General features: G+C 41.2%; 1 protein-coding gene across 1 annotated transcript; it reads left to right on the plus strand.

The window, feature by feature from the left end:
- Positions 1-490: 490 nt before the first annotated feature.
- adamts18 (ADAM metallopeptidase with thrombospondin type 1 motif, 18) lies at positions 491-77,925 on the plus strand. The gene is made up of 24 exons (XM_033639122.2): positions 491-894; positions 1,201-1,282; positions 2,585-2,898; positions 20,709-20,997; positions 22,214-22,428; positions 23,470-23,553; positions 23,655-23,814; positions 25,987-26,092; positions 27,234-27,371; positions 27,477-27,630; positions 30,464-30,559; positions 32,621-32,769; positions 41,873-42,045; positions 42,996-43,126; positions 45,701-45,824; positions 46,152-46,396; positions 56,090-56,210; positions 57,849-57,975; positions 65,976-66,180; positions 69,376-69,570; positions 71,595-71,665; positions 71,831-71,996; positions 75,506-75,701; positions 76,991-77,925. The coding sequence occupies exons 1-24, from the start codon at positions 793-795 to the stop codon at positions 77,104-77,106; spliced, it is 3,759 nt and encodes a 1,252-aa protein (XP_033495013.2). The 5' UTR covers positions 491-792; the 3' UTR covers positions 77,107-77,925.
- Positions 77,926-115,910: the final 37,985 nt, after the last annotated feature.

Below are 115,910 nucleotides of genomic sequence, written 5' to 3' on the forward strand. Positions count from 1 at the left end.
ATGTAATGAAGTAAAAGTAGCCTACAATATTTCCCTCTCAGATGTGGTACACCTGAAGAAGGTATCAAGTAGCAAACACAGAAAAAGTAAAGTACCCCAGAGTTGTTCAGTACTTCACATCACTGACTGTTCTCATCACTGACAAAAGCAGAATTGTTCAGGTCTTTGTTATTACACTTCTATTTGAGAAAAATACTGGAAAAGTCACGTGCCTGCTGTCTATTTCCCCCACAACACTCTGCCACTACAAAGAAACAACCTTGCGGAACCAATTTTAAAACCAGTAAGTCATAGCTCTCCTCGCGAAGCTTTCAAAGTAGAAATTTACGAGCGGCACCTAAAGGCAGCAACAGTCCTGCTGCTGCCAGGAGGAGAATCTCTTTTTCTTCTCTTTTATCTGCGCGTGGTAAAAGATGCTGCGCGCTGATTGGCTGCTGCCCGCTGACTTGTGCTCCATCCTGCAGGCCGACTCTCACAGAGCCGGGCTGAGTGCTCAGTCAGCGCTCCTCCCGGTGATCCCCGACACCACTACCCACCGTTCCTCCTCACACACACACACACAGACATATACACACACACACACACACACATACACACACACTCATGAGTGCGCGCTGCGTCTGTGCGCACCACCGGCTGCTGCAAGCTGCCGACTTCACCTGAACGAGCAAAGCGGGGAACAGAACAACTAAACAATGCGTGCATATTGCATTATGCGATACCGCAGGTTATTACTACTTTTGCGCTCTTTTAGGAGGTAACGGGGGAGGTGTACGCTTGCATGCCATCACCATGGATTGCATTTTTCTTCTGATATGGACTTTACCCATCCCGCTGGTCGGCTGCACCTCAGTCAAGCTCCTGTCTACCCTCTTGTCCTGGAATATTATCAAGGCATGTGACACTTCCTTACAAACGTATACACTCTGAAATCCATCACATGCACCATTCTAGTTTGGGACCAAAACAAACATGTGTCTCTTTTCTGCATCAGCAACAAAGTGGTGTGTGCACTGCTTTGGTCACTGATTGTGGTGAAAAGAAAGACAAGTGATTGTCATCCCAAATTAGACGCGAGTGCACCTCATGTTTCAACAGAGGAGCTCCATTTATCATTATTTATCTTTTGGCTTCCACTTCTTGCAGTGCTTGCAACCTGTTGCTACCTGTTCGTTTATATCTTTCTTCTTTTTTTTGCAGACGCTGCACATTTATTGCTCTCACACCTCCCACACCGTTACGGCCAGCTATTCTCTCAGCGACAGCCACGGATTAAATCATGGTGAGTGCTTGTCTTTTGACATCTCTGGATGTTTCTTCCAGCTGGCTTGATTCCACGTTTGTAGAGAGAATGTGAATACACTGAGATATATGGCAGTGATGGGTTCAGTTATTGGACCAGTGGCTGCCAAAGATGATCTTGAATATTACAATTTTTATATTTCTACTGTTAAATGGGGTGTCATGTCTACATCTTACATGATGCTGTAAAAGAAAAAAGTTAGGAAACCACTGCTGCAATGGCTGGAGACAGGCCAATGAGTGCAGGGATTCCCTCTGGCTGCTTTGACCCATAGAAACCAAAGACAGAAGTTAGGATGATTTACATACTTTGATTTACTGAGGGAAGAAGGGAGGTGGACAGTTTTCCTCTGGTTGTGAAGAAAGCATCCCGATTCTCCCCATAGTCACGTTGCTGTTGGGTATAGGTGAAGAACATAGACAGTCAGGACCACTGTCACATTGCCAAGGCTGAAAGAGAGTTTGTTATAAAACTTAATGGTGTTTCAAGTTTCTGCTTTTAATGTGGAGTCTCACACCGCTCCGCTGTGTTGAAAAGGTTATTAAATAAATCATTTTAGCATGTTATCTGACTGGAACACCATGACAACTGTGTGAAATCAGAACATCATATATTCACAACCTCTGGTTCTGAAGTATTAACCCATGTGATGTATCGTGCTGGAGTTATGGCTTCTGTTAAAAGCCATCTGTGATCCATATGAAGTGCTGCGCTCTGAGCAACAGCTGAGCACTGAACCTTTCACTCCAGCACCAGATTCTCATTTCAGTGACGGGTTTTGTTTCCTATTGGCAGATCGGTTTAGATGCTGGTAATGAATGTTGTGTTCCAGCTGCATCTTGCAAAAATGTGACACCATGTGGAGCTGCTTCGATCACATCTGTGATGTTTGATATCAGATTGCTTTTATCAGTTATTTGAACTGTCAACAGCAATTGATTGTAAATAGTGCAGAGGCTTGTAGCTTTCTTTTAAAGGGGTAAAAGAGTGTATCCAACAACATTAGCTTTACAGCAGTAAAAGTAGAATGCAAAGTAATTTAGTATGGTGTCATTCGCTATTTCCACTGTCTCCACTGATATGTATAAGGAATGACTAAATGCAAATGTTCGCACTCCTCCTTGGCCAAATACACTTAGGAAAATGTTGGAACTAACCAACTGAAGTAAAAGGAGTTGATGCAGGATGTTAGAAAGTGTGAATGCCAAACAGCAGTCACTGAATAGAGTATTTGATGTTGGCGCTCTTACGTGACTTCCTTTCCATCATTCTTCTCCTCAGACTATGTGTTTGTAACCCCAGTGGAGGTAGACTCTGAGGGAGAATACCTGACCCACGATGTGACCAGGCAAATCCATCGCAACAGGAGGTCACTCTCTTCTTCCCTGCACTACCGGCTCTCGGCCTTTGGGCAGGACATGCACCTGGACCTGCATCCGTCCCCTGTGGTTGGCCCGGGGTTCACCGTGCAGACGCTTGGCTCAGATGGCATCGCCACAGTGATGGGTGATGTAGGGTTTCACAACTGCCTGTATCAGGGATTTATCCGTAACCTGTCGGCCTCCTCTGCAGCCATATCGACATGCTCTGGTCTGGTAGGTGACTGCCAGGAACTTAATGGCTATTGAAACACTGTGAGCTTTTGTCATGTTGTTGTTTTACTCTAAATTGCTGACAGGGTTATCTCTTTAAGCAAATTACATGGTTTCTACATGGTTTGAGAAAATCATCCCTTGGGTTGATGAAACATTTCCAAACCAGTCTAAGTTAAATCAAACATTTTCATTTTCTGAAAAGTTTAGAGGACATTGTGAAAACAGACTTTCTGCTCCACCCCTACCTCAAGCTCCATCCCTTTATGCCCTTAAAGCCCTCTGTCCTCCAATGACCTGATTGTTTTGATGCTTCATTGTCTGCACAATGCAGACCTTGGTTATATGGGTGAACTGTAACATGACATCATTACCCATGAGTGTAAGCATCGGTTTCTCGTGCTTTGTGAGGCACTTCTTTGAATGTTGGGAGGAGCGGAAAAAGAGAATGGAAGGATGAAAGGAGGAGAGCAGATGAGGAGAGAAATGTTACATTGCAGTGACAGTACAGCACATGAAAACGGAAAACACAAAATTCAGCTGAAGTGTTTATTGTTGCGCCAGCACACATGACAAACACACCCAGCGTATTGATCAGAGAGGACTGTCTGAAGAAGACTATATCGACTCATTCTCTCACCACATGTAAATCCTGCAAGAACTAATTTTGTTATCTTGTTGCGGACGGTGAATTTACAGAAAGAAAGATTGATCCACACTGGCTTTGTTAGTGGTGAACAGTCTAGCTGGCCCACAAGTCCAGCTGTTGACACCAGCACTAATTGTATGATTGTCTGCAAGTGGAGGACTGGTTGTGTGGCCTTGTGGAAAAGTGTCTTCATCACATTTTCCATGTTGTTGCCTTTATTTCTTTGTGTCTTTGCTAAGTTTTGGTCACTGTTATTTCCAGTTTTCTTCAGTCACCACACCCACTGGTGTGCTAGGTATATAAATATTAGAAAAAACAGCTCAGCATTTTGGGAAATTTGGATTCTTTCAAAGAATGAAGAGAAAAGATCAATAACGTCAGCTCCGTGGTATTATTACCGAGCCGGAATCAGGACAGGTTTAACCTGGCTTTAGCCCCATTAGTGACGTTAGCTTAGCTAAGTAGCCTACTTTGTGATTTGGGCACATTGTTCCCAATGCAAACCTCTAAGGCCCAGACGCACCAAACTGACTTTAAAGAACTAGTGGCAATGAAAGCCCACTTTTGCGTTGCCTCATGTCGCTTGTGTCTCTGCCAAAAACTTTCTCATGAACACATTGCAAAGACTACAGCTGATGGCCGACTAGCACAGATGTCCTGTGCCTGAATGAGAGAAAATAATCTACAAGTGTTGGTAGTCTATGGGTATTCGTCACTCAAAAGGGGAACTGGAAGACTGTTTTCACGCTAGTTAGCCAGTTAGCGCATTAACAACACAATTTTGAATTTAAAGCCTTGACAGACATCTGTGAGTTTATGAAAATACCTTGAACCTGTTGCTGTATGCTGCTTAGCTGGTGCTCCAGCTAGCCTAGCTTACAGGCTGGAAACACTGGGAACAGCTATTGTTCCAAAGTGATAAAAAAAAACCTACCAACACCAAACTCACTCATTAACATATTGTATCTGGTTTGTTTAACCCATACAAAAATAGAAATGTAAAAGCAACATTTTGTGTTTTCAGGGTGTTATGTGGTGCAACTAGCTAACCATATTGACATAGGCTGAAAGTGCTGCATAGGAGTAGGCTACTGAGTGAATGGACGAAGAGTTGTTTGTCAAGAATAGCAGCGATTTATGTCATCGTAAAACCAAAAATTGTATTTTCACATTTCGGTCCAGTCATAGCCGTCCTTTTTCAATTTGAACAGAGCCAGGTTAGCTAGCTGTTTTCCTCTGCCTCCTCTTTTTGCTTACGAAGCTTAACATGTTGTGACTCCAGCTCTGTACTTCATGCACGGGCATGAGATTTATAGCGAAGTTCTGTGACAATTTCAACCATTAAAACAATTAAATAAAATTCCCAATCTTTTCATGATGTGCTGACTTGACTTTCACTCTTAGGAAAACCAAATCACATAATTGGTGATATCAGTGATGCTATGTTTGGGCTTGAGTTATGGACTTTCATTGATTTGTGTTAACTCTGAACATTTAAGGTTCAGAAATTTTTCCACCACAAGTACTCTGTAATTAGGCCTACAATATGCATTCATTCGTGGTTTATGAGGTGCCTGGACCCTCTGGCCCACCAGCACTCACACATTCCTTGACATATCCCACACCAGCCTGGACCAGATGGACACACTACACCTCCATAAAAACCATACCTCCATTTATCATCCAGGCTTCATACCTCCTCCTTGTGCGCCTGCCCTGCTCTTTTGTCCTCTGTTTGCCCTGCCTCTACATCTCCTCTTGTTTGCAGCAATTAAAGCCAGGGTTTGAGTTTGAGCCGCCTCGCTGGCACTGCTAATCTTTGCATTGTCCCTTTCATTAGGCTAGCTCCCACTCACAATAAAACACCACTGACCCGTTCACTTAAAAGCGCTGCGAGAACACAATGTGATTGGGTCATGATTGCAATTGAATGGGCCGGGACGAACACTTTGATCTATTTTTTACTCCTCACAAGCGTTTGCATTGTTTTTTTTTCTTCTTCTTCCTCTTCCAAGTGCCACCCCAGGGCCATCGTTGTTTGGATGTTCACTCGGCCTGTTAAATTGACTCATGTTGTTATATCTCTGGCAGATAAGCATCATTGTTAGAAAAATAAAAGTTGAATGTAATGACAAGCGCTTCGAAAGTGAATTCTGGGCCTTTTCGTTCCTCCCTCTGTCGCCTTCTCTTAGTGCATCAGTCTGTGTGTCATTGTTGGACTGCTGCGAAGCTTAGAACAATGAAAGCAGTTGACCCTTGCTTTTCATCTAGGCCTCTACCCAGAATATTTGGATTAAGTACAAATGAGGAAAGAGCCATTCAAGCCTGCTTGATGCAGTGATGGGCTCGAGAGAGAGATTAAGGTGGGATTTAAACAATGCAAAGAGGAAAAAGTCAGAAAAAAAGAAAAGAAGATGGGGAAATCCAGGAAAACACAAGAGAGAGAGAGAAAAGCAAAGAGAGTGAAATAATGAATGAGAAGTGAGCCAGGCTGGGCTGGGAGCGCTGCGCTAGAAAGAGAAAGTGTTGTGCAAGAATAATGCGAATTCATTGTCTGGGTGGAAGCTCCCAGGGAGGCTGGATGGTCTCTTTATAGAGAGTTGGAGAGATGGACTGTTTATATCAAAGGGCTTTGGAGGAGAAATGGGGTGAAAGCAAGAGAGGGGGAGAAAGAAAGAAAAAGAGCTTCCTCGTACTTCATGTCATTGTCTCCTTTCAACAGTGCAGAGGAAAGAGGAGAAAAGGGAAAAGAAAGTGTCTGAAATAGGGTTTTTGGACTTGACCCTGCTTGCTAATAGCAGTAGAGATATCAGCACCAGCTACTGGGCCAAACTCTTTTTTTTAACGTTCACCCTGGCCTGGGCCAAGCAGATGGAAGTGGGATTCCGCTGTTTAAATGAAGACCAGGGCGAGATGGTATTAAGAGCAGGGCCGGATGGATGGATAACTGGCAAAGAGGGATTTTCTACTGTAAATCCCCATTAATTGAACATGGTGTTATTTGTTGCTTTTTGATTACACTCTCCGTGTCCTTATGAAGCACCACGCTCATGTTTTCGAGTGAAATTAAGTTGTCTGTTCCTTTTGCATGAGAGATGAAAGGATGTCGTTTCAGATGTAATGCTCTCTGATTTGAAAGAGGAGGGGTGGAGCATCCTCTCTCTTTCTTCTTTTGAGGGTTTCTCATCTGAGGTCTCTTTTCTGGTTGACCCCAATCCTCTCTGCTCGTGTGTATGGGGGTGGGTGGTTGAATGGTGTCAACCTGGACTCTCACAGGTCCTAGTATGAAGTGAAGGTTCTCTGTGAATGCGGAGTAGAGAAGTAATTTACTGCTCCCCTCTGTCCTTCCAGCCCCTTCCCAGGATAGGATTCTTCTCTCTGGGGTGAAGAGGGCAGAATGGAGACCTGCGCTGCCGGGCCTGTGCTGGTGCCCGTGAGAAAAATAGTTAAACTATTTATCCTCAGAATGTTATTGGAATTTTGACACTTGTTTGCAGCTTGAAATGAAAAATGAAAAACTACAGTAGACAGATAATTAAAATAGTGAAAATACACCAAAGGATTTGCACTGATCTAAGGCTACACACTTTCTAGAACAGTAGGAAAAATAGATATTTAAAACGGGTCAGTATGTCAGTTTTTTCTGTTTGATTGAATAACTCTTTGGAGTACCAGAAAATGGCAAAGACGAACCATCAAAAAAACACATCAGTGTCCATGGTGTGAAGATGACACCTTCAAATTGCAACTTTTTTTTTTTTTTACGACCAGCAGTGTGTAACCCAAAGATGTTAAATTTAGATTTTCAGTGCTTTAAGTCAGACAAAAGAAGCAAATCCTAAAAATGGGTGAAGTTGGGACCATCAAGTGTTTGGCTTTTGTGCTTGAACTGAAAGGTCCAGTGTGTAGGATTTAGAGGGGTTTAAGCAATTTGAATATTTTATATTAAGTATACAATAAATAAGAATTGTCGTGTTCTCTCTACCTTAGAAACATTGTTATATCTATATAGGGAGTGGGTCCCCATCCGCGGCCATGTTGCCCAGCCTTGTTTCTCGCCTAAAACTGACAAACACTGGCTCTGGGGCCATTGGCATTTTGGAAGCAATATCTGCCCAGCACCAAATTGCCTCACTTAAACATCATCTGAAATATCTTTTCCTGCAGATGAAATCATCTGAATTTGTTTTTTCTCTGCTCCCAGTTGGCTATGCTATGGCTATGCCATATTTAAGACTCATGGGCAATGTCAGTGTTGGAGTGATATTTATACAATTTGCATTATTTGCATTGGACTTTGTGAGCTTTAAGAAATACACTTGCTGCAACATTTTTAAAGTTGCCCTGTGTTACTGCTTTAAATGTAACACCTTAGGCCATTACTCACATGACATGTCTTCACTACTGAAACATTTGAGTGTTGGATACACCCCATGCTGGGCTGACTTTTGGGGCTGTGGCTGAGCTGACCATGACCTTTACTGTGACCTTTTCTAAGCCCCTGTAGGCCAGGTCAGAGACAGGTTAGACTCTATGGAAACTGAGCTCCGAGGTTCAGAGTGACCAATAGGTACTGTTAAAGGGATCATTATTTCTCTTACTGTGGCGTTCTCTAAGTACTTAGGTTGATACACTGTGTGCATAGTGGATGGTATCAAGTTGTGAGGAAGCCACGTGATTTAATAAAAATCAAATCAGTGAAGGAAGGAAGTTGAGGTGCATGGATAAGAAAAACACAGGACTTTTACCATTGTTTGTGTCCCGTGTGAAACCAAAAGTCACTGTTGAGTTATTTTAACAATGTAATTAATGTGTCATATATCACATTATGTTAATAACAAATTTACTTATTTTAACCCAAACTAGGATGCTTTTTCTAAACCTCACCAAGTACTTTTGTTGCCTAAGCCTAATGAAGTGGTTTTGGTGCAACTGTGACCATTTCACAACGTTATCCTAGACTCTTCATCACTGAACGGCTAACCACACTTAGCAATTTCATGAGCAACCACATAGCTTGTCTGTGTTACACCTTCACTACTTCTCACAAGATTTGTGAAAACTGTTATCCAGATACATCTCGTGGAAACTGTTTAACCTCATTTTTTGCACTCTTCATGAACTTGTTGTAGGATTTGTGATTGGTCTTACAATGGTGTTCAACATCAAACTCAGCTTCATCTGTTTGCAGAAAAGAACCTTTAATCTGTCCCCCGAGGTGCGACTAAGTAAGAGTCTATCCATTTTTCCTGAAACTTCCTTTTCTCCTCAACCACACATCAGTTTCCCTGGTGGCCTTTTCATCTCACTTCCACATCAAACTACCAAGTCGTCTACTAAAACTGCTAATAGCACTATCATTGATGACCGCACATTGTTCCTGCAACACGTGCAAGGAGCCATTAGTTGCAAGGCAGCCAGTAGCTTTCTACAAGTTGTCCTTTCTAACCTGACAGATGCTACTTATGGGGCACAATTTGACACAGTAGTCGAGTAGTGTATTAAATGGAAGATAATTAAAATCAAAGTGGAAATGGATCACAGATGGTTTAAATGTAAATATAATGCTATATATAATATAATTAAATATAATATGCAGTTCATGTCATGTTGAAGGGGGCCACACAAAATGTTTCTGACAGCTGCCATTGGCCTACGGGTTGCACTTTTAGCAACTATGGCCCCTTTCACATGGAGATTGTGCTATAGGGCCGCTGTCCATTCTTCATCCCACCTTTGCATTTTCACACAGAACCAACCAGCAGCAGCATCATTTCGCTCCAGTGTGTGATTTTAGACAGCATGCCGGCATAGTGGAATCAAAAGCGTTGGATCCCTGACCCTCATTGTTTTCCCAATTTGTGGACATTTTTGACCAATGCTCTTCTTCTATGAGTTAGCCATCTAACTGATTCCAGCTGCTTTTAAAATCTTCCACAGTGGGTCGAAGACATAACACGTCGTCTGAAAGTCACACCTGTGCCGCCCATGATTCTGTCCTGCCAGCTGTCCAAATTTATACTGACAGCGTTTTAGTGCTGTTACTACCTCTGATACTGGCTTAAAGGCGAGACAACTCTGTTCACCAATTCCATGATTGTACCTTTTATACAGAACAGTTAGGTGGCATAACAGCATGGAATTCTTGCCATGAAGAGGCAGTGTAAAAGAGGCATATGTGTTAGAGGGTAGTAACAAATGATTTATGTGGTTGTGTGGGTTGGAGAACTTGTTGGTTTAGACCATCTTTTAGAAACTAAATTTATCATGAGATGAGGATCTGTCCGATACAGTCTGATCTGGCTCAGCAGGCAGCATTAATTGAGTGATCACATTGTGTGTTTAAAGTAGTTTTATCGCAGTGTATGTTTGAAGTTTGCATCACAGTGTCTCGGTTCCCTTTCCTTGTCAGTTGCCTCTGTTTACATTTCTGTAGTAACGTGGCTTTAGTCCTGGTGAGCTTCTCATAATGCAGACTCTTAGAAAACATTATAAACTAAACATACTTAACCATTAACCATGGTTAATCTCGGGAGACTTCTTGATTGTGTCGGCCTAATGACCCAGCAACCCCCAGGTATCACAGTTTACAGCTCAAATGTGTGTTTGCACACCCATGTGTGAGAGAAAAAACACTAGAGAAAGTGTCAGTACACACCTCCTCCTTTCTCCCCTTCATCTTTCAGGCAGCTCAGATCAAACCTGTCTGATGGTTGTCGTTGACACGGTGCCGCGTGTTGTGGCAACCAGCAGTGACCGTAAGAGGGGAGCTCAACCTACGACCTCTGTCTGTCTCTACCAGGCACATAGCTCCCTGTGGTGTGAAGAATGCATTTGCTCTTTTCCCGGGGTCTCGTTAATGATGCTGCATGTAGTCTGGCCTCTGCAGGGCTTGCGGTTGTAGAGCACATCACTATGTGAATATATGAGAGTTTGCGTTCCATTACTTGTTGGGAAAATGTGACATCCTGTCTTGCAAAACTGTTGCTGGCATCAAAGCCTCTTAAGTCCTTTGGTTGTTTTGTACAATTGAATATGTATGACAGGAACAATTGATGATTTAAAAGTCAGTTCTACTCCAAAACTGCTGTATGGGATTTTGAAATGACATTCAAATATCTGAAAGAGTGTCCGTAAACTACATCTGGAAAGTGAAACCGTTTGGCCAAAAGGCATACATTTAAACACTCACTTGTTCTGTTTGAATATTTAACATGTGTAGATGTTGTAATCCCATTAGACTCCTTGTGGAGCTGAGACAATATATGATTACTCATCCGTAGGGCTGAGACAACATATTATGTGCATGTGTTTGTCAGTGTGCTCCAAATCCCTTAGGCTTTAGTAGAGTTAAAATGACACTTGAATGACCAATTTCCAGCCAGCAGTCAGGCCATTTGTACCTGTCTGTTTTCTGTAAAGGCCAACAAATTGGAACGTCTCCCTACTACAATATGCCTCTCTGGCTTGGCCATAATTCAGCGACTGGGCTGGGCCACAGAGGAGCTCAGAGCTTGGCGCTACAAGAGGAGAGTGGCCCGGAGCCGTTCCCTGGTGGTCTGGACGCTGACAGTGATGTAGTGCCCACTGTTAGATGCCAGCAGGAGAGGGGGGTCAGGCTCTCAGCATGGGTGTGGGATGTTGTGTGTGTGAAAGGGAGAGAAAAAAAACAGAACGTCTGCATGCCTGCTTGTATATGTGTGTGTGCTTGTGTGTCCTTTCTAGTCTGTGCAAGGTCTTTCTCACACAAGACTAATGGCTGGTGTTGAGGTCCTCAAGTGGATGCTGCAACTTCCACAAACAGAGCCCATACATCAAATCTGACCCACTATTGTCGCCAATGCACTGTATTCACTGGTGCTGTGGTAAAACAGCCCAGACTTATGGTAAAAAAAAACAAGTACTGCCAAGTTCATGTAGAGTATCAATGTATTTTCTTATTTAGTCTTTGCTGACTGCGATGACAGCTCAATTCAGAGTATGTGTTGTGTCATTTCCACAATTGTCTACATGGGCTATGCTCTCTTCTGGGATCTGTTGATATTGTTGCTTATGTGACAAGTTTTGTTTGTAAAGATAGTTAGAGGCTGGGTTAAGTGGCGCTTCTTTGGACTGGATGACAAATGAAATGAAAATGGATGTATGGTCTCTCAAGACAAGGCTGGATGACCTGTCCACATTGAGTAAAAAGCAAAGTTTACGTTGTTTTTTCCAGTGTCTAGCTCTGCAGGTGCAGGGAAATGTCAGTCATCATGAAACATTAGTAGTCGTAGGTACAAGAGGTCAATAAACTACAGGACAGTAAATATTTCTTGGTGTTTGATACATAGCAACAGTGAAAGTTTTATTTGAAAGCGTGGAAATGAAGTGAATCTATCATTCTTTTGCATCTGTTATTTAGAACTTGAACCAGGTTTTGGTCAAACTCATCACATCTCTTTTTGGAAATTACATTGCCTCCATCAGTGCAGACACTAAGGGGAATGGTGCAGTAAGAAGAAACCATAAAGAGTAGCCAAAGTAGGGACATGTGGAATGTGGAGAAAACAGTGGATTTGGAGCTCTCGCGAGCCCCCCTCTGTCTGACATTCTGAAAGGGGCTTTTCACCTCCATCGTCCTATATGAACAGGACTTTTGAAAAAGAACACAGCTAGCTCAAAGACAAATTCTGGTGTCTTTCAACCGTGGTCTTATACTCATAATTAGAGATGCACTAATCTGACTTTTCAGTCCAAAATGCCAAAACAGATACCTCAGCTTTGGGCATCGGCAGTTACAGAGCACCACTCTGATACAAGTGTTTAATTGATAACATTGTGTGAAAGAGACTGGGATGATTCTTTTATGTGTAAGGCCACATGTGGCTTGACTTAAACATTGCCTTCCTAACTTTGTAAAACAAAATGTAACAAATAAATACATAGATATAAATTTGAAATATCACCGAGCAGTTTGTTGTTAGCTCCCTCAACTATCTCCTTAGAATATAACTCAGTCTTTCACCCTCTGTTCCCTTAATGACAGGACACTCTTTTGGTGTATGCAGGGGCTGTTCATGTTCAGAGCAGTATGGGTTTTGCTTCATAGTTTTTGTTTTGTTTTTTCACTGGAAAATTGTAGTTATCACCTTTTTTTATACCCCAGCGGAGCTATCAGACCTGTATTGCTCCAGGTTGGAGCCAGGAAGGATAACACATGGTGACACGCATGGTGCAGCTCCTTGAATGGCCACTAGAGGCCGGCTCCAAAGGCGAGTCAATCCCTGCAGAGCCCCCATGTAAAAATGTCCAACTTTACAGGAGAAGTAAAAGTTTGTAACCTTGTAGAACAAGCAGTTAATGTCTCTAGAGCAAACTTTCACACATTTAAATTTTGTTTTGACTAAAAGTTGTACACAATGGAGGGTGTGGCCATTTGAGTGACAAGCCCTCTGACAGGCGTCTCCCCTGTCTATGAGTCATAGCCACCCTTCGCTCCTCCACAACTCCACCCATTCATCCTAATACATTCACTTAAGGCTCCGAATAATCCAAGATGATGATGGCCAAAATGCTGAACTCGAGGCTTCTAAACATGGGTCCACAAACAAATGGGTGATGTCATGGTGGCTACGTCCATTAGTTTTATACAGTCTACAGTCTTAAACAGGTATAAAAAAAAGTTCTTGAAAGGGATCAGTACTACTTTTTTCAGCCCTGGAATTGTGTGAAAAATGAGAAGTAATCTGTGACTGAATTAATTCATGCCCTTGAATATACTATAGTATTTTATCACCAGTGGATATGGCAACCTATTATAGCAACAGTGTTTTCCTTTGTGCGTCCATTATAACCTTCAGTTCATTCAGCTCCTCTGGGTGTTAGGGTGTGGCAGGCAGATATGTAGAAATAGCAAACTTCCCATCTCTGCAACCTCCACCTTTCCAGCTCCATGTGCTAATGCTGGAAAATGGAAAAATTTCAACCAAACAAATCACAACACATTTATGTGCATTCCAGCAGAGTTAAGTTCAATAAATTACCCTTTTACATCATTTGCATCACAGCATCTCTGAATTTTCAAGTCAGTAGAAGGGTTAGGGCTGCACTGTAACCTAGTTAAAGAGCAATTAACAGCACTTTGAAGGAGGACATTTCCATTTGTATGGGCTGGTGTGGGAGTAGTCCTCCTGTTCCCTACTGTGTCCTCATGGGATAGTGAGTGGGACCGTGCCCAAAGGCTCCAAATGACAAAAGACTAATCCAACACCATTAGTTTCTCTCTTTGTGTCTGCCCACCTCTGCTTTGTTCCCCAGACATGCTCATAGGGTGTCAGTAGGTTGTTCAAAGGCAATTAGTGAACCAAAACAAGACCCCGGGCTATTGACACATTGTGATCCTAATCAGTTGTACATGACGAGGGTTAGAGACATACTACCAATAATGGAGTGGTTGCAAATGGCTACAGTTCACCAATCCTGTTGTACTTCTATGAGCACAACTGTGCGCTCTGACATACACTCATTTGAAGTTAAAGGAGGAGAAACTTAACAGATGCAATGACAGGGCATAACCCTGTCATTGCTGCTTGGCTCTTGTCTGTTGTGCCACCTTCTTCTGATCCAAGATCCAAAATTACCATCTCTTTTCTACCCGGTTCTTAACCCATTTTAAAGACACATAATTCTCTTGAGCAAACTGTAATTACTCAGATTGTGATTCTATTGAATAAGTTTGATGCCTGAGGGGCCCTCTCTGCTCCTGTATGATTTTTTCCCCCTCACCACACACTGTTCACGTGACTCACTGCTGAGCTGGAGAGCAGATGTGCTTTAGAGCTTGGTAATCACCGGCTTGGGGCTTCTCGCCGCTCGGCACTAGTCTTTAACAGCATGTAAGCACTTACTCATTTGCCTTATAATATCATGGTAGGAAACCTTAAAAGAGACTACATTATACAGAGACAAGCTAAAGATGCTGTCTCCCCTGACATACACCGTTATGTTGCCAAAGAGAATGAGCTGTTTGTTGAAGCGTCTTGGATCGGCTTTACCCAAGGAAAAGTCTTGAGGGAGTTTTTTAACCCTCATTTTTCTTATGTAGAAACTAGTGTCATTGCTGACTGGAGGTGGCCTGGTTCAACCTCTGATCTGACTGTGTGAATCTGTGTGAGAGTCACAGAAATATTTGAGTCTGCATGTGAACGTGGGAGAAAAGTTAAGTGGTGTTTTGCAGAGATAGCTCATCCCTTTAATCTAGCCAAGTCTTACAAGTGTTAATGTACAGAGATAACTAGAGGTCTGCTTTATCAATGCTACAGCTGGCCTTTCTCTGGTGTGTGGAGGGCGCTTAAACTCTGTGAAACTCTATACAGCTCATCTGTCTTTTTTATTGCACATCATTAAACAAATAGGCCAGCACCTGAGCATTGAGTTTGACACAGGCATGTGGTGTTGGTCCACTGATGAAGTTCTGTGTAGGGCTGCAGTAGGTGATGTTTTACTTTGCTGGGTCTAAAAGGCAGGTAACTGTTATGTTGTATTAGTTGTTCTGTCCTTGATATTCATGAAAACACAAAGCACATGCTGACAAGAGAAAATTAAATCCACACATACACACACGGCACCATTATTACCATCCCTACAGATGGAATAAATTTCCTGTCATTATCATCACAGACACTTCCATCTGCTAACTGCTGGAAAAGAAAGTGTAGAGCTGGCAGATGTGATACAGCAAAAGAGAGATACAGAAAGAGAGAGTGTTATGGATGTGAGTTGTAGGTTAATGAAGTAACTTCAGACAGTTGGGCTTTTTTATCGTGTTATTGTTGGAATGCAGTTTCCAGGCAGGTTGGGCATTACTCACTAATGACATCACCTTTGTATGATGATGATTTGGATGAGCTAGAATTAGACGTACTAGAGTCTGGTAGATTTCCAGTTCTGCTGGTCCGGTCCAGTGTACAAGCTTAGACCAGTTTGATTTTATGCAAACCGGCTGAACCGTCATTTGTCATTATGGCATGTCATGGCAAATTAATAAGTAGCCAACATCAGCAATCTGTGCCAACGCCATCACAGAGCAAGAAGAAGAATTGATAGAAAGCAGGAATGAAAGGCAAGGAGGAAAAGATGATTCACTCTGTTCCTACCACCACAGTCCCTGCAGCACTGGTTGAGCAAAGCACTCTTGTTGCTAAATGGATTGCCCACATCTTGCTTCTGGGTAGCCACACCAGCTGTTTGTAGTGCTGTCCTTAACTATGCCTGCATCAGCAACCTCTTTCGACAGTAGCCTCTTTTACACTGCCAGATTTTTGGCGATGTTGGACCGTTTTGCTGGCAAGCTGCGAGCGTTTAGACACACAGAGCCGGATTGGTGAGTTGATCCGAGGTGCCCAATTTTCCACCTCGGAGGGTAGTCATATTGGCCGAACCCTTTTAGTTTAAAAAGACCGAGGCACCCTTCCGCCACGGGAGGGGCTGTTGAAGACTTGTGGGAAGAGCTGTTGATGACGCCGCACGTGCAACCCACTGGCGGTGGATAAACAGGAAACAGCTGATAGCAGGAATGAGCAGCTAGTACTGGTAGCAAGAGGGAAACGTAAACGTGACAGACACTGTAAAGATGCGCAACAGGGGAGACAAGGAATTGTGCACCTGATGGGCCGAGTTACGAGAGAATTGCCGAAGGACTGACCAGCTGCAGCTTCCCTCGGAGAATGTCACTGTTTACGTGACACTCTGAGCTACACGTTTTGTTACTTGCTCACGCCCCCCATTGCCCCGAAAAAGGCACATTCTGTATTAACAAAAGTAGGTAGGCGGCATTTTTCTGCACTCCCCGATTTTGTTTTTACACTGCCAATGCTGAAAGAAGACTGATTGGGCTTTCCTGCAAATTTGCACAATTCCTATTTAAAAAGGGCTAGTGTCACGGTGCTAACTCCAACTTGTATTGCAATAGTAATAAGCAATATGACAACATGATTAATGTAGTATTATATTTGTTTATAATCAGAATAACACAGTGTCTGACAGGCTGTGTGCAATTTACTACTGAGTAAAGCACCAGCAACATGAGGGAGATCAAATTTCAGTGAAAGTGGGCGGGGGGAAGCACAATATGTTTGTTTACTAGAAAGTTTATGTGTTTTTTGGGGAGACGAAACGAGACAAAAGGGCTCTCTCATCTTATCTCTCTCTCGGGAAAGTGTGCCATTATTCTGCCTTGCCTGTTTGTATAAACGTACAGTTGGGGGGCACTGCTGTTCTGCCTTTAAGCCGGCAGCTGAGGTAGTAACAAACATGAGTCTCATTATTTTTCTTTCATGTGCAGCTGCTGAGTCAAGGGTGACACCTAGTGCTAAAATTTGGTACACTGGTCCGATATTTGGCTTAATATCAAACTGGTTTCAAAATGTTTCCACTGGCCCAACCCTAATATGCACTGCAAAAAGATGAATAGTGGAAACCACTTCAAGTAATCACACTTGTCTGGGTCAAATTAATAAATCTAAGTGTATGATTATTATATTTTTTTTTCTATTTCTCTGGTAGATTACACCAAATAGATAACTGTGTATCTACTACATGAATATAAAGTAATGAAACAGGCAGCATTGCAATGTGTGAGTTTTATCGACTATGTTAAAATACAGTATAGCTGTTTCATTAGGTGATTGGGCATTATCAGGCCACATGATTATGTGCATTCATTTTCTGTCTCCATTACTAGCAGCCACGACTAACAATTAAAAGCTTTGAGATGATTAAGTGTTTTTATTAAGAGAAAATTTCTTTTTTTCCCCGTCATGATTTCAGTGTGCACACAACATTAGCGTCACATAGCCAGCTACAAGGTTACTTCGAGACAAAGTGTCATGGGAGTAAAGTTAGAAATAAATAGACTTGAGATAGTTTTAAATCTTTTTTAATGTGTTGTCATGTATGACAAAGCCCAATATTAAACTTTTAGCAGACTACTTGATTACTGTAATCGAACTATTGAAACAGCATTTCTATAGGAATGACTTTGTCCCAAACATTTTGATCCATTTAAGCAGTTGATCCCTGTAACCTTGATCACTAAAGCGGTTTTTACTGTACAATATAATCTTATATTTAGGTGTAAAACTCTTATTTTCATGTCATATTAATAAGCTCAGTCTAATTTTCTAAAGCCATTGGTTGAGGGGAGCAAAAATTATGAAATTATCTCTCAGTGTTGCGGGATGATAACACTGATAATGTTTGACAGAAGGAGCAGTCAAAAAAATCAAAAATTAAAAGTGTTTCATCTTTAACAGAGGAATATTTGATGAGGTGTATATTTTTACAGGTCAGGTCCGTTGTAAATGCCAGACAGAAAGACAGATGAAAAGATGGGTAAATGAGAGGCGACAGCAGTGTGTGCTGATGGGAGACACCTCCTTTGACCTCCTCGAGCTCTGTTTTGAATTCCAATCTATTTTGGGAAGCGGCAGTCATTTTTGCCAAGGACCTTCTCTTTCTTAATTCAAGTCTTTGATTTGATATATTTTATTCATGGCCCAGGGGGTACATTTTCTTTCCAACCTTGTGCTCGCAGGTGGAGCCTTTCATTGCGATGCCGGGGGAGCAGGTAGCTGTGAAGTATCTAGCTCAAGGTTGTTTTGGCAGGTACTGATGTGCTGGAGTTCAAACCATTGACACTGCAGGACAAAACTTTCAACCACTGGACCATGTGGACCTTACATGTAGTCAAAATAATGAAGTTTGACAGTTAACTTCCTGTAAAAGGAACCATGGAAGATTGATGGATGGAGAGGATGATTTATGAACAGATGAAAGATGTGCTGGCAGCTGGACGGTTAGAAGGATGGATGGATGGAAGGACAGAGGGATGGATGGATGGTTGGAGGGACGGATGGGGCTGATGATGGCAGCCTGCCATGTATCCAGGCACTGTTTTGACAACAAGAGCCTCGCCATGGCTTCCCTTTTGTCTTGCCTCTGTTTATTTTGCCACCTGCTATACTCTGGGGGAATGGGGTCAGCTCAACAGGAGCAGGGCCCTGTCACACACACACACACACACACACACACACACACACACACACACACACACACACCTCAGTAAGTTTCTGGGGAAGTATATGACACACACATGTACACAAAAAGGTCAGAGGTCATTGGGTCAATGGTTGCACGTATGTGTTTTTGATAAACTCAGTGAGCGTCTGCTCCTATGGATGTGTGTGTGTCTGATTGATTGCACAGCTATTTTGTGTGCATTTGGTGGGTGGTGGAGTGAATTAGGTAGAATTCCATGGTCAGACGGAATGTTTAAGGTTCAGTAGCTCAGTGTCTCAGTTCAGAGGGCAGCTCAGGCAACTCCACTAAAACAAAGACCCAAAACACAGTCTGCTGCTGTGACAATATGGTAGTAAGCTGGACATGTTAATTTGCTTTGTACTTCTTCTGTGGACAAAACATGTAAACAAAGGCAGGAGCTATGCAAATTTTGCCCTTTTTCTGCAGCAGTGAAGTCAAATGTTTTCAATGTTAATATGACAAGAAAAACCATCTCAAAACAAAAGGTAGTCATTACAGCTGCAACTAATAATTATATTCACTGTCCATTAAACTGTTGATTATTATGGTGAAAAATATCTATCAGTACTTCTCAAAACCCAAGAGGATGCTTTAAAATGTCATGCTTGGTTCACAGTTCAAAAGTATTAAGTTCTACAAGAAACCAGAAAATATTCACATTTAAGAAGCTGAAATCTGAGAATTTTTACTTTTTTCTTTAAGAATTACTTAAACCGATTGATCAATTATCAAATTAGTTGGTGATAAATTGAGTAGCTGACATCTAGTGTAAGTGATTAACCCTGTATCACCTGGTAAAACTGGCTTGATTTCTTTCAAAAACATGGGAAGAAGGCAATTGACGAGAGGAGAAAGTACCCAAAAAATTTGCAAGAAATTAGTAAAAAGAGAAAATTAGGTAAAAAAAAAAAAAAGTTTAAAACAAACAAACAAGGAAATGGAAAAAAGTGCATTATAAATTATAATAATTCTGAGCTGGAATTTTAAAAATGTGATAATAATAATAATAATAATAATAATAATAATAATAATGATAATTATAAATATAGTTTTTGTGGGACATTTTTTTTTACCAAGTTGCTCATTGGCTTTTTTCCTATGTTTTTTTTCTAAAGAAATTGCACCTTGCTCAGGGTTCAAGGGTTCAAATACTTGCGAAAGGCATCTGAAAGCAGCACAAGAAAAGTGATGTCGCTCCAGGTTTCAAAGGGTTAATTGATTAGCCACTGCAGCTCTAGTAGCCATATGTGCGATCAGTGGAACATTAGTTGACTTTTTCAAAGTGACATATAAGTCAAGGAGTAGATGAATGAGAAAAAATCTTTGTTTTTTCATTTAGAGTTAGAACTCAGATAAGCATTTGTAGGACCAAACATTGCGTCCAAACCAATTCTTTTCCCTATTTGATTTTCAAAATTGAATTAAATATTGAAAAAGAACAATTACAAAATAAACTTTATTTTGAAGAACAAAGCCAGGAACTTCTACAACAATGTTGTAATTGATGATAAAAAACAACAAGTCCTGCAGTGTAGTCTGCTTTGAATTAATTATGTTTTGAGGTAAAGCCCTGACCTGGACTTATCTGTCTCTGGTTGGACACATTTTAGATGATGTTAAAATCAATTGAAAACAAAGCTCAGTTCAGTAATTTAACGCTATTCTGTCTTCCAACCAAATAAGACATCATCTCCTTTCAACAGCTGTATACTGTCACACTATGCACATCTGCCTAATGTTAGGGTAGGTGGTAAGTGTAGATAGGGCTGATTTGGGTGGGTTTGGAAGTGAAATGTGTGTTAGGTCTCTGTTTAGAGTTGGAATGATTGTTGGCTTCATTCAACAGCTGCTTCAGCTACAGTACACTGTAGCTCTGTTAAAGCCAGACGGAGACTGGACAACTGTGCTTTCAAATACCATTGCAGAAGTAGTTTCTGCACAGTATGTGAGGCGCACTGCATGAGATTTATAAAACATATATGATACACAGTTATCCACTGGTGTGGTGTACATTTTTTAACCAGGTTTTGTGGGTAATCTGTGGTTTTCACTCATTGTCCATGTATTTTGTGTGTGTGTCTTCCAGTCAGGTCTGATCCGTGTGTCTCAGGAGGAATATCTGATTGCCCCGCTACCCCAACACCTGGCTCAGCAACACAACTACAGCGCCCCTGAGGGTCACCATCCGCATGTAGTCTACAAACGCTCAGCAGAACACATCGTCCAAAGAAGATCGAGCAGCCCAGAGAACACCGCTTCTTCCACACCTGACAACCCGTACCTCCACCATCACCAGCAGCAGCAGCAGCAGCATCACCATGACTACCAGCATGGAAAGCTGCAGAGGCAACACTTCTGCGGACGCCGCAAGCAATGTATGTAAGGGAACCTAATATTCCTTTTATTTCACCATCTAATAAGTGTGTATTTATGTTAAGGAAGTGATGTAATGGTTTATTGAGTTGTCAGTTCATGCACTTTTCAGCCAAATTATACATACCAATAAGTCTTAGGTCTGCAGACATGACTGCTGTGTAGGATGTAAATCAGACAGACCAGCATTTTTAGCCACAACACTCATTTGCTAGTTTACAGAGGTTTCCCTGAAGTGCACACCATGAATTAACATGTGGTAAACATGCATGCGACTGCAACATGCATAATTCAGATAATTATTCACAGCACTATTAACTCTAAGTATGCAAATACAACATTATGATTGTATTTTAAAAATGCATTATAGTGTGAGGAGAACTGAACAGAGTTCCCTGAGGTGCTGGTAGCTCCATGTTCCTTTGCTATTGTGAATTTATGATGTAATCTATCAAAGCAACAACGTAATATAAAGGTAATAATCATATAGGAATATAGGAGGGACTGAAGGGAGTTCACCCTGGTGCTCAGGATGCAACTGTTTACTGAACAATAGTATACAGTAGCATACAGTGTAGGATCTTACTGGTTTACATTGAAACCAAAGGCTGTAGTTTTTGACTTGTTATTGACTTTCTTGTCTCAGTATAAACTTTATTTGGCCGTCCATATACCAAAAAAGGACGATTCTATTTAGATTCTGTTGTGCCAGGGTAAAGAAAAGCAGTTTGCCCATTATGACACACTACATATTAGCCTGAGGTCTCTGTAACATAAAGCATTGTCACAGCATTATTGCATATTATCAGCACTCCATAACATGAAATGTTAATTTAATATTTTATAGAATGGTTAACCCTAAACCACTGCAGTCTCTAGATATGTCTGCATTCATTATGAAGATTAATGTCTGTATTAAATGTTTTTGAGTGCACTGTGTCCATTGTATTCAGCCTAAGGCTACTGAACCCTCAGGCTCGTTCACAGTTTTATCTACCCTTCTAGTGGTGAGAGGTAGGAAGCAGCGTGGGGAGTGAATTTCCTGTCCTTTCAACACCAGAGCCTGTACTCTTATCACCCGGCACGAGCCAGGAAAAAGACAGTTCATTCATTTGACCCTCACTGCCAAGTTCTCTCTCTCTCTCTCTTGCTCTGTCTGTATCGTTCTCCCTCCCTCTGTCTCTCCTCCCTTCCGTCCTTCCCTTTTTGCCCTCCTAGACGCTCCCAAGCCTCCCGCTGAGGAGCGTTTCATCATGCCTGATGAGTTTGCGATACCTGAGGCAGACGGGCCAGGAAGGGCAAAGAGATCGCCCATTAACTCCAACAGGGTGGGGAGCCTGAATGTGGAGACCCTGGTGGTGGCAGACAGGAAGATGCTGGAGAAACACGGCAGGGACAACGTCACCACCTATGTCCTCACCGTCATGAATATGGTGAGGGTGGGAGAAGGGAGGGGAAAGAGAGGAGGAAATAGCATGTAACATAAATCTGTTGTACTGCTCTATTGCTCTTATTGTTCATTTATGTAACATAGGAGAGTCAATAGAACGGTACAACCACTGGCACTTTATGCCAAAGTGGCAAATGGTGAGTCAGCAGATGTTACACAGGCTACCTAAATGCTAAAACCTGATTAAGCAGAAGTTTTGTCTAAATTAATATTCTTAATAAATTTGATGTCAAAATTTGGAGGGAAGGTTAGTAAGCTACAAGTCTGTTTCAAGTTTTTTCAAATTGAAAAGGCATGTGAAAATGGACAAAGAAACATTGATCGGTAAGCCCAACAGCATTTTTCCCTTCGCTGTACAGTGCTTTGGTAACTTTCCAAGGACAGTTGTAGTATTCACTTCTTTTACTGTTAACACTGTTTCCAGTACAAAGTAGCCCACTGATGTCTTCTTTCTGTCATCAAAACTGATGCAACGCTGAAAACACATGAAGCAGTGTCAAAGTGTCGCTCGCTGCAATAATAACATTCTTCTGTGGCTGAGAGGCGTGTAAATGTGTTTCAGGTGGGAAGAAATTCTTTGTAACATAGGTCAACAGGCCATAGGAGTCACAGGACTTTGTTAAGTGATTGGTTGTGTGTGTTCTCTGGCCACTACCTGCAGCTAAAAGTTTAACTATCCCCAACTTTTAATTTAGCAAAATGTAACAGCTGTGGCTCAGAGCGGCCCCTGCAGCTTTCCATAGACCTTGCATGGCAGCTTGCTGCAGGCTGCACTTCACCACTGCTTGGTGTGTTTTCAGCATATGAGCTTAAAGAGTTTGACCTTTACCGTCCATATTTTTGGGTGCAAGAAATGTTCATGATCTAGGAAGTGGAGTCTCTTCTGCTTTTCTATCTGTAAGCTAGCCCAGATAAGAACATTACATTGTATTTCTCCACATAAAATTAGTGCAATCAGAAAACCATAGCTATTAGATTTGACATGTGGGATATTTCTGCTTAAACTGTTTTCTACTCTTTTCAGGTTTCCAGTCTTTTCAAAGATGGCACCATTGGGACAGACATCAACATAGTGGTTGTTAGCTTGTTGCTACTGGAACAGGACCCAGTGAGTGGATTCAGACTATAGTTCTGCAAATTTGTGTTGTTTTGCACTGGGCACTGGTGACTGGTAGCTCTGTATCTGTAATTTTTTCCCTTCATTCCCAGTTGGGCTTGACCATCAATCACCATGCTGACCAGTCCCTCAACAGTTTCTGTCAGTGGCAGTCAGGTCTGGTGGGGAAAGGTGGTAAACGGCATGACCACGCGGTTCTCCTCACCGGACTGGACATCTGTTCCTGGAAGAATGAGCCCTGTGACACCCTGGGTGAGACTGTGCTCAGCTACCCTTTACAAGCCAAACATCCTATTTTTTTACCAAGTGGGAAGCAGCAGTTGATACTGTGGAGTGTGACGAAGGTTTTAGGAGATGTGCGAGCTGTCTTCCGTGGTGACAACCAAGAATCCACTGCATGACATAAATGTTGTAATTTTTGGCATGTAGACAGGTGTAGAGGTGATACTGTGGGTGCAGACATTACAAGAAGGAGTGAAGGAAGTTTGACAGGTGCAAGCAGAAGAGATTGTAAGTGAAGAATGGTACCACTGTGACTGAAAGCTACATTTTATTGGAGCGTTTTTACAATATCTTAAAGCCAGGCATGTGTGACTTTTTTGGCATTTTGCCTTTCTTGGATTGTGACTGCGTAGATGCAGACAGGAAACATCAGAGAGGGTATAACATGCAAACATGTTGCTTGGCCAGAAATGCAAACATGACCTTGATTAACTGTCACTTGAAGGGAGCTTATCAAAAAGTATCCTGCCAGAGGGACACAGTACAATTACATCTCGGCAGCACTGAAGGGGAAAACAGTTCATCACTCTCCAGTGACTTTGTATTGCATGAAAGTGCCTCCTTTTCAGTTCTGTCTCCTATAGCAAACAACAGAAAAATGCCTAAAAGCTGCTGTGTGGTTGGATGCACTACCAACAGGTTAAGGAATACAGAACTAAGTTTTTATGAACTTCTGAACCTAGAACTGAGCCTTTAAGAAGACATATATGGATGCGGATGTGAGATTAGTCGGCACTGAGTTTTAAGGAGAGACCAAATAAGTGACTGATATAAAAAAAGAGGTAACCACCCCAACATTTTCACTAGCCTCCATGCTGCTTTCTACTGTTTACTAACTTGTTTTTGAGCATTGTTATGATGCTGAACATGACAGATCAGTGGCTCGTTTTAGCAGATTTTCCTGTGTTTAAAAAACCTGCATTTACATGCTAATTTCTGTAAGATAAAAGATAAGCAAGGTAAGAAGGAGGGACACTGCGATAGACAATTTTGTTTTTCAACTTTGTTAATATACCTTTTCCTCTTTGGTAGATGGATGCTAAAATAATCCTCTAACATGCTGAAATCTAACGTTTGTAGCTAGTTACAGGCATTTAGTTAGCGTGTCATGCCTTGGTTGCAAATCCTTTCGCCTATTGTTTTCCCCTCTGGTGTGCATGGTTTTCAGTGACATGTTGCGCTCGGTCTCTAAGGTAGTCTATCATCTGTCATAATTTTATATGAAAAATCTGTGTGAAAAACAACAAATGTGCAAAACACCTGGGTCTGAATAAGCAAGGTGAAAAATCTGCAACAGTGTAACAAATGAAGTGACCAGTGATGCACTTTAGGGTGAGTTTTTTTCAGTGTACCTATACATCTTGAGGCCTGTAGGTACAAAAGGCAGCTGGAACAACATCAACGTAGCCAACTAAGCTTGACTAATACCATAATCATATTGCTTTCACACCACTAATTATTAGTAATCTCAGGACAGCACTTTATCTCATTCACTGCATGAGTAAAAAAGGTGAAAGGTGACTCACATTCTGAATTATTTATTAAATTTATGTAACTTCCGTATTTATGTATGTTCTGCCAGTGTTATTAAAGTTTAACATCTGGCTCTTTAAGTCACAGGCTCATTCATCAGCCACATGTTGATGTTTCTACTGTACATATTCTTATATTTTTGGGTCCATTGGGAGAAACTGCTGCCAAAAAAGACAGTGAGAAAAAACAGTAACCACAGGATATTTTCATCAGCTTGTTCAGTAAATCTTTTTCCTAATGCTGTCTGCCATCAGCAGTTGTCCTCCTCTAAACTGATTGGCTTTCAAAGTCTAGGAACAAACTTAAGTAAAGCTGTCCAGGGCTTGTGAGATTGCTCTTTGCAGGTGTGAAATCCCCTTTTATGCAAGCATACATGTGCGCAATATGCAGATATGACAAACAGTTGCTGCCTGCCAAATTTGTCAGGTTTCAACGGAAAGAGTGTGCTCAGTTACACCACAGAGACAGAGAAAATGCTTTTATGTTACAGACTTGAGGTTTTATTATTATTTTATTATCCTTACCTTACCTCACTGCCTCGCCTTGCCTTGCCATACCCTATCTTACCTTACCTTACCTTATTTGTCTTTTTTCTCTTTCCCTCTGCAGGTTTTGCCCCCATTAGTGGAATGTGCAGCAAGTACAGGAGTTGTACCATCAATGAGGATACAGGACTGGGCTTGGCCTTCACCATTGCTCACGAGTCTGGACACAAGTATGTTTTAACAAAAACTGCATCACGGCAAGCTTTACAAGTCACACAGTTTCTGAACTCCACGATAGACCACACAGACTTAAACAGATGAAACCATGTCAGACTGGAGTGTTACTTTAGAGCCAGTCACTATATTGGCTCTGTGTTGTGAGTGGATGTAATGAATCTATATTTAATGAAATAAATGTGGTCTGATTTAAAGAAACAAATATACTCTGAAATAAGAGCATTACGTTAGAGCACTACCTCATCCAACCCGTGACACTTTATGAGAGAATAATGGAAACTGCCTCAGGCCACATGGCCCTGTGTTTGTGTTTATACGTTTCCTATGAGATAGGAGGACCTTTATTTTTGATATTTTTTTGATTTCATGTTGTGGTTAAACTCTTCTGTCTGTCTGCCATGCTCTCAACACAACATAGGGACAACGTGTTGTTTTTACTTCACCCAGGTGATAATATGTCAGAATATTTATTAGCCGCAATACCCTAATGAATTTAGCCAGCTCCATAGAAGGCATGCCCAGAAACAACTTGACTCAAGGGCTAATACTGTTAATCATTGACAAATTCAAGAAAAAAGTAATTACTAAACACATGGTGCAGCAATGAATAAGTAAAGAAGAAATCTTAGCTACGCACATTAGCAAGCATATTGATTTTCTGATAACTCCAACAAGCTGTAGTTTCATGATTTTATAGTGTTGCATGAAAATGGTGGGTAAACAATGACATCAGTTTGATCATCACAAGGACAACTGTCATTTTCTTTTTCTTAAAGGTGTTCTATGTGAACTTAAGACTGAAGAGTTGTCTGAACATGGTTCTCAATTAGGAGGGAGCTGAGCTGGTGGCTCGTAGCCAATGGTGCTAACTCCATAATCAGTGTTAATCAACGGCAGCAGTGTTGACTGAGCTAATGACAGAGAGGCACCCGAGGTTGGGCGCTATGCTTCCATGATGAAGCTGTCCCAGTATCAGTTGTAACTGCTGGATGAGTGCAGTGCAAAGTTGGTACGTTGAGCTAGCCAGTGGGATACGCGTGGACTAACATGCACGTGTGACTAGGCCGGCTTACCTCAACAAACCACAGAAACTTTAAACTTTAAAGTCACTTGTTTCTTTTCATTTCTCTCCAGTTTTGGGATGATCCATGATGGTGAGGGGAATCCATGTCGCAAGACAGAAGGCAACATTATGTCTCCCACTCTGGCTGGAAACAACGGGGTCTTCTTCTGGTCCACCTGCAGTCGACAGTACCTCAGCCGCTTCCTTGGGTAGGCCTAGACGCCGTGTGCAAGTGCACCAACACTGTCACATTTGCCAGTCAGTTGTCGTTGTTCGCTTTTTGACTGACACAGGTGGTTTGCTGTGCTCACCAGAACAGCCCAGGCATCCTGTCTGATTGACGAGCCCAAGCAGATCGGTCAGTACAAGTATCCTGAACAGCTTCCTGGGCAGCTGTATGATGCAGACACACAGTGCAAGTGGCAGTTTGGCTCCAAGGCCAAACTTTGCGGCCTTGATTTTGTCAAGGTGAGATATTCATTTTATAAATTTTTATCACGGGTTAAACAATGAAACATTTTTTATATTTACAGTGGATTAGGCTATATGACTAAATATATGTGACAAGGTTGACTCTTGACAAAGCCATAGAGAATTATCATCTGCCCCTGTAGAACTCTTAAGCTCGATGCAGCTCTCTAGCATCTTTAAGCACATTGTTTTGTTTAACTGGCCACAATTTTTTTGGTTCACTCTCACTGCTCTCAGTGGTTTTTTTTTGGGCAAAAATGCTAAAAAAATCCACTATATTCTGCTTCCCCAGCACCAAACGGCAGACACAGAAATAGCTGGTGAATGAAGTGGAGCATTTACATGGGTGCAGATCTGATGACAAGTTTGGGGGGACACAATCAGTTGTGATTTTTTTAAATTGCACGCGTGCAAATCATGTCCACAGAGCGCTTGAGATTGCCAGCATATTTCACGATTTCATAGAGGCTCATCACCAAGTCATTCAAAAAGCACTACAAAGAGAATCATATGCTTACCTTTACTATTTATTTCTCTTAAACAGCCAGTAGTACATGGAACCAGCCATCACCCTCCTTTTCACTGCTTCGCTGTTAGTTAATGCTACTTCTAGTTTCAGGGTCTCAGGCATGTTATGTCCACTCACGTTCTCATCTCTCGCCTCTCACGGATTCCCATTTCTCCTCATCATCTTCCCTTTCTCCCAGTATATAGGACTACTGTATACATCTGTTCAATTTCAATCATTTAGGCTATTTAGAATTGGGAGGGACAATTTGTGTTTTTCAGAATTTGGGGGGGATATGTCCCCCCCATCCCCCCTGGGATCTGCACCCAAATGCTGCATGCTAAATGCTGCATTTAGCAGCTAAAGAGCCAGACATTTCCCTCAGGAGTTGGTGGAGAACAAACAGAGATAAAAGGAGCAAAAATATTGGACATACATTTATCAGATGGACACAAATACTCCAACTTCCAAAAAGTCAGAGTCCTAGTGTCGTTTTATATCTGCTGGATGTGCCAAATTGCAACTGTTTGCTAACAATCAATCAATCATACCAACTTAAAAGGCGATGATATATCTGTGTTTAACTGGGGTGTTCTCTTGACAGTATCTTTAAGTTTCTTTTTTTGATAAAGTTCTGACTAAAATTGCAGCATGTTGTACAAACCAGAAAAGACATTATACACTAAAGCAGGAAGAGTAAGGAAAGGAGAAAGGATCATTCCTACAATAGATCATTAAACTAACCTTGTGTATTGCAGTTACAAAGAACCAAATCTATAGAAGCTGAATAGTCCTGGTTTTACATAGACCCCAACATTCCTAAATCAAGCATTTTTCATGCGTCCCTTTGACTAAACTGAGACTCACTAGATGAGCCTCCAGTAATGAGATGGAGCACCTAGCTCATACAGGGGCAGCAATTGTCTGCTTTGCAGCGCTAATGATGCAGTGCTAAATTGGCACTTTATTAATTAGCGTGATCTTTGCACAACAACCTCAAACCCCCCACATTTGACCCACCATTGAAATGCATTCCATAAATTGAATGGGAATCCCCAGCCTTGCCCCCCTTCACAAAGCCTTGTGGTCTTGGTATAAGCCTTTATAATGGATGCATTCAGTGATTTTGATTCACATGTAAATGCTGTTTAAAATACTACGGGGTATCCTCTCCAGAGCTGTAATTGCTGGGAAATCGACTTTGCCAAATGGTATATATGTCGGATTAGCCCAAGTGACATCACCTTGGCTATTCACCACTTCTCTAAATCCGGGCTATGTTTCCCTAACAGAAGATCAAATACTACATCTGCATTTCTTAGACCTGTGTGCAAGTCGGTGGGTGGTGAATTAACCTATACACTGATTAACAGTGGATTTAGGGCTGCCTTTCACACTTTTTTTTGTCCCCGATGGGATCATGTAAAAAAATTTTAGCATGCCGGTATGGCTGTCAACCACCTGCTTGGCATCAGAGAATGGGGGAAAAGACTTAAACACACATACACACACATACACACACACACACACACACACACACACACACACACACACACGTAATGACACACACACACACATACACACATGCACACATGCGCACACACACATTTACTTTGGTCACTTTTGGGGAAATTTCATAGACTTACATTCATTTTCTGGAGTCTAACCCCTAACGCTAACCACTACTTGCCTAACCTTAACCACTGACTCAAAAATGAGCTTTTTTCCAACTGGGGACACAGCTTTTGTCCCCAATTGGACAAGCCGTCCTCAATTAACTGGTCTTTAGTCTGAAATGTGTAACCAAAGGTAGCCTAAGTCATTGCCACACACACAAACACTGATGCACATACACACTTGAGCAGTCTCTTCTACTCCTACTCTCCCTCCTTTCTGGTTTCTCTCTCGTTGCCAGTTGCTGTTGGGCGGGTTGCCAGACTCTGCCGCCTGTCTTTCGACCCCAGCTCTCCCTCTGTGCTCACTCGCTCGCTCTGTCTCTGTATTGTTGGGTCAGATGACACATACAATTATATCCCGTTTCATTAAAGAAGTACAGTGATTAGATTTGACACCACGGCTTTGTGGAGAAGCTTATCCCCGGTTATCAGGGTGGTGGGGGCTTATTGACCAGCGTGATGGTGGTCCTGGCAGGAAGCAGGTGCTGTTGGGTCAAGGGAGAGGAGAGAGGGGAGAGGGGAGGAACACGATGCCAAAAGGCCGTCAGTCTGCGGTCATAAGAAAACCGATGATGGTAAAAAAAAGACCATGTCTGACAGACGTCTCATCCTGTGTGTGTATGTGTGTGTTTGACTTATTTGACAGGACATCTGCAAGTCGCTGTGGTGTCATCGCACAGGGCACCGATGCGAGACCAAGTTCATGCCTGCTGCAGAAGGCACCAGCTGTGGTCCTGACATGGTGAGGAAATGATTTCATGTTCCTGTGAAGAATCGCAGCAGCCAGTCACTCATTCTGTTGCCTGAAAATATTATTCACTTTACTAATTAGACACCATGCATACATTTCTAAAAGTGATAAAGGGACAAGCATGTGCCTGACAGTGTCTCATTTGGATGCATAATATAATTATGTTTTGCGTATAACGGGCTATCATTCCTATTCACAGTGTTGCAATCAGCTCATACTGATGTTTGGCCAGTGAATCAGTGCATCCATAGTTTAGTCATCAATAAATGTAAATGCAATGTTGAGATAATCAAAGAATGCAAACAATTATGTTACATTTTGGAACAACTTGTTATATTATAAGATAACTGCCATCAAAAATTAACTTTATACATTACAGCGTAATGTACATTACATTACAGCGTACATCTTTTCATTACCTCCTAGTTTCATCTGGGAGATGGTCCAGTAGTGAGCTCACTGCACTGTGTGTATCTAATAAATAAACAAAAGAAGCTCACGAAAGGAAAGTTTTCCCTTATAAAACAGAACAAAACAACTGTAAACCAATCCAAGGTTCTCCCTTTCACCAAACTGAGACAAGCTTAATTGCCTTGTGAACTCATTGTAAAACACCTCATTCAAAGTTAGTCTCTCCACTGTTCCAGCAGTCACCAACTCTGGTTTGGTTGAAATAAACCCTTAATTCACCAAGTCAGATGTGAAAATGTGCTTCATGTACATGCTGTTTATCCCTGCGGTCTCTCCCCATTGTCTCCGTCTGCCTCTCAGCTGACTGCTGAACAGCTGCCTGCTGAGCAGCGGTCTCGCTCATTCTTTGGAGGCAGCTACAGTACATCATGTTTCAACAATCATCCAATTAATGGCAACAAAAAACATGGCAAAACGGTCATATTTTAAAAGTAAAAGGTTGCTTTTTTGAAAAAGGAGCATATAAACTGATGACTTGGATTACAAAGTTCTATTACTCATTACGACTTTTACCACCAACACTGCCTGTGGCTAATGATAATATTGCACTTACTAAGTTATTTGCTGAGATGTGGGAATTGTGTGATATCCCTAAACTGAAGTCAGATGAGCAAGAAAGTTTTAAAAGAAAAGTTTGACATTTGGTAAAAATGCCTACTTGCAGAAAGTTAGATGAGAAGATTGATACCACTCTAGAGTGGTATCAATCTTCTCATCTAACTCTTGGCAAGGCAGAGTATAATCTTATTTCCCCAAATGCAAAACATATTGCATACTTATTTAAATGAGGGAAAACCCTAAATTCACTACCAAACTGTCTTTTTAAAATCACAGTTTATGGAGACACTTCCTAATTCAACTTCGATGTGATGTGTTTGTTGTAACTGTAAGTGTAATGAGAGATTTTTACTGACATTTCAGGTGGTTTAGATAAATCAAGCTTTGTTGTTGTGGTGTGATGGTGTTCCCTGATGATGGCAATTACTTTAGTGAGTAAAATCTTGTGATAACTCATAGAAATAATAGCCTATTGATATAAGAGACAAGTGTCATAAATCATAATCTTCCTTTTAGTTAAAGCACTCTCACTTTCCTGAGCCAATGTAAATCCTTGCTTATAAAGGCAGAGGAGACAGCTCAAACTGGATTCTTTTATTTGGAATTTATTAAAAGTCAATTACTAATATCAATCAAAACTTAGTTCTGTATTCATTCCTGCTGCTCACACATGCATGTACCTGCAGAAGCATTTTTGCTCCTTCCAGCTGGACACAGAACGGCCGTACCTCCTCACATATCGAAAGATGATATTTAGAAAGAGAGAGAGGTGGTGATGTGTGTGAGTGCAGGGTTTGGCTTGGATCGGCCCAGGTGTGGTGCACGTGTATGAGTATGTGTTTGTGTGCGCGTGTGTGTTTTGGCTGTAGATTGAGAGTGTGGGTGTCCAGGTGTGGTGCTGGGCATTTGTCCAAACCAGGAAACTCAGGCAAGAAGCCCAGGCCAACGCTCAAGTTCTGATAAGAAAGCTATTTCTGTGTCTTTTGTTCCTCATTAATATCCTCCTCTCTTTGTTTCCTCCAGTGGTGTCGAAGGGGTCAGTGTGTAAAATACGGGGAGCACGGTCCTAGGGCGGTCCATGGTCAGTGGTCAGCCTGGTCACAGTGGTCTGACTGCTCGAGAACCTGTGGAGGAGGTGTCATGTACAGGGAGCGCTCCTGCAACAGCCCGAGGTATACACACTTGCACACGCTCACATAATCTTCAAATTCATCACCTCCTTTTTAATGTTATTAACTAGCCAAACAGATGACAAAATGATTCATGTTGTCATGCGGCTGCCTCTACTATGAAAATCTGAGTTGCAGTTTGGGCCAGAAAGCAATTCTTGAAAGCCTCGTGTCCCGAAATCCTTCCTTTCTGAACACCTGAAAGCGCTGCCTGCCAGGTAGCTGTCAACACAGACAAGCACACACATACTCTACATGCACACACACATACACATGCGCCTGATAACGGCTCTCATCAGTCAGGCTGACAGTCCAGACAGACAGACAATCTCTCCCCGTGCTCCAGACGAGGAAAACCTTCTAATAGCGTGCTCTTTTCTCTGAAAGCTGCCAAGACAGCCAGCAAACGTCCCCCATTGCTGCTCACTCACACAAACATAATTCTGCAGACCCAGATCCCACAGTGCATATCTCTGTGTTAGCACAGGGCTCTGTGCATGTCATTACAGGCACATGAGAGATCCTTAGTTTTAATGTTGTGTTTCATAAGAGATGTACAGTCCCTTATTGTTATTCCCCTGAACACTCGGAGATTTATTACATGTTCTTGAGCGTTTATTTCACTTTCATACAATAGATTTATTGTTGTTGTGTCACAATGGTGCGATCAGCTAATTGATTGTCTCAGCCTGCAGTTAGTTAGCAAGCCCCCACAACACTGGCCCTTTAAATGTAACACAGGACAAGCAGGATGTCTGCAATGGGATATTTAGAAAAAGGATTAATTTACTGATCATTCATGCAATTTCAGCCCCTCGCCTGCCTGTACTGCAGAATGCGTAATCCATGGACCAAAGTCAGTCTTACAGAGGTCGTGTTCAACACTGACATTATGTTGCAATTATATGCAATGTTTGAGCACGTTTTGTTGTTGTTAAGGGTTTAAAGTATTCTCCTTGAAGAACTTGTGTTTATACTAGCAATTTCCTCCATACTGTAACTCAGGAACAGTCATGATGGGCATGGTGGAACCAATTAACTTTGTTTTTATTTTCGCCTGTGGGATCCATGGCCAATCACCAAGAAACAGAGTCAACACAAATTCTTAGACAGCACCTCTAATGTTTTTCCTAGTTGCGTTCCTAGCCAGCTGTCAAGAGGATTTTAAGCACTCTTGATATTTAATATTTTTAAAAAATGAGGAGGAATTGATTTGGAGATCTAGTGAGATGTCTGTCCAGCTAATGTTGAGCAGAGTTCATGCTGTTTGAAGCCAAACACTGAATGTCTCACTCAGTAGTATCCTAATGGATCAACCTGTGGCTCTGCAACTATTAAAGGAAACAGTGTTGCCACATATGCACAACTCAAATTCATGCATGAGCACACACATCCTCACATACAGTATAACCAGAAACTCATACCACAATAATAAGAATCCTGACTAATGGCTAACATCCAAGGCTACCACCACCTTGATTGGTGGACAGATCTCAGACTTCATCACAGACAATCTGCTGTTCGGGTTGTACTGTTAATGATTGCCATCATTTAGGAATTAGTCATAGCAGGTTAGATCATAGTGACATGTCACATCCAATCCTACATGTCTGCACACAGACTCGTGCATTTCTGTGTGTTTAAATGCAGGTGAGATGACAAGGATACAGAGGACACAGTTGCTCTCTTAATTACAGCTGCCCTTGTACACTGCCTTTGAGCCAAGTAGAGTCTGCATATGCGACTTGAATATCAGAATGACTTCATACCATCATCTTTTTATCTAACATCGGCTTTTACACAACCTCCATGGTTGTCAGTCACATATATGGGTGCCTACACTGAGTCACCGTAGGACTAAATAACAAGGACTTCTGAAGAATATAATGCTATTTAAGAAATTAGAGACTTCAACTGCATTTATATCTAACTTCATAATGACATTAAAACCCAGTGTTCTCACCCAGATGCGCTTTTAGGTACCGTCATTTGGCACCAATGGATTTAACGTAGATCAGTGCTCAGTAGTACTGATGTAATTTGGTTGGTATCTTTAAAAGTACCGAGTTCAGTTTCCAACCCAAGTTGCCATAAGCAACCATTTTGAGAAATTGCCAACCAATCTTTTGCCTTTGGTTGCTGTTACAGTCAGAACCAAATGCAGACATTTCTAGACGTGTGTTGGTGCCGTCACTTGTGTGCACACAGACATCTATTTTCATGCCAAAGCAAACAAAGTTGTTTGACTGTGTGGGGAAAAGTTTGACTAACCAGTCAATATCACATACAAATGTGCAGATTTATTAAACTGACAAAAAAAATTGTTTACTCAAAAGCTCAAAATATTGCTCAAAATATAAGGTGAATTAAAAATGGCAACCATATTTTCAGTTTCAGCAGCCAAATGCTGATTCCTGGCTATCCACCCTCAAAACCCTCCAGCCCTCATCCTCCAGTTTATACAGTTGAACTAGCACTAATTTCCTTTGGGACATTGACTTCACCTACACTTTCAACTTCTCGCTTTTCTCACACTTTCACTGCTTTATTTTCATTTGAATCTTCACTTCCTCACAGCCCTTTCACCCCAAGTTATACTTCCGTTGATCTCATTTTTATTGGCTTTTCAACTTCATTCATACTGACACTTAAAATGAACTTTCAACTTCTTTTAGCACCTGAATTTCAACTGCCATTTCAACATCTTTCAGTAATTGTGTATGGACTTATTTCAGTTATTACTATTTAAAGCACATATACATTTTCTTGAGAAAATGTAGCCTTTCAGGTTTTTACGTTTTCTTTTTTTATTTAATCATAGCCACTCTATTAAAGTGTCTGTCCAGATACTCAGTTTATTGTCCTCTTTACTCCACCGGCTTCATCACTGCATACTTAACAGCCGGGCAGACACTGATGTGGCTATTCCGTCCGTCACAGCCGACTTGTCTCTTAATCCTCGCAAGGGATCAAAGACCAAAAGGTTTCAGAGGCAGACCGGCCCTCATATGATACACATTATACACCAGAACTGGCAGACCAAAAAGGGCCACAGAGCTCTTTAAACCAGGTTAGCTGTCAAGTTCATTTATCATTCCTGTGGCACTAAAGAGTGCTTTGTAGCAGCAGCTGCTGAAAAAATGGGTTGATGCTGCTAAATGGTGAGTTAAGGGGTCAGTGGGACAGAGAGGGGATGGAAAGATGGGGAAGGATAAACATCAAACCCAAGTCATGATACCATTTGTATTACTTGTCAGATCCCTTAGAACTCTTGTGCGAAGACAATAACATTAGGCTGGTTTATGTCTTAATATGACATATCTTCCCGTCTGTCACCATCCTCAACCCTACCACAACACACATCTCCACCAATACAATCCAGCCACCAAAACACACTCAGACCATATCCCAGCTGCAGCATGTACCCCTGAGTCACGTTTTAGCCCCTGACTCAGAGTGTGTTTGTCCCCAGTAATCTGCGATTATTTTGGCAGGGCCCCTCTGCTCTTAATCTGAGCAGAACAAGAAGGATTAGCCTGAATCTAACTGCTTGTCTCTAATGTCATCTTCAACCCCAAACTGAACTGTCTGGACAGTCTGAGCTCTCCTCTTCAAAAATCACTAACACTTTTTAAGCAGACTTGCAGGATGTGTAGATACATGCATTAAAGGCATGTATGGGAATCCATATCTTCAATTTTAGGTAATATCTAATAAAACCCTTCATTATTTGGAAGTTGACCACACAGGTATGGCAGCTTCTTGTACATTTTGACCTCTGCCCTACTATAACATCCTCACTCAGCGGGAGAAGTCTTTAAAATCATTCATTTGATTTTGCACAAATTCATCCATTTAATGAGGCCAGCATGTATCTTCTGCTGAGTCTTGTAAAAGAGTTCTATTGGATCAGCCGATTAAAGCCATCCCATTGAGGAGTTTCTTCGAGACGGAAAATGAATCTTCTCCTCGTCCCCCCCTCCACTTCCCTCCTCACTCCTCCATTCCCTGTAGACCACCTGCCAGATCAAACACAGTCAACCTAATCCTCACCAACAAGGAGATTAGGTTCACGATCTTGACCTGATTTTGTAGGGAGCACATTTTGTCACACACTCAATTTAAAGGGAGTAAGGGGTGTACTATGAGGGGGCGATAGTGTGATGTCTCCTTGTAGACTTGTAAAGGAGTTTTGCAGGGGTTAGGCCTGTAGCAGAGCAGCAGAATGTGGATCTATGTAGGAAGCTGTGAGAGAAACAGGGGGAGAGCAGGTGACTCTAGAAAAAGACAAGACTAGACCTCTGACCTACAGGAGTTTACTCCTAGCTTCTGTTGCCGAACAGATTTAGCAGACTCCCAGGACATTTAAGCATACTTAAGGGTCCTGAGGGCTGTGTTGGAGTTGGGGTGTAGAGACAGGAAAGGAATGACTGAAACCCAACTGAAAACTTGTCATATCTGGTTTCTGTCTTTTTGTTAGGAGTAGATTTACAGTTGCAATGATACTGGAGGATCCAGGGAGAGAAGAGCAGTGGAGAAGACTAAGAAGAACTTTGGAAGAGAAACCAGGGGCCATATTCACAAATACATATTCTAGTATGTATTCATATTAGTCTAAAAAAGGAAGTAGTCCTAGCCAAGGTGTGATTTCAGAAAATTCTCAGAGCAACTCCAAGCAAGAAAGGGACTGAGACTTTTACCACAGGCTGTTTTCTTGTATTACCACTGGACAGTGTTCGCAGATGATGATTTTGGATTTGGCTCTTACCGACAGAAGTTCCTGAATCTTGTAATGTCTCCAGTAAGATATTTTTATCGCTACCTTTGTGTAAATGAATGACCCTTGGACGTTTGTTTTCTTCCGTTCTGTGCGAGACGAATGGTTAGAACGTCATCAAAACACCTACTTGCTTGCTGTTAATTCTGGGGACAATTACCTGCTCTATTCACACATGGGCTCAATCGAACACACAGACTGTATAGGGGTACTGGGAGGGTAAAGTCCATTTATTGTCCTGATTCTCACACGCATACAGCTCCTACATGTCTATGTAAGTTCAGGTTTGCAGTGCATGTGTGACAGTGGGTTTAGTGAGAAGGTGTGGTTGACCTTGTTGCCAGATATGATGCATTATTTTAAAAGGTGTGATCGGTTGAGCCTGCAAGGTGTGGACACCCAGTGGAAATAAAATGAACTGCATCACAATATAAAACTGTGAAAGTATAGTCTCGCCACCAGACAATCAGAGATCTCCGCCTTCTGATAGTCTGGGGACACTCCTTTCTAAAGTGTGTTTAACACACCGGAGAAAACGGCTGGCAACAAAGCAACGCCTCTTGCATTTTTTAAAAGGACACGCCCTCCCGGAAATGTGCGCTCCTCCTTTTCTCGTCCGCAAGAAAACAAACACAGAGAGCTTGAAAATGGATGCCGAGAGATTTAACTCCGTTTTATCAAACGTGTGCTCAGTCCACAAGATTGTGGAAATGAAGAACTTACAGCGACTTTGTTTAAAACTTTTAACGCAGTCGGACTATGTTTACGAGCACAAGAGTTCAGCGAGCCACCGAAGGACCGCCCTGCGGATTTACTATTGGTTCTGCAACATAGGGAGTTTTTTTAAACTCTGAAATTGTATCCGCCCATCTAAACACAAAATCAGGGAGAAAGACATCAGTCTTTAGTTAAGCAAAGCATCTAAAGACTGACTTGTGAGTGTAGTGAAAGTACTGTATTGTTTGTATGATCACTCTGCTGATGGAAGGCTGTGAAAGACACAAGTCATCACCGCTGCACTGTTGCATTTTTCCAGTCCTGTCCTAATCACTTTCATTTCTGGTGTTATAGCATTAAAGTGTTGGGTGAAAGATGTGAGCACATCAACCACAAACATTATCCCTGTAGGATCTAATCCATAGTCATAATCATTAACGCATTGTCATTCAGCTTTTGGAGAATATTTCTCCTACGGCTTCGTCTTTCGGCCATTTTTCTACTCTGCTTAAAAAACTCTAAAGCCTAACAGTTTTTCACCTTACGAGTTCTCTCAAGGTCTGAGATGCTTTGCGAATTATCTTCACAAGGATCTAGTCTTGCCTGTAAAGGGAATTTCTTAAAAAAAAACATCATAATTCTGAGAATTTTCTTTGAATTTTGTCACTAGAAGCAACTCTTTGTTCTAGGAAGCTTTATAATTATGGCCCCAACAGTGTTGTGAAACTCAGGGTCAGACTGTCCATAATCCATGAAGTGCATTCAACTTTCTCAAGTTAACTGTCCCTTGTCTATGCTTGCTTCTGATCAGAGGGCCTTGACTGACGGAGTATACAGTGTAGTCCCCCACTAGCCTGCCGTAAGCACATTACCATATGGGCTGCATTTGTCTGCCGCTAAGTCTTAATAGGATCAGGCCTACAAAAACCTGGGCCAATCCCCCCCTCACCAAGGGGAGCAAGATCGGCACTGAGCACATTTACACACATACACACACACCTTGAATGGAGCTCCATCACTCTTGGCAGCTAAGTCACTGTTTGATTGAGTCCAGGTCTGAATGGAGGGGACGAACGCTTGGAGTGAAATAAAAATGCAGTGAAGCAACATGTTGTTTTGCTTCTGATTGTTGCTAACATTCATTTAATGCAGACATTTTCAATAATGTTGCTTTGGTGAAGGAGATTCAAAGAAATATGCCTCTAGTTGCCTTCTCCTGCTGGTGTTTACTGTTTTCTGTAATGCACTTTTTTCAGTTCCTTTTCCAAAGGGTTTCATTACGTTTTAACACTCAGGGAACTGTCTTTATTAGACTTGTTTGATCAGCATGGTTCCCCAGTCTGTGTGTGTGTGAGAGAGAGAGTCTGTGTGTGCGCAGACCACTTTGGTAAATAGCTAAACTCAATTTTCTCTGCTGGTGGTTGTGTTGGAATGCCTGGCAGGAGTCTAGAAAGCCTGAGAAGTCAGACATGGCACTCTAATGTTTACTAAATATCAAGACTTTGCTTGTCTTTTTCTAACAAGTGGTGATTGCTTTTATCCTTTTAATGGCATATTAAAGCTCCATTACCTGTTTATGTTCTGTACCAACTGTTCCTGTGTGGTTAGAGAAGTGATGATTTGGTATGCTGAGGAGACATCAGACATAGCATGCAAACTTCTCTTTGACAGTCCTATTTTAAACCAACATGGTCTTTAATCCTGATTAAAACTCTAATTTACACATTGATCAGGGCTGACACCATACTGACAGATAAGATGGTGTCATTTTGATGAATTAAGGCAGCACATTTGTCATGGATGAAGGAAAATGTAAGAGACACTTCTCTGATAATATCTTGGATTTTATTATGCTCTGAAAGAATTTGTCTTGGCTCATCAGTCACACTGATGGCGAGATGTGCGAAGTTGCCCCGCGAAGCTTTAAAGCTGCCCTGTTTTCTAAAAGTTCTCTAAAAACAAATGAATACATGTTCCTCCTCATTAAACATTTGCAGTTTTTTAAAACTTTACTTTGGCAAGTGTTTGAGGACTCTCTGATTGTCTTGCCGAACCCTTTATACACACTTTGAACAAGTCCGCAAAACAGCAGCGACAATGAGAATCAGATAATGAACAAAAACATGGAGGGAGTTGGAAAGATGATATTACCTCACACATTAGTAAACAATGTTATGTACATATGTGTGCTTACTTGTCTTATTATGGTGACCTCTATTTTGATTTGGTTCAACATGATGAAGGTTATGTTGTTAAAAGTCTGTGAAGGTTCTATGTCTAGGGTTACATCCACACTAATAATTTTAAAACACATAACTATTGCTATATTTACGCCTAGCGTCCCCACTACTCCGACCTTTTGGAACCCCTAAAATGGAGACCTTTGAAAACGCCGCTGACCCCATATTAATTTGAAAATGTTGAGGTTGCCTTTTAGTCTGAGCAGGTGGAAATGAAGACTTTTGAAAACAATGATGCAAACACCCATCTTCAGTCCCTGATTGTGTCTCCTTGGTCACAATGTATATAGCTAGGTCAACTTACCTTTCCCACAGCTACTGTATTTGCTTTGCAATGACTCCCACTCTTCCGCCACACTGACCACCTTATGCACATGTGTTACTTTCAGTAACAGTTCCACCTCTTTATTGGTCTAAGCAAGGAAATCTCCGGTCTTACTTTTTGCCATCTCTGTAGCATTTCCTGTAACTAAGCAACCAACCACAGAGCAGACAATCTAGATATGCCTTTTCAGGCGTGGTACAATGGACCTTTTAAAACAGCATTTTAAAATGACAGTGTATTAGTGCGGATGTGGATGCGTATGAGGGACTTTGGAACTGAGTCCTTGTTTACATCAGTGTTTACTAGCTTGCAGTCTTCTTCTTCTTCTTCTTCTTCTTCACTGCCTTGCGTGTTGTCACCTCCACTTGTTCATCAGTTGAATGGTGTGGAACTGACAGGAGTGTATTATGTTGCCCACACTGTATGTTCTAGCCGATGAAAACAAAATGAAGACCCACATGTAAAAACATGGCTCCATAGCACTACAAGTGTTCAAAAACTCCACAGGGTACCTTTAATCATACAAATGTATCTTCATATTTGAACTGAAAGAAGTAGTGTATGTGAAGTACAGGCACGTATAGTTCTGCACAGCATATGTGCATTGTTAACAGACAGTGTTGTGGTACTTGTGATTGTACTTGGTCTCAAGAGCGTACTTTTTGAAGGTCTTGATCTTATCTCGAACTTGATGGCATCTTTACAGGAGTTTGTCTCGGTTGCATGTTCCACATTTTAATGTTAATATGTCATGCAGTGAGGGACTCGCACTGGTCTGGTCTTGCTCTTGACTCGATTTCATCCCTTCAAAGTTTTGGTCTCATCTTGGTCTTGGTACACTCTGGTCTCAGCCATAGCTTGGTCTTGGTTTAGGTGGTCTTGACTACAACCCTGCTTATTGATACAAAGGTAGAAGAGTTGAAATGAGACAAAGAGGATATTTCACATCTGTAAATGTTTTTTCTTTGTCTCTCTTCTTCTTCTTCTTCTTCTTTTTCTTCTACTACTACTACTTCTCTGTCTTGTCTTGTCTTGTCTTCCACCTAGGCCACAGAACAATGGTAAATTTTGTTCAGGCTCCAGCCGTCTCAACCAGCTGTGTAACACTCGACCGTGCCCTCTTAATGTTGTGGACTTCCGGGCCCAGCAGTGCGCTGAGTACAACAGCAAGCCCTTCAGGGGCTGGTACTACAAGTGGAAGCCCTACACCAAAGTGGATGGTAAGGTGATCAGTTGATATAACCCAACAATGTACAAAGTCTGTTTAGTCCTGTGGTGAGTTTATGTTTAATGCATAATTTGCTGTGAGAATGTTTTGGACGTTTATAAAGATATCTTTACTGTATTATTGGCACATAATGCAGAGGAAAAGAAATCTCATTGTTCAAAGAACATAGCACAGCTAAATACACATAAAATTGCAGATTGCTTAGGGCAAGCTTTTTCTTGTCTTAATTCTGTAGATCTTTTCATTCTTTGCTCTGCTTGTCCTAATCTTTTTTTTTTTTTATAAAGTGTTTCTGTAATGCCAACCTCTATTTACTGCTGCAATGATTAGGGCCAAAAAGCTGGAGGAAACGATCACTCTGTGTAATGTGCTTGGGAGACATGTAGCCACCTGCACCCCCTGACACAGTGGGGATAGATTTAAAAAAGAAGCCTACGGGCCAGCTTTGTTACACAGAGCGAGGGAGAAAGGGAGAGAGAGAGTGCAATGAAGGAGAGTAGCGTGTTTGGCCGTCGTCCCGGACCTGTTTAAGCTGTTGATGAATGGGAGGTGATGTAGAGAGGAACAGATTCTGAACTGCCTTCTGGGACCTTGGGCCAAGTCACCTTCACCGTCATTTATTTTAATCAAAGACGGCTGTAGAGACTTGTCTGTGATAACTGATCTGAACCACAAAGTAAACCTGTAGCCCCACATGAATACCCCTGGGTGCATTCATAGTCAGTTTCCATCTTTTCCAATTCAGCCTCAGTAGGAGCTGTACATAGTGTGTGTGTAACAGGTTGCAGTACAGTAGCCACGGTAACTTTACCTTCACCAGGTCATAGAAGAACTCTGGTGAATCAGTAACATTAAGAGTCATCCCCACAACAATTTGCACTTTTCACTGATGCTTCCTTTTGTAATAGTGTTACTGACTGCATTTGTATGCTCTGTGTGCAGATGAAGACATCTGTAAGCTGTACTGCATTGCAGAAGACTTTGACTTCTTCTTCGCCATGTCCAGCAAGGTCAAAGATGGCACCTCCTGCTCCGACCACAAAGGAGATGTCTGCATAGATGGAGTGTGTGAGGTACATTATCTGTATGGATTCACTGTGCTGCACAGTAAAACTTTCCTCATGGACATTATTTTTCCTTGTGGCAGAAAAATGTTATGTGACATCAGATTTGACATGACAGTACATAGAAAACTGGTGATGCATGCATCGTCTTAATGCCTTTACTCCTTAGATATTGTATACCAGAGAGCACTGAGGTTCATTACAAATCTTAAGGAACCCACTCACCACTGCTCCCTCTATGCTAGGGTTGGCTGGCCTGCGTTGTCCATCTGTGGACTTCATCACTTGCATGACCTTATTTATAAGGCAAATTGTAACTTGCTACTATTTTACTTATGTAAATTTATCCATCTGAAAAATGTTGGAAGCTACCGTCTACACACTTTGACATATTCGGCAGACCCACTCTTACTATCTGTCTCCAAAAAGGGCTTTGAGGTATGCTGCCCCTGAGGCTTGGAATCTTTTGCAGACTGATTTGGGTCTTGGTGTTTTCAAAAGTAGATTTAAGGAGGAAGGTGCATCAGGTCATAGATGCTTTCACTAAATATTTGCCTCTATGTGATCCAGGGGTCCATTCCAGAAAGCAGGTTTAACAAACTGTGTGTCTAACCCTGAACTCTGAGTTGATGAACGGTGAGATGGAAAACTGAGGTTTTCGGTTCCAGAACAGCTGATCAGTCAGGTCAATAAACTATGTGTATGTTCCCTGAGTTAAACTTGTGCTTGGTGAATTAAAAAAAGCTACCATCAATGGAGCTTCAATACTATGATTAAGCATAGCAACAGGTATATAAAAGGCATAGCCTCCATTTTAATCCAGTGGACACAGGGCTATTAATGCATGTATATGCAGACTGTACATATTTAGCTTAAAAAAGAGCCTGAGTTAGAGCGAGGAAAAGTTTCATGTTGTCCATTAATTCATCATTAGGCCAAAGCCAACATTAAATTTTAAAAAAAATTGTTCAGCTTTATCTGATAGGGACAAAACACAGGGGCCAGCAACTGAAAATTAAAACTATAGCTGAAGGTTTTAAAAATATATAAATCAAAAACATGGAGACATGATTGTAGCTCACAATCTGATCCAGTGATGATGTGGTTTCTATTTTGCAATTGAAAAGATGTCAAGGTTGAAATATAGTAGATTTTAAAGTTTCAACATCTATTTGGATCTCTGGCTCAACAGCATTCATCAGCTTTATTTCAGCTACTTCAACAAATGTAGCAGCTTAAAATTAAACATTGTCACTGAAATGCTGTTAAAACATGTTCAGTTTATGACTACACACAGTTGATTTCACAAACTCAGTTTCAAACTACATTCTGCAGCTGCACAACAACCCTGCTCATTCAGAAATATTAATATATAATCTCCACTATTAGAGGAATTATCTTCCATCAGTGTGACCAATCAAATGATGAACGGTAACTTAAGATATTTCTTAATAACAAACAGCTATCCAACCAGGATTTGGATTCTGACACACAGTAAGCTTCAATATGCGCTTTGATACGGACTGAATCAGTGAGGAAATAAACAGCATGTCTGGTTGTGTCAGAGGGAGGAGACAGAGAGAGAGACAGGGTTTGTTGAAGAAAACCTGCCAGCGAGCAGGTCAGGTTCACAGAGTTACTACAGTAACTGGCTCAGGGTTAAAGTTATCTGTCTTTCTGGAATGGGAAAAAAAACAAGGTTCACTCATCTTAGGGTTAATAAATTTAGGGTTTTCACTAAACCTGCTTTCTGGAATACACCTCTGGATATGCTGACCTGATTCAGTTCTTTTTTTTTTTTTAAAAAAAAAAAAATTTACTGTTATATATCACGGTGTGGATGTCCAGGCTTTGCAGTTGCAACACCTGCCTCACAAAGAAGGCAAATGTTGGAAAAAGTTCAAATGTTTATAAAATCTTATGCAGCCAATTCCTCGACCTACTGCAGTGCAAACATGATTGTAGTGGACATTTTGGGTGTGTTCACTTTCAGTTTTACTTAAGAGATTTAGATAATTGGGTTAAACTGGGGATTTGTGTAAAACCTGTCTAGTTGTCGAAAGCATTCATGTTGCTTGCCTTACTTGCAGCCCTTTAAGGAGCAGTTCTTGCCAATATGTCATCTAATGGCTTTTAGCATGCACAAAGGCATAATAGTAAAAAAGGTTGTTGTTTTTCTCAGCAGGAATTGACCTCAGTATGTTCAATGCTGAAGAAAAATGCGTGCAAGCAGGTATTAAAAACCTGGCTAATGAACTGTTATGGGGTTCCAGTATTTTGACAGTTTTTTGGTACTTCTTAGAACCAAATAACTATAATGTCTCCATTTGACTGCATATCAATTTTTTCCCTATACTTCATCTAATTTTAAGAGTAATGCTGCATCCATATTGTGATTCATATTGTAATCCAGGTCCAGGTGCAATATTTACATAAAACACCCAATTTAAAACCAATGCAATAACAGTTACCCCCGGATTTTGAAAATTTTTAGTTTATTCCTCACAATCCTAGTTCTGTCCACACTGATGCAGTGTGTGTGTGTGTGTGTGTGTGTGTGTGTGTGTGTGTGTGTGTGTGCAGGCAGTAGGCTGTGACCAGATGCTGGGCTCCAAGGCCTCTCTGGATGCCTGTGGAATCTGCAAGGGAGACAACTCCACTTGCAAGTTCTTCAAGGGCCAATACACCCTTCAACACAGGGCTAACGGTAAGCTTGTCTTTGTTTGTAGGCTCTCTGTGCATGTTAGCAAGAATAAACTGAGTCCTTCTGCAAGGACAATGGGAGACTTAAGCGGACAAACAAGAACATTGAAAAACCATCTAATCCCACTTCATAATGGACGGATTCACTTCATCCCTGTGCAGTAATACACATGGACCAGAGATAAAGTTGATGATGAGATAAAGCAGAGATGATGGTGTTTGCGTGTTTGGATAGCTGGATTATGATTAAACATGACATAAGAATTAGAGAACAGCAAATATCTAGTCATGATTCAGCCTTGACTTTCCTTCCCTCCCTGTTTTTTCCCAGAGTATTACTCCATGGTGACAGTCCCAGCTGGAGCACGAAGCATTCGCATTCAGGAAATGGAGGTCTCCACCAGCTACCTGGCTGTTCGCTCCTTGAAGAGGAAGTACTACCTGACTGGGGACTGGACTGTGGACTGGCCAGGGAAGTTCCACTTTGGTGGGACTGTGTTTGACTACCAGCGCTCTTTCAACAAGCCGGAGAGCCTTTATGCCGCTGGACCTACTAATGAGACGTTGGTGTTTGAAGTAAGCCGCCGCTGTCGGGTGATGTCCGTTTGTGGCAATTGACAGTGACAGGGTCCCTGGCAGAGCTGCCGCGCCTCTTTTTTTTCTTCTTCTTACGTCTGGATATGAATAGGCTTAGATGGAAAAAAGAGGTTTGGGTGGTAGGGAAAAAAGGGGTGGTTGTAACTGTCTGTAATGCTTCTGTGGGGGATTAATTGTGTTTGGTGATTGGTTACGTCAGGGATGATCTGGGGATGGGTGGGTGGCATGGAAGACTTTAATCAGAAGAATCTTCAGCTTTTAGGGCCTTAAAACAGTCGATCCTGTGCAGAGCTGTCTTCTTTGTGAGTGAAAGAAAGAGAACAAAAGGATTAAAAGCAGCAGAAGAAGACATATCTAGGATTAATTAAAATCAAAGCCAACAGTTTAAATGGTTGTTTCACCCAGAGCACACTGTCATTGTTAGTTTAAGACAGAAAGCTCAATAATCACCACCTCTCCTCAATCTGTGCCACCCAGGGGCAAATTTAGGACTGTACAGTATATGAAATTAAAGCACTTTTAAAAACCACTTTGCATTCTGTATGAGCACAGTCAAAACATGTCAGTGCATGGTCAGATACAAGTTAGGGGCTAGGGGGTTAGGGGTTAGGGGTTAGGCTAAGGGTAAGTGAGAAAATATGTTTTGTGTAAATTTGTTTAACCAATCCTTAAAGCATCAATATAATGACAAGGACAATAAAGCAGACAGGGAAAAGGGAGATGTGGCGCAATTAGTCTAAATCAGCCTTTGTGCCACTTTCACTATTCAGCTCAGTCTCACATGGCAGAAGCCTGCCTCTTGTTTATACGCAGTACAGTTTCTTGGTACTGCTGGCTCCAGTGTCACACAGTCACGTGTTTGTCCACATACACATACTCAAAGCCATGGATGTGGCCCCCATGTCCACTGATCTCAAAAGTGCTTTGTTGCAGCCATGTGATTTGCGGCTAATAGAGCGAGAAAAATCCCTAAGTCAACTGCCCGTTAAGAGGCGGGGATGAAAAGTATAAAATCAGATGGTTGCTTGAAGTGAGATTTTCTGCATAGCATAGGAGGTGATTTATGAGCTGGTGGTTCCCTTTTTTTTTTTTTTTTTTTTTTTTTTGCCCCACGTTTGTAATCAGTGATGTGTCAGAAACCAGAGTTTGGAAGGGAGGACGAGTCTTTACCCGTCCTGAAGCAGCAGAATGTGATGCTGGACAGGCGTATCCTCCTGAGAGCAAAACTAATATTCCACAAGTGGCCGAGTCATTATCCATAAGACTTAAGTGAATGGTGCTGGGATGTGTGGGATGTTCTTCTCACATAACTTTGTCACCAAAAGCATTTATTTTCTCTTGAACTCTGAACCTTAGGCGTGGAAACAGAAGTGGAAACCAGGTGAAGGGAAGAGTTTTTTCCCCCTTCCAACATGGGTGAAGTGGTAGTCATGTAAAAGCTAGTCTCCCCTCAGTCCCTTGGGCTACTGAAATCCTGCGGTTGAAGCAGGAATGAGTGGCTTGTGAATCCAGGAGGAACACCAGTGTGAAATTTCTAAAGTGCTTGGCTGGTCACTTGTTTGGCCATCAGGAAATGTCTGAATGTTTTTGTAGTTATTTTAGAAAAGAGACTTTTGTTTGTGGGCAGTTTAGAGGAGTAGCTGCTGTAGTTGGCGTTTGAACAGCCCATTGTTGTTTCCTTTGGCAAGATGAATGCTTGCAGACATGCAGACTAGTAACAACAATCTAATATTGTCATTCCCAGAAGAGGTTGCAAGATAGATTTTATGATTTTTCTTAGCAACTTCTACTTGAGCAATTTTTGCATTCTGGAATGCCACAATTTTGCTTTCACTGAGCATGGTTAGATATAGGGATAATTCAGTTTTATTTTTAATTTTTTAAAAAGGAAACATATTTTTAGCACTCTGGCGGATTGGCTGTAGGGATGGAAATGTCAGCATGTCTGACAGTTGGTCGATCCAGCACTTTGGTCCAGACTGAAATATCTCAACCACTCTTGTATGGATGGCCATGAAATTTTGTACAAACATTCATGGTGCCCAGAGGTTGAATCCTAATGACTTTGGAGAGCCACTGACTTTTCACTTATGCTGAGAAATATCTCAAGACCTACTGGGTGGATAAGCACAACGTTTTGTACAAACATTTATGCTTCCCAGACCTCTTTGGTTTATAATGAAATAACTGCAAAACAAATGACATTCCCGTCTGCCTTGGCTGAACTTTGTGGGTAATGCTGATTAATGAGTGGTAGCATGCTAATACACTACAGAAAGATGAATAACAAGAGCCACTGTGCCTAAGTGCAGTCTCACAGAGCCTCGAGCATAGCTGTAGACTTACTTGTACGTTCGGCCTTTGTACCTATTGGTAATGAGACTGTTGTCACCCAGGTAATTGCTGAGTTCGGGGAACATGATGACAGAGCTAGAATCTCAGATGGGGCACAAAACACGAGCAGTGTTTTTATCAAGAAGCTAAGAGGTTAGTCAGACTTACGTGGAAGAGGAATCCAAAGCAAACAGTATAATTGTCTGTTATAAATACCAAGTGTGCACACCACTTTCTGTTTCACGTTTGACCTGCAGGACTTTGTTGTACATGCACACAGGTCTCTGTGAGAGATCATTAGGGACAATCTCGGTTGCACTCTCTTTTGGTTTTACTTACAAAATCAAGTGGTTTAGATAATTGGGCCAAACTAACTGTGGGTTTGTTCACAACCATCTGATTGTCAGACCATTTGTATGTCTTGCCCTGTCATACTTCATGGTACTAAAGTCACCACATTCCCACCACTTACTTTGTGGTCATTGCATTCCCACCATTTAGTTTGCAGAGTACAGAAAGAGTGAGCCAAGACCTAGGTTTAAATAGTTCTAAATATTCTTTAAAGCAGAGACTTTACTAAGTCTGACACTGCTCCTCCTGCTTGTCTGTGTGTCCCAGTCATACATCTGTCTAGCAGCATGCTCAGTGGTAGCATGCTGTGGATCTGCAGATGACACGAGCATAATCTCTATAAGTATGTCCTGTAATTACAAAAAGGAGAAAGAGGTTGATAGAGAGAGAAGGATAGGGAGAGGGGGAGAGTGAGATTAAAAGATTAAGAATTCTGCAATTGAACTCTTTGGATGTGAGAAGTTAAGGTCAGGGCAAAGAGACTTTAACTGCAAATGAAAAGAGCCAAATGAAGGAAAGCGAGTCAGGATTTTTTTTTTTCCATTGCTGATCTTCATCTGTTTCACACATTCTACTTAACTGGCGCTGTCACAGAGAAAGTGAGAGAGAACATGGGGGAGGGTAAACACACCGATCACTCACAGACCCTTACTCAGCTTGAACCACTCAGAGAAAAAAAACATACTGAGGAGTGTGAGCGCAAACTGTGACAAGGTGTTCACATCTGTACAGCTGCTCAGCTGGTGGGGAGACCTAGCTAACAAGAGCAGGAGGAACATATGGCTGAGGTCTCCCTAAACTGACATTCTTGTGGTATGGTGAGGCGAGGTCATGCCAGTCCAGGGCAAAGCACTGTGAGTCCACAAGTGAGATTGATATCTGTGTCTGCTGCATTCTAATTCACCATCATCTCATCTGACTTGATGAGTGGTGTGGTGGTCGCGCTGTGAAAACCAAGACACTCTGTGGTCTGATGTAGGAAGATAGACTCCCATCAATCATGCAACGTGAGCTTGGCAGGCACATTATCCTGAAACCTTGCTTCAAGAAATATATGTTTCTTTCAATATATACGGGACTTTTCTATGAACCAAAATAACACAAGTAAATACATGTAACCATATAAGAAAAAATAGCCATTCGGGGGAAGTCAGTATTTGCTCCAACTTTGACCCTCCCGAAAACAGGATAACTTAAGTCAAGTGTGCACAGCATATAACTATTTCACCACCATGTTAAACCATGTTGAAAAAGAAACTTTAAATAATGTCTAAATGTGCTTATTTTTATTCCACAGCAAGTATTTAGAATTATTCTAAATATAAATGCACATTTGAAAAACTTGGCTATTTTGATCTGTCAAACTTAGAAGCCTTTTTTAGTTAAGGTCAGATTTTTCCATTAATCAATTTACAACTAATTGACTTTGGTTTCATCTAGCTATTCGGCTGCCACAGCAATATCGTCCTTGCCTGAGGAGTTTTTTATGTGCACTGAATATCACTACAAAGTGCGAGGAGCTCTCTCGGGGCATCACAGGTTCTGGGAGTAAAGGTTCCATTAACTCATCCCAAAGACAATGTTATGTGGCTCATGGCTGAAGCATATCTGAAGCTTGGACAGGCATGAACTTGCTCAGTTAAAGTTAAAGTTAAGTCCCAAAGACTAACAACTGCATAAGAAAACATCTGGCTCTTTGACAAAAAAGTCAAAGATACAGGAGCATTTTGGCAAGAAACTGCTATGGTGTTAAGAAAACAGATAATACAGCCTGCAGCTATAGTTTCCAACTGCAATCACAAAGCAGTGAATACAGCTCTTATTCACACCTCTGACTGGTGTCTTTTCCATTGAAACAACACTGAGAATCATTGGCAATGTAGTATTTAGAAATGGTCACCATGCCAAACTGATAAAAACTGGTCGCATTGACCTAAGTTATAGGACTGTAATATTGTGACTTCTATGTTAAGTAGAAGAAGAACGGGGATATACTGTAGTATAGGGAAAAACATATTGTTCATTGTTAATTTTTAGCTTGAAACTAGACCAGAACGTTCCTGAAAAGAAGGTTCAAGTTCAGGCTTCAGTTATTGTAATTCTGCATCACAGAGTTGCACAACAGAATGCAAATTGTACTGTAGTCCCTTCATGCTACACGAGAAATTTTTTTCTGGTGTAGTACAGTGTTGAAGAGTCTTACAGCCTGGGAAAAGAAGAAAGTCCGTGGTCTCGTGGTACAACAGCAGACACTCCTGTATCGCTAGCCAGATGGCAGCACGGTGAACAGGCTATTGTTAGAGTGGGTATTGTCTTTTAGTATTCTTTGGGCCCTTCGCAGGCACCTCAATGAGATCACTGATGTTTGGTAGATGGGAACCAATGATGTTGATTCTGTTTCATCAAATTATTAATTTGCATGTAAACTCTAAGTGACAGAGGTTACTGTTGCATTCTTTCTCTACATGCAATTCCTGTTGAAAGTAGTTTGTGTTGTCAGATCAGATAAAGCTCATTTATTTGCTGGCGGTAGAGCTTTAGTAGATTTATATGTGTTGTCATTAATATCAAGGCAGTATTTTGCTGCTGCTGTTATTTGCTTTGACTACCAAAGTGTTGACAGGGTCAGTATGAGTTCTGTCCATGAAGTGGGAGCAAGCTTGAAGTCACTGTTGCTATTGCGGCTGATTTGCTGAAAGTTGTGGGATTTTGGTTTTATTTATTTATATTTTTCTTATTGGTTCAGGTGTTTAGTTGTCAGTCAGGGGATGAGCATTGGCGGCAGTTGTCCTAGACTGAATAACCGGAGAGGAGACAGGTTTGGATATGTCTGAAATTATTATTTAAAAGTTAGCGTCTCTTCTCCGAGACAATGTTAACGCTGTGGTTGGTTGGGTGTATTCAACATTGCGAATGGCTTAGGAAAGAAAGATCAGTTATTTAGAAAGCTTCAAGGCTTCAATGTTGTGTAGGTCCTCTATTAAAGGGATTAAAAAAAAATCCTGCTGAATGTTGTTTTTATAGCTGCTGGTTCACATTATTGGTGGTTGTTTGGTGAAGGAGCAGGAATGTTGGTGAGAGTTGGTTTGCTTGGATAAGCACAAAGTCCTGGTGTGGTTAGTGGTGGTAGTTGCTTCATGGCAGTGGGTTTGGGTTTAGTTTGGGTGGTTAGCATCAGCAAAGGGATTGTGGGTGTTAAAGTGTCGCCGGTTCCTATGCAGTTTAAAAGAGGCCAGGGCCACAATTTCAATATTTTAGGCTAGACACCCTCAAGTTTAGGCGGTGCACAGTCTGAGACAATGAGTGTGCAAATGTTAAACCTCAGTTTGACTTGACAGAGGGTAAGAGAGGAAGAACAGTAGCACTCTGATAAGACTGAATGAAGTTTTGCATTTAACTGGGAGACATATTAGACAGAACTTTTTTTAAGATTTGGTTTAACCTGGTTAAAGCCGAGGTTTGTTTATTAAACAGCAGGGAAAAAGCATTGACTATAAAAAGATCAGGACCTGGGTAGCTAGCAGCTGATGGTGATGTATGATGGCTATGTATTGGAAAATAATGGACTCCATTAGAGACAGTTCTTTAAGTGTCAGCATGATGTGAAATTATGCAAACCTTTGGCTCCAGTGTCTGTTACCAGTGCTTGGTGGTCAAATCTGTGTCTGCAGTTGGTTTCAGAGTTAACTTACGTGATTCTCTTATCAGTGCAGAATAATATGCACAGCAGGTTTTAGCATGCAGGCCTAATTCAGTGTGATTAAACTAAAGCTTTGGCTGACTTTTGAATGACACCCTTGCAGAAAAAAAAGATAACATAAGCAGGCAAGCTTGTTTGAGTGCAGGGGTTTTTAAAGTCAGACATGTGCGCCCCTCTGCAGTCAAAATCACAAAAACTATGGCCCCCACCCCACCCAAAAATACCTCAAACTACACTTCATGCTTTGGGGGATGTAAACAGGAAGTATACTGTCGCCATGGATTCAGTGAGTTGCCTACAGCTTGAGCTTTGTATTCTGAGTCTATTTTTGATGGAATGTTGTCAAATTGGCACCATTGAAAGTAGGCCAAATTAGCTATAAGCAGCTCCTGTTGTTTTTTTCTGAGCAGACTTATGGATGTTTATTTAAGATGATTATATCCACAAAAAAGTGGAAGTCACACCAAACCTAAAATCAGGTATTATGTCTGAGTTAAGACTCAAAGACAGAGTGCGATTTTTGACTCAAATTGCGGCAATCAAACAAGTATTGTTGGTGAGCTGGCCAAATTAGCACACCAAACTACAGTATCTAACTCCACTGGTATGCACCTGTCTCTTTCACCTCAGGAAGTATCTTTTCCTCACATTTATTCCATTCTCCCAGCTGTTCACACATCTGTATATTGTACCAACATATCTAGATGTGTTTGTTTAACATTAGAGAGCTCCTCGCTCCTCTCCACATAAACATAATCTCCTTTTGCCTCCTGTCTGGAGCTTGGCCGACCATACACATGGAACAGTTAACATGCAGCAGAAGGTTATTGGTCCAGTCAGTGGATGCGCCCCAGGACTGTTGAATGTGGATCGGACCCAGGAGGTGCTTGGCTCTCTTAAGTTGGATGGTTGATGGTAGATTCCTCTAGCTTTAGGATATACCCCAAAGAAAATACACTTGTCAAAGTCCATTATTGCAGATACTGATAGACCTGATATGTTTTTCAGGCACTGGAATGGCTGTTGACAGTTTGGACTTAATTCAATTTGCCAAATGGATTAAAGATTAATACCCACCCAACCTGAACTAAACCGAGGTGGGCTGTAAAAGAAACATAACTATACTGAACACAGTCCAGTGCAGTGTTTTCAAATGGTTTAAAATGACACACTATGAGCTGACTATGTAAATGTGTCTCTAACAAAATTCTTCACCATGGCAGTTGAATCCTCACGGGGTTGCTTTAATGATAGCCTGATGCTTCTCCTGTAATGGTTATGTCTGCTTTCATTCTTCTGTTAGTCTTTGCCTGAGTTGAATGTCCAAATAAATCTCCAGTACAGACAAAGGTAACTCAGAATCACCAGCCAGAGTAAAGGATGTGGCAAAAAAAGAGCTAACTCTTGAAAGAAAGTGGAAATTGTCCCTCATATGTGCTCTGTACTGGCCAAATAAAATGACCTTATAATAGTGTGGTCAGCCAGTTTGGACTAGAGAGGAAACAAAGCGCTCCTTAATGTTTCTGGAACCTTCTGGTTAGTGGGTAGTAGATCTAACAGCTCAGTGGGACCTAAATGGCTAAATTGAGCTGCCACGTTGTCAGTGGTCTTACCTTTAGTCTCTTGTACTGGAATCCAAAACAGATGGGTCTTTTGTTTCTGTTCTCCTTTCATGAACCTTTTTTTATACAGTGTAGCACATACTGTATAGATTTTTGGACTTCTACCAAAATACAAAGGAAAATAATGTGACATATTTGTTACAGATTGGCTCAGCAAGAGGGTATACATCATACTGTATATAGGGGAAGACAGTTTATGTTTGCTGTTGACCTGGTTAGTTTGAAATTACAGTACACCACTGGAAGTCAGAGATAATGTGAATCTAGTGCTGAAATGAATCATTTATTAATTGAAAAACATTTGCTGTTTCCAGCTTCTCAAATGTGAAGATCTATAATTTTAATTGACATATACAGGGTTCCCACAGCTTAAGGCAAGTTATATTTAAGATATTTTTTAAGACATATTTTTTTTAATGCCCTTCAACATGAAATTTAAGGTGTCTGGGAACATTGCCTGGAATTGGTCCCTTACTCCCTCATTTGATTTGTGTAATTGGTGTTTTGTCACTGTGTTCAGACACCACACTACCTATGTTTTCTATTTAGGTGTATACCTGAATGCTGCTGACCCTGGCACTGGTATCAGAGACGGGGGAATAGGCGTGGCCAAGACGATGGTAGAACAGAATTGGAAAATACTTGTTGGCGAGTTCTCTTGGTGATTTTATGTTTCTCACTCTGCATGTGGGATTGCACTGCCTTGAGTCCCATTGTGCAGAGTTTGAAAAACATTGAGTGCAGTGTCTCGTATGCATTGCCACATACTGGTTTCAGCCATGCAGAGAAATCTTGCTGAAATAGACAGTTTTCATTGAATTGCAATTGCAATTCCCCATGTCGTTCAGGGTACAGTGACAGCTACGTAGGTAGCAAACAGTGGATCCTCTGCTTTGAGCATCCCAGCCAGAAAAAAAATATGAGTTTTGTTGGTTACACTATCCTGTCCTGTGTGATGTTTAATGCAAGAAGCAAGAAAAAATAGATGCTACCAATTATTTTGAGATTTTACAATAGAACCTAAAAATAAATAATAAAAATAAAACAATTCCTAAAATTGCACTTCCCATGTCTTAGCATTTTTTAGACTTTTGAAAGATTTTTTAAAAATATGTTAAAGCAAATTACGGTCTTATTTTTGGATTAATAAATTAAATGCCTTTAAGACTTTTTAAGAATCTGCAGGAGCACTGCATATGTTTTAGTTTCGGTCTGTCAGTCAGGCAAAATAAGCAATTTGAAGATGCCACCTTGCAACAATTCTGAAGGACAATTATCATTATTTCCTAACATCTTATAAATCAAACAATACATTGTGACAGAAAATGATAAGAAGCTAGCTGGTAATGATTAGTTAATAATTAATTAGTTGCAGCTGGCTGAGAAGATGAGCGATTAAGAACACTGACAAACACCAAGGCAATGCTCTCTCTGTAATTGTTGACCCTTGATATGTGTATACTGGCAGCCTGGACATTTGGATGAGGAAGGTTCCTTGTTTAAACCTGTAGAGCAGATGGGAAAAAGTGGATGTAGTGGTTAAAATTTGATGTTGATGAAACAGGGTGATGCTCAGTGTGCTTTCCCCTAGATGAAAAAGGTTAAAAGACAAACTATATTCAAACATGTGACAACTTACTGACTCACTGTTTTCTTTCCTGACAGATTCTCCTACAAGGAAAGAACCCGGGTGTGGTGTGGGAGTACACACTGCCTCGCACTGAGAGGAAACCCGACTACAGCTGGGGTGTGGTGCGCTCTGACTGCTCTGCTCCCTGTGCTGGAGGTGAGACTGTGTGTTGTATGTTGGCCTGTATGTTTTTATTTTAGGGATGAAACTAGAAGAACTTTGTGTGTGTTCATGTATCGTGTCCAAAAATTGACCGGTTGCTAAACTCCTCTCTTGAATGGCAGTTACCAGTCACTGCATAGCAATTGTAACTTGGCATGGTAGGCCAGCAAAGCTTTGGATTTGTCCACATGTTAAAGCAGTGTATTTGGGGCTGTAATGAGAGCGATACTTGGTATTTAGAGAGTTTGGAGGGTGTTATTTTGTAGTCTATCCAAAACCAAAAACTAGGAGCGAAAGAGTAAGGAATGGATTAAACAGGGTGTTTAACTGCTGTAATGTAAGCCAGTGTTACCTGAGATAGAGGAACAAACACATTGACTATTCCTCATCTTTAAAGCTTTTCCTCTTACAGCATAAAAAATGAAAACACACTGTTAAAACATACAAACAAGTACAATATGCAGTGGTCAAGTAGGTTTACTTAGCATGAAACATTTCTGATCTATAGTTTTTTCTTTGTAAAAAAAAAAGCTGTTTCCTCAACTGGTAAAAATGCTACCTCTTTGCCAGAACCATGCAGCTTCAGCCTCTGACTCTTAGCACAATTTCGTGTATTTAGCTGTCAAGCCCATATTTAAAACCACTTTAACAAGATTCATGAAAAGTAGCATCTTCAAACAAGCTATGGATCATGGATTATCTTGTTAATTTGCTTGCTAGGGAGGTACGGTGGTGGTGGAGTCGTTAGCATTGTTGCCTCACAGAAAGAGGGTTACGGATTCAAACACGCTGGCAGGCTGGGGCCTTTCTGTACAGATTTTGCATGTAGTCCCATGTCAGCGTGGGTTTTTCTAGTTTCGTCTTCCTCCCACAGTCCAGAGAGTTTGCAGGTTAGGTTAATTAGTGAATCTCAATGGAGGGAGACACTATTCAGTGTGGCAACAAACACCTGTTTGCACACAATGCCCCTATTTTCTCCCATCATACGCATTTAGATTACGCAATGAGTCTGCATTGTTAAATAACCTCTGGATTCCACCAAGTGCAGCTACGCAACCTTCCAGTGGAAGATTCAGTTTAAAGTGATATAAAAGATCTGAAATGTCTTAAAGTGAACTTGTTTGAAGATGTAGACAACCTGATAAAAAACAGGTTGAAAAAAGTGTGTGTTCATGTGTGTATTCTATGTGCACGTGTCAGATTTTATCTGTGTGTTTGTGTATGTTGTATCTGCCTCTTGTGTGTGTGTTTGAGTGTGTTTTTGTATTGTGCACTATTCCTGGAGTAGAATGTGGTCCAGGAAGTTTGTTAAGGCTAATGAAAAGCACCTTTGTCAACTGAGAAGTTCAGACTCTGTTGGTCCCAAAAGACTCACAGCAATCCCCTGCTCACTTGTCAGTGGACGGCTGTGTGTGTGTGTGTGTGTGTGTGTGTGTGTGTTCTTACTATGGTCCTTGTAGTTCCACATTCAGAGGCTGCAGCCGCTCACAGACAGGCTTGACTTAAGAGAGATTTTGATCCATGACAGTTACAAAACTGAACTGTTCAGATTTCCATGTTGTAGGCATGAATGCTGAAGTTGTCAAACTGTATCCAAGAACTACATCAGCTCTCTCGCTCTTTTTCTATCAGGTCGTATCTCGACCAAGGCAATCTGTCTGCAGGACCAGAAGGTTCAGGTCAACTCCACCATGTGTAATCCTCACACCAAACCAACACTGGGCTCCCATCTCTGCAACACACAGCCCTGCCCTGCATAGTAAGTGCTGCTATGTGTGTGTCCGGAGGGTCAAGGCATTTCTTCATGTACAGTTGGCTGTGGGATATGTGGTATGTGTCTTTATGTTGCCAAATTTTCAGGAACCTTAGGCGCTGTTTTTATTACAGGCACACACATACTTAGACAAACACACACACACACACACACACACACACACACACACACACACTGTGGTTGAGCAGTCTAGAGATTGCCTGTGGTCCATTTGCTGTGGTCGGCCACCACTCTGCTCAGCCTGTGTTCTTCTCCTCTCTCCATCCTCCTCCCTTCTTTGCCCGCTCTCTAATTTTTTATTTTCTCATTTTCCTATTTGAAAAAAACACATGAAAGCCATCAGTCTTTACTTATCCATTGCAGTGTTTTCTCCAGCTGTATGTCAACCTGCATATTGAGTGGATTTTAATCACTCTGACTTGACAGAATCATATAATGTCTGTTTTTTATCCTCATGTCTTGGACAAGGGACCATTTCGCTTAATCTGAACTGTCTGAACCTGGCAAGTGATAACCAGTAGAGGAACCGAAACCTACAACGAACAAAATATATTTTGAATAATACAAGAAATTATCACAGTCAAGAACATCCTATTTAAGAATGCATTATTTTAAGTACACTTGTTCAAAGTAAACTGAACCCTGTGCTCCCAGCTGTGGCTTCAGCTGAGGTCAGAAAACAGGCCTGTAGCAGAACCAGGTCACCAGGGTCATGTTTTATTTCTGGGATTCTACGACATGAGACAGAGTTCAGATTCTGCAATTACAGACATGCTGGATGTGATCACAGAATGTTGGATTTTTAAGGCTGATTCTGACATTTTTCTGCCTCCACACAGGCGACAGCTGCAGCCGGAGGCACTATGTTTTCGGGTTGTCTGTCCATTAATCCATCATGTTCTCACATCACATACACAGCGTGATATTTCAAGAATATCTTGAGGGAATTTCTTCAAATTTGGCACAAACGTTCACACGAACTCAAGGACAATCTGATTAGAATTTGGTGGTCATAGATCAAGGTGACTTTTGACAGCTCAAAACATGTTTTTTGGCCATAACTCGAGACTTCAAAGGCTAATTATGAAAACTTCAGAATGATGACATTTTATAACTATGTTGTTACATTCAACTTCGATGTGACATCGTAATATTCTGCAAAGACACTTCTGAATTAGTGACACTAATCCTTGGTATCCACCTTGAAACTGTGCTGATTCTATAGATCTTCCAAGCTGCCAGGTTGAAGATGTGTGTGAAGCATCCACATTTTAGAATTTGCAGCTTCTTTGCTGTAACATCTGTATTTTAAGGATTGTAAACTCTCATGGCAACAAATGAGTCTGGAAAGAGATGGTTCACAGAGGCATACAACTGCGAGGCGGCGATAACTAGGCATAGTTAGTAGTGTGGAGAAGGCTTTGAAACAACTTTGAGACAATAATGTAGGAAGATTAACGTCAGAGAAAATAAAATTGATCAGTTAAATTAATAAACAAAATATGAAATATACTGAACACATATTTAAACACACACTTGTTTGTTGCCCCCATTTTCCACAGGTTTAAGTTAATGATCTAAGAATTTTCTCAAAGAGAAGATGTAGATATATTTCTCAAATTAGTTAAAATCAGAGGATGGTTGGATGTACTGCCAAATTTAGGGAAACAACATTGGAGACATCTTATGGTTGAGAAATGAACATTCATAAAGCTGCACATTTTAGAGTGGCCTTTTGTTGTGACCATTCCACATGTGTACTATGATGTTGTTTGTCAGCATCTTATGCCACACCTGTCAAGTGGATAGGTGATCTGTGCTCACTTACATGGAGTTTTAAAAGATCAAAATTTGACACATAAAAAAGTCTTAGATCCTAAAGTCACACCTGTGAAAAATGGGAGCAAAAACACAGTTGAATTGAATTTTTGTTTAATGTATGTGTCACCAGACATTCCCATCAGCTGCACGTTGTGTTCAGTGCTAATTACCCAATGTTAGTCTGTTAAAACGCCCACCTGGGATATGAGCATGGTTAACATTTTACAGAATAGTTTTTACAGAATAGTTTTTTCTTCTCTAAGAATTTGGTATTTCTAAAATTCTGGCCCAGGCCCTGTCAGAGACATCTCATTCCAGTATAACCCCTTGAGACAAGGTTCAACCAATTGGCTGACTGTTTTTGTCATGAAGTAAATACAGGATGATGTTTCCAAGTCTGGATTGGACCTTTCCCTTTAGCGAACACTTGAGAATAAGAAAGAGAGAGGCAAATGAAGAAAGACAAGGCTAAAAAGAGGGAGGGAGACATCAAAGCCAACTCAGACTGATTGTTGCTTTCAGTGCACATCGTTCCTCTCAAAAATTCTCAGAGCATCCTGACTCAGTAGCAAAATCATGCCCATGTTTTATCTGCGTTGTCTAGACATCGTGCTTAATGGCATGCATTTTTAAAAGAGACTGAGCATTAGGGGACCAGTGCAGAAAGCAAAGGAGGAAACCAGGCTAAAGTGCAGTGGAGTAACAAGTTGAAACAGCACTGAATAAATGGCCTCGCTCCTATGTAGGCCTTTGGCTGAGGGAACTGGAGCTAGCTTGATTTACAGCGCTGCTCCAAAGAACAGGCAGGGAACCGTGTCTTGGGTTCAGAGAGAGTACACACACACACACACACACAGTCACTCACACACACACTCACAGGGCGGCATGCACAGTTACAGTTCATATGCAGACACATTTTCCAATGTGTGACGCTGAAATAATGTATTTTGGATCCGAAGCGTGAGGTAAAAATAAAAATACAAGCTGCTTCTGTGTGATGTTAATGCGGTTGTCATTTTGTCCACCATTAGCCATGCCACAACAAGTCCAGGCTGAACTTTCTCCTGTGTCAGGGGTTGAACAAGCCAGACAGCTATCGGTTACACCTCCAACATACAGTCTCTGTTTCTCACTAAGTTTCCCACCACCCGAGAGGGCATTTCCTGTGCCTAATCTCGGGCATACCATTTCTCTTATCTCGGCGAAAGGTAATAAACAGCCTTGTTGCGTGTCCCGACCTCCCCCCTTTGTTTGAGCGAAGAAAATGGTATAGCCCAGATAAATAACATCCGTGTGGTTTGTCCATTCAGGAGTATAAAGCAGTGTTTGACACCCATGGATCTTATTATACAGTAGCTGACACCATTTCTCAGCTGGGTGTGTGTATGGGCCAATTTATGGGCGCTGCACAGGAAGAAAGTTGAGTTGAGTGAGCAGCATGAAAGCTTTAATGACTGCATTAAGACCTCCAGGATGTATGGGCATGCATTCAAGAGCCCAGCAGAGAAAAGAAAAATTGACAATGAGGTGAGGTGCATGTGCGCTCTGTGTGCGGGTGTGTGTCTGACAGGAGGGGGAATGTAAAAGTGCCTGCTTATCTCTGCAGCGTGGATCTCGGGTGCTGACAGGCCTATCCATGTTTTATTGTGCAGAGACGGCAGAATTCCCACGGGGCCCGGCCAGTCTAGCCATGCAGAGCCAGTCAACCCCCCCCACCCACTCACCCTCATCACCCTCTCCCCTTCTCTCCCATCCACCCCCTTTTTGCTTTAGACCTGCTCTAAACCTTCATTCCCCATATTGCTGTCAGGGAAAACTGGGATTTTCAGCCATGGTGTAGCAGCAGTTTCTGAACATAAAAAAAAAAGATGCAAGGAGAATTTTAAGAAGTCACTTCAATCTACCAGCCCAGTGTGCAGTTAGGAAAAGATATGCTCATATGTCAGTCTTTTTTTTTTTTCATTTTCTCCACAGCAGAGCCCCATCCCCACCTCCTTACCTTTCCATTTTCTCTTCCTCTGTAGTTCCACCTCCGTGTTTGAAGTGTTTTTGCCCTTTCTCTTGGCAGAGGCCATCTGTAGAGTCACTTACCAAAGGTTGGGGATTTCTCTGTGCATCACAGAGCGGCATATGTAGACAGATCAAAGTAAGACATGTTGTACCTGTGCCAGACGAGATGAGTACAAAAATAGAGACAACATATGTAGATACTGACCAGGGCCTGTATTTATCAACTTTATGTTTACTTTACATTACACTGAACTTATATGTGAAATCATTTTATAAACATAAGTGATTTTTTAAGTTGAAATTAATGTCTTCATTAACAACTAACATGTGAAATTAACCACAGTCAAAAATATCTATAAGGTATAAAAATATAGACTTCATTTATTAATTAAGAGGAAATTGGCCGAAATGGAAACATAATGAAGACCAAACTGGAGGAAGAAAAACATTTTGGTGCTGGTAAACAAGGTCAGAGAGAAGATGCATGGAAATCTAGGTTGTATAAAAAACTGTATGTAGCCCCTGTGACATCACCAAAAGGTTGGTAGACTCCTGTTTTGAAGTCTCAACTTTGGCATTTTGTCTGTCGCCATCTTGTATTTTTGGAGTCAGAATTGACCATATTTGGATATTTTTATTTTTATTTTTATTTTACTAGCGGAAAACAGGTTTAAATCCTTGTTGGAAAAACTGAATATCCAACACCTTACTGTACTTTCACACCAAAAGCGACCAGAGCTTCCAAAGCGGCGGAAGTCATTCATTTTCAATGAGAGCCCGGCGACTTGGGCGACTTGGGTGACTTGGGTGACCTGGTCGTCAGCCACGCGTCTTGGGCGGCCTGAGTGGGTCCCTTGGGAAGTTAAAACTCGTTTAACTTTATGGTAATGAGCTCTGACGCGGTTCGGCGTCAACCAGTCGGGATGCTGACGTGCTTCAATGAAGCAGGTCCCAGAGAACAAGCCATGTAACTTACAGCACACTTGTTCTGACAATGGATATCGAGAAGTTTATTACTTGCATTCACTCCCACTCAGTCCTTTATAATGTGTCACTGGTTACATAGACCAAAATAAAAAGAATGAGGCCTGGGACTGCGTCGCGGAGGTAGTTGGTTGGTCTAGTGAGTTTTAAAGTGTGTAATGTTAGTAATAGAGGAGAGAATTGCAGGCTAATGTTGACACGTAGCATGCAAGTCTTCTGTGCTTGGTTTGAATGGGATGACATACGTTTTCTGTTTTCACTGACCAAACATAACTTTCTGTGGGCCAACTATGAGCTTGTTGACTGGACAACAGCAAGCAGCAACTACGCTGCTTTGAAGCCAGGAGTCCGCTTTGCGGCTTCTTTAAATTGACAAGCATGATCGAATGTTCAATGATTCACGTGATGAGCGACTAGAGCAACCAAAGCTGCCACAAATATTTTTGACAGTCATGCTTCGTGGGCGTCTGTGACAGACTTTGCCTCTTTGGAAGCTTCTGGTTTGAACGTACAGTTAGAGGATCTTGTAGTACAAGAACTGAGTAAGACTTTTTTAGTAGACCGAAACATTACAATTAACTGTTTAGAACAGAAAACACACTGAAATGGAGACAGCTATGCCTTTACTCTGAATCTGGGGTTTCAACATGTCTATGTTACCTAACCAGCGTTGATGCCGTGGTAGCACCTGTCACTCAAAGTGGCCACATCTTTATTAAAAATAACTTTAAGCCTCATCCGCTATGCAGCTGTCATGAAGGAGGCAATTAGCTTTAGACACCAAAATCCATTCAAGGAACTGTTGTTTTTGGCATTTCTGCACTGGCTTCATTTTTCAGCCATGGGGGTTGCTGCTTGATGGAAATTAATTTCAAACCAAATTGAGTGCCACGTTTTTCATTTTGTCTGCACCCATGTCAAATTCTAGTCAAGAAACGACATGAAAAAGGGCGTCGGTGGCTTAGTGGTAGCGCAGGCGCCCCATGTACAAGGCTGTTGCCGCAGCGGGCCGGGTTCAACTCCAGCCTGTGGCCCTTTGCTGCATGTCACTCCCTCTCTCTCTCCCCCCTTCATGCTCATCTGTCCTATCAATTAAAGGCTTAAAAATGCCTGAAAAAATATCTTGAAAAAAAACAAAACAAAACAAAGAAATAACGTGAAAATAAAATCATAAAAATCGGTTGTGATAATCTACCAAACATCTGTTTTGAGCTCAAAGAAATAGCTTTTGTTATTTTGTGTTAAATATAGTATTCAATTGTCCCAGTAAGTCCTGATGGTGTGCAAGTCATGTACAATACTAGGACCCTGAAACTGAAACTGCTAAAATAAATTCCGCCATCCTTAATTTTATTCTTTACATGTGCTTTTCTCCACTGTGACATTTCAAAATGTCTTCTGTAAAAAATGCCTGTTGGACTACTCTTAATATCCACAGAAACTTTCAATGAGCTCTACAGCAACATTACCAAATACTAATGCTGTAGAGGACTAAAAGAAAGGAATGCAAATGTCAGAGTCTGATGGGACCACTGGGTGACCATATTGGAGTGAAATGCTGAGAAAATAAAAAAATAGAAGGAGGGAGATGGAAAAGATGTTTGTGCAAGCAAAATAAGTACAGATGGGAAAAGTCCAAGTACACCAAACCACACAAATGTAAAAATGCATAAACCTGGGTTTTTAAAAAATTATACTTTCTTAAGAATCCTGGTTGACATGGATATAGCAGCCTGTTTGGCAGAGAAGGTAATTTTGTATATGATTAAGCATAAAAAGTTAAGTCAAACTCAATATTAGGTGGTGACTGGTGTCCAGCCATACAAGTGCTACAAATGCATGGGTGAGCTTCTCAAAACCTCCCCTGCAGTATTGCACTCTTTTACCTCAAAAAATGTCAGTTATTGATACATTTCAGAGATACAAATTACAGCTAGGTCAGTGGTGGTTTGCAGCGAAGCGGAGTGGCACTTAGGCCACTTTTCCCCAATGATATATTGTTATTTATAAGCCAGGCAAAACAGAGGAGAAAAAAAGCAAACAGTCCCCAAAAATCCCAAACCGATGCTTTCAGGTCCCAATGGTTCACATCTTTCCCATTTCCAAATTGCAGTTTAGTCCTGCTGCTTCATTTGTCTGTGGCGTTTGAAAGAGAATGAAAGCATTTTTCTTTCCCTGAAGCAGGTCGGCGGCGTGGAGGAATGGTCTTTGCGGTAGCATGTCGTTTCAGAACTGGACTGAGCCATCTGCCCATCTCTCCATCTCCCTCTTCTAAGCCTGTGGTTGTCAGACCACTCATTTGCTGTAATCTCCCCCTTCAGCCCCAATGCCAAGACAGAAGCTATTTTAGAAGCAGCAGTAGGCTTTCATCAGTGGCGAAGCAAGATTTCAAAGACACCAAAGGAGAGAGAGGACAGGAGAGGCAAAAAGCATTGGACAGAAAAGAGAGGAGATTGGGAATAAAATGATGGAAGGAGAGAGGACAGGTGAAAAGAGAACTGAAAAGAAGAATGAAAAAACAGGAAAGGACAAAAGAGAGGCATGAGGGATTGTAGTCCCCATCTGTCCGTAGCCTTTTTGTATGCTGTATGTTGCGGTTGGCCTTGGAGACCTGGAAAAGCTGTTATGGAGAGCTGTATATACAATATGGTCGACATGTTTAGTTTCAGATCTGAATAGTGCGGAGAGAGGTGGATGGATGTGGATATATATTTTGGCCTGTGTATTTTCTTTGACCTTAACTAACAATTTGTGAAATGACAAAGATCAATGTGTAAAAATATTTGGAGTATTTTAAAAAGAAGCAGGTTTAGACTTTTATGAATCATAACTTTAAAGAAAAGCAAGAAAAAACAGCTAGTGTAACCGCCTAATAATAAGTGGTTTTCAAAAGTTTTTGGTGTGTTAGTACTCACTGGTAATTTAGGGTGAAATTGTGTTTTTCTGCATGTGTGTTTTGGCCCAAAATAAGTTCAGCAGATTAGAGTTTGAAGCTGTGGTTGGCCGTCCTGATTAGGAGCTCAGTAATGTGGTTGGTATCCTGATGACAGAGGCTGAATTTTCTCCATGGCAGCTCCTTATAATGTGTGTATATATGAGCTAATGTATGCATCATTTAATATATACCAAATCACTACTTACACATACTTCCTCTTGGTGTCCCACCACAGCTGGGCAACAGGAGACTGGGGTCCCTGCAGTCGCTCGTGTGGAGGAGGTCAGCAGACAAGGACCCTGCGCTGCCTGAGGAAGGTGACTTACCAGAGGGAGGAGGTGGTGGTGCACTCCCTCTGCCCCGTCATTTCTCCGGCCCAGGTCCAGCCGTGCCACACCCAGGCCTGCCCGCCCGAGTGGAGCACGGGATCCTGGTCACAGGTGAGTTTGTGGCAGCATTTGAAATGTTTTCCACCACAAAAGCAACATGCTTAAAACTTATCAGGTGAAATATATCCATATCTTCTAGATGGATCGGCACAAAATTTGATACCACCATGGTCATTAGAAGAGTAATGCTGTTGACTTTGATGATACTGACTTTTCCCTCAAGAGGCTGACACTTGTGATTATTAGTGAAATGTCTTGACAACCCATGGGATGAACTGTTCAAACCAACGTTTCGACTAGACCGTCTTCATCAGGGTATTGGGGGTATCATTCGAAACGTTGGTACTTGAATAAAAGAAAACATTTTTGCATCGAGTCTTAGAGTGTGCGCCTGACATCTTTTTTCAAATTTGTATATTTTCATCAATGGTCAGCACCTCTCCAACCCTGGTGTGTGCTCCTCCTCTCTCTTAACCTGGTTTTCACTGACATAAGAGTCCAACATCTATTTTGATGTCATTATAGCCCTTTTTAAATAAGAATTGTGCAAATTTGCAGGAAAGCCCAATCAGTCTTCTTTCAGCATTGGCAGTATAAAAACAAAATCGGGGAGTGCAGCAAAATGCCGCCTACCTACTTTTGTTTATACAGAATGCGCTTTTTCGGGGCAATGGGGTCATGAGCAAGTAACAAAATGTGTAGCTCAGCGTGTGATGTAAACAGTGACGTGCTCCGAGGGAAGCCACGGCTGGTCAGTCCTTCGGCGATTCTCTCGTAAATCGGCCCGTTCTTCACCGTTCCTGTCATCTGACGGTTAATGGCCTCTTGGTTTGCGAGGACAAGGAGGGCGCGCAATTCCCTGTCTCCTCAGTTGCTCATCTTTACAGTGTCTGTCAGGTTTGTGTTTCCCTCTTGCTACTAGCTGCTCGCTAATTCCTGCTATCAGCTGTTTCCTGTTTATCCACCGCCAGTGGCTCACACGTGCGGCGTCATCAACAGCTCCTTCCACAAGTCATCAACAGCCCCTCCTGTTGCGGAAGGCCGCCTCGGTCCGTTTAAACTAAAAGGGTTCCGCCAATATGACTACCCTACGAGGTGGAAAATTGGGCACCTCGGATCAACTCGCCAATCTGGCTCTGTGTGTCTAAACACTCGCAGCTTGCCGGCAAAACGGCCCAACATTCGTGGAAAATCTGGCAGTGTAAAAGGGGCTATTTACATTTGTTGCTGGGAGTTCTGAAGACTGTTAGTTCTGCTATAACTTGAGTTTGTTTCTTACTTGACACAGTGAAGCTGACCTTGCAAACATCGTGACAAAATCAACTTTGATGCTACAAATCTTTATTTTATGCTACATTTTATACAAATTAAATACATACCATGTATGTAGTCGTTACAGCCCTTTTTTCCACAGCAGACATTTCTATTGTCAAACTGGGACTGTACGACATTAACAATGGCTTTGTTCTATCCAAGCGTCCCTGGTCCATGGCAGCATGACAGTGAGCCTCTAGGCACAACACCAGGACCTTGAAACTGAAGCAGCGAAATAGAATTCAGCCATAATTATTTTATTATTTACACTTGTGCTTTTGTGACATGTTAAAAAAGATCTGTAGTTGCTGTCATACTTGCTGTTCAAGTAAAGAAAAGAGAAGTGCTGACAGTGAGTTTAAAAGGAAAACGTGTTTCAATGCTGCTGATGAAACTCCTTCTGTTTCTTCTTTGTCTGCTGTAAAATCATTGTTTTGCTGTCAGGGCTTACAGGTTACGTGTGCCCGCTGTCAGAGGTAATTTGTTGGCTAAAATTCACGTAGAGCAATGCCAGCTTCAGCTTAAAACACACTTACATGTTTAGACATCTGCATGACAGGAACACGTGCCTGAGAGGAGATCCACACACGCTCACTCACACACACACACACAGTTTCCTATGTAAACTGTCAGACGTTTCACTCATGCTAAAACAAACACTCTGCTGCCCTCTGTTGGACATGTGGAGAACACTGAAGACAACCTACAGAATGTAATGGTGGCCCACTTGTTTAGATACAAAGGACTATTTAACTTATTTCCTTTGGCAGCTGCATTTTGTTAACTGCTAGCTGTTGAAAAACCATTTGTCTTCTATTTCCATTGTCATCTCAAAGAAATGCTTGCTCTTGTGCTCTTGTCCATCCTCGGGACTGGGGGAATTTACTTTGAACAGTTGGACGAGAATGACCTCCTCTTGCACATAGTAACCAAACAAAGCCATGAATCACAACAGCCACACAAAAGTGATCATAAGTCATTGTCTGGTTTGCAATCAACCGTTCTTGTAAGATGTTGATTTGCAGGATTGTATTCATATGTTTTTTTGCAGAGCCAACATTTGATTAGGCCATTCAATCCTATGGCTAATAACCAAGTATGACTGCAATGTGTGAGCTGGGTCCTCTGTAACCACAGTGCATCACACACCAGACAGCACTTTTATTTGCTCATTTCACCTTTATACAATATTAATAGCCTAGCAGCAGATCTGTTGATTAGCTGGTGTGACCTGCACAGTCGGGACACTCAGCTGTCATTCAGCCATCATTCTTTTGGACACTCTGGACTATTTTGTCACACCAGTACGAGTTCAGTCGGCGGTCACGCAAAGGCAAGGCCACTCTCCCTGAAAAGATCAATCGGACCTTTCAGTGACAAAAGGACAACTGGGATGTGTGTTTGTGCATGGCTGTATATGTAAATGGATGTGCACAGATGTGTGTGTGTCCTTTGTCTAATAAATTAATGCAGTGTTGTTATATAAACTGCCATGACTGCTGCGGTTGTCAGTCCCAGTGGAGCAGTTTGAATCCGTCGTCCACCTCTGCTTTTCAGTCGGAGTTTACAGCAGCACTGGCTACTTTGATGGGTTGGGGTCACATTCATCTGCGAGTTATTGGTTTATTGTATTTAATGTAAGGCCATAATGGGCTGTCATCAAACCGGTGACCTTCTGTTTGCTTGTATACCATGTGATGAATTACAAATGCATGTACAGTGTCCGAGCCAAGAATTTAACCTCTGTTAATGTGATGACAGCTGAAGGTTAAAGTAATCATAAGAAAGTATAAGACTAAGTTACAGTGTATGTGCATGTATGTATGATTTACTAAGTGTGTCATTAAAGCTTTACCTATTGAACCACTAATCTCCTGAGGATAAATTATTGACTTTTGTGACTTTTTTTAATTCCTTCCTGTCCACTCACAGTGCTCCAAGACCTGCGGGCGTGGACTGAGGAAGCGGAGTGTGTTTTGCCGCAGCACTGATCCTGGGGCCAAAGCGGTGGTGGTGCCCGACAGCATGTGCAGGCAGCACCACAGACCCAAAGCCCAAGAGACCTGCGTCCTGCGGCGCTGCCCTAAGAATGAAAGGCTGCAGTGGATCCCCACTCATTGGGGAGAGGTAAAAAAGACACATGAAGCTTGAATAGCAGTAATGCTAAAAGTGAAATGTCTTCATTTTCAGTTTAATAATTTCGAGGAAAAATACGCCCTAAAGCACTGAGAATCACAAACAGCTTTTGATGATGCACCTTGCTCTGTGGGTCCATTTTGTTGCTTGGTGCTGTGTTTGTCTCGCTCCAAATGTCACCTCACACTGACTGAAACACTTCCAGCACAGCTATGATTTGCAGCGTTATCAGGAGTAAACATCACGCTTTGATGTCAGTACTTCAGAGTTAAGAAAACAAATGCCTCTCACTAGCGCTCTCATTTTTCAAAAATATTTATCAATCATATACGGAGAGCTCCATTATAGAACAGAGAGAGCAGTTTTACAGCCAGCAGCCTCAGTAGACCAGAATGCCATGCGACATCAAGACTCGTGCTTCATGGGGCTGGAAAAAACTCAGCACTGGTCAATGTCAAATCCCTTCACTGAGCGTGTTGAAAGGCTAACTGGTAATTGTAGGAACTGGATGAACTGGACTGGAAGTAAAGGGAAAATGAATAACTAAAAATTGATACTAAAAAAAAAAAAAATACCCATTCATCCACCACACCTCACTCCCTTAGTGGACTGTGTCACTCTTAATGCAGTGTCAACTTACTTTCTTGTGATACATTTGTGAGGTTTTTCTTGTAAATATACCACTTTAATCTCAGATAATATCCAAGAGTGGCTAGTCCTAGCCCTAACCATGACCTCTTTGCTCTAATTCTGACCACATCCGACCCTTGACGCATCAACTTGATGAGTACTAGCCAGTCACAGCATGCAGTAGAATCCATAATGATTTGTTGTAGGGATGGGTGTAGTAGCTTAGTAGCTGCAGTGTGACTATTGTCACCCAACTGCAAATAGACATCATGTAAAAAGAAATTACAATATGCTTTCCACAAAAAAATATATATATATTTTTAAGCTTTCTGTGTCAACATGTTCAACCTCTTCGCAAGTAATGTAAGTTAGAATATTGTCACACGGAGTAAAGCAGCTAAAGCTAAAAAAAGCTGTCAATTTAACTGATTATGATGAAAATGTTCTTCTTTTCCATTTTTAAATATACTGCCAATTTAACATCTTAAGTTTTGAACATTTGGTTGAACAAAAACACACAGTTTGACGACTATACCTTGAGTATTGCTGCCACCATGATAGAAAAGAAATTACTTATTGTAACTTCAGAAGTTTCATGTCTTTTCCTAGTAGAAATAATGAGCAAATATACCAGAAATAACAAAAATGTACTTGCTCAGCAATCTTATCACTTTTTATGCCAACAAATACTCCAACAAGGATTTTTTTTTTTACAATTTCCAACATACGCTGGCTGTCTCCAAAACTAATCAGTGACCTCCAAACAACTTGGGGGTTTTGAATACATTATTTGAAGAATTATTTTTAAATCTAGGAAGTTTAATCTATGTTTTTGTGGCTCCATACAAGTATTTCATATATATTTATTTTTGCTAGTAGCCATCAGTTGAGATAGCATATTCTTTTAGTGTGTGTGTCAAAGATTTGTGATTTCACACCTGCCTCCGTGATATAAATTCTTCTTTGTTCTCTTTTATGTTAAGTGCAGTAGTTTGAGTGAGAGGGGTTGCCCCAAGTTATGCGCTAAATAGTTCATGTTGCTCAATATGGAATGATCAAGGTCAGCAAAAGGTTAGGTTTGCAGCACAAGACAAGATAGATAAGCAAGATAAAGCACAGTGAAGATACTTAGCTCCCAGAATGGTGGTTTGGATTTTGAAAAAGAGCCAGACACATCGAACACTCACACGTGTACATATGCACTGTCTGCTCATCAAATGTAATGGCTGAAAAATACTCAGTAGAGCACTTAGTATTTTGGCTCTATTGCTACAACGTAAAGTGACCTTGTGGTGTCTGCTGCTATGGGAACCTGCCGCATTACACACACACATTCACAGAGTTCATTTTGTAAAATTGTCCCTCCTGCCTGCGCTCTGTTTCAGTGCTCCAGGTCTTGTGGCTCAGGCATCCAGAAGAGAGAGCTTCGCTGTGGGGAGAGAGACTCACAGGGAGGGTATGTGCCTTCAACTGCACACCAAGACACTTTAATAGATCTGCACACATGCTTAATACCCCGCTGTGTCATCTGTGTGCTATCCTCAGAGTCAGAATGTTTTCAATATTGGAAGCTCTGTCGGAAAAGTAATTTTGAGCTGACAATCTGTCCTCTCCCACACAGGTATGTGGAGTTCCCCGTACGGAGGTGCAGGAATATGGCTAAGCCTTTGGTGGATCTCCAGCAGGGCTGCAACCGAGGTCCATGCCCAGAGCTCCCTCGAGTTGTCCCTGGCAGAACCAGCTCCAGTGCTGTGGTCTTAGGCTGGTACTCCTCTCCCTGGCAACAGGTACATTTGTTCAGGCTTTGATCCTAAACTGTATACATGAGAGACTTTTAGTGCTACGTGTGCGTTCCAGCTGACAGTCTTCCAATTCTGAGCTTTTCTCCCACACACCACACAACTGTGAAGTGTACTACACGGATATTAAATTGCATCCCAGGACATGTAACGCGTGGCTGAATGCTCAAACTATAATTTGTCATCATAGCCATGATGACACTTAGATCTCACATCAGTAAACTGGATATTTATCTCTGTTTGGGAGGATGGCTAACGACAGTCAACATTTGAAAGCTTTGTATTTCTCCACATGTAGAAGTGATTTCCATGGGACTGTAGTGAGAGACATTCTCTGCATTTACTGTGAATGGTCTTTCTTTCCATAACTAAAACACAAGTGCAAAAACACAAGCAAAACAACATAAGCTGCGTCATTAGCCTGTCCATCTGACCACCATACTACCCACAGTAGTAACCAAGGTAAGATACTGTAACCCCATTTCTGTTAGCACATATTGTGAGCTCCGCAAGTATTCAGGCAGGCAGGTCCTGATTGGCCAACTACATGATGCAAATCTTGGAATCTCAAAACTCGTAATTGGAGGATAGTATTACCCGTAGAGTCCAGTAGAGGGCAGAGTTTGTGTGAGATGGAATGGAGGGTAGTCTTTATATATAGACTGTAGGCAAACCCCAGAGATCTTACCTCCGGAAGAAGAGCGGAAGAGCCCTGGTTTCCAGTTGTAGGCTGTTTGTAGTCCGCGTGATATTGACCAATCACGTTTGAGCCAGCTGCAGTTGTTGCCAGGTTAAACGGTCCATGTGGTGAACTAACGAGGCGGAACATAATTGGCGTCACTGCAAACTCTGAATCCATCGCAATGGTTCAGCATATTTACTTATATATAAACGGAAGTCGGAAACGGAAATTCACCGCCTGCGCCCAAATCAAACCGGAATGCCAAAAAATCGGGGGTCTGCCCCCAGAGGCTGTATCGCCGTCTGACGGAAGTTAGACGCCAAATACAGCCGATGGGTTCCGAGAATGAATGGAGGGTTACTTTGAAAGTCAAGCAGCATATCAACAGCTACAGACTGTTCTCATGCACTGTTTGTACATATACCTACGAAAAGTAATGCACCACAGTTTGTATATTACATATGTAATAATGAGCCAGTAATTCTTTAATCAATCACGTAATCTGGAAAGCTGCGATCACATGAGCAAGGAAGTAGTATAAAGACTGGAAGTCTGAAAGACTTTCTTTTAGGAGACTGGTGTTCAGGATCGTGTCAAACCAAATGGATTTTGAGATATTTTAAGGTACATCATCACTATGTTTTTTCCTAAACCTACATAACTTTACTTGTCTATACCTAACTTACACAACTTTACATTAAGTACATAACTTTAAGTTAAGTATGAACATGTCTACACCATTCGTGAGGTGCTAATTTGTTGGATATCATACAAATCGTTGTATGGGGATGTGTTGACAGCTAATTACATTACTCTGTGAGGTTGCAGGTTATGTTAAAAAACAAGCTTAGATCACAATGGGCACATCCACTATGTAGTGTTTTAGCCCATCCTGGATGCTATCAGTTCACAGTAATGTTCATCTCTTTGGTGGATTTTGAAGGTGTAGCTTTAGCCTCACTCTTATAGCATTACATTGCTACATATTTAGGACCCCATTTAACAAAAATTTTGTTCTAAACTGAGTGAGCAGGAAACATTAAAAACCAGCCAGGGATGGCATTTTTAACCAATGAATGAAACTATTATTAGCATATTAGCTACAGCTGATAAAATCTGCCAGCGACTGTTGTCATTTCAAATGGAAATACTGTCAGTTTCTGGTCTGAAATAAGAAGCCTACTTTTGTCCTCTTCTATCTGATATCAAGGGCATATTGTGTAAGTGATTACATGAAAGAACAGGAAGATTGACAGGCATAGTAACAGTAACTAAGGGGGGGCAGGGCTTCGAGAATGGTCAGCTGAAGACTGAATCATAAAAGATGCGTGATTGCAATGTGACTGTGGAATTAAATGGTTCAAAATAAGGTCGGGAAGTGGTGAGAAGTGGGTATTATGCTCTGCTGTCTATAGCATCAGCGTTCCTTAAAAGTAGCTATGAGCAAAATTATCCCATGTTTAATCAGTTGCTTCTAAACTAACAAATCTACTGAAAAGGTTTTGTGAGATTAATATTTATTTTCATCTTCACCATCTCTCACTTTGATTTTTGTTTACCAAGAGGAAAAAAGTACATTTAATTTCGGAAAAATATCCTAACTGCTTGTCCAGAGGTTTCAGAGATAGGAAAAACCCTATCTTTTTTGTGTCATATCCTGTCTCGTACCCCTATCTTATCTGAACTTAAGAAATCCTAACTATATTGTCCACAGCAGTGCTTTACCACTTCATTACACTGCTTTTTACCCTCACAAAAAAGGACCAACTCAAGTACTCATTGCATTTTAAGATGCATCTCAACAAAACAGCTTACACAAGTCACAAATTCATATTTTCGGAACTGGGCGTATAGCCCTTCGGCTTTGCTCGCTTTTCTCTGAACCCTCTGTACAGTACTGAAGTTGACTCGTCAAGCTCCAGGCTCCACAGAGAGTGACAGCATACTGATTCTGGTCAAGAGAGTCTCAACCAGGTCTCAATAGAGGAAACATTTTTCGTACCAAAAACCCTAAATGTCACCCTAAATTGTGATAAGGTAGGATTTCAGGTTTAGGATGTTTCTGTAATGAGGCCCTAGGCCTTTTCTCTGGGAGGCCGTGGCACGATGAGGAAGGCAACACAAATTCTGGGCCAAAACAGCAAATCAATACAAGATGACAATGAATTAGCAATAGCTATAAACCACATCAGTCCCATACTCTGTATTGGAACTATGTTAAATGGCATCGTCTCTATCAAATAAAATTAATAAATGAAATAAAATAAAAAGTAGTTATTGTGTTCTCATAACTAAGTTTCACCAAAATCCTCAGAGACAGACAGTATAGTGTAGGTGGTGGTAATTCACAGACGTAGCATAGTTTGTGTGTGGAATGCACCTCAGATTCAATCCAAAAGCTCCACTCTGTTACTGAGTCTACTGGGGCAGGTTGTGTAGGCTACGTGTTATATCATCTATTATGCAAAAAGTCTTAAGGGCAACCTCTTATAGCACAGTGTCTTATTCTGCTTGATCTCAAGTTTGTGATCCCTGTACGTTTCCACCAGAGCAAATATCTCCTGACAGCTCGCTGGAGGGCAAGTACATGCTGGATGGGATGTTTGTTTTCTTCATCTGTTCTTTGTCTCTGCGTAGACTTTTCCTCCATCCCTCTTCTGCTCCTTTTATGATGATTTTCTTTTCCTCCATGCACTTCAGCGTTTGATCTCCTTCTCCTATTTATATCTGTGTGCCTTTTCCTCATTTCTCTCCTTCTCATTCTGCTCCTCTGTTTGTTTCTGTCTCTGCTTTTCCTCTCCTGCCTCTGTGTCAGTGCTCCGTGTCCTGTGGCGGAGGAGTCCAGACTCGGTCCATCCAGTGTCTCCGGCAAGGTCGCCCCGCAGCTGGCTGCCTGCCCCACCAGAGGCCTGTCACTTCTAGGGCATGCAACACACACTTCTGTCCCGCTGCTCCCCTGGCTCCAGCACAACGCCCCGGCCGGGTCACAGCTGCTGCACCAACACTGAAAGGTAAAGTCGTCTCAGAAGGAAAGACAAATTCATCCAGTTTCATTCCCTTAGAAGCATAAAATTACAGCACTGTTTAAAGTTTGCATTCCCTGTTTTGGGGTGTTTTTTCTGCACATCTTGATGAATTCTTCCCATAGTCTAGTGACAAGTAGCCAAAGTGAATTTAACAGTAAATGGTCCATCTGTACGGTATATGTTTGCATATATGTTATGTTATTTTTAGCCAAGCGTGGCTCCAGGGATGGCAATGTAATTCAGTCCACCACTTTGGGTCCTGACTTATATATATAGGATGGTTTGCCATGAGAGTTTGTGCAGATGTTCATCCTACTGATGTTTCCTTTAGCGTCACCATGAGACTGACATTTATGTTTTTTAGTGAAATATCTCAACCACTATTGGATGAAATGTCTTGAAATTTGGTACAGATAGTTATGTTCCCCTCAGGATGATTTGCAATAACTTTGACAACTTTTAATTTTAATCTAACGTCATCATCAAGTCACATTTTTGGTTTGGTGACACTCACGTTCTGTGAGAAAATACCTGGTATTTGTCAGACAAAAACGACCAATTTAAAGATCCACCTTGCTTTCTGGGAAATCTGATGGCTATCTTTCTTTATATCCTCAGTGTTTCTTGGCAGAACAATCAATTTCCAAAAAAAAATTAACTGAATATAAAAGTGAATATAATCATCAAGACTGGCACTGCTAGATGAATTCGCAATTGTGACTTAGTCTGGAACCTGTTGGTTCATTTTCAATCTCCGAGGGGGCATTATCAATGGCCGTAGATCAAAATGCTTCTGGATGCAATTGGACAGACCTACAACTAAACAGAGCAATGAAATGTGACATAGCGCAGAGCGACGGACAAATGTAAACGCAGAGCTGCTCTGTGATGGTGTAGCATCAACATGTCTGTGAATGAGTGTTTTTGCCATCATAATTCGAAAATAGTATCTTAACAGAAAGTTCCACATCAGCTGAGCCATCTCTGTTGTTTGTTAAAATGCCTCAGTGGCGCTGCTCTGCATCATGACATGTTTTGCATAAAGCGTGACATTGTATGAAACCTGTCCCATTTCACATAAACAACTGAGATTGACCGGACCTGGGTCTGGTTGGCTTAAATTTGTCTGAACAGAAGGAAGACCAGACGCATCTGCCAAAGCAAATAAAATATGAGCTCACTGATTCATCTGGTTCAGGGCTATGTATTCATGAGCCGCAGCTTTGGTTTGAACTGCTACTAAAAATGTGCCTTATTTTTTCTTTTCTCTGCAGATGAACACTGCATGGACCATTTCAGCTGGTGTCATTTGGTCCCCCAGCACGGTGTTTGTAACCACAAGTTCTATGGACAGCAGTGCTGCAAGTCCTGCTCCAGCAAGAGGCAATAGAGCTGTGATACCTCTGAGTCTGTGGCTTGGGGTCTCTGAGGGATACAACACCACAGAGGCCATTTGGGGGCCATTACACACAACACACAGAACTGTGCTCAACACTTGTGTGTTTTCTTCCTGGAGTACTTGACTAATGAATCTTGAAAAGAAGTAAAAGAGAAAAAAACATGGACTCTTTTTGTTAGAGAAGGCAGTGTGGCTGCTGATGCTCATCTGCCAAAGCGGTCAAGTCATGTCATCGATCACATCGGAACTGGAAAGACAATGCAAATTACAGAGCATCTGAAGACTTCTTGATGTAATATATATGTTGTCATTTCATTGAGCGTTTTCCTTTTGAAACCTCTAAAGCTACAAGCCATCAAGAGAACAGGAAAGGACAATAGTGTTTTAGCTTGCTTACATGTATTTTTAAAGACGTCTGGTTTCATACGCCTTTATTTAAGTTATTATGGTTCGTAATATATGATTGTACATTTTGTCAGGTGTACAGTGGATCTGTGACATGTTATTTCTATGTTTGGATGTACCATAGCATTGTGCCAGTCACCCTTGGATCCACATTATGAGATTTATATGAGGCATTTGTAATCGATGGTGGGATGCCTTCTGCACTTCTCCTTCACACACTCTCTGCTTGTTATGTTTACTGCTGCTGAATCATTTGGAACAAGCTGGAACACAGTTCGTCCTGCGCATTCCATTCATGTTAGCGCTATAAAAACATGCCTGTCTGTGTATGTAAAACATTTTATCCAGTCACATTGTAAGTGGTCGCTCTCTTGTACGGTTATGGTAATACAACTTGATCATCTACCTGTCTTTTCTTTTCTTTCCTGCATACTCTCTATCAATACAGCCACAACGAGGGGAATCATGCGCTGCGCTGTCTGCAGTCCTGGAGGAGAGGAGAGGTAGGGTGAAGAGGTAGAGAAGAGGATGATTGCAGGGTGAGCGTGGGTGCAGTCTAGATAGTATGAGGTTTTGCTTTGTTAAGAGAGAACAGTGTAGGTGTGTTCTCTGCAGGAGTCTGGTCAAAATGCAGCTCTGATGTGAGAGTCTTGGCTGGAGGACTTCAGATGAGTGATGACAGTCACATTCAGTTTGGTGTTAATCAGCCACCACCTGAGCAACACCATAGTACCTGACCAACAGGACAGAAAAATTAGCATTGCACTTTGTTGACAATAATCAATCAAGAGATAACTATAGATTACTCATCATGTTCCACACATCCATAAGCATCCTTATTCTCTATCATGTCAGTCTCTCAGTAAGCATTGAGCCAGTAGCTTGCTACTCATAAGGTGTCTAGAGATCTTAAAAACTTCTATTAAAAAAATAAATAAACATTCTTTCACTGTCTAAGTTCCTTTCACCGTGAAATAGGACTTAACCCTATGATAAAATGTATTTATTAAAATGCTAAAACTGTTATATTTGACCCAGAAGTCTCAAAAAAACATGTCAATCAAAATTTTCCAGTTGTGTCTTTGACATCTAGATGTTTTCTTTTTTCCTGTAACACACCACAAGACAATGCTTCCTGGGCTCTGCAAATTTATTGAACCTTTATTTATATTCAGCCTTTATTTATACAGGATTAAATTGATTTAAATGCTGGAAAAAAAGAAACGTAGTTTGGTTGAGTTGAGATGTTGGCTCAAATTCCCTGAAAGATACCAAATAAAAAAAAAAAGAAATATTTTGGGCTATATTTGTTTCAAAGAACTTACAAGTAACAGTAAATAAGTAACACAAAGCTTACACAAATAGAAAAACATGAATGTGTTTTGTGTGACATTGCATGATTAAAGATGCGTTTGTGCTGGAGCCAGGAATTATTTTGCACCTTTATTAGCCAACAATCAGTCTCAGCATTGATACACCTATTCAGTTAAACAAACCAGCTCTTGATGGACACCCAATAAGTAACCAGTACACACAATTAGTACAGTGACTTGTAAAATAATATGCTAAATTTCTTTAAAACTACTCTGAAACTGTATCTCATTTTAAAAATCCATACAAATATGCTAGGCTATGTAGAAATTCAAAAACATATTTGGAAACCAATTATTTGGTCTGTAAAATACAGAAAATATTTGTGAATCTTTAAATGATTTGTAAATGCTTTGGCAAGCTGGTTTCTTGATCCAAAATAAAACAGCAAAAACAGACAAAACACATTTGTGAGTCTTATTTTATTAGCGTATAGTTTAATTTACTTTTCTGATTTTCTGAAACAAAACGATCCCATCATGAAGAACCCAGCATCTCTTGTGGCTCCTAGAGCCCAAGCCACAGATTTTTACCTGACTCAGTTCCTCTCAGCTCTACAAAGCACTTTAACTTTACTGTTTTGATTCATTCGTAGTGCTCTGATCAGCGTTTTCAGCAGGCAGCAAAATAAACTCAGTGATATACCCACTGTATACTACCTGCTCTGCACCAAATGGCAGAAAGTTAGTGTCTAGATGATGAATATAGTGGAAGCTGGATGTGTCTCTGCAGTGTTATACCATATTATCTTTTTAAAAAGCTGCATTAATTGACTTTTTGGCCTGCATGAACACAGCATTGAGAAATTACCACCTTATGAAGTTGAAGTGTCCAATGTGTCAGCAAACAGTGGCTTTATTTATACATGAGACAGACATAGAGCAACACTAGCATGCATTTGGAGTGGTGTCTGTGTCTACGTCACAAACATAAGTTCAATATTCTCCTTTAAGCTCATTTGCTCCTCACCAACACCAAGAAATAAATCATGCTCTTTATCCTCTATTAAACTCAACTCCACTAGTCGCTAACTTTGTCTGTCTATAGTTTAGTGCAAGGTAGGTGATGTAGAGTTACTTTATCAGAGCTTTTTCACTGAAAACAGAGCAGTGACAGGGTCTGATTCCCTCCCACTGCTCATTAAAGTTGTAGTGATTCCCTGTCACTACATTAAAGTTGTGGACTTTAAAACCGAAACAATTAGCTTGAAGTCCACATGAAACAGCATTTTGAAACAGGATAGGCAGGTGGGATATATCGTTGGGTGGAATTTGATTTGATCTGATTGTTGAGAAGTGGATGTGTCATGACAGTGAGGCCCCTCAGATTATTGACCTATGGCTAGGTCCTGCCCTCAAACATAATGAGCCAATCACAGTGCGTATAGCCATTCCCATACACTCGGACATTCTCTGCCTGGATGTCCATTGAAATGCATTACAGAAAGTCAGTTTTGTTCAGTTTTATGAGCTTTTTCTCAGATTTGAAGTTTAAAAATGGTCAAACGGTGTGCATGGGGTACATGCAACTTCGACACAAGGTATCCTGAGAGGCTGGGCGACGAGGTGTATTTTTTGGGAATTGCCCATTGGTTCGACAGCCCATTGGTTCGACATCCCATTGTTCCGACCATATTAAACTCATTGTTCCGAAGTCTGTTCCGAAATCATCATGATGCCCTGTGGTTAAGGTCTGGTTAGGTTTAGGCACAAAAACCACTTGGTTAGGGTCAGGAAAAGATCATGGTGTGGGTTAAAATGAAAAAGAAAGTGACAAACACATAAGCTGTGAGCCTGCTCTGCCTCAAGCTGGTCGCGGCGCACCATACGCCCGCCGCGAGCCGTTCAGCACCGCGGATAGTCGGACTAATGGGATGTCGAACCAATGGGCTGTCGAACCAATGACATGGACCCTATTTTTTACACTTTAAACCACATCTCAACCAAGAAAAGTGTCTCCTTTGGATAAAGTTGTGCGGTAACGTTAGGCCAACAACATCAATTCAATGTGAATAAGATTAACAATGATGTCTACATCTGTTTTAAGGTAAGTCAACATCGTGTTTGAGGCAACATATTGTCACTTTGCTGGAAAGAAATATAAAGTTATCTTTAACATCTCTAGCTAACATTATTTAAAGTTAGCTTAACATTAGCTCCTAGCTGCATTGTTCATCATGTCACCTTGTTTGCTGGGAGTTCATTAGCCTATTTTGTTCTAGTTTTTGTACTTTGGTGATCGTACATCATTGTTAGCTGTTGTCCAAAGGGCTCTAGTTAAGCTAACGTTAACTTCTGGAGCTTAGCTTTATTAATTTATCTGTAATCGCAGAGATAACAAAGGTTGGCAGACATTATGCTGAATGATTCAATACTGTAGCACCAAACTAACGGAGAGACACTCTTGGTAAAGATGGTAAAAAGGCTGTTATCCTTTTCTCATATTCTGAGCCAAAAACCTTAACTTCAGTGGAACAATGCTGATCCTCTATCTTGTTGTCTAATGAGATGCGGTTCACAAGCATACACTGTGACCTGTAAATTTTGGCTTTTAATTTAAGCTTTTCATCGACCTTCTCAACAATACAATGATTAATATATCCCTCCAATGTGTAGTTTAGGCCCTTTTGGTTACTTCTCAATGACATCTGATTGTTATGTCTCCAAAAATCATCAATTGCCTCCTGCGAAATGCCGTGTATTGTGACACCTGCCATAGCGCCGGTCACTGAATGTTGATAGTTTGTCCGAGTGTGTGGAGGGGGGCGTGGCTTAGCCATAGGTCAATTGCTGAAGCAGTCCACTGTAAAATGTCTCATGCACAATTTGGAACTGTCACAGATACCACTTCATTGGAAATATATTCCAGCCAGCAGGGCAGTGACCACGGGATTTTGGGGAAACAAAGGCAGAGTGACATAGAATGCTGTTGCTAGCAAGCTATATTAGGGTGCGTTCTATTGCATGCAGTATGCATACAGTCGGGACATACCACGTCCTCATAATGTTACGCCCCGAACTTTGACTCTCTCGCTTTCATATGTGTTACCATAGAGATAAAACAAAACGCCACTCACCGAGCTTGCCAGAGACTGTAGGTCCACCTGGAGAGCTCTGATGTTATTATTTTGCAGTAAGTTATAACTGCATACACTGTAGATTCTAAAATATGATATTCATGATAGTAAAATTACATAGACTATACATTTTTTTGTCATTGTTATATATATCCATATATATTATACGCTTTTGTTGTTATTTATGATTATTTTATTCAATTAAACAACTATTCTGGGTCAGAATAGCCAGAAAAGCATGCTGGCTTGCATACTGCAAAATCCGACTGGATGTAGTAGAACATCCTGGTATTTCTGGCATGCTGCATTTGACGTACTATGTAAAGGGACATACTACATCTTTTTCTGGCATACTATATAGTACAATAGTATGGGTACTGGAATGTACAGTCTCTCTCAGCTCTGTACGGCTAACAGTGGTCCAGACTTTTTCCATAGGGGTGGCCAGATGGAGGCACTGAAAATCCTGGGGTGGCACACCAAAACAGAAGCCATTCAGGTACTAGCTTATTCGCTAGGTGAAAACTATGTCAATATGAGAGTTAACAAAATTGCATAGTGATATACTTGGGTTCTTCTTATTCTGATTCTTCTTCTTACTTTACGATTAATTTCACTAATTATCTGATGTGCACAGACTAATACTGGTACAGTTAACACCAGCAGAGTTCCACCACAACCCTGTTTTGATGTGTTATGTATCTGTTTATAGGTGATGGGATTCATTGTTCCTCATATAGGCTGGTTGTCCTTTTCCATAAAAAGACAAATACAAATTTAATTTGAAGGAGTTTGCTGATTGTAAGAAGCATTTACTTTTACTGGGGTCAAGCCTTCTCAAGGTTAGGGGAGACTTGTACCCAAAGATCCCATTTTTATTCAGGCACCTTGAGGTGAGAGTTCAAGGGACTTTGAAAATGCCACTTTGGAGCGTAATTATGCTCCCTTCCCAACAAGCTATTCTGACCCCCTCTTGGTGCAGATTGGTTGATGGGTGGATGTTAGGATATTATTGGATTTGCATATAAGAACGCAAAGAATGTTTATTGTGTGTGTGTGTATGAATATGTACATAGGACCACAACATGACCAGGTATGTGAACTACAAGGATAAAAAGGACATTTTTCATTTCATCTTTAAAGTTAAGATAAAATGCTCCATAGAGCTGTGGGTAACCAGTGAGTTTACCAGTACAAAAGACCCCTTTCCAGATTACACATGCTTATTTAATTCATTGGTGTAAGAAAAAATATTGATAGAGCAGCTTTAAAGTTTTGTATGGCATCAGTGTTATCTCATATGCTAACGTGTTTTGCCCTCCCTGTGATCACAGTGATTATCATGCCCAGTTAGACACACTGCCACTATTTATCTGGCCACGCAGTGAGAGAATCTTCCTGCACTTCATTGGCCTCTTTGGCAACTCTAGACATTTGATAACTTTTTGCCCCTCTGAAAACTTTCATAACTTGAAGCGTGCTGAGATTTATGCTACCAAACAGTGTTTTTCTTACAGTGATTATTCCACCCTTTCTCGCACTGCGGGGGCAGCTATTGCTCTTTAATCAACCCGTCTGCATGAATCATGGAGCCCGGAGTCCCCACATCGTCTCGGCTGCATGCTGTTTACCGGCGTGCTGTGAGCCAGACACCACAAGCTGGGGCCCACGCACATACACACAAATATGTCAGTTCGGCTAACATACACAAATATAACGTGTTCATTGAGCATCAGGCTGGCTGTGAAGGTGTGTATTTACTGTGCTTGAGTGTGTGTGGGTGAGAGCATGCTTGTGCAATTTGGGTGTGCATGCACATTTTGCATGCTTTCCCGGATGCTTGCCTGTGTTTGCTGGTTGAATTCATGCATTTAGTGTGTGTGTATGTGTGTGTGTGTCTTAAAGGGAGAGAGAGTGTTTGTACAATACATATGTATGTCCCTACAGCCCAGCTTATGATGTCTACCTCTCAGTGGGGCAGCAATTTTACTGCTGAGCCAATGTGAGAATTTCTATTTCTCCATCCTGCTTTCATTTCCAGATGGGACTCAATATCCCCCCTCCATATTGGTTTGTAATGGCATATTTTGATTATCTTAGCATGGGGAGCCACATCAACCCTAAGCATTACTGCAGCTGAGAAATAAAGAGACCAAGACTGGAATAAAGAGACTGAAATTGAGGGGTGTTTTTATTTGGTGTTCTCGCTTTAATTTGGATCTGTACCCTCGTGTAGGGCTGGGTTATGAACCTCAATACTTTTTTTTAGTGCCTCCAGAAATATGTTTGTAGCATCTAGTATTGAAAACTACCAAATGTTGGTATCAAATGCTTGCTCAGACTTACTGTTAACCTATTCTATGAACAGATATTTCCTTATTTACGTCACGATTTTGGTCATTTTGGATCTTATTGAAGTCCAGTAATTTGTATGGCTGCTGATGTAGACAAATATGGTAATATCTCTCAGTGTGAGGTTTCATAAAACATATTGCTTGGGTACTGGTACTGAAAAGCGGGAACAGTTGTCACTGGTATTGCAAAACAACCAGCTCTACCCATGTACAGAAGGGCGGTTAGTTGGTTGGTCCACCACTTTGGTCCTGACTGAAATATCTTGACAGCTGTTGCCATAAAATTGCCTTCGGTGAACCTCTGAAAATGCATCTATTGCTATCATGAGGTTGACATTTTTGGTTTTTAGTGAAGTGTCTTGACAGCTATCAGACGGAACACCATAAAATTTCTCACAGACATTCATGTCCCCTTCAGAATAAATTGTAGGTACTTAACTTTCCTGATATGTAGCACCATCAGGTCAAAACTTGTCCGATACTTTAAAATCCCAACAAAAGCAATGACATTTTTATTTTGCTGTGGACAAGATTATCTTATAGGAGAAGATTACATAGTTCATGAAAAAGGAGTGTAAAACAAATTTTGAACAAGATTAAGAGGGCTGAGGGGTGTGTTAAGGCACAGAGGCGGTTTCAGCTAAATACTATAGCAGGATGCTTATATGCTCACAATGACAATGTTAACATGCTGATGTTTAGCAGTTGTAATCCATGATCAGCATTATATGTTAATACATTAACATGCTAACTGTTACGTCCCCGTTTGAGCCCAGGGGGTAAGGGGAGTAACATATAAAATGTTTACCGGGTATTTTCAGCAGAATGAGAGGAGAGCAGGTCAACGTTAACTTAAAAATGGTTTATATACAAAAACAGAAGATAACGAAAATGTAAAGCAAGCTGCTCCAAAACGAGTAGCCGGACCACCTAAAACACACAAGCAAAGAAACGTAAGTTTGGGCCAACAAAACCGCTACTGGAAACAACACCCTCCCTTCCACACCAAAAGAGTACCCATAGGTCTTTTAACGCGAATGCTTCTATGAGAAAACACACAGCTCTGCTGTCACAGTCCACTGATGACTGGTTCACTCACAACTGGTCCACTGACCAACTGGTCTAAGCCACTCCTTCTGCTTTTATGCTCCCCATTTCAAGTGGCTTCAGGTGTGCTTAACTACTCACTATGGATAATTGAGGGAGAGGCGGGACCTGGAGGAAAAAAGGGAAGGGGACAAAAAGAAAAACAGCAAAACAGGCCAGTGGCCGTAACACTAACACTTTGGAATTAGCACTACCCTCAAAGTATGGCTGGAATGTAAGACAGTGTATTGAGAAGTTGAATTGAGATCCAGGATGTTAGTGGCCATCAGCTAGATGTAATTCCTAAGCGTACAAGAAACGTTGAAACATGAAGTAAGCATGTTTCAGCTATACTGCTAAAGTTTATGTACACAGTGTATTTTTAACAGTTTTATACAAAAAATATAAAACAACCTCAGCTCACTCAGGACATGAACTTGTGTCTCCTGGGTGAAAGACCTGTGCTTGACCCATTCAGCCACCACAACTTCCTTCCTCCTTTGACTCTCACTCTTCCTACTGCATCAACTGACTTTCCAGCAGAAAGACCTGAAGACAAACTTCTACCATGAGCAATCAAAGATAGCTTAGACTTTTGACACTTAACCTTTTGATCTCAGAGAATATTTACGTTTTTTTTTCTCATAAATTGTCATTCATAGTTTGTACATTCGTTCAGCTTTGTTGTCATTTGTTGTCAAATGCAGAGCAGAATGAGAGAGTGCATCTAAAGGATCTCAGTGTAAAAGACATTTGACATTGTGACTTAAAAACAGGCACTAAAGACTAAAAAATATCCTCACAATAAAACTACTGTAACAGACACTGGCAAGTAAAACAAACACTGAAAAAAAATGTGTTCTTTCTCATAATTTTACCACTTTACTCTCAGAAAATAGCAAACTTTTTCTTGTGAAATTAAGATTTTAATACTGGAAATTCTGAGATTTTTACCTACAGTGGCCCTGATCTACCCTTGTACATTCCAGCTGTTCTTTAAGTGTAGTGCTAATTAGAAAATAAATATAATGGATTATACCTACTGAATATCAGCATCTTAATGTCATCATTGTGAGCATGTTATGATGCTGATGTTAGTATTTAGCTGTGACCACTGTTGTGGCTTAGTAAATTCCTCACAGTGCAGCTCTTAGTCCTTTAAAATTCCTATTTCACCACATTCTTCCATGAACAATATAATAACCTTCTATAAGAAAAGCTTGTCTAAAGCAAAATAAGTGCAACAATTCACCCTTTTTGGGAAGAGGGTACACAGTGTGCACACTGAGCCAAAGTAGATGCCCTGGGCTGTCAACTCCAAAATAGGCCTGTCTCTCTTAATACCTTCCCTACCCAGACTGATCGATGCAGGTATTTCTCTCCTGTTTTCAACATGCTCTCCAGGTCCATCTTTTTTTTCTAGTTGGCAAAGCACCAGTCGGTCCAGCTGTAAGTCAGGGCCGGTGGTTATTTCCAGCTTCGACATCCCTCTAGTAGCCGACTGTCAGACAGCCCGGCTAAGACGGCCGTTTGTGTGCGCTTGGCGCGCAGTGAACCTTGATAGGACCCCTCTCAACTGACAGTCAGCCTAATCACATCTTAACAGAGTTCTATCTTAGTGTGTGTGTGTGTGTGTGTGTGTGTGTGTGTGTGGACTGAGAGAAAGTGAGAGTGATCTCTCTATTTCTTGCAGGGCTTACTATGAGGGCAGGCTTCAGAACAAGTGAGATCTGTCATATTTCAACGCCACCTCTCCCATCAGCACCTCTGTATCAAGCAGAGTTCACCGAGCGCGTGCCCACACATACAAAAAGATAACAGACGCACACTCTTATCCCTTTCTTTATTTCCCCCCCTGGCTTTCTCTCACCCCTCTCTTTCTCTCTCTGTCTCTCACACACACAGACAATGTGGCTGGCTGCACAGGGGAGAGCCTGGTATTTGCTGCAGGGTGATTGCAGGTGGATCACGGCATTGGCAGGGCTTTAGAGGTGTGCAGTTGCGTGGGAGTCGCAGTGTGGGGCTCATTTGTTGCTGCCAGGCGTCTCCTCCAACGTTAAGAGATCTGCCCCCTCACAGATCTCCGTGATTAACAGCTCAAAAGACGACTGACAGCTCTGCGTCAAACCAAGCCTTTGTGCCTCTGTCACGCTGGGTGATTTAAGAGTCGGGTAAAGACCCGTGGATATCTCGCTCGCGCCTAACTAAACCTCCTTGGCTCTCCTGAACCCTCGCCCTGATCCTTGCCCATCACACGCTCCCAGCCTGCCTCTCATTAGCCTCCTCCTCTATCCATCTCCATCTGTTTTACATCTTCCTCACCTCCTTCCTGCCTCTCTTCTTCGCTGCAGTGCCACGACCATCCTCGATTGCTTCAACCCCCATCGTCTCCATCACCTTTCTCTCACTCCTTTCATCTCATTACCTTTGCTTATGCTTTTGTAAACTCTGAAAAGTTTGTAGTGTTTGGCTTTTGGGAGCACCCAAATCACTTTATAACCCCACCTGCTGTGTGTTTTCTGTCTGCAGCGGGTGTCATCTGGGAGTCAGCCACAGCTGGTGTCTATGCAAGTCTTCAAATTCAGTTTTAAAGGTACAGCCTCTTCTTCTCCTGAAGCGCACACAGTGTATTTCTTAAAAAAGAAACACAACCTTTTGACCCTGCTAATTTGACCCTAAATTAAGAACCTGTTCTCATTAATTAGTTTTTGGTGTTTTTTGAGAACATTGCACTGTCCGTTTGTCACACTGCAGCTTAAGCAGCTCTGTTCCCTGTGGTTACTTGAGCACCACTCTCACAAAATATATTCCACCTGTTCCTGTTTTTACACTTTATCGACCACACAAATGTACAAATATGCTAATCAGTATTACAGACCCTTTTTTCTCATCCTCCCATGGCACATAGTTATGTTTCAGAACCTTGACAGTGGACGATTTCATTCTTTGTGCTCATACGAGCTCATTTTCTCTCTCTCCCTCTCTCTCTGGAGCATAAAGGTGGACATACCAGCTGCTTCATTGAGCATCCCCGCTCAGATCCATTGAGTAAAAAGCTTTTACTTAACGTATTTTCTCCTTGAGGCTATGAATATTATTGATCTGTGTGTTTGCTGCAACTCTCTCTCATCTATCTTCCTTTGAGCAGCCGGTTTCTCATCATTTTCCCCTGAAATGTAAGAATTGATTAGGATCCTCGGGGCCCTGTAGGCACCAGCTGTAGCCGTGCCCACCTGCCTGTTAACCCTCCGACCTTGAGGAAACGGCATCCAAGTAGCTGCAAGTGCTCCCCTGCCTGTGTCTCTCCCTCTGTCTGCCCTTGTTGTCTTGTTGAGATTTGCTCTTGTTGTGTTTGTTTGGTATGTATGTGAATTAATCAATGTAAAGCATAGAGCTCATCCATTTCATTCTCAGAGGAGTTGATGTTTGTCCCACCACCCCCTCCCCCTCCTCCCCGGAGACACATTGCTTTGCTTGACATCCATTTATTCATATAGAGCCATATACAGTGCAAGTACACACTATATACACGTATATGAATGTGCACACAGGCTAGCTTTGAAATGATATCCTGCAGTGTTTGACAATGGAACCAGCTTTAAGCTGCCACACACACTGAAGGAGCTGCTGTACAAATGAGGTACACCACTGATGAGTCCCTCGCCCAGCCACCAGAGGGCAATGCTCACTCAGTAATTCCACAGTGGTGTACTTTTGTCTTTCTCTTCCTCCACATTTTAAACCACATTTTAAATGCAAATTACAAACAACAACATAAACAAAGAAGAACAACAGCAAAATAAATCATACTCTCTAACACCTAAGATGTATGCAAATAGATTTCCCTTGATTTCCTCGTCTCCACAAACAAAAGCATTGACTCCTCTGACCTCTGTCGCCCAGTTAAACATGATCGCACCACTCCTCTATGCACATTCCCAAACTTCATTCTTGACAGGCACGATTTCAATATTTGTTTCTCAGTCATATTTTATTGATGAACTGCGTGCTCATGCCAACCATGGGGAATACAATTGCACAACAGATATGTAAATTCCAAACCTATCAATTTTTCAGACTTTTTGGTCCAGAATGCCAGCTGAATCTCAGAGGCGATCCTTCATTTTCGCCCCTTGTGGATAAAAAGATGAATAGGCGAAAACAAGCCAGGCTTGATTTTTTAGACCACCAGTGATTTCCTAAGTAAATGAAGTGCTCTCCGGCACGTCGAGGGCAAAGCTGAATTACAAATAATCAGGGGGAGACATCATCAGACAGAAAGAAACAAGGTCAGAACTATTACCAATTAACTATTACTTTTTGTGCAAGGCAAGCAACAAAAGTGTAAAACATGGGGGGTGGCGTGTTCTCTTTCATTGTGTAAAAACAGCCAGTGAGTGTGTTTGTAGGTAATTGGCCAAGGTTACAAACCTCGATAAATCAAAGCCATGCGTGTGCTTCAAACAAGGACACAGCAGTGGTCACATTACAGCAGATACATTATTTTCGGACACATACTTAAGTTGCCGACATCCTCATACATAATGTCTGTACTTCCCACCACTGGCTTGCACTCCCCATTACTTGACCTCCCACGATATGTTCTGTTGTATTGAGTGGCACACATAGCACATGAAGTGCTTCCACATCAGGCTCGCCTTCAACAAGACTTTCATCTAATTGAGGCCTTTATGAGACTGAACAGATTGCATTTTGAAAGTGAAAGGCCCTATGCTTGAACAAAATGTCTCTGAAGTCATTTCAGAGGGAGATTCGCTTTAGTTGCTGCTATTTCAACTCAATGGAAAGATGTTCTGAATCGTTCTGAAAGGACAAATTCTCCATCGCTGCTGTGCAGAGTTGATCTTTACACAGCTCAGATCAGTCTAATGGATCAGAATAACTTGATAAAATCTCAAAGTCATCCCATAAGCCGAGACAAGTTTAGACAAAGTCAAATCGGTGCTGCGTTTCATCCTCCCTCGGCCTCACATTGCCTTAATAACTCAGCTCTATATGGGGGGCTGGTGGGCCTTTCAAATAAACAAAAATCTACTGTTTACAGAAGGCTTCAGAAAATTGGTATAAAAAGGCGCCAAAGGAGTCCATCTGTATGCTGTCTATGCTGTGTACAGTAAAGCTTGCATCTTTAAATCAGCAAAAGAAGCACTGATGGTGATGCTTTGTGACATCTCAAACAGCACGAGCACAAGCAATTTACTGCAGTTAACACCGTATGTGTGTGTGCATGAACTGGTCTGTGCTGTGTGTGCAGGCATGCATGACTTCATGTGTGCGCAGGCCGCGGAGTTGCGTAGGAATAAATCACAACTTTTCCTAAGACAATAGTGACAATTGCAGGTAGATCTCAGCCCGCTGGAGCGTCTGTGGCTGTCAGAGAGAGCTCTGAAATGGAAAGATTTTTATATATATACAGACAGAGAGAGAGAGGGAATAAGAGAGACAGACAGAGACGGAGTGAGGGAGAGGAGTCTGACAGATTTCACTGACAATGTGCCTTACAGCCACTTCCTCAGTGCTTTTTACCCAGTGCCTCTGGTGAAGTACGCACATGAAAGTGAAGGAGGCATTGCATGCAGCCAGAACGGTGAACGGCACCATTACAGATACAAAACAACTGTCACCTGAAGCCGGAGTCAGCGGATTTGACGGCTTACCTCACCTTACTTTTAGTTTGTTTACAGTGAACTTAAACGGTGAAAATACAATAAGCATAAAACTGTAAAAGCTCTCAGACGCACGTCCATGCAACTCTTAAAATCAGCATGATAATTATATCCCATTTAACAAATGATTCCCTTTATTAGGTACTTGTAGCACCTGGTGTATTCTCTAAATATATCCCCACCTCTCTTTTGTTCTCTCTGGAGTTGTATGAGCCTGTGTCGACAGCAATCACAACTGCAATAGATATGAATCCAAATGAAGCAAATCAATCAAACTGCCTGCTCCTCTTCCTCTTCCCTTCTCTCCCACCAGCAGAGAAAACAGCTGCCGTTAAAGTGGAGCTAAAATGGGAAAGTTTGCTTCCATTCAGGGTTGGGTTTCCCTCGGAGAGCAGTGGGGTGCGAGTAGGGAAACAGGGAGAGGTGGGCAGGTGTGTCTGGCTGTGCTGGCGAGGTTCAGTTTCCTAGTTACCTTTGCTACACCTCGCCTAATCATCTAACTCAGTGGTCGGTCCACCCGGCAGGACCCTCAAATACCTCATCCCTCCCTCCACCCTCCCTGTGTTGGCCTCAATTAGTGGGGAATTAAAGTCCTGCTTCACGGATGCGATTCATGGGGGACGCTGCTCCTTAATTACAGCAGCTCTCCACGTGCTGCTGGGGACTGATTGCAAGGCGAGACATCCCCCAACCCAGCACCACCCTGGCCCTATTTGGGGGTGTGTGGAATATAGTGTTGTTGAAATCAGCAGGCAGATGCAGATTAGTTATTCAGCTGGTACAATAGCGCAGAGCTACAAGTGTCACTGTCAATTTTTTTCATTTTCTTATCCGGCTGCCTACAACAAGTCAAGGGAGAGGGGAGTCTTTTCTTTTTTCTAATGCAGAAACAGTCGACAGCACAGCTGTGAAAGAAGTTTGGAGGCCTTGTTTTTGTTACAGTTTGTACACAGCTTGCAAAAAAATAGTTAACAGACTTTTGTTGAATTTTCTTCCCACCTACATTAGAGCCAATTGCCTCTGCTTCTTGCATTGTGACTGTAGAAATTCACTCAATATTTCATACCATATGCTACATACATTTCCTCTTTAAATTGAAGCTAGGCCCTTTATCTGACTTATTCTAACCCTTTTCTTCTTCATAGTGTATTTACCATACTGTCTACAAAATTCTGGAGAGTAACCTCTGAGGCTCATCTGCCCACAAATGCAGTAAGTTGAAGACGGACTCCTCCTCATTATGTCCCAAGTGTATAAAATGTAAAACAGAAACTGGTAGCTTTACTCAGTTTCTTTCCTGCTACCAAATTAAAAAAGGAGCCTCACAGGAATTCAGACTTTGGGTGCTGGTGTTGTTGTTATGCCTGTTGCTAAGCATGCCAAATGCAGATCATATATGCCAGAGGTTCCCAACCTCTTTTGGCTCAGGGCCCCAGTTTTAGTGATGAACATGTTTTCACTGACAAACTGGGATTTAAACTTAGAATTCTGAAAGAACATTTTGGTCTTCAACCAAGAGTACTGAAGAGTCCGAAAGCACACGTCTAATGAGATGGTTGTGCTTGTATGTCATGCTGCAGCCTGAAGTACCAAACCAACGGGCGCAGTCAAGAGAGCACATCTCATCTCATCTCTCAAATCTGCCCTGGAAAGGTACTTTGATTTAGGAACCAAACGTTTAGAAACGCACCGTGTTGCCTTTGAGTAATTGCCTCTTGATCCAACCCAAAACTCCTCGTGGCGTTTGATCAGTTATCAGGTCAGTCAGCTGTTCGACAGCACTGGCTGGCAGATCTATGGAGGTTGCATTGCTGTTAAATGGGTCAATCACCCACTCCAATTTTTTGCTTACTCGCAGGCCTGGCAGGCATCACAACAAAGATTTGCTTCCTTTGCTATGTAGGCAACTGTGCTGAATGCCAGGTTATCTTGCGTAATGCCACATTTTTGTGTTTGTTTTTGTTTTTTAATTTGATTCACACTTTTTAAAAATGTTATCAAACTTGCCAGCTGAACTTGCCACTTGCCAACTGAATGTTGACTGGACATTAAGTTAATTCATTATTAATCAACCAATATGAACTAAACATTGTCACAACATCTACCTCTATTTTGAGCAACATTCTTGTGATCTGATTTCATATTAGGCCATCCCATCTTAGGGTCCTGAGCCCAAAGTTGGGCAAGCATAATATTTGCGATGAATGAGGACAAATTGTTTTAAATACTACAAATAATAAATAAAAGTATTCCTGTATCTTAAAATAGATCATAAAAGCCTTGGTGCCAGAGGAAAATGTAGTCATATGTTTCTGCATACCAAGAATATGTTACATTTTCACCTTTCATACGCATCATATCAACGTAATGTAGTATCTGAGCTGTCATCAGGAGGTGAAGGGGGTAGTGGATGAAGTGTCACCTAGGTGAGACACCTGCCAAGCTGCAGACCACTGTTTGAGACCAACAAACAACAAAGACGGTTGGGATCTAGTGAGTCATGGCTGCTTCAAGCGGCTTTTTAAGCCCTTAGCTGTGTTGTAGCAAACCATTGCTGTTTTTCCAGCAGGAGAATGATATGAGAAATGGTTGTTTTTTACCAAGACATTATTGTTTTTCCAGCAGGGATAGCACCATGGAAAGCGTTCATTTTTTACTGAGACATCATTGCATTTTTTGCCAGGATAGTGCCCCCAAATGTGACAGTTTTTTTAATGAGAAATTGCTGTTTTCCAGCGGGGCTAATGCCACGAAAAACAATCGTTTTTTCACCAAGACATTTCTTGTTTCTCAGCAGGGATAGTGTCATGCAAAGTGGTTCCTTTATACCAATACATCCCTGTTTTACCAGCTGGGATAATGCCACAAAAAGTAGTTGTTTTTTACGGAGACATCACTGTTTTTCCAGCGGGGACAGGGCCATGAAAAGCATTTGTTTTTTATGGTGACAATATTGCATTTCCTGCCAGGATAGTGCCACAAAAAGCGGCCTTTCCTTTCTTTAAGAAATTTCTGTTTTTCCAGCAGGAATAGTGCTGTGAAAAGTTTTTTTTTTTTTTTTTTTTACAGAGACATCCCTGTTTTTCCAGCTGGGATAGTGCCACGAAAAGTGCTTGTTTTATACCGAAAAATTGCTTGTTTCTCAGTGGGGATAATGTCATGCAAAGCAGTTGCTTCATACAGTACCAAGACATCCTTGTACTCCCAGCTGGGAAAGTGCTACAAAAAATTGGTTGTTTTTTACAGAGACATCCCTGTTTTTCCAGCAGGGATACCACGGATATAGGTTATTATTCACTGAGACATCCCTGTTTTCCCAGCAAGGACATTGCCACACAAGGTGGTTGTTTTTTTTACTGAGACATCCCTGTTTTTCCAGCGAGGATAGTGCCATGAAAAGTGCTTGCTTTTTAGTTTTCCCTGCCTTGATAGTGGCACAAGACCAATTGCTTTTTACAGAGACATTGCTGCTTTTCCAGTGGTGGCATTTTAACCCAAAACAAGATCTTTTCCTAAGTGGTTTTGTGCCTAAACCTAACCACGTGTTAACCACCGCACTGTTGAAACAAACAGTCTGTGTGCAGTGCCAACATTTTTGTCTGGCTATTGGGTTGTTGAACTTGTATTTCATTTTTACTTGAAATGCATACCCAGATTTTATTTTAAAAAAAAGTAAAGAGAGGGAAAAAAGCCAGAGAGGTGAATACATAACACTGTGTGATTAAATTTGACCCTGGAATGTGCTTTTCATCTCATATCTGCAATGGGAAATAAATGCACATATCAAAAGTGTAATTTATTCCAGGAATAGCTTTACACTATATATTCCATTGACTGTGCTGCCACAAATGGATACTAAATAAGGCATCGACTGAACCTACACTTGTGTCCTCACAGGGCCTTCAGCTTCTGATGGTTTGATATGCATTCTTTATTTGGGAGGGCAGAAAATTACACAGCCTGTTTCCACAACCCACGTCTCAATGTGGCTTTTTGCGAAAAGGTTGGAATAATTGCTCTTTGTCTCTGCACCTGTGTGATACCAAAAAGCCAGAAAACCCTCCTTGAATTTCCATGAAAAAGCCCATGAGAGCCACTTGTGGCGTGGGAGCAGCAGCGGGCTGAAGTGGCTGCAATATTCTGGAATTAGCAATGATAGCTGAATACTCAGGGAGGCAAGTGGGTACACATCTCCTTATGTTATTTTTACCTTTAATTTTGAAAAAGTCAGGGGAGAAGAGTGAGAGGGAGGCATCCATAAAATGTATCTTTTTAATTTCACTGGCAGTGTCAGCGTTCATCTTACATTCAGTCTGAATGTAAAAAACATGAGCAAGATATGAAGCTAAATATTAACTAAACCTCATTTGTGTTGTCTTTATACACGACATGCCAACCGTCAGCATTACACATTTGTATTCTGAGGTAGTATTTTCCTGTCACAGCACATATCCCCTTTGAATAGAATAGCCTTTGGTGAATTAACTAAACTATTTCAAAGGAGAGGCTCAGCCCCAGCCTCACAAACAACAAAGATGGCCCATTTCTCTTTCACTGGGAGAGCACATGCAGACTGTATCCACTGCATGGCTCTGACAAATGTCACCAGGCTACCTTTCACATTGGATTTTGCACTTGTATCAATAGTTAGGGAGGTTTCATAAATCAGCTGAGACAAGTTTTTTTCCCAATCTTCTCAGGGCTTAGATTTACAGTGGTGTCAATGATGGTATGACAAATGAGGACCATTGTCACTTTTGAACAAAAAAGGAAACGGAAATCAAAAGATAGATGGATTTATGCTGAGAGAGGAGGGAGCGGGGAGGAGAGAGCATTCAGGATGAAAAGGGGGGAGTGTAATATAATCCTAGGTCAATTGGAGCATTTGTTTTTAGCCTTCTGTAACCTCCTGACCCCTGCTTAAACGCATATTGGCATGTTTTGATTCATGTCAGAGAAAATAATGTAGGGTAGATGTGCGCATACATGTAGGCCTAGTGTGTGTGACTGTATGTTGTACCTGTGTGAGTTTTACCACCATCACAGATAAGTGGTGCACAGTTTGGGTGAAAAACAAGAATATGGGAGAATATTAACAAAAAAGTGAGGAGATGGAATGAAACATTTGCTCTGAAAATATCATATATAAGTCCAATACTTCATATTTTTCCAGCTCTATTTTTGATGGACTAATCATAGGCCTAACTAATGCAGTTTTTATTTGTAAAATTCTATATATAAGTAGGCCTTTGTCAGGTTGACAAGGAAGCTTTATTGAATGACATAAATTGTATTTTAAGTGAAAAATCTTCCTGTGTACAGGAACTTTTTGCTCTCATAACTGAACAGAACACCATTTAACAGAAACCCACACTTTAACAATAGACAGTCCAAGGACGTACTATGGAGGTCACAGCACTGGCCAACAACTGTTTGATTGACAAGTGATGTCTGGGTAGAGCACAACAGTAGCACCACAGATAGTGTGACAGAGACACAATGAAAACATGGACGCATGTGGACAGTACAGGTTAACTCTGAGTGAGGGCGTTTGTGAGGGAAAGAATGAATAATTATGTGAGTGAGTTATTTTCTGGATCCATGACCACATACTGTATGAAGAATGAATGTAACCACTGTGATATCACCCATTGCTTTGTGGACTCCTGTTTTGAAGCTTTAAGTTTGGCATTTTGGCCATTGCCATCTTTTTATTTATCTTAATTTTGGATTTTTTTGGAGCCAGAGGTGATGATGGACAGGATGGTGGAGTTGTGACGGAGCAATTTTTCAATCAATCAATTTTATTTATAAAGCCCAATATCACAAATAACAATTTGCCTCACAGGGCTTCACAGCATACAACATTGCTGCTGTCCTTAGGACCCTCACAGCGGATAAGGAAAAAACTCCCCAAAAAAACCCTATAACAGAGGGAAAAAATGGTAGAAACCTCAGGAAGAGCAACTGAGGAGGGATCCCTCTTCCAGGACGGACAGACGAGCAGAAGATGTTGTACAGAACAGATCAACATGATAAATTAACAGTAACTTGTATACAAAATGATACATACAGAGAGACAGAGACAGAGAGAGATGCAGGACAGACAGTAATGATAATAGCTTAGAACAGCATTCATTTTAGTAATAATATTAAAATAACGGTAATTGTGGTACAATATGTTGTTGGCATATATTTATATATGATAGTATATGTATGTGTGTGACAATAATCATATGTGTATAATAACAGTAGAAGTATGACTAATGATAACAGCAACAGCAGGAGGCATTTGACACCACAGCAGCAGCACAACTACACACGTCACACTATCCAGGCATTGCTGCAATACGAGTTAACCTGCGAGACAGTGGAGCACAAAGGCTCCAGAGAAGAAGAAGAAGCGATCAGAAGAGGTGATCTGACTGAGAGCCCGAGGTGATGCCTCTCAGACAGCCTGCCATTCAAAACAGCCACGCTCTTAATTATGCGTAACTTTAAGCTTTCATAAAATAATAGTTTTATAAAAATTCACCCCCCACAAAGTTGCAATGAATGAGGAAACTACAGAGACCAAAACTATTTTGTACCAGGCTGTAAACAAATTTATTTTTGCTGTAAAGTTGGGCATTTTAACACAGAGGTCTATGGGATAAGCTCATTTTTGGACCCAGCCTCAAGTGGCCATTAGAGGAACTGCAGTTTTTGGCACTTCTGCACTGGCTTCAGCTCCAGAGGTGGCCGCTTGTCCATGACATATGTACTGTATCTATACCCACCGGAGTACTTAGCATTAAAGACAAAATTGATTCTTTTGACTTGATTAATTGATGTCTTGGCCACTTGGGGGCAGCACAACAGTCTGTAAACAGAACAGTGTCATATTATCATTTTTTTAGAGGTAGGAAATAGTTGCTTATGTACACATCCAGCAGATACGGGGCAACATTAGCATTCATTTGGACTTGTGTGATTTGTTTAGTTGACTAATCTAAGTTCAATATTTACTTGTCTCCACTAACTCCTGAGGGAAATATTTGGGTCTCTGGCTGCTAAATGCTCCTCTGTCAATATTAAAATATTGATAATAGCAGCTTTAAGGACACAGGTCACCAAGATTACCAGACATAGAATCAAGTAAAAATACATTTACACTTAAACCTTGTGGTATCCAGCCATTCAGTTTGGGTTTTGTTTGGCTACGGTTTTGAGATATCCAATTCTGAAACTTCTGCTGCCACAGTGATTGAGGTGAATGAGATTTTGTTTGAGCTGCTCAGAGCTTTGAAAAAATCCATTTGATTCAATTTCACCCCCATTGTGTTGAGGTGGTGGCAGAAAACTCAGAGACCGATATCTCAAAACCTCTGCAGATAAAACCAGAACTATCTGCCTGGCTGTAGAGGTTTGGGTGATGTGACCCTTTAGAGACGGAATCCTGTTGATTACTTCTATGTGTCAGAAAAATGTCAGAATATGTGAGGCTGCTTCCTGCCTCATTTGCAGAAAGACACACCAGGAAACAGTTGAAGTGCTACTGCATCACCATAATGAAATGCTGACATGAGTCTTCTTGAGCATCAGTCTGAAAACAATCCAGAGGTGGCTCTTGTCACAGTGGTGCCAGAAAGTAATGCCACTCTCAGTTTTGCCTGTTTGACACCCTCTGTTTAATTCTGAAAGCAGCGATGTCGAGGCTTTGGTGGTTTACACAATAAAGAGGGGAAGTGAAGCAGCGGGTTTGTTAGCAGCACAAAATTAAAATGTCATTATGTATCTCTATCTCTATTCTTAGCTGAGACTGCTGCAGGGATCTCCCACATGTCTTTGTTCAGAGGAGTGGCGTGTGGTTTCACAAAAAGTTTGCAATTTCATGTGAATCCCAAAAAGGAACTAATATGCCACTGCAACATGACATCAGTTCCAACAGGATTTTAATATTGTGTTCACAGAATGTAACACACATAAATCCACAGGCAACTCCCTCTAATAATAGTTAGAGCTGTGAAAAGGATTATCTTGACAAGATAACAACCAGGTATCGAGATGTCAGAGTGAGGTTTTTTTTTCTGTTGAACTCTTGCAATGCTTTGGTGACTGGAGATGGAGAGATTTTATAATAAATTGGCTGGCTGAAATAAGAAATCTTTATGATTTCCATGTTTTTTGGTCTATACATGCATCAGGCAGTTATTAATCTAATGTTTGCACCATGCAGTGCAAATAAGCGTGGGCAGCATGAACAAAACAACACATCTTTCAAGTTCACAACATTTGCTAGTTTTGTAATGTACTGTTGTCAGTCATGTTGATTCAGTGTGAATCCATTCAAAGGCGCACTCCTTAAAAATGTGTTCAGAAATGATGAAAGAAAAAAATCATTGTGGGGTGCAGGGGCAAACAAAAAAAAATCTATTGAATCTAAACCCTATATGTGTTTTCATAATGATTTATGTATTTCTCAAAATTGGCACTTAGTGCTTAGTAATGCTTCTGCAGGTCAATCACTTACGAAAACATTTCTTAAAAATGTCATGCAATTACAATTTCTTTCAAAGGTCTGCCGGGGGGCAAATAGAGCAGCTCTCAGCTGCTGTGCTGTGAGAGATTTTGTTTGTTTCTCCACTGGCTGGCAAAGAAATCTTCATTGAATTCCCCCTTTAATTGTGGGGATGGGAACAGTGAGGAGCATAGAGGATTAATTTGAAAAAAGGCAGAACTTGATGTAAAAATGTTTTCTTCCATCTCTTTACAGTTTTTCTTTTATACACATAATTATTACACTTAATAATTTCAAAGTAAATGATACTGTGAGTGAATATGTATATCTGTATATAAAAGTATTGCTAGGTAAGTATAAGCAGTGTATTGTACATGTATACTTTTCTTTATTGTTATTCATGTAAATGTTTTTCTTTTTGTATCTTTTTGTCTTTCAGTTTTGTTGGGCAGTCAAAGCATATCCACTTGCAACTTGCAATACAACATTTGTATTAGTTTGGATTCTAGACGATTAATATTACAAACATGAACTATGTTAAATGTCCTTTTCCATGTTGACAATATAATCTGAAGATTGAACTTTCAACCACTCCTCCGGTTTCATCGGCAGTGAAGTGCAATACACACTGCCACCGGTGTGGTGCTGTGGCCGTCAAGTGCCGCCCCCCAACACACATTGGCAGCGGCAGCAACGTCGACACTAAAGAATATCCCCCCCCCCCCCAGCCCGCTAGGTGGCTGTACCTACACTAGTTGCCAACGGCTGCCAACTGCTAGTAAGGGAAGAAGAAGAGGAAAAACTTTGAGGCAACAACAACTTGGATTTCACGGGTGAGTTTCTTATCAAAATCGTGTTATTAAAAATTTGAAGCAACCGGAGTTGATACTATGACCGCCGAGACGTACATAAAAGGCTTTTCTCGCAGCGCCGGCCGCGCTGGAAATAGAGCAGTGGGCTGAAGCAGAGAGGCGCGGCACGTCGGCCGGCACCGGTGTGGGTTTATTCATAGAATATAATGGAGGCGGGCATTTTGACGCGCGGCGTATGGCGGCGGTGTGTATTGCACTTAAGACAGCAAAATGCATTATTTTTTAACCATCCATGTCTGTACCATAGACTGTTTAAAAGTAACAGATGTAGCCATGGTGATGACAAACTTAGGTTTGTGGTCATTCGTTTATGAGGCATCAAGTTTGGTATTTTGGCCGTCGCCATCTTAGATAGGCTATATGAAGCCAGAAGTGATTCTATTTGGACAGGAGGGTAGAGCAGTAAACGTGTGTATTTCTGCTGTAAAGTTGGGCAGTTTAACATGGGGGTCTATGGGCTTGTGGAGCCAGCCTCAAGTGGCCATTTGAGGAACTGCAGGTGTTCAGCACACCGGGAAAGTTCCCACTTGGTCTGTACCAAAAAAGCTACGGTGCTAGAGTGGGTAAGAAGGAGCTTAGAAAATTAAGTTAGACATAAGAATAGGGTAACAGGTCATTATTTGCTTGTTACAGATGTTGCTGCTGGTTTTATGTTTCTGGGATGACCTAATTATCCAGTGGGTAGGATTGAGTGACATCTAGTGGTGAGGTTGCACAGATGAAATTTCTCCTGTGTGCCAAGCATGTAGGAGAACTATGGTGGTAAACGCAAAAACGCAAATGACCCCATCTAGAGCCAGTGTTTGAGTTGTCTGTTCTGGGCTCCTGTAGAACAACATGGTTCACTCCGTGGAAGAGGACATGCTCCGTGTGTAGATATAACTGACTCATTTTGAGGAACCAAAAACACAATTCTTGCTTTCAGGTGAATACAAACCAATACAAACATAGTTGTGAATATTATATACCATTTCTGCCAAAAGATGCCCCTAAATCCTTCACACTGGATCTTTAAAGGCATGCTCCTGCTGTGAAACAACAACTTCCACCTTGCTCGTGGCACTTTTGCTACAAGCATCAGTTGTTACCATCAGCCTAGGCCAGACAATCTTGTGCCCATGTCTGCTCATATTGCAGAGAGCTAACCAAAACAGTTAGAATTCTGTGCTATTTTCCCTCTATTACCATGGAATCGGGCTGTCAGTTCAGGCCTTGTACTTTCAGCTAGAGTTGAATCCTCCTCCTCCTCCTCCTTTCCTCCCTCTGTCCCCTAGGCAGTGTCGCAGGCGTAAAAAGCAGCCTGTTGAGCAGCCATCAGTCTGCTGGCATTTGATCAATGCCCAGGTCCCTTTGTGCTGCTAAGCGACAGATAAAAGAGACTGTTATCAGCTCCACAGCATCAGCTGCAGATAGCTACGTTGCAGTGGCAGAGCGGGCCAGTGCAGCTGAGGAAGGGGGGATGTTACACTTCAGCAAAGTGTTGAAGGGGAGAATCAGGGAGGGTGGGAGGAAGGTGAGGAGAAGGGGGAGGATGGGGCAGCGCACCGTAGGTCAACGCCTAGATACAAGGTTTTACAGCTGTCACAAGCCCTCTAGAGAGAAACACATGGGGGGAGGAGATGAGGAGATGAGGGCAGCAAGAGAGAATAAAAGGGTGGCAAAGATTACGGTGAAGAAGGAATTGGACACTGTTTGGTTGAACTACACCTTTGACTGTGACTGTTAAGAGCACACGATCAAAACATGAGGCAGCAGACATCAAAATCAAGCAAAAACACACAAATGCAAGCTAAAACATTGTGTATAACCACATGCAGTTGCACACATACTCACATTACAAAGCATTTATGTGCCTGCCTTGTTATCATTAAATGAATGTGACCCAAGTCACATTTATCCCATCAAATCTCCTTTTCTGCCAACATTCACTGTCTCCAGCCCCATCAAACGCTGCCCCCTCCTCTTTGAAGAGTCAATAAGGAGCATTGATTGGTATGCTTATAAGATCTCTCTTCACAGTGATTTTGTTGATTATTTTGTCAGCATCCTCTTCTGTTTGAAGGAGACAAATATATTCAATTTATGGCACCACTTTGACTAAAGCAAACAGAAAAACTTTATACTTGTAAACAGCCTAATGGATTGAAGTGTCCAATTTCTGCAAAAGCGACGAATGGTACAAATGAGCGACACTGAAGAATAAAACGGATTCTGAAGCAGTGCGTGACAAGCAGAGTAATGACACGATGCTTGGAGGGCTTTCTTTTTTGATGTGGATTACTGGGAGCGACAAAGAAAACAATGGTATGACAAAAGGCTGACAAGACGGCAGATATCAGCTGCTATTAAAGACTCTGAAGCGCAGACAGAAATAGTTTCTCACTCTTCTAATTTACTCAGGATGGGAGGTGAGGAGAAAGTTTCGAAAATTGTTTCACAAGATGTCTGCTTATTTAAACAGCTGTAGGATCAAGCCAGGAAGTGTATCATTAAAAAAACACAATGAAATGCAAAATTGCTCAGATTTTAGCAGGCTGACTTCACCATCAGGCAGAGTTGGTAACTGCCTTGGGCCTAGGCAGATTTTTGATAAATAATTACGTTCAGTGCTAACCTCAACAAAGACATTTGTCTCCTGTAATTGCTTCAAAGCCACCCTGTGTGTTTTGCCAGTTGCACACAACGTGATACAAAATGTTTGGTCTGAGTCAAAGGCATGGACTAGTTGCTCTGCATCGGAAAGGGTGAGAGAGGGATGGAGTTTAGCGATGTTCTTAAGGTGAAAAAAGCAGGATTTACACAGATATTTAATGTGATTTTCAAATGTTAGGTGAGGGTCCAGTCTCACACCAAGGTTGGTAACTGTAGATGAAAGGGGGATGTCCTGACCTGACCTGACCGAAAGAAATCCTGCACTGTCTGATGACATGGCCAAGGGGGAGCATGTATATAATGAATAGAAGTGGGCCAAGGACAGATCCTTGAGGGACGCAGACACCTGTGTTGGCTTCCAATTGACTTAGATTTCCATTGCTGTATACTTGTGTTACTTTCAGTAATAGTTCCACCTCTTTGTTGGTCAAAGCAAAAAAAAAAAAAACATTGGTCTTACTTTTCGCTATTGCTGTTCTTCATCTGTAGAATGCAATTAAGCAACTAACACAGAGTAGAAGTCTGCTTCCTGTTCAAAACTGCACATGCACACCCAATGTGCGAGAACGGTCATGTGATTTATTTTAGGAGTGTTAGTATAGACGGAGATTATTTCTGAAATGGTGCTTGAGAGTATGCAAATGTTTTTTTTACTGATAAACACCTTTTTAAAATGAAACGCATTAGTGTGGATGTAGCCTCAGTGGCGGGGTCCGCCATAAAGATTTTGGAGTCAAGTCTGACTTCATGTGTTATATCTTGCATTACTGTTTTATCTCCTTAATATCAGCCTCTTATGTCAGAGCTGTATTTTGTCACCACTAAACTACACTGAACATTTCTTACTGCCACTGCTTCACATTTAAAGTGTTTGGCTAACACAAGACTGTGTGGCTGCTATTGTGAAGCAATGTGTTTGTCACAGTGATTAGCACTTACTGTGACTGTTCCTCAAAAATGTTGATACAAATTGCTGTGACTTGTTACCACCAGTAATCACAGGGGTGAACATATCAACCTGGACTGAAACATTCATTAGGGCAGACTGACTCCTTTCAGAGTGTTATGTTATGACATACTTTTATTTTATACTTTTATTGTTACGATGTAGCCTTAAACAAAGGTAAATGATTTTATCCATGACAATCAGCGACCTCAGTAATACTGAACATGGAGGAACATTATTTACATTTTGTGACTGCATAATTCTGACAGATGGCAGTCAGGTCACTCTATTTCAGAGGGAAAACACTGTTATTCTACTACATATAGTTGACAGCTGGTGACTGGCCAGTTTGCAAATTCACAATTCATGCACACAAAAATATTCATTCATTCATTATCTGTAAGTGTTTATCCTATTCAGGTCCGCAGGGGGGAGGGTGGCTGGAACATATCCCAGCTGACATTGGGCGAGAGGCAGTGAACACCCTGGACAGATTGCACACAAAAATATGATATACAAATAAAATATGATGCATTATTGTAGATGAAACTATCCAGCAGTATATAAAATACTTTAAACTTGTTCCACCTTTAACAGACTTTATATAAATTCAAGCATATTGGGCTTATACTTCTGTAGTTTCACTTCCCAATATGCAGGACTTTTAAATGAGTATTTTAATTATAAGAATACTTCTTCTACCAACATGCCAATGTGAACATTTAAACAAAAATAAAGTGAAGACAAGGCCATACAGATACTCCATGTCTGAGTTTGCTTAACGCCTCCAATTTATTAAATCAACATGTGAATTCTTGCAAAAGAAAACATTTAAAAAATCTGACAAAATTCACATCTCTCTTCCCACCAACAATGTTACTGAGAGAGAGTCAATAATAACCTTTACCCATTTTGAAACCATGATATTCACAGTCGAAATTGCTAAGTAATTTTCACCCATTTAGGCAGCTTTTCTCACTCGGGGAGCAAAATGACAGTTTGAAAGAATGTTTCTTGAATTTTCCAAGATCTGTCGTGATTGACTCTGCATGAGAGCTGCAAAAGTCCCTGAGGGAATAGGATGAGGTAGGAGGTAAGGACAGGGGGTTCCACTGTATGTGTGTGAGTGTGTGTGGATTTCTAAGTAGGAGGATTTCTAATTGGTGAAGATCTTTCTGCTCCAGGCCAGTCACTGCCGTGGACACTCTTATGTGTGTCTGCCTTGACAGAGCTTTTGTTTCTGTTTTTGCCTTCCTTTTGTCTGTTGTGTCCCACTTTCCTCCTGCCTCTCTCGTACCTCTCATTGTCTCGAGCTGTCGTCCTTGTTGTCTGCTTTTTTCTGAGAATATTAAATGGCCTTGAGTGTCTGTCAGCAGGGAGCCCACACTCGTGTTTGCGTGTCCATGCGTGAGTGTGTGGTTCAAGATCCAGGATTGCTTTATTTGTCCCAATTACACAGACAATTATAGTGCAGTGACCGACATTCACAGTGCGTTCACAGACTTAATGAATTAAGACTAAGTGTAGACATAAAATGCGCTCTCACTTCCCACCCTCATTTCCTCAGTTGTGAGGATTCACTGAATGGAAGCAGTTTGTACCTGATGGAAGCTGTTTGAAAGCAGGACAGGGAGGGTTCAGAGATAATTTTACAAGCCTGTTTAATAAGACTCTTGTCAAAACTGTGTGTTTTGTGTGTGTGTGTGTGTGTTCCCGTCTCACTGTCTGTTGCGCCTCAGATCAGTCGCTAGATGATGTGCCAATGAAACAAGCAGAGGATTAAACTTACAGGAGGACGGCATCATTAACTGTGTATAGTTAAATGTTAATGGGCGTGCTGCTGCCTTTGAGCACAGAGGGAGGAAGGTATAAAAGTGAAAGAGCAGTGTAAGGGTAAAGAGAGGGAAAGAGAAAAGAGTAGGCTCACAGTTTTTAACCTTTATTTATGCAGAGGAGGCTGACCGAGGGAGCTCTTTTTCAGCAGCCCTTGACTTCACACTCATGCTCATATTTAGACCTCAGAGCCCCAAGTCTGCTTCTGCTGGCAGCCCCACCGCCTAAAGGCATTTCAGGACTAGTAAGAGGTAAGGGAGCGCATTAATTTGTTCACTTCCCTCAAATTCTAAATTTCTCACCTTGACAGGAGATTCAAAAAAACTCAATTACAAGTCACAGGGCTGTATCTAAAATTTCAGCTATCGAGACAAGTCCAAGTGGTCTTGCAGGTCACCTTCAATGTCACCCTCAGCAGTGTTAAACAACATCAGACTGGGCCTGTGTGTTTTTTACTGAATGTTTAGTGACCATTTCAAGGTAATGGTAAGTGCTAAAATGTCAAGCAACAGTAGCACAAGAGGAGTAAAGCTTTAAAGTTGGCAAACTGAATCAGAAATGTCAGTGCAGCTGGATATACTTCAAAATACAATAAAACTGTCTAACAGCAGCCATAACCTGAGACACTGCGTTTTTAGCTTTGTTCACCTCTTGCAGACATCTTTTTTTCTGAATCTGATCAGCCAATGAACAGGTAGATTGGCCCATTGTTTTTTTCTTAATTGACACTAAGCTGCCTAAATCAGATCTTTAACCCCCCTTTTTTTGGCTTAGTGCCTTATTATACAGCACATCTGCAAGCTTAGATTATCCACCTGAGCCGGTGCCTGGGGACCTGCAACCTCTCACGGCCTCCAAAACCTCACCAACTGTGGCCTTATCCTGTCTTTGCTTGTTTTGTTTTTAAATCAAATCAAATAAATTTGGTGTATATGTGTGTTGAAACGAGAATCAGTGAATTCAGAGTTTATTTGCAAATGAGAAAAGAGATTGAATGATTTGCTGGATGTTCCTGTGTCTTGGAGATAATGATCAGAGCCAGGCAACCCTATATGCTCACAATGCAAGTTGTGTATATGCCCTGCAAATTACGCAAGGGCCCTGCCACCCCCTTATGTCAAAGTGGGAGTCAATATTTACAAGTTTTATGAGAAAAAAAAAAACATCATGAGAGTATTGCGGGAACAGCAATTAGGTAAACTTGTGTTCTCTCCTGTCCAAGTTTAACGTCAGCAGTAACAGTAAAATTAAGTTGATGGGCTGGCTGGCAGTGCATCTCTCTCTCTAGTCTATCTGTCTTGCTAGCTTAGCTGTGCAGTAGAGGACTGTGTTGGGATTGGGATTCAGAGGGTCTGTCTCTTCACCATTACATGAAAGATAATAAAAGAAGTGACAATATCTATTTCTGGTTTTTCAACATGAAAACATGACACAGTATGTGATAAACATTTGCAATTATGTAGGTGAGGTGTCATAAATACATATGTATTACATTAAACCCCCACCAACTAAAACTGACTGTCGTATGCTGTACATAAGTCATCAGCCCTTATCGAGCCCCCCAGGTTGTGGGTGTGGGCAGGAGAAGACACACATATTGTGGGAATGGGCAGTAATGATCAGAAATCCAGTAGGCAGGATTAATAAAACAGTCCTGTACAGGACTCTACTGTGCAGTGCATCTCTTGCTCTTTATTTGTCTTGCTTCCTAGTTTTGATTTTTCCAAAAGAGAAGGAAGGGTAAAATGTTACATATACAGTCATCTCTCTCGCTCTCTCTCTCTCTCTCTCTCTCTATCCATCCATCCATCCATCCATCTATAATGTAAGCACGCTAACATCCTCACAATGCTAATTAATGAAGGATCTTTATTTTCTTTATACTCAGGTACAATAAAATTTCACAAGGCATCTGTCAGTGTAGTTAAAGGCCCCATATTGTATTCATATTCAGGCTCATATTTGTATTTTGGGTTTCTACTAGAACATGTTAACATGCTTTAATGTAAGAAAAAACACATTGCTTATATCATACTGCCTGCGTGATTATATCTGTAATCACTCTCTGTCTGTAACGCTCCGTTTTTCTATCTTTATGGGCCGTTTCACTGTAACTGTATTGTGAGGAAGCAGCTTGGGTCCATATTTACTTCCTGTGAGTTGATGTCATTTGCATTCACACTGGAAAACATTCCAACAAGAAATACAGAAGGAGCCATTTAGAATGTTTATGTTCCTAATCAGTGTATATAGTATACTTGTGACATCACAAATTCAAAGAAATCCTGATGGCTCGCTTGAAGGCACAGTTTCTGAATATGAACTGTGTACATTTCTCTGTGGACTGAGTGTGCTGATACTTTCACAGTATTTATGTAGCCCCCTGCTTTATTTTCTGAATTTTCATAATATGGCACCTTTAAAATTAAATAACTTAAAGCAGTCTAAAAAAAAAGCTGTAAAAGCAATATGAGTGTAAGTACAACCTTAAATAAGTAAAGATAAGGCAGTAGTTAAGATGAATTTACATTAAATTTCCACATTTCAGATTCACAGGGGTGACTGTTTTATATACAGAGGTGAATGTTATACATTTTTAATGAATAGATGTGAAAGCTTGAGTCTTATAAATGATTAATGAATACATGTTAAATCTAATGTCCTCTAAAATGCTGATGTTTAGCAGGTATAATGTGTACTATCTTCTTTTAGTGTGTTAGCATTTGCTGAAATTGTGTCTAAACACGAGTAGAGCTGACTAAACGTGATTAGTTTTGCAGGTATTTGGTCATAAACTAAGGTGTTGGACAAATGAAAGCTCTGACCTGTGGAGGCACTTGATGAAATGTTAAGGAATCTTCAAAGTTATTATAATTCATCCTGTGGGGAATATATTGCCTCCCCCTTTGCCCTATCCAATTCCCAAATTTCATACCATGAGCCTCCCAGACTTACACTTTACTGTCCAGAGGGCCTTTTTGTAGCTTGTTGCCAGTTAGAATGATCGTGTAAGTGAAGGAAAAGAGGCTGAAGAAGGACATGTTGCAGGGAAAGTGTCAGCTGTGCATGTTTGGGGAGACAACTTTCTCAAACCTACAAGTCCAGCATGAGGAGGGCTGCAGGCCAAGAAAAACAAGTGGGGGTGATGTGGGGTTAAGACAGGTTTTGGTCTGTGTGTTTCTGTCTGCTGCCTTGTTTGTGTGTGTGTGTGTGTGTGTGTGTGTGTATGTGTTTGCAGGCCACACATCAGGCGGCAGATGGCTGGTAACATTGCCTCGGAGATTGACAGGCTTTATCGTGTGTTGGTGAGCTCCCGTCCACCACTTGTCCACCATGTGACACGGCCTGTCACACCACTTTGTCACAGTGGGAGAGAGGTCGTAAGACACATGCAGGCACAAACACTCACACACACACACACACACACACACACACACAATCCATTTCAAATTCTAGCTCAGGGTGTGTGAGAGGGGGGATGAAGATGCAGAAGGACAGATAAAGAGAGAAATAGATTTCTCATTCACTGGGGAGAAAAGTGAAGTGTTGTTCACGGATTTGAGGGCCATTTAGGAGAAAGACCCACATCAAAAATGAGCTGTTTTCTATTCATGAACTGAACTAGAAACTCCCAGTGTGAAGGGCAGAATAGAAAGTGCACAGCTGCTTACTGACTTACAGCGATTCTTAATTTGGAGGTCTGATATAGTGTCTCTCACACACACACACACACACACACACACACACACACACACACACACACACACATGCACACGCACGCACAAGCATCAAAATACATCAGTGAGCCCTGTCATTCCCTCTGTGCTTGCTTTTCTGTATTCTTGCCAAAAGTAATTCATGATTGCCGCTGGAGAAGCTTGTTGTATGTGTACATCTTAATGTTTCTGACAGCATAGCATTTTCATCCAAAAGAGCAACCCAGCAAAAGTCAAGTGTTAACAACACTGTTGTGCTTGTAAATCGCTCTGTTTTAATGCCAGATAAATGTAGCGCAGCTAAAAAAAAAGACTTATTTCAAAAGACTCATAAAATGTGCTATATGCTAAAGGGCAACAAAGTCACTATTTTTAATGGGTGGAATGGTTTTCCAGCAGTACTGCGAGCTAAGACTGAAAGCTGCATGGTTGATACATAAACAAATGTCAAGTGTAATGATTTTCAATGTAGAGAAATAGTTTTCTAGGACAACAAACTGGCTGCTCCAGGTCGAAAGCAAATAATATACAAATAATGCTCAGCTGAAGTTGGAGGGGTTGGTGTTTGCAGGAGGCAAATTACAGCAAGAAACTAGGTCAAAGATAAAGGTAGTTTTCCCTTTGATGTAGGCACTGGTAAAAAAAAAAAAACCTCCACTTTCCACTTACTTCACAAAATGGGATTTAATGGGTCTGGTATCACGGCAAACTGGACGTGAATAGAGATGAAACAGAATCCTTATCGTCTCAGGTGGAGCAAATGTCATCATGCTTGTTGGTGGGAACTCTTAATACCGAATATGACCTGGCCTTTTTTTTTTTTTTTGTCATTAAAGCAGTAAGAGCCAGTCTGTTTAGAAATATAAATGCAAGCAACACAACATCTGCAAATCTACAATTTTGCAGCTGTATCACACAGGTGTTTACTCAACTCTAATCTTCAGTTATGTTTGACCTTGAGATCAGTGCACTCCATTACACCCAAACCTACATTAGAGAAGAGCATTTTAGGAACACCATTCAGTAAAGTCTACATATAGAATAAATATATAGAATGTATTATGTATATTGTATATACAGTATATTATGTATATACCTAACTGATGTGCTGATTTTAGTGGCCCTTGTGGACAAACATGTTTCCATGCACACCTCGTGTTGTGGACTTAACTTATTTTTAGTATCATTTTTCTTTTTTAAATACTGCTGTTTGCAGCACGGTGGTGCAGTGGTTTGCAGGATTGTCACCACACTGCTGGTTCTAACCCAGGGTGGGGGGTTCAAATCCATGGTTGAGCCCTTCTTTGTGGAGTTTACATGTTCTGCCCATGTCAGCGTGGGTCTCTGGCTTCCTCCCACAATCCAAAGACATGCAGGTAAATTGGTGACTCTAAATTGTCCGTAGGTGTGAATGTGAGTGTGAATAGTTGTCTGTCTCTATGTGTCATTTTGAGCATCGAACACCTTATATTCTGCATTCTGTTATTTTCTGTTCCAATTGCATCATTTTCTGCATCAATGTATGATGTAAATGTCTTTAATTTTGTCAAATAAAAGTTGTCTGCTACTTCCACATTTTCACTGGAAGGGACACATGCACACAACCTAAGTATTGAGGAAGACATGCCCCCTGTTCCCCCAAACTTTACACCTACAGTATAACTATAACTAAAATAATGAAGGTGGAACAAATTTTGTTTTCACCACTAACGAAAATTTATTTATTGATGTAAAACCACGTCTTGCAATGTGTTTCATAAAAAAAGTAGACATATTACATTAGTTGTGTGCAGGTAGAAGGCCAGTTCAGGACCGGTTTTGAAACCTTTCAATTTTTTGCAATCGGTAAATGACTGACCAAGGTTGACATGTTTTCATCCGTGCTCTATCATTCAGTGTCCCTTTTAATTTTTTCAATTATTTTCTGTGTCTCTTTGCTGATACTGTCCCAGTTTCAGTCATAATACAATGCAAAAAAAAATATCCTTCCGCTTCCTCTTTATTGGCTAATACTCACTGCCAAACTTTGCCTGAGAAAGCATAAACATAGGCAAATCATTTCATCTGATGTTGTAGGGACTCAGGGACAGGCATTAAGAATTAATATATAGAGAAATATAAACTACCAGCCATTTTTTTTGCTGCTGGTCTTGTTTACTTATGTAGGTCATGTAGAAGCATCAGTATTAAATTGAGACTGTTTGATAACCAGTTAAAAACTCCTTGTAGCTGCTTTAAAGGAGAGACCGCAGGTTATTCTTTCAGCCAAGTACCTCTTAGCAGTGTAATGATTTACCGATTCAAATCAATATGGTGAGCTTACGTCTAAGATGCAGCTGCATCGATTCTAACAGCCTGACTCTGGCCAAAGCTGGGAGAGAGCCGCAGCTGAATTGATGCAGGCTTGTTAAAAAATGACAGGTGGGTCTTTTCTATTGTCATATACTGCCTGTGCCGTCTGTAGCTGGTATTTTATGTAGACCTTCCAAGAGTTATGTACATCTTGTCAGATGTGTAAAATAAAAAAACATACTTTGGGGATTTATTGGATTCTACATTGTACATTGTAAACATGCATTACTATGCCGAGCTGTGGAGAGAGAATCCCTGTGTCCTCTTTTCACCTGCAGGGGGACAGCACGATAAAGACTGTTGCATACAGCAGAAAGACAGTAATAATAACAAAGAAAACCTGTCAAAAGGAGCTGACAGACTCTGAACACATTGTTAAATGGATGCTGGTTGACCAAGGCCTGTGGGCTATTTATCAAACTTATAATAATTACACTCTAAAGAGAAAGGTTCTTCCCCATGCGTGAAGAATAAGACACATTTATTAAATGAGTACTCCTCTGTACAGCCTAGTGCAGGGGTTGGCAACCTTTACTATCATAAAAGCCATTTCTGACCAAAAATAATTTTCAAAAATCTGGGTGGAGCCACAAAATTTCTTTGAGACTTTTAATGAAGGTAAAAAGGTCTAAATTAGCCTATACTAATAGTCTAAATAAGCATTCATTCATGTCTTACCACAAGGTGGCGACTCTACAGGGCACTGTTCATGATTATTTGGTACTTTATCTTTGCAGAGCTGGCGGTGGAAGCAAACAAATCTGTCTGCACACTACTAAATTCTCTATCTTATTTTGAGACTTTTACTTTTTTGAAATGGCATCCGTAGCTAACCAGCTAGGAGGACTCAAGACGAGCCTCTGCTGTGGAGGTCTGGCACAATTTCAAGGCAAAGGTACCAGGCAGTAGATGTGTTAAGCACATTTTAGTTATTTTCATTTGGTTTGGAGGCTTCACAGTTTCACAATTGGAGAATACAGGAGTTTCTTTAGGCCTACAACACTGATATATAAAAAATAAAATGTTAAAAAACATAACCATTACTCGGGCGGCACAGTGGTGTGGTGGTTAGCACTGTCACCTCACAGCACAGGGTTGCCGGTTCGATCCCGGGTCCGGGAGTGTACCTCTGTGCAGAGTTTGCATGTTCTCCCCGTGTCAGCGTGGGTTCTCTCCGGGCACTCCGGCTTCCTCCCACAGTCCAAAGACATGCAGATTGGGGACTAGGTTAATTGATAACTCTAAATTGTCCGTAGGTGTGAATGTGAGTGTGAATGGTTGTCTGTCTCTATGTGTCAGCCCTGCGATAGTCTGGCGACCTGTCCAGGGTGTACCCTGCTTCTTGCCCGATGTCAGCTGGGATAGGCTCCAGCCCCCCCGCGACCCTCAAGAGGATGAAGCAGTTAGAAGATGAATTACTCATTTCCATGTATATTTTTTTTTTGTCAAGGAGCCACTGGAGAGGTGCTAAAGAGCCACATGTGGCTCCGGAGCCTCAGGTTGCCTACCCCTGGCCTAGCCAATCAGAGTCAAGGATTTAGCCTGCATCTTCCTCATTATTTATTCTTAAAAGGTCTTGTGTGTATGATTTAGTGGCATCTAATGGTGAGGTTGCAACATCAGTTGAAACTTTTCCCATGTGCCAAGTGTGTAGGAGAACTACAGTAGTTGACGCATAAAAGCAAATGGCCCTATCTGGAGCGAATGTTTGGTTTGTCCATTTTAGGCTACTGTAAAACAACGGCAAGCTCCGCGGAAGAGGACCCGCTCCATATATAGATATAAATGGCTCATTCTAATGATAACACAACAATTCTCACTTTAAGGTGATTATACCCTGATGAAAACATAGTTATGGAAATTATATTGTATTTCTGCTGATAGATGCCTCTTAATCCTATTCACTGATGCTTCACAAAAATCAAATATATAATATTATATAATATTCAGCACTGTCTGGTTCTCATTTACCAAACCTCTTATCAATATTTGTATTCAATCAGTATCAGAAATACAAATACATACCCCAATTACATAAATTCAGTCTGCATTTTGTTCTTATTAAACTATATGGTAAATAGTAAATGGACTGTGCTTGTGTAGCACTTTTCTAGTCTTCGAACCACTCAAAGTGCTTTTATACTACATGTCATATTCACCCATTCACACACACTGGTGTCGGAGGCTACAATACTTGGTGCCACCTGCTACGCGGTAACCATTCACACGCACTGACACACTAATGGAACAGCCATCGGGAGCAGTTTGGTGTTCAGTATCTTGCCCAAGGATACTGCGACAAACTATTCAACTGATCACCAGTGACACAAGCATCCTTCATTTGAATAATAAATTGCTTCTGTCATAAACAGTAACTATTTACATAAAGAGCCAAGGGTAAAGATGTTTAAGTATAAAGTTCTGCGTATTCATTATTTAATAACATTTCATCCATAATTTGTTGAATGTTATTTTTTACAGCAGTGAGTAAATATGCAAAACAGCTCTGGTTATGGCAGATTTGGAAATGCAATTATATGTGATATTTCAGAATCTGACATGCAGAAAAAGTCGGCTTCAACAATATCATGTTTACATTTTCTCATATTTGTCCAAGAACCAAAGAAGATATGTTAATTATCTACAATAAATCACATATGGCTGTTAAAGAAACCCAACAATCATGTCACAGTATATAATATTATAAGTACAGCGTGATCATCATTCATCACTGCAGGCTGTTCATTTTAACAATCCGTGACAGCTTAAGTGTCTCCTTCCCTGGCCAACATCTGCTGCTACACTTTACAGTGTAACTCCACATGGCCTGCAGCAGTGTGGTCCTCTTACATGAGCTGCAGTCATAGACTTTTCCATCTCCAGAAGGAAAACATCTCCCTGACTGGATTAAAAAAAAGAGGACAAGGTGTAAGAAACACCATCACACAAACTGTAAAAGCTTTCAAAACACATAACCACGACAAACCTCACTGGGGAACAAGTCTATCACTAAAGAAATATGAAAAGTTGACAAATCAGACTATCCCAATCTCCAAAATGTATTCTGTCTATGATGACTAGAGTGCATCCTCTCATATTGTTCCTCTTTATCAACATACTTGTGTTTATAATTCATTTGGTTGGCTATTTAATTTGCTCCTTAACCCTTTGTAACCTGAGAAAAGTGGCTTGATTTATTTTACAAACATGGGAAAAAGACAATGAGCAACAAAAGAAAAAAATGACCCCCAAAAAATTCGTAAAAAGAGAAAATTAAAAACAAGAAAATTAGGGTAAAAAAGACAGTTAAAAACAAACATACAAAGAAATGACCAATAAAGATAAAATAAATAAATAACTATAAAAGAATGTAAAAAAATACCTAAATAATATCTAAAATAATTAAAAAATACAATAATTCTGCAACATAACTTTTACATGTAATAATAATATCAATTATAAATATAGTTTTTCCCTAGCTTTTTAAAAACAATTATTTTCAAAATCTATTTTTTAAGTGCTCATTGCCCCTTATTCCCCATGTTTCTAAAAGAACCAGTGTGCTCGGGGTTCGAAGGTTTAAATACTTGCGAAAGGCATCTAAACGCAGCACAAGAAAAGGAATGTCGATCTAGGTTTCAAAGGGTTAAACAAAGTGCAGAACATATGCCTTGTAGTTATTGCACCATGGCAATAAATACAGTCATCATATACTAAATGATAGTATATCGATGTAAGGGAAGAGTGTACAGCCACATAACCTGCTCTGGGAGGCTGTTAAGGCACAGAGGTAGCCTGGTTCCAGACCATAGACCCCGCCCACTCAACTGCTAAACACTGCAAGCTGCTAAACTGGATTTAACGGCGTTGCAGCTGAGTGTGCACGACGACGGAGACATTTTAAACGGACAATGCTCGCTTGTTTTCAGCACCCCTGAGGTATGG

Source organism: Epinephelus lanceolatus, chromosome 2 (assembly GCF_041903045.1).
Source record: "Epinephelus lanceolatus isolate andai-2023 chromosome 2, ASM4190304v1, whole genome shotgun sequence".
In the NCBI taxonomy this organism is placed as follows: domain Eukaryota; kingdom Metazoa; phylum Chordata; class Actinopteri; order Perciformes; family Serranidae; genus Epinephelus; species Epinephelus lanceolatus.

Coding starts and splice junctions, on each gene's coding strand:
- adamts18 (XM_033639122.2), top strand. CDS start 793: ATGGATTGCATTTTTCTTCTGATATGGACTTTACCCATCCCGCTGGTC. Junction 895..1,200: donor TGTCCTGGAATATTATCAAG/GCATGTGACACT, acceptor TTTTTTTTGCAG/ACGCTGCACATTTATTGCTC. Junction 23,815..25,986: donor TGAGCCCTGTGACACCCTGG/GTGAGACTGTGC, acceptor TTCCCTCTGCAG/GTTTTGCCCCCATTAGTGGA.